At 35.7% G+C, this 122,932-nt stretch overlaps 1 protein-coding gene and 1 long non-coding RNA gene across 18 annotated transcripts; one reads left to right on the top strand and one right to left on the bottom strand.

Annotated features, from left to right (window-relative positions):
• Positions 1 to 1,261: 1,261 nt before the first annotated feature.
• On the bottom strand, positions 1,262 to 97,206 carry raw (NDT-like domain-containing protein raw). 17 transcript variants are annotated; one of them, XM_073966853.1, is made up of 10 exons: positions 96,060 to 97,206; positions 72,106 to 72,843; positions 14,846 to 14,952; positions 10,535 to 10,646; positions 10,081 to 10,465; positions 9,800 to 10,014; positions 9,568 to 9,726; positions 6,296 to 6,741; positions 5,239 to 6,224; positions 1,262 to 3,917 (listed from the first exon to the last, which is right to left on the bottom strand). In XM_073966853.1, exons 2-10 carry the CDS (start codon positions 72,495 to 72,497, stop codon positions 3,762 to 3,764), a joined length of 2,958 nt encoding a protein of 985 aa, XP_073822954.1. In that variant the 5' UTR covers positions 72,498 to 72,843; positions 96,060 to 97,206; the 3' UTR covers positions 1,262 to 3,761. The 17 variants fall into 17 exon arrangements, with proteins under 17 accessions (XP_073822954.1, XP_073822957.1, XP_073822953.1 ...); XM_073966856.1 differs by having other exon boundaries at positions 72,106 to 72,735; XM_073966852.1 differs by having other exon boundaries at positions 72,106 to 72,701.
• Positions 97,207 to 99,631: 2,425 nt separating this feature from the next.
• LOC141393612 (uncharacterized) lies at positions 99,632 to 103,367 on the top strand. Its single transcript, XR_012410145.1, has 2 exons — positions 99,632 to 102,551; positions 102,613 to 103,367. It is a non-coding gene; the product is annotated as an uncharacterized lncRNA (long non-coding RNA).
• Positions 103,368 to 122,932: the final 19,565 nt, after the last annotated feature.

Raw genomic sequence — 122,932 nt, 5'->3', positions numbered from 1 at the left:
TCCAACGAATATTTTGAAATAAAGCAAAGTGAATGGTTTGTCGAATTACTTTAGGTAATATTCCTTCCGGAGAATTTTAAGTTTGTCGGAGTAAAGCGTGTTGAGAGGAAAAAGATTTTCGTATGCCTCACCTCTATCTACTTCAAACTGACAATGGTGATAAGGAAAATTGTCGTGACAACGTAAAGGAATGGCCTTTTCGTTTATACAGAAAAAATCTAGTGCCTAGAGATCTTCTTATTTGTAAACTTTCAACAAGAATCGTTGGCTTGTTGAACAAATCTATAAAAATACAAAATCTGTAGTTGGTCTGGGGTAGCAAGTTATCAGAATATTTTGAGATACGCACGAGAGTGAAGCAAGACTTTTTCCTACATCCAATCATATACGTTCTGTATTTGAACGATGACTTGATTTGATGGATGACTATATAGTACTAAACGCAAATATCCCCAAAACTTTTCAAATGAAGATTAAAATTTGCAATAATATTGCGCTAAATGCGGAATGGAAGAAAAAATGGACCCCCAATGGTGAAATAATTAGAACAGTAAATTAATATACATAAGTACCATATAAGTGTCAACCACAAAATTATTCTTAAATTAGAAGAACTTCTTTTCAAAGCCATCAGTGGAGCTAAAATCGGAATGAAAAATGTTTTAACTGTATGCAATTCCATTTATCTCACTGTGCAACATTTTTGAGATAATCGTGCGCAAACAACTTCTACCGTAGTAAGAAAGTACAAACCCAACCGGCAAAAATTGATATTTATTAGTACACCAAGACCTCGCTTTGCGTCGTTTCACTTTGCGTTGTTTTTGATGTTGCGTCGTTGTCCAATTGGCACCAATTTTCACTGTGCATCGTTCGTTTTTCGATGCTGCGTTGTTTTAAGTTCGGAGCGTCAATTTTTTTTTGGAACTATACTTCAAAATAGAAAAATAATTGAATTGTGGCTTTTCTTACCTAAATGAAGTCAACTCTTACCTCATAATTCAAAAATTTCCGAGCTTAAGGAGTTTTTTTCCGCGAAAATAACGAATTCTAAATTGCAATACATAGTGACAAGATAATAACGCATTTTACTTGGAATATTTTAATGAGAGCTTCAAAGGTCATTTCCCCACTATTTTTTAACACAACGGCAACTCTAAGCCGTCGTTTGAAAGAGCGAGAGAACAAGAACTCCATATTTTTTTGGTGCCACTCACCTTCAAAAAAACGAAAACATTTATGATCGAAAATCAAAGCATACTTTTAGGATTAATTTAATTTTTGTGTTTATTATAATTTGTATTTGTAATAATTAATTCAATTTCAATTCAATTCAAATTTTATTGAGTCTTTTCCTTTTTAACATATGCATGTACAATTTTGAACATTGTTTCAGTGGGTCCTTAAAACTATAGTGTTTGGTTTTAATGTCATATGTGTTATGTTCAGCACCATGCTTTTCCATATAATGTTGATTGTGTTAAAAACTAAATTTAATATATGTTCCCGTGTTTGCTCCCGACACTACAATTTTTGAGAGCATGTCTCGTTTGGATTTATCTTACAACTAAATTTAACCTAAACCTAACCTAACTTAAACTAAGCAGATAAACTGTAATAACGATAGACATGTGCTTTAGGCTATAAAACACATTTCTATCGAGAAAACTTTTTATCTGCTCCGTTACCTAGCCCCTGTGCTTACCAGGAGAGGTGCTGATATAGAAATCTGGACACTCAATAGAATCCAAGGCCATAGCCAAATCAATACCAAGTGGGGAAACATAATTTGTGTTTTCCCAATCGAATTGATTTTGTTCTTCAACAACTCTTTGCATAAGTGAGTTAGAATGCATATAAAGTCTATTTACATAATTCTTAATTAGTTGCATGGCATAGACTGATATTGGGGTAACATGAGCTGCCTCATAAATATACTGATTTGAGAAACGCTTGTTATACGCTTGAAAATTTTTTCCCACACAGAGTCGTAGTATTTTCCTTTCCAGTATTCCGAACTCTTTCATTACCGTTGGTGATATCGAAAACCATATGGGTAAGGCATAGACCAGAACTGGTCTAATAGCAGTTTTGTATAGCAATAACTTTGTTTTTTCAGGTAATACCCTGCTATTAAGGAGTCTTCCAAGTGACCCCTTAATACCATATGCCTTCCCCAAATTGCACCGTGCATTTTGGTTAAATTTAAACAATTTGGTTAACCAAACTCCCAAATATTTGAATCTGTCTTTAAATGGTATTTCCACACCATTCAGAGACAGTCTCAAAGACTTACTTTCAGGAACTACCCATCTCTTGCATTTTCCGGAAGCGTTTCTCAAACACATAGCCTCGCTCTTGGAAGTATTTATCTTTATGCCCCATTCAGTATAAAAAGCATTAACCGTTCTTAAGTGACAGGATACAATAGCTAACGCTTTACTTGGAGATTCCGCGTGTGCATACAAAAGACAGTCGTCAGCGTACAACACACCCAATGAATTTTGATGCGTATGAGGAAAGTCGTGCATGTAAATATTAAACAGGTGTGGCGATAAAATAGACCCCTGGGGAACCCCACAGGATACACTATTCGTATCAGATATCTTATTTCCAAGCTGAATGTAAAACTTCCTATCAGTGAAAAAGCTTCTGAACATTTTTACTATATGCGGTTCAAAGCCTAAACGAGCCATTTTATACACAATGCCATCGTGATAAGTCCTATCGAATGCTTTCTCAACATCCAGCGAGATTGCAACCGTGCATTTTCTTTCTCTCAAATTAGAAATTATATCATTATTAAATTTTGTTAACGCATCCACCGTCGAATGTCCCTTTTTAAAGCCGAATTGAAATTCTGAAATATAGTCGTTTGGTAAACCTGCATCCATTTTATCCCGCAAAATTTTTTCAAATAACTTGCCCAAATTTGAAAGCAATGAAATCGGTCTCAAATTGTTAATATCTGTTGAATTTTTTTTCTTTTTGATGGGAAGAATCTTTCCTATCTTCCAGAATTTAGGAAAATATGAATTGTTTAAACAATTATTAAATATAACAACTAGGTAATGTATTGCCTTTAATGGAAACTTTCGTATTAGGAAATTAGAAATATCGTCCAAACCACATGACTTTTTATTATTTAGCCCTGACACTGTTAGACGAAGGGCTTCCACAGTTGTAAATCTGCTGTCGAGTTCGTTATTAAACGTTGTAATAATTAATATTTTCTCTTATATGTTAATGCATTGAATTTGAATGTGTTTGGATCTTAAATATTATTAGCATTTCCTAAATTTAACTAAAAACAAAAAGAATAGAGACACTGTACTATACACATTATTTACTGTCATCAAGTTAAAGAAAGTGGGGTAGAGAGATAGAGAGAAAGGGTAAGGGGATATTATTTAGGGCGGGTATTTGAGTCAGGACAAAAACTAAAAAATTCCACAAAGACACACTAAGCATAACTTATAACCAAAAAACTAATTTAAGTAAAACTGCAAATTGTTAAACTATATTTCTGTTAGGGGTTATAGTTATTTCTTTCACTTGTTGTTGTCGCTGTTAAACTAAAAAAATATGTACAAAAAAACAATAAAATCTATTTTGTTGTTTGCTTCAGAAAAGAAAGGCATTATGTTTTGCATTATCAAAAGGCATTAAAGAAGCGTTTGTTTATGTTTATATTGGTGTTGTTGTTATGGCTTTTTTGTATGAAATTCATGGTTTCATATTTTTATGTGATTTTTTTAGATTTATTCGTAACGTCTTGAATTGTAGGATTGTATCTTTTCTACGGTGCATTCCAAAGCTGCCTTAATATCATTGAAGACCGGTACACCTTGACGTTTGGCCAAATCAATTAAATAGGAACGTCCACGATTGTAATCTTTAATGGCGGTTGGTGTGAGCTGGAATGAAAGAAATGAAAAGGTGGAGACAGGTAAGAAAATGATAACAAAAGATCGAGCACATATGGACTTCTATTAAAATAACTACTGGTCTTTCTTATATGTATGTATCACTAGCCTTCAGAAGAGCAGATGACCTTCACATGGTGGTCAACTCTAAAAGGAGCTACTTGTCAACTATTGTCTCTATTAGAAGACATTCTTCTTTAAGAAGACCACCAGGTCGGTCTTCGATAAGGATACCTCAGAGTCTCCTAAAAAAGGCCACTGAGTCTTAAATAAGAAGACCTCCGACCTCAAGTCTTCTATAAGAAGACCTCCGAGTCTTCAATAAGAAGAACTCGAGTCTACAATAATTGGAATTCCGAATGTTCTATAAGAAAAACTCCGAGTCTTCTGTAAGAAGACCTCCAAGTATTCTGTAAGATGACCTCCGAGTGTTCTATAAGAAGACCTCCGACTCTTCTATAAGGAGACCTCTATAAGAGGAACTCCGAGTCTACAATAAATGGAACTCATAGTCTTCTATAAGAAAACTTTCTATAAGAAGACCACCGTGTCTACTATTGGAAGACCTTCGAGTCTTCTACAAGAGGACCTCTGAGTCTTCTTAAAGAAGACCTTAGACTCTTCTATAAGAAGACCATCGTGTCTTCTATTAGAAGACCTCCGAGTTTTCTATAAGAAGACCTCTGAGTCTTCTGTAAGTAGATATAGAAGATTTCCGAGTCGTCTATACGAAAACCTCCGAGTTTTCTCTAAGAAGACCTCCGTATCTTCAATGAGAGGACCTCCGAATCTTCTATAAGAAAACCTCCGAATTTTCTATAGGAAGACCTCCAAGACATCTTCTATAGGAAAACCTCCAAGTCTTCTTCTAAAAGAACGCGCCCGAGTTTTCCAGAAGAAGACCACTGAGTCTTCTAAAAGAAGACCTCCGAGTCTTCTATAAGAAAACCTCCGAGTCTTCTATAAGAATACCTCCGACTCTTTTATAAGAATACCTCCGAGACTATTATAAGAAGACCTCCGAGTCTTCTATAGGAAGACCTCCAAGTTTTCTATAGTAAGACCATTGGGTCTTCTATAAGGGGACCTCTGGGATTCTTATAAGAAGACATCTATGACCCTTGGGTCCCTTCTAAGAAGACCTAGACCCAAAGGTCCAAGTAGAACTTCGGGTCTTCTAACAGGGGAAATTCGAGTATTGACCTTCTAGAAGAAAAACTATCAAACTTTAAGGAAGTCCTGTTGGTTTGTTATTCGTATGTAAATTTTTTACTAAGTATCCGTCTAATTCGTAGTTGCTTTTTTCACTCACCTTTTCATTGCCGATAACACAATCGTCGGGTAACATTTGTACAGCCAAAACGACATTATACATAAGACCAATACAGTGAGCTGCTAATGTCATGGGTGCCAGAGAGCGTGTTTCATTGGTGATAACAAAGAGTAGGACACGACTAGAGTCCAACAATGATGGATTAAAGAGATTCGGTCGCACGGGTGACAAAGTCCAACTAAGAGATTCCTCAGCTATGGTTAGCTCTTCAACGGTTTCTTCATTGGTCTTTGTGCCACTGTTGGTACGGCATTTTCTGCGGGTACGCATAAAATTGCTAGCTGCCGATGTGGGTTGCCGGCTGTTGATGCGCCAGTTCGGTCCCGAGGATTTATTGTTGTCATCTTCGGCCGCCACCTTATCGGGTAAATCCAATTGGCTGGGATTTAAACTTTCATGTAAGGCAGGTAAATGAAATGTTATGCCTTTTGATTTGAAATAGGGTATGGCCAATTCCTGGCGCCATTTTGTGCGCAAGTAACAGCTACCACCCAAATAGACATCACGAAATTCTGGTGCCGTTGCTGAGAGACCACCACCAACCAATGGATCACAATAGTTAATGGAGTTGATGGAACTGCTACTTGAAAATACCGAATCATTGGAGTCACTTTCTTCTTCTGTGACCGATGTCTGGGTAGACATGTCTACCAGTTGAGCTGCATATGCGACGGCTGCTGCTGCTGTCTGGGGTTGTATGGTTTGAGTGGTGGTAACCTCAGTGGTTTCAATGGTCTCCACATTCACCAAAACATGTTGTTTGCCACCAGCCTTGGCCAAAAGGGTTTGAGAACGTGAGCGTAGAGGTTCTGTGGGCTGTGGTGAGGAAGTGCCACTATCACGATTACGACCCAGCAAATCGTGAGAGTTGCTTAAACGTTCTTCACTGCCCGGCACACTGGCATTGCTGGAGGTGCGCGAAATGTTTTTGCTGCTGAAATAGGTTATGGCAAAGGTATCCTCACCTAAAATAATTTGTAATAAAAATTATTAAAAATATTTTTCTGTGAGGTTTTTAAATAAAATTCTCTCTTACCTTGCAAATTTGATAAATATACCGGCGGAGGTGGCACATTGGTACCCTTAATGGGTGATATACAACCACTTTCGTGAATCTCCTGCTGCAGTACCGACAAATAGGCCGATATTACACAGAAGAGATTGAAATCAATTTGTTCAGCTGTACTTGTTTTTGTTTGATTTTGAGCACACGAAGTAGATGATGACGATGATGATGGAGAAGAAGAGGATAAGGGTTTTGTACTACTACCACTGGTGGTGGCCACTGTAGGAGCTTCATCTTCGCTATCTGTGTTATTGAGACATTGCAAAGCTTCACGTTGAGCGGCAATGATTTTTTGCAAATTATCCATATTTACTAAACTTTGGGCATAACCCAAATATAAGAGAGCACGTTGACACTGTTCAACAGTGATGTGTTCATACACGGGATTGACACGGTCAAAAGCACCACGTATTACACTGAAATGAGAAGAAAATGGTTATTAGAGGATTAATGTTTGAGAGGATTTCAGAGAGAAAAAGGATAGGTCATAAAGAAAACTTTAGTAGGACCTTTGAGATCCTCAAAGGAGATTACAAGACATTTTTTGTGGAGAACCTCCTTAGAAAGATTCCAATTAATAGAAGTTCCCTAGAAGTGCTTTTATAGAAGTCTATTATGAGTAATTTAATTATGAATTCTTCCACCTATAGAAGACCATTAGAAGCTTATTTATATATTGAACGCAGCCATAGCATGTTCCACCTGTAGAATACCCTTATAAGGTCGATCTATAGAATATTCATAGAATGTCATAATGTATGCTATAGAAGGCCCCAAAAAAGTAAATTATGTATGGAGGAACTGAAGAATCACTTCTACGCTTAGAAGACCATGATGAAGGAAGGTAATGCAATTTATACATTGAAAACTCATAAAAGTTTTCCTCTGAGGTAACATAAAGAAGACATTCTTTGTATAGAAGGTCCGAAGACCTCCGAGACTTTTATAAGAAGACCTCCGAGTCTTCTAAAAGAAAACCACCGAGGCTTCTATAAGAAGAGCTTCAAGGCTTCAATAAGATCATCATAAGCAAGCCAAGTCTTCTATAAGAAGACCACCTTGCCTTCCATAAGAATATCTCAGAGTCTTCTATAAGAAAACGTACGAGTCTTCCTTCTACGCTTAGAAGGCCGTGGTGAAGGAAGGGTATGAAATTTACATATTGAAGACATACATACGAGGTTTTCCAGTAAGGCAACAATGAAAGCTTTCTTTGTATAGAAGGTCATTATAAGGTCTTATGACGGAAGGGTTTCTATACATAAATCGTCCTTTACATGTGAGCCACGTTATAAGGAGTCTTCTATTAAAGGTGACCTTCTTAGGGTCTTACAAAGAAGGAAGAGTTTATAAAATCGTCTATGGATGGAATACTTTACACGGGACTTAGAAGGACCTTCTTTATGTAGAAACCCTTTAAAGTATAGAAGACCGTAGCAGTTTTTCTGTGCATAGAAGACCCGCAAAAGTCGGTTAAAATACAGAAGGCCCTTAGAAGGTATTCTGTGTGTATAAGATCCTTAAAACATATTTTTTTGTATAGAATGTCTTTGGAAGACTAGAAGAACCTTTTAGAAGTCATCTAATTTTAGAAGACCCTTAGAAGGATTTTAAAAGAAGTACTTTGGGAGGTCTTTTTCGTATAAAACCCCTTCAGAAGACGCTTGAAGTTTGTAAAGCTCTTAGAGTATTTTCAGATGATCATCAATAAAAGTTCCGATGACCGTTCATGTGCAGAAGACGTTCAGATTGACTTTTATACAGAGAGTAGTCATCTAAATAGAGACGTTTTTTTTGTTGCCCGAACAAACTTATTCTAGACGTTGATGACCCTGAGGGTGTTAATAGGGTCGATAAAGCCTGGGGTATTTTCAGATGATCATCAATATAAGTTCCGATGACCGTTCATTTATACAGAGCACGATAACTCTCGAACGGATGAACCGATTCGGTACAAATTTTGGCTTTCGTAATATTTTGCCCAAACTTAGTTTAAGTTCTAAGATGAGCTACATCGGTCCACTCCTTCCGGTACCTCCCCTACAAAGGTTCGAAAATGTTCGGATAGTTTGTGCGCACGATAATTCTTGAAGGGAGTGACCGATTTGGTCCATACTTTGTATAGCGTAAACTTTCTACCAGAGTTATATGAGGTTTCAATATGGCCTCAATAGGTCCACTCCTTCGGGTACCTCCCACACAAAATTTCGGAAAAGTTCAGTTTAGGGCCATCTCTAGAATCGCTTTGTTTTAGCAACTAGTATTCACTGAACTCCATACGACGGTACAAGTTTCATCAGGGGCATGTCCATACTTCCTGAGAAAATAACATGAAAGTTGCAAAAAACCCCTATGACACCGTTGTTGGAGGTGGTTGGAGCGCAAGATAACTCTCGAACGGATCTGCCGATTCCGTCCAAAATACGGGCTTAGTAATATTTTGTCCAAACATAGTTTAAGTTTGAAGATAAGCCATATCGGTTCACTCCTTCAGGTACCTCCCCCACAAAAGTTTAAAAATGTTCGGAAAAATTGTTCGTACGGTAACTCTTGAAGGGAGTGGCCGAATTGGTCTATACTGTAGACAACCTAATATATCTACCAGATATAGATCAGGTTCAAATATGGACTATATTTGTCCACTCCATCCGGTACCTCCCACACAAAATTTCGGATAAGTTCACTTTAAGACCTAATATGGAATCACTTTGATTTTTGTTGAAGCAACTTGCATTCGCTGCCTCAATTACGATGGTAAAAGTTTTTTTAGAGGCAAGTCCATACTTCGTGAGCAAACAGTCCGAAGAGTGTAAAAACCCCCTATGGCTGGAGATCCACTTCCATAACGCTCAATGTCGATCCATTCCTTTTAGTATCTCTTTCGCAAAACTGTTGATCTTTAATCCTAATCAAAATGTTTGTCGGTTCAAACACCCAAAATTTTTCAAACCCCCTAACATACGTATTTTGCAAAAAAATTTTTTCAATATACACAAGCTGAGGGTATATCTCTGTCGGCAAAGCCGACTGATACTTGTTTACTTGTTTTTACAATATTTGTGTATATGTTTCTCACAAAGGCTAAAAAAAATTCAATAAAACCCTACGATACCTTGTCGAGATTTATGTTTTGGCTACTTTGGAACCGTGCACCCTCATAGATCCGCTATTGGTTATCAACAAGTCTCTATAGGTCTATAGGTGGCAGAGAAAATTAAATTTATGTTGTTGTTTTTACTTACACTAAAATTGAAGCTATATTCGAAGGAGGATCTCTAAAACCAGCTAAAATTTCCTTAGTACGCTGCAGACCTGAGGGTATATTATTGAGCACTGGTAAACCACGACGTGTGACCAGTTCGCGTAAGATTAATTGATTGCGCGTTAAATCAATATACTCTCTGAAAAGAAAAGGAAACAATATTAATCATTTCTCCAAAAAAAAAGGAGGAGGGACGTCCTCTTCAAACTTACTGTTGAGATATATGTTCATTGAGTATATTTTGGTTAGGCCTGTACGGATGCAGGACCAGCACCAGCTGCTTGCAGTTTTGACCCGCTATATGTGCCGCCTCAATGGCACCAGCAGACGCGCGTGTTTCTGAATCCATAACAAAGAATAACACTCGCGCTTTCTCCTTAGCACGATGCTCAAGTTCTATGAGATCTGGCGTCCAATCGGAAACTTGCTGTAAGTAAAAAAAGAGAGATATCAGCATTTCAGGGTTTTAGAAAGCAATTTTTGTCTAACATACTGGATTATAAAATGAAATGCCTGATTCTTTAAGGGCGGGTATGGCAACATCAGCACGCCAGGTGGTTGGATTACATGAACCACCCAGAAATACTTCAACGGGTGCGGAGGTGGTTTCACCAGCTTTTTGTTGCTGTTTTTCATTTTTATGGCAGTCTTCCACACTGCTAAAAGATTTTGTGCTACGCAGTTCATTTCCTGGAAAACTGCAATTGTTGCTGGTGGCGGTGGTGGTAGTGTTGTCATGCTTTTTTGTTTTGTTACTGTGCTCATTGTCGCTGATACCATCACCAGCAACAGCTGCTGTAGCATTATCATCAAGTAGAGAGCTAAGTAAATGGGATTTGTCACAATAACCCGGCGATGTGGAACCAAATGTAGATGTGCTGTAAAGGAAAGGTATAAGAAGTTATTAAAGTTTGGGTATATTGTTAAAGTTATAAAAAAAAACTTACCGGAATCTCTTTAAATCAGCTGCCAATACACAAAATTCTCCAAATGTCAAACCATTTGATTGGCGACTGCCTTTGCGAGCCAATAATTTAGCTGTTTGTAACATATCACTAACTGTAAACGGGGAAGGGAAGAAAGAAAATTGAAAAATTAGAAAAAAATAATATTTTGTAGAGCTAGGTTTTGTTTATATGCAGGTAATTTAAAGGAGATCAGCAATGTGTGTGCAGGAAGATCAATTCAAATAAAATGAAGAAGGAGGAGTGTTCTCATATAAGAAAATGGATTGATGACCCACTGATCTTCTGTCAGAAGAATGCTTACGTTCTCTTCTATAAAATTTGAATTTTTTTCTAGTTGGGGAGATTGATCTTTTATATAAAGAAAAGGCTGAAACTCAGTAGGAAGATAATCTGATATTCAATTTGAAAAACTTGAGATCTTCTGTGAGGAGATTTAATGGACCCTTATTCACTGAACTTGAAAATGATCGAGTGATCTTATACGAGAAATTGGACTGATCTTCTGAAGACGAAATAATCTCCTTTGAGGCAACCGTCAAATATTCCACGAAGAGTTCGATGGATCTTGCAATAAAAGATCATCTGATTCAATATAAAAATATACAGAAATTTTTTATGAAGATCGGTTAATTTTCCACGAGAAGTTCTACTGATCTTCTGTGAGAATAGTTTTTTTTAGAAGACCGACTGATCATTGAAAAAGTTCAATAGTTTTTCAAGGAGAATATTGACCAGCCTTAAATGAGAAAATCAACTGGTCTACAATAGGAATACCAACGCTCACGTGATCTTCTACGAGAAAATGGACTGATCTTCCTTGTGAAGTTGAAGTGATCTACTTTAAGGCAACCATCAAATCTTCCACGAAGAGATCGATTAATCTTTTACGACAAGATCATCTGATATTCAATATAAAAATATACACAATTTTATATGAAGATCGGCCGATCTTTCGCGGGTAGCTATACTGATCTATATAATAAATGATGAATTTGATCTTCTATTAAATGATGTATGCATATTTTTTTTTTGTTTGAGAAGATCGACTGATCTTTGTCAAGGAGAAGACCGCCCAGACTTCAAAGAGAAAATCTACTATGAAAAGATCGGTTTCTCTCCTACAGGAATACAGTTTTCTCGTGATATTGAAAACATGGTCTGATCTTCTTTGTGAAGACGAAATGATATCCTTTGAGGTAACAGTGCAATCTTCCACGAGGAGTTCGATTGATCTCTTACGCCAGGATCATCTTATGTTCAATATGAAAATATACAAATTTTTATTATGAAGATCAGTTGATCTTCCTTGTATAAAATAAAAAAATATTTTATTAGTAATTGGCTGATCATCCTTGAGAAGATCGACAGTTTTTCAAGGAGAAGATCGATCAATCTTCAATGAAAGGATGAACCGATCTTCAATGAGAAGATCGACTAATCTACAATTGGAATACTTTCTCGTGATCTTCTACGAGATGATGGACTTCTTTGAGAAAATGAAGAGATATTCTTTGAGAAAATCTTCCACAAGAACATCAATTGATGGTTTATGGGCAGATCATCTTATGTTCAATATGAAAATATACGAGAGTATGGACTTCTTTGAGAAAATGAAGAGATATTCTTTGAGAAAATCGTCTGAACTTTCACAAGAATATCAATTGATCGTTTATAGAAAGATCATCTTATGTTCAAAATAAAAATATACAGATTTTTTATATGAAGATCGGTTGATTTTTCATGTGAAGATCTTCTTACTGATCTTCTTTGAGAAGATGAACAAATATTTTTGAAACATCTACTTATCTTCCATCAGAAGGCGAGAGAAAATTGACTGATCTTCTATGACTTCGACTTATTTCCTCTGGGCAGATAAACTGATCTTCAATGAAAAAATTTAGGGATCTTTTAAAATACGATAATACAGAAATATGAAGAAACCTCCTACATAAATATTAGTTATCTTGGATAAAATGACCGAGTGATATTCTTTGAAGATCAACTGATCATCAGCATATCGACTGATCTATTATGAGAAAATCAATTGATCTTATGTACGAAGACAGGCTGATCTGCAGTATAAAAATCTACTAATGTTATATATTAACTTTTTGTACTGGACTTCTATAAGTATTCAAGGTCAAGAGATGTTCTACATGAACATGAATCTATGAAAAAATCGGCCGATCTTTGGTAAGAGAATCGACTGATGTTTGACAAGAAGATCGAACGATATTCTAGGAAGATTGATTAGTTATCCATAATATGATCTCCATAAAGATAATAGACTGATCTCTCATAGAAGATCAATAGATCTGCTCATATGAGAACTGTCGATATTTTCATGGAGAAAGATCTTATATGGAAAGTTAAAGAGATGTTCTATGAATATATTGGCTGATCTTTGATAAGGAGATCAAGTCATATTTGACAAAAAGATCCCGTGATCTTAGACAATGAAAAGAAAGATCTGCTGATCTTTGATATGAAGATCAAGTGCAAAATCGTGTGATTTTTTTTGGGATGCTCGGTTGGTCACCCATAACATGATTTCCCTGAAAAAAAAAAAAAAATGGTCTGATCTCACTGGACTCGTTCTCTCACAGCTGAACAGTCGATATTTTTTCATAAAAAGGTCGACTGAAATTATATGAGAAGATCGAGAAAAGTTAAAGAGATGCTCTATGAAGATATTGGCTGATCTTTGATAAGGAGATCGAGTTATATCTGATAAGATCTGCTCATCCTTGAAATGAAGATCAAGTGCTCTTTGACATAAGAAGATCGTGTGATTTTTTGGGATGCTCGGCTGGTCATCCATAATATGATTTCCCTGAAAAAAATGGACTGATCTCACTGAACTTGTTCTCTCACAGCTGAACAGTCGATATTTTTCCATGAAAAGGTCGACAGAAATTATATGAGAAGATCGAGAAAAGTTAAAGAGATGCTCTATGAAGATATTGGCTGATCTTTGATAAGGAGATCGAGTTATATTTGATAAGATCTTCTGATCTTTGATATGAAGATCAAGTGCTCTTTGCCAAAAGAAGATCGTGTGATTTTTTGGGATGCTCGGTTGGTCATCCATAATATGATTTCCCTGAAAAAATGGACTGATCTCACTGCACTTGTTCTCTCACAGCTGAACAGTCGATATTTTTCCATGAAAAGGTCGACAGAAATTATATGAGAAAATCGATAGATGTTCTATGAAAAGATCGGCTGATCTTTGATAAAAATACCGAGTTCTCTTTGACAAGAAGATTGATAGATCTTCTGGAAAGCTCCGTAATATGAGCCCCCTGAAGAAAGTGGACAAAATTCTCATAGAAGAATAGTCAATCTTTTTTCATGAAAAGATCGACAGATCTTATGTGAGAGGATCGAGAAATGTTCTATGAAAAGATCGGCTGATCTTTGATAAGATCGAGTGATCTTCTGGGAAGCTCGATTAGCCATCTGTAAAATAGTGCCTGGAAAATGTGAAGCGATCTGTCGTGGAAGATCAATCGAGCTGTTCATAGAAAAACAGAAGATCTTTATTAAGACGATCGATCTTCTATGAGAAGACCAAGCGAAGCAAAGATCGGTTGATCTTTGATAAGATAATTGGATAATTTGATAAAATGATCGAGTGATCATTTTACAAGATCACCACTTAAAAAAAGGAATGAAACTCTCTGCTCCATTGAGGGCCAAATTTAGAGATTGGCACACGGGAAAATCTATTCTTAGTTAGGATTTTTGAACAAACGTTTTGTATCGACGCCTAAACTTTTAGACCATTAATGGCCAGCGTATAGAAAGCAGTATCAATTAACATACCTCCGGGCTTAGTCATTCATGCTGGGTTATTTTTATTGACTGAAAATTGATCTTCTTCATGAATATCGACATATATACAAATTTTTCATAAATGGATCTGATCATTTTGTGAAGATTTTTTTATCAAAGAACGTTAGGTTAGGCGAAGGTCATTTTTATTAATTTTTAATTAATTTTTCGTTAGAGACGAGCTTACTGACCAAGGCGAAACATGTCATGTCACACAGTGGTGGTTGTGTGGGTTCGTATCGCCGGCTTTCCTTTTTCAAAAAGCATCTTGGTCAGTAAGCTCGTCTCTAATGAGAAATTAATATTTTTTATATTTAGAGATTCTCTTTAGAGAAAATTGTGGTCTATTTGATCCTCCTGTAGATCTTCAGATCTTTTTAAAACATGTAGGTCTTCCTGCTCTTTCATCTACTTATTCTACACCACAACTTATATTAAGCATCTCAAACTTACTCTGTTTGTCATTTGGATGAAAACTTAGCTCTTGAAATAATTCTTGAGTACGTTCGGCAGGTACAACATTGCATCTTGCTTTGGCACGCCATGCAGCTAGGACCTCACTGTAAAGAAAAGAAGAAGAATAACCATTAGTTGAAACCACAACAACAATGCTTTAATACATTTTTAAAGACAATTTATTAACCTAAAGAATTTCGGTTGTTCATTGTTACATCCCATCACCAGCGTCTCCTCCTCGCTACTACCACTTCCTCCACTGTTTGATGCTGCTTTGAGGCGGCGAAAGGTAAGCGCTTTGCCGCATACCGTGGAGCAATCGAACATTACAAATAAAAACATACAACAAATAAACAATTGCATCATTATGGTGGATAAAATTGATCAAGAGACCAATCGACCGACAGACCAACCGACCGACCGGCCAGAAAACCAACACACACGTTTTAATTATTTTTTCTGTTTTTGTAAATCAAACGCATACAAAATACTTGAAAATTACGCCAACATGCAAGTAGACAGCCGGATTTTTCTTCTTCTTCTTTTTCTAATTTGTTTTTTTTTCTTTAACCAAAACACAATTTTGGCCTTTCTTGGTTTAGTTGTAGTGCTCGCTGCAACAACAACACAAATCAAACAAACAAAACGCCCAAACACTGAACGTCGATCTCTTGGGTCCAATAAATTTCCAACAACAAAAAATATGTGTAACATGAAATCATCAACGATTTTGCAATCATTTGCCAACAAACAGCACCACAGCAAGTTTGAGGAGGCACAACAGCTCTTGGAGGTACCACAGAGGCTGGGAGTTTTCACATCCGTTTATGGCCATATACGGGAACACAAACAACAACAAAGGCAACAATGAAATGAGTGCAATTTCATTTGAACAACATTTGGAAATTTCCAAAAGGAAAAAAATGCACAACAATGTTTGTGAAATCGTAGAACGTCATGCAGCGGGTCGGTGCGGGTGTTACTGCATGCAGCTGGGCTCCCAACAATAATTTTTCTTTTGGGCGAAAATTTATAACCGTATCTGGTATTCACACCTCACCACTCTCGCCAAATTCAAATTTTGAAATGATTTAAATGCTGCTACGCAATTGTTGTGGTGGCGGAGGAATAATTGTCGGTTTTGTTTTTGTTTTGTGATTTTGTTGTGGAATGACCGACCCTATGAGAGAAACATGAGGGATCGCTGTGATCGCTCCATGATTAATTGTTGGAATTAAGAGATCTTGGGGGATTCAATGTGTTGCCAGCTGATAAGAAGAAGAGAGCTGCTTTGACGTGTTTCGTTGATATTGATGACGTTTGGGAGATACTCGGGTGTAGGTTGATAAGCTTCCACTTAATAAGGGTTCGGTAAGGTTTCTAACTTAAAAATAAATTTTCTGCTAATTTTAAGATGTTTTTGAGTAAATCTCAATGTCGAAATGATGTGATAATTTACTTTCTAGACCAGGGAGAAAGATTTGTTGTACAACAGGATTTTAGTAATACGGTAGGATTGCGATAATTCGTATCCCGATAAATCGAACATGGACGACTCTAATGTAAAGAACTGGAGGTTATCTGAAAATTGTCCATTCCTTCTCAGATCACAGGATGATAATTTTCCAAATCTCTATACATGGAGTAATACAAAGTACCCATTGAAACCCCAGGAGCACGGACTGGGACAAATTCTAAGCCATGACGACTTCAAAATTGTGCGGAAACAACAGTTTTAACACAATCGAGGATTTCGAGGGATTCTCTATAGATTCTCTATAACGATGTGGGTCCGAACAGAATGTCTTATGACACCACTTGTCTTACCTCTGCTCTAGGTTCTATTGAAAAATTAAATTCTTGTGTATTTCGACCAGCTGAAAAACAAGGTGGCGGCCTAGGCTGATAAGTGGCAAATTTTTACCAACCCTGTCTGACCTTATGCAAAGGGCCCTGGTAAAATTGGCAAGCCGGGCCCATGATAATGACCTTGGCGTTAACCCAGAGAAGACGGAACTTGTACTATGTATGTATAAGGAAATGCAAAATTCCAGATTTCCAGCCTCCAGTTTCAGCCTCTACTCCTGCAAGAACTGTATTAGGGAAATTTAGGGACTGAGACCACAAGTCTGCCGCGAAAACCCATTGAGGCAGAGATTATGTCTATGAGGAAAGCACCAGAATTGGAAAAAGGACTTGAAAGAAGCCTTACAAGGCCGATGTCGACAGTCAAGCGACTCTTGAGGCTCTCAAGTCCTGTACCATAAATTCTAGAGCAATATTTGATAGCAGGAAATCTCTGCAATATCGTTAAACTCAGATGAACTAGCTCGAGGTGGCTCTAAATGTATCAATGTGCCAATGGATGAATATGTCTGGCCTCCAAAATGTGCTACTATCGCCAAACTTCTTGAGTTCCACCTCGAGAAAGCACATAACAGGTGGCTCTTTGAACCTGGATACAGGACATCCAAAGCAAAGTGGCCCCTCGTCGTGGAATATCCTCCTCTCGCTCAATAAGTTTACGATAAAATTCACTGTGGGTCTTATTACGGCTCACTACAGAGTGAGATTTTTAATTTCAAAATGGGATGACAGTGGCCTTGATGGCCTTGATTACTCGCCATATTCTTGTTGTTCAAGTACCTAAAGTGAGACCAAAATTCCCAGAGGCGGCGCGATGAGCAAATGAACGTGATGAGCTTTGTCGTTCCAACCCCAGTGACCCCAGAGTCAGGGAGCTGACAATGGAAGTTAATAGGTTGATCGGTTAACATAAGCGGAACAAGAGGTTAAATCATCTGAAGAGTCGCAACATTGGAGCCGGAATGGGGGAATTGCGGGCAACAGTTAAGTCAATCTCGAACCCTGGAAAGAAGGAAGATAGGACCTCAGTAACGTTGGGCGACGTTACGTTGACTGACGGGGCGAAGAGAAGGGTACTACGTAGCATCAGATCTCTTCCTGCCGAGAATGAACCACCACATTTTACAATGGACGATGTTGCGAATGTCATCAGGAACGCTAAATCATCCAAAACGTTGACCCCGGATGAAATCACTATGGCAATGATGAAACAACTGGATGAGCCAAGAGTCGAGTATCTCACTAAAGTATTCAACCTGTCTATAGCCACCGTCATTGTTCCCGAAGTTTGGAAAATTGGCAGGGTGGTCCCGCCAATGAAGCCAGGCAAGGATGCCAGCAAAGGTGAATGGTACAGAACGTTTTTCGCCCGTATCAAAGACCCTTGGGGCTTTAATTCTCCCTAGAGTCAGAAATAGCTATCCTATTGCCGATCATCAGCATTGGTTCCGTAAGCAGCACAGCACGACAATACTAGTCGAGGACTTAAATAGAGCAAGCCGTGTGATAGAACAGGCTTTGATAATGTCAAGCACTCCATCCTGTTTGAGAATATTTATTTATTGGCAGACTACCCTCCCGCCAAGTTTGAAACGTTGGATAATCAAATATATGTTTGGCCGCCCGTCGTATGTGGAAATCAGGAATAAGAAGTGCAAGCCTTGTAGAGTGAAACAGGAAGTTCCCCAATGTGGGGATATCTGTGGAACTGTTTAACATCTATCTCTCCTGTATTCAACTTCCTTCAGACGGCATTGAGGTAGTAACGTATGCGGATGATTGTACGATCTTGGCGTCAGGTACCTTCACGGATGTAATTTGTGAGGAATATGCACGCGAGGAATATGCAAATATCCGTCACACGGACTGCAGAGGTGAGCACTGGGTTGAATGTCATGATCGATGGTAGCAGAATTCCGATCATCAACTACCGCAAGATTCTAGGAGTCACTTTGACAGCATGCTCACCTAGTCAGCGCATGCGAGATCTATCTGCGACACGTTGAGATGTAGAAAAAGTCCTCAAGTCCCTAGTCGGCATGGGGTGTTGGCCACATATAACGCGATATGTCGGTCTGTGCTAAGCGTCAGGTACCTTCACGCATGTCATATGTGAAAGGCTGAACTCCTATTTGACTTATTTTACCCTTTTCCACGCGAGGAATATGCAAATATCCGTCACACGGACTGCAGAGGTGAGCACTGGGTTGAATGTCATGATCGATGGTAGCAGAATTCCGATCTACAACTACCGCAAGATTCTAGGAGTCACGTTTGACAGCATTCTCACCTAGTCAGCGCATGCGAGATCTATCTGCGACACGCTGAGATGTAGGAAGAAGTCCTCAAGTCCCTAGTCGGCATGGGGTGTTGGCCACATATAACGCGATAGGTCGGTCTGTGTTAAGCTATACGGCGCCACTGTGGTCCGCAAATATAACTGCAATGCGATGGAAATATATTCAAACCGGTCAGAATGCCGCCCTGAGAACTCTTCAGTGGGCCACCTACATGAGGAGACCAAGATTCTTCCAGTACAGCAACCTAATGACTAGACATCGGATTTTTGCATGTTTTTTATTTCTCATCTGATTGGACTCAAATTTTGGATCTAGGCGTTTTAAGGGTCAACTTTTCGATATTTGGGGTCATATCAAAAACATGCAAAAAATATGCAAAAAATATGCAAAATATATGCAAAAAATATGCAAAAAATATGCCAAAAAATATGCAAAATATGCAAAAAATATGCAAAATATGCAAAAAATATGCAAAATATGCTAAAATATGCAAAATATGCAAAAAATATGCAAAATATGCAGAATATGCAAAAAATATGCAAAATATGCAAACAGTTTTTGGCCGAAAATCGTCATAAAAGTTGTAAAATTGTCAATTAATGTTAGAAAAATCGTCAAAAATCTTCAAAGTGTTCTAAATTAAGACAGTTGGCCGCTTAACGTCGATTTTTTAGCAGATTATTGTGTTATCGAGACCTCTTACGACAGTGTGGTGTAGGGTATAAAAGAATGGTATTGTAATACAATTTTTTTATTATTAAACTATGCAAAACTATAAAATTTGATAAAATATCAAACGTTATATGTAAAATTCAATATTTTCTTTGTTATAATTTGTAGCGTTGGGCTGGTTATTGTTCAAAGGGAACAAATCCATGACGGATTTTTTAAGCCGGCAAACGCATAAAGTTTTTAGTTTGGTCAGATTTTAAGAGTGTCAAAGTTTGAGCACAATTGGAATATGTTAACATGTGCCACAGGGGCCTCGACATTATGAAAATCTCAATTTTTTGGCTATTTAGCGATTTCGGCGACCCACTTCTCTGCAATGGTTAAAGATTTTTGTCCATATTACGCATTAAATTAAAGGCCATTCTGTTCTTAACATTTCTTGCTGAACAACAAAATATAAGTATATATAATAAATCTTATACTAAATGGGTATTACAGAATTCGAGATAATAAAGCCAATGTCCCGAAAAACGTGACTAGGTACGCCTTTGTGCGAAAATAGAGACTATTAAAAAAACATTATCTTCATTTTTATCAATTTTTTGAATGAAAACAAATGTCTTTTACATTTTATTCTAAATTAAATTTATTCGAGAGTCAGACATCATGTGGTTTAGGAGCTATCTGGGTACCGCTGACTACTTGAAGAACGCTCTGCTACGTAGTTCGCAACTTTCAAGTTGTTTACCATCCTTTGCGCCTCCTGGAAATTCGGAGTTAATTTTTTATCTCTTGAACAACAAGAATTATGCCAGACCTTTTTTCTAGGATTTTCAGCATTTGCTCTTTTGGAAGTTTGGATCGAATATTTCTGAAGAAATTTTAATCTTTGCTTTGTTAAGATTTTTGTCGCCTTTTGACTCTTTACGGCGTTTTGCACCGTTGGATCAAACAATGCCAGGTCAGCAAGTTCAGGACTAAGATACCACAGATTATTAAATTATGTTGTTATTTCCTTTTTCGGAAATTTGTGTGTCAATGTTTTTATATTTCAATACATTTTCAATGAGGTCTAGGTCTTGTTTTGGTGCTAAACGTATCGTAGAATCTGAAGAACCAACTGTCCCGAATACAATCAATCGTGCCTTCAAGAAAATCGTAACTATGCATATGTATATGAACGTTACTAGTATCATTATGGCTACAGTAGAAGCTATCGGAGAAGATCCCTACAAATATAAGATCTCTAGATGCTTTATCCGTGAACAGCGGAACGAGGCTATTTGTGTACTCTGGCATGGAAAACTATTACCAGATATTCTCAAAACAGGGAAGAAAAAACGGGTTGCTGTTCTGGTATCACATGGGGGTAAAGAACAACTCCTAGGTGTTCCTGAAACTGAAAATATCTCATGGGAGAAACAAGAACTAGCAGTGTACAAATGCCTAGAAAAATGGGGTCTCACCAGCTCGAGCAGATATTAGGTCGAGAGCTTCTGTACCACTGTACAAACTTGTTAGAAAATTGTTGAGAGGGATTTTTGACTGCAAGTTTGGAAGCACATCCGGACATCAACCAAACATATTCAAGCGACTTCTAAAAGAATAGTCTGCGATTGCCAAATCCAAGTTCGAAGTAGGCGAGAGTGTTTTAAAACTACTGCTCAACCCACTTCCCAAGAACAAGAGGCCGTAGAAGCACCTTGCGTTTAAATCGTTCGAGACTAGACGCCCCAGAATGTTTTTTTCTATTTTATTTATTTATTTGGTATCCCACACGACAACAACTGAGTGTTATAAGTGAGAGTTTGGGTTATTGATTTTACAAAACGTATAATGAACAAGATAATGTTTATATAGATACAATATAGGCTAAAAAGAAATAGAGACAATAGATTGAGTTTAATACAAAAAATAGTGAAAACGATATTCAGAAATATTTTTAGGTCCAAAACAAGACCTAAACCGCATTGAAGATTTACTTAATACGAAAGGCATTCACAAACAAATATCAGATAAAGGAAATAACAAAATGATAAATCATATGTGGTACCTTAGTCCTGAATTTATTGGTCTGGCATTGTTTGATCTGATAGTGCAAAACACCGTAAAGATCCAAAAGACGACAAAAATCTTAACAAAGCAAATATAGAAATTTCTCCAGAAATAATCGATCCAAACTTATAAAAATCAACTGCTGAAATTCCTAGAAAAAGGTTTACCAGGCATAATTACAATGAGACTTAATTGTTGTCCAAGAGATTAAACTTTAACTCTGAATTTCTTGAAAAAGATAATGCAACTTGACCACAGAAAATCAATTACCAGGAGGGGTAAAGGATGGTAAATATCTTGAAAATTGTGAGCGACATAGCAAGGAGTCGAGTTCATCACCAAGTTGTCATCTGTACCCAGATGGCTCCAAAACTACATTATGTCAGTCCCTTAATGCCCGTAATTTCAAGACGTAGCTATCTATGAGTTCACAGATATCTTCCGTGTAAGCAACATTTTATAATTTCAACGCATAGGTAACGTTACCGAGTCAAAAACGGCCGTGTTACTTACACCAAGGATTTTACCTGGTTAATCGTTGCCAATGTGTTAAAAGTTGTTAACTCTGAATTACGGGCATAAGTGAATTAAACTATGTATGAACAAAATGTAAGCGTTTGTCATTGAAGCCATACAATGAATGTACAAATGTCCATCTTTGTAAAACAAAATTACATTTGAAAAAGGACATGTTTGATGGATAGCGATGCCATTCCACGGCCGATATGTCTGATGAGCCTCTACAAAAGGTGGTTGTGGGGGTTCGAATCTTCAGCTTTCCTTTTTCACTTGCAAACCTCATCGGTCATTAAGCTCGACTCCACCGAGAAATGTATGGAAAAAATAGACCTTCGCCCTAATAGGCAACATTTTCAAATAAAGTAAAATATATTCGTTTTCATTAGCAAAAATTTGATAATATAGGAAGAAAAAAGTTTTTTTTTAAATAGACTCCATTTTTGAAGGCCTTTTTCGGGACATTGGGTTTATTATCTCGAATTCAGTAACACTTACGTACTTTGTTGTTCAGCAAGAAATGTTAAGAACAGAATAGCTTTTAGTTAAATGCGTAATACGGGCAAGTAGCTTTAACCGTTCCATATGTATGGCCCGTCGAAGTCGCCAAATAGCAAAAAAATTGATTTTCATAACTTCGAGGCCCCAGTACCACGTTTTAACATATTCGAATTGTGCTCAAACTTTGGCAATCTTAAAATCTAACGATACTAAAAGGTTTAGGCGGCTCCCCGGCTGAAAAATCCGAGATCGATTTGGTCCTTTGAGTTAAAACCAGCCCAATGCTACAAATTAAATTAAGATGCAACAAGAAAGAAAATATTGAATTTTACATAAAACGTTTGATATTTTATCAAATTTTATATTTTTACATAGTTTAATAATAAACAAATGGTATTACGATACCATATTTTTATACCCTACACCACACTGTCGTAAATGGTCTCAATAACATAATAATCTGCTGAAAAAATCGACGTTATACGGTCAACAGTCTTAGTTTAGAACACTGTTATGTATTTTTTGATGGTTTTTCCAACTTTAAATGACAATTTAACGACTTTTATGACGATTTTCGGCCAAATTCTGTTTGCATATTTTGCATATTTTTTGCATATTCTGCATATTTTTTGCATATTTTGCATATTTTTTGCATATTTTGCATATTTTTGCATATTTTGCATATTTTTTGCATATTTTGCATATTTTTGCATATTTTGTGCATATGCAAAATATGCAAATATGCAAAATAAATACGAAATATGACCCTGCCATTGAATTTAGATTTCTTTGAAACGAATTTTGGTCCAATCAGAATCTTCGTATCTTTAATATTAAAAAATATGCAAATATGCAAAATCCGATGTCTACTAATGACATACTTTCGTTCAGTAGAGCCATCCGATACACCGTATGATGAATAGAACTCCCCACCCAGGCACGTCAGGACGGAGGAATCTCCATGATCTAGAAAGAGTGGTCCAACGTTACAAAAAAAAAAATTCCTAGACCAACAAGACTATCAACCAGGTTTAAATAGCTTTCACACAGATGCAGTCGCAGTAGCCATAAACAACCATCGTGTGAATGCGGTCCTAGGATAATATTCTCAATCTATCGCAGCTGAGGAGCTTCTGCTGCCATGACAAACTAGAGTAGTTTCGGCTAAATTACGCAAGGATCGATGACACCCTGCCAAACATCTGCCCAGAATGCGGCACAAGCCCGCACTACACACTGCATCTTTTTAACTGTCCTGCCAAACATACTCAACTATCTCCAGTAGCTTTGCTGTACCAAACCCATTGAAGCTGCCACATTTTTAGAACTGGAGAAGTATGAGATTGACTCTTTGACCTTTCTATCATACATAGATCCCAGCAAAAACCATCGATCAATAACTATATCGGCTATACTTCGCAACTCTTTTTCTTATCCAACGGACTCCGAGTGCAGCAATTATCCGTACTATTAATGGCTGCGCTTCCTTAAACCTAACCCAGCCCAGAGTCTTTTCAACATTTTTTTTTTAAATTCACATTCATAGCTCTGATACTCCAATAAAGCAGCGCCACTTCTATCCTAGCTCCACCCAGTAGTTTGGAATTTATAAACAACCTTAAATATGCCACATGTTTTCCAGTGCAAGTAAATTCCAACGACTTGATCTTAATTTGTTTCCAGACAAACTTGTCAGAGATTTGTTAGCTTTTACAACAAATTTGTCACTTGAATCCAACATTTTTTTCTTAAATCATTAATTATTTAAATTGGATTGAGTGTGTTGTGTGGTTGATTTGATTTGATTAGATTTAGAGCAATAATATTCACTATATTGCCACCATAGCCGCCCGTCCGCTAACTGACGTCTTTCACCTTAGCTAAGGAGAGGCGGCAGTGAAATAAACAAAAACATGACGATAAAAAGCCATGCCATGCCATACGTTGGTGATGATGACAGTTGATGGCAATCATAAACACAACATATAGTTAGCGTTGTAGGTGGGTGGACTAGAGGTGTATACACAAATCCAACAACAACAGCAGCAACAAAGGCACTGAGATTCAACTTGAGAATCTCTTTGGGTTAATGATCCATATAGCCATACAAGTTTTTTTTTCATATTTGTATAATGAAAGGTGTTCATGTATATAAGTCACTCACTCGCTCAGTGACACTGTGTGTAGCATTGTGTGTTCACAAAGCGGATAAATAACTTTTAATCGTATTAACATTCATTTATTATGCAAATTGCTGAACAAATGCCGCTGAATGATGCCAACGCCACCGGCCGCCATCGCATATTTTGCAATAACACCAACAGCATTTTTTTAATCATAAATTTATTGAATAAAAATAGAGAAAATAACAACAATAGCAACAAGAAGAAAATAAGAAATATACAATCATTCAATGACATAATCATGGCAAGGCACTGATATCTAAGCCACCACTTGTGAACATCAATGAATGAATGAACGAAGAAAGAATGAATCGGAGAAAACCCATAAAAAACATGTATCCAATTTGTAAATCCGCCATTGATTGTGGTATCAGACATACATAGTTTGCATGAATTGGAAAGTATAACTCGCTCGCCACTGATAACATTGGGAATTTCACTTTTGCTTAAGGAAGACGAACGGAATTAAGATTTATTAAAACGATACAATATTGTTGTATTTTTAATAAGCCATCAATCTGTCCATCCATTCGCCATCCATCAGTCCATTCATTGAAAACGCAACACATCCGGTCGTTTTTCTTCCTAACATTATCAGACAGGCATTTCGCATTAAAAAAATGTCCCACAGGCTTTTGTTGTGCGGAGAGCCAAGAACCTTTTTTCTCATCCTCCACTTCTGCTGATCTTTCTACTTTTTTCTGTATACAAAAACAAAATAAATCCGTTTATTTAAATCTGTCAAAGTTTAGAAAAATATTTACTCCCGTCTCAAATATAAACAGAAGCAATAAACGATAAGTTCTGTCTGTACAAAGTCTTTAAGCGATATACGCCAAGATGTACCTAAGGGAGGTAGAAGCAAAAGTTATAGAAATCAGTAATGGATGGTAAGACTTCTATGAGAAGACCTTAAAAAATTAAATTAGACCATTTCTTCTATCAGAAGACCTTAAAGTTTTTTTTTTAATATCAAGGCCTCTTGAAAATATTTTTAAAAATATCCACGCCTTTTGAAAATAGTTTTAAAAATATCCACGCTTTTTGAAAATAGTTTTAAAAATATCCACGCCTCTTGAAAATATTTTTAAAAATATCCACGCTTTTTGAAAATATTTTTAAAAATATCCACGCCTCTTGAAAATATTTATAAAAATATCCACGCCTCTTGAAAATATTTTTAAAAATATCCACGCCTTTTGATAATAGTTTTAAAAATATCCACGCCTCTTAGAAATAGTTTTAAAAATATCCACGCCTCTTGAAAATATTTTTAAAAATATCCACGCCACTTGAAAATATTTTTAAAAATATCCACGCCTCTTGAAAATATTTTTAAAAATATCCACGCCTCTTGAAAATATTTTTAAAAATATCCACGCCTCTTGAAAATATTTTTAAAAATATCCACGGCTCTTGGAAATATTTTTAAAAATATTCACGCCTTTTAGAAAATATTTTTAAAAATATCCACGGCTCTTGAAAATGTTTTTAAAAATATCCACGGCTCTTGAAAATATTTTTAAAAATTTCCACGGCTCTTGGAAATATTTTTAAAAATATCCACGGCTCTTGAAAATATTTTTAAAAATATCCACGCCTCTTAAAAATATTTTTAAAAATATCCACGCGTCTTAAAAATATTTTTAAAAATATCCAGGTCTTTTGAAAATATTTTTAAAAATATCCACGCCTCTTGGAAATATTTTTAAAAATATCCACGCCTCTTGAAAATATTTTTAAAAATATCCAAGCCTCTTGAAAATATTTTTAAAAATATCCACGCCGCTTGAAAATATTTTTAGAAATATCCACGCCTCTTGGAAATATTTTTAAAAATATCCATGCCGCTCGAAAAGATTTTTAAAAGTATCCACGCCTCTTGAAAATATTTTTAAAAATATGTTTTTTAAAAATATTTTTAAAAATATCTATGAGAAGACCTTAGAACTTTCTATGAGCAGATCTTAAAGTCTTCTATGAGAATACCTTAAAGTCTTCTATGAGAAGAACTTAAAGTCTTCCATGGGTATACCTTCCATGGAAGAACTTAAAGTCCTCTACATACCCTTTCTGAAAGAAAAAGTGTTTCTGTAGACGCTTGGTGAAAGAAAGGATGCTTCCATAGACCCTTTGTGAATGAAAGGGTGTTTGCATAGATCCTTTGTGAAAAAGGGTGTTTCCAGAGACCCTTCCTGAAAGAAAGGGTGTTTGCATAGATCATTTGTGAAAGAATGGGTGCTTCCGTAGACCCTTTGTGAAAGAAAGGGTGCTTCTATAGTCCCTTTCTGAAAGTAAGGGTGCTTCTATTGTCCCTTTTTAAAAGAAGAGGTGCTTTTGTAGTCCCTCTCTGAAAGAAAGTGTGCTTCTGTAGTCCCTTTCTGAAAGAAAGGGCGCTTCTATTGTCCCTTTCGAAAAGAAGAGGTGCTTCTGTAGTCCCTTTCTGAAAGAAAAGGTGCTTCTGTAGTCCTTTTCTGAAAGAAAGGGTGCTTCTATAGACCCTTTCTAAAAGAAAGGATGCTTCTATAGTCCAAGGCGTGCTTCTATAGAAAGGGAGCTTATATAGAACCTTTCTGAAATAAAGGATGCTTCTTAGACCCTTTCTGAAAGAAAGGAGGCTTCTATAGACCCTTTCTGAAAGAAAGGAGGCTTCTATAGTCCCTTTCTAAAAGAAAGGGAGCTTCTATAGCCCCTTTCTAAAAGAAAGGGTGCTTCTGTAGACCCTTTCTGAAAGAAAGGGTGCTTCTATAGTCCCTTTCTGAAAGAAAGGGTGCTTCTTTTGTCCCTTTCTAAAAGAAAGGGTGCTTCTTTTGTCCCTTTCTAAAAGAAAGGGCGCTTCTATCGTCCCTTTCTGAAAAAAGGGCGCTTCTATCGTCCCTTTCTAAAAGAAAGGGCGCTTCTATAGCCCCTTTCTGAAAGAAAGGGTGCTTCTATAGTCCCTTTCTGAAAGAAATCGTGCTTCTATAGTCCCTTTCTGAAAGAAAGGATGCTTCTATCGTCCCTTGCTGAAAGAAAGGGTGTTTCTATAGACCCTTTCTAAAAGAAAGGGTGCTTCTATAGCCCCTTTCTAAAATAAAGGGTGCTTCTATAGACCCTTTCTGAAACAAAGGGTGCTTCTATAGACCCGTTTCTGAAACAAAGGGTGCTTCTACAGAACCGTTTCTGAAACAAAGGGTGCTTCTATGGACCCGTTTCTGAAACAAAGGGCGCTTCTATGGACCCGTTTCTCAAACAAAGGCTACTTCTACAGATCCTTTCTGAAACAAACGCTGCTTCTATAGACCCTTTCTGAAACAAAGGCTACTTTTTTAGACCCTTTCTGAAACAAAGGCTGCTTCTATAGACCCTTTCTGAAATCTCTCAGTCCTTTTCCCCAAAACTTTTGCAACCACCCCACCTACATATATAGCCCAATATAAACTATTAGGTTGTATACACAACAATTAACACTGTAGGTATGTGATGTTATGTAGGGGGAAGCCAAAGAATTCAAAGGTATGTCTGTGAATGCAGGCATGCATGCATGAATCGCCGCGGCGGTGTTGTCGACGTCTAATTGAATGCGAAAAGACAGCGGCTGCGGGGCGGTGATGGACTTTATATAGCAGCTTGAGAATCTAGTGTAAAAATATTGTTATTGACTACTGCTGCTGCTGTTGGCCTGGCACTATTTGTTGTTATAAAGTTACGTTGCTGTTATAACATTTTGTTGGTTTTTTGCCGATGTTGTTGTTACCGCTGTTTGTGCAAAAAATAAGAAAAAAAAAACAAGAGGGACTCGTTTCAATAAGAATCAACCACAAAATAATCGATGATGAGGTCATAACTAATAATAAAAATGACTTTTAAACACACTCACATACAGACGACATCCCATATGAAAGAGTATGGCGAGAAGGAAGGAGAGTAAGACCCCAACAAGAGATGAAAATATAAACAAAGGCAATGTTGGAGAGTTGAATGTGGCGCCAAACAAACCCCCTTTTTAGGTGGGAGAACAAAAGAGGGTAAACATCGAGAGAACTGTGAGTTGATAGAGTTTATTGGAGCCAAACAAAATCAAGCGCAAAACAAACCATGTTATACTCATTGCGAGACTTATAGGCGGAAACAAGAACAAATTGTATTCATTGAAATAAGAAAAAACAGCTGTTTTCCGGCCTAACAGTATAAAGCGAGAGAGACTGAATATACAAGGGGGCCTATTAAATGAGAAATTAAAAAACAGAGAGTATTAAAAATATGGGGGACTCTCTATGGGAGAACAGTTAAGAGTTTATTTTCTGTGTGGCATTTGTGAAGGCCTGTGATTGCGGTGCGCATATTGTTTTATGACACGCATAAATATTCCAATTGGAAACACGCACTCAAGATTAAAACATAACAAGCTCCGAACAAATGAATGAATGAATGGTGGGTACAAGCAAAAAGTTGTGACCAAATTGGGGAGAACTGTTTTTTTTTCTGTGGTTATTGTTTGATAGGCACCTTGTTGCACACACCGACTCAAACACATACCAACTCAATTGCTTAGTAAACAATTCAGTGATAACAACATTTATATTAATTGCTGGGGAAAGAAGAGTGGGTTGTAGTGAGATAGTTGATAGAAATGTTTTATGAAATGAGGGAGCGTTGAACAACAGCAACAACGGCTGTGTCAATTATTTCACTTATTTTGCACGTTATACGGAAATGTAACAAAACGCACGTTCCTAGTTTGATTAGTTGCAGTGTGCAACAGATGCTATTTTTGTATGGGGTTTTTAGATTTTGGAGAGATAGATAACAGGTACATATTCTAATTGACATATTTGTATATTATTTTGAGGGTTGTAGTAATACTTGACACTTCTATATTAGATGCTAGTTGTTTAAACGGCTTTTTATGTTAAACGAAGGTTGTTTTTGACAAAAATGATGCTACTACCCAAATTAAAATACTTAATTAGTAGTTTAAGGAACAGGAATTAGTTTAAGGAACAGGAATGTTTATTTCAGAGATGGAATTTTTAAACATGTTATGTTATTGTATGGTTAAATATTGCATTTAAACTAAGGTTTTTTGTCCTTCTTAATATAACACTGTGCTGCAAAAGTTGACCAAGAAAAAAAAACTATTCAAGTTCTGATGTAAAAATTTCGTCTTGTTGGGGTCCTAGGAAAACGACAATACCTTTGGTTATTTTGCGTTACTTCGTTTTTGTGACTTTATTATGGTAAATATAGAGATAAAACGGGATTTCTTAGATTTTAAACGACATACCTCCTTTTTTCACGAAAGATTAAAAGGGCGAATAACAAGCCATTAATTTTTAAAACGTTAAGTTATTGTGGTTTATGTGTGAAAAAACGAATTAAAAAAAAAATGGTTTTGCTCGGGCTCCAGGCTCTATTGGTGCGTATGATACATCTGGTTTTTCTACTTAATATGTATCATACGCACATTAGTCCAACGTCAAAAATACGCATTTTGTTCTAAAACAAAAATTAAAACACAAAAAATTCAATAACTCATATATTTTTACCCCATTTTATAGGTTTCCCATTTTCGAAATCTAACTTAATTTCCGTTTTTGTAAAAATTATCTTCTAAGCAGTCTAGAGCCACAACAAACCATTTTTTTGTTTTTAATGCGTTTTTTTTTACCGTAAACCACTTTAACTTAGCCATTTGTATAAGTTTCGTGTAGCACAGTGTAATTATTGCGAACATTTTATTTCGTCCCAATTAACTTATATTTAATGTATTTTTAACGGATAATTTTACGGCCTTAGGATAGTGTAAAGCAAAATATTTTCAGAATAAATGTAGGTATTATCTTTTGAAGGGCATATGAGTACTACACTGTGCAACATTTTTAAGGTGATCTTGTGCAAACAATTCGAACTGAGGATTTTTGAAAGTACAGACCCAAACGACAAGAAACCCTAGTTGGGTTTTGTTGTGTCAGATCCAACTCGGATTTTATGGCCCCATCTAAACATGGTTAAATATTTAGTTTTTAAAGAAATTCGGGGCTATATCTCTGAAACAAATGCGAATCTTCTTCTGACCTCTGAAGCAAATTTGTAGATAAGGACAAGAATAAAATATTTGGAGAAATAATGAACTCGAAAAACTACTTTTATTGCCTCAAATTTCAAAATATATGCAAAAATTCCACAATTTTTATACATTTCGCACCGTATCTCCAAAACCGTTAATTTTTTCTGAATATTTTCTTTTGGAAAAATATTCCCTGGAATTTAATACACAACTCTTCAGAACATGTCATTGTTGTAAAATGCCTCTGTGCCGTTGTTTTCAGCACATTTTTCAACAACGATTTAATAAAAATGTCAATAATGTAGTGAAATTCGAAATGCGGTGATAAACTGTTGGTGTGAACTGTGTTTGAAATTCGTGTTGTAAAAGATATGATGCAAAATACCGCTGAAACAACATGAAGTAAGCATTTTAGAGTTTCAGATTGTTCTAAAGAATTGTTGAGATCTTTATTTAGAAGATTTTTGCAAAAGGTTACCTTGTTCAACTCCCAATAGTTTATCCGATATGACCAGATTTTCAGCAATTATGTAAAATTGTCTATATTTTATAGATTTTGATGACCTAGGTGGAGTTTTTCTTATATGGTCTGTTCAAAAGATAAGTTCTACTAGTTTAGGGCTACAATATTGCCGAAGACAGCAAGGCCAAATTCCTATTCGTTTCTGAGATAAAGGCCTGATTAATGCAAAAAAGTGTAGATTTAGCCCGGTTTAAATGAGGCCATAAAATCCGAACTGGATCTGACAGGACAAAACCCTACTAGGGTTTTTGTAGTCTAAATATGTACTTTCAAAAAATGCATACAAGAAGTTGTTTGCATTTTCAGTGTTGCATAGTGCTATTATAGGCCATTGCAATAGAACTTTCGCATGGTGTTACCTGGAGAGCTAAATGTATTATGTTGAAGAAAGTATAACAAACTTCCTAACTGAAGACGACGACACTTGCAAGATTCTGTACCCTGAATACCTTAAGGAGTTACAAGAAAACCTAAATGTGAGAAACTGTATAAATGCTGACATGAAATTGTTTGACTGTGGGATTATTGGTAGTCGTAGACCTAAACATATCATCTCCGGATTTACAATAGGTCCTAAACACAAACCCTGAGACTTTGGATACCAAAAGTCTCCGTCAACCAACCAATGGGACGACCAGTAGAGTCGTGCTATTAACGAAGAAAATATATTTGCATACAAGGACATAGAGGTATCGGTAGAAAAGGAGGGAGGAAAGGTATTCTCTTGGTGCAAAAAGAAGGGAAATAGAAAAAGAGGAGTATCGAAAAATCAAGATCTATTGGTGTCAAAATAAAGTCCGAATATGTTACCAAAGAAGTAAATGTAAAAATATTCTGTAGACAGAAATCATTCCAAGGGCTTCCTATGCATAGGAACTTCTTTAACTGAACTCTTCTTAGATGTCTGCTATAACAGAACAACTCTTAGATGTCTTCTAAAACAGGAGACTTTTTAGAGGTCTTCTATACGATGGAGGTCTTCTGAAAATCTTCATCTTCTATGGAAGACCTCCTGAAGATTGAAGTCTGTTAAAGGTGTTCTTAAAACTAATGACCTTCTGAAAGTCTTTTATAAACAAGTAAAAAAGTATCAGTCGGCTTTGCCGACAGAGATATACCCTCAGCCTATGCGGATTGAAATATTTTTCCCAAAAAAAACTTATGTATTTAGGGGGGTTTTCAAAATATTGGGCGTATGAACCGACAAAAGTATGGATAGGATTAAAGCTCAAAAATTTGCGGGAACAAAGATAGATAGGGTTTTTTTATCACACTAGCCTACGAAAAACATAATATTGCTGTAAACAGGGTAACTAGGAAAACCTTCGGTAAAAATGTGCAAAGGATCCTCGAACATACCCTTAACCACACAAAAATGTTGAACATTTGTGTGGATAGTACCATTGGACAGATAGTGCCCAAAGTTGGACCAAAACGGATGCTATGTCTAATAATCAAAGAAATATTATAATATCCAAAGTGTATTCGGTTCGAGCTCTCCACCCACTACATATGGTGCCAAAGGGGTTTTTTACAACTTTCGGGCTGTTTTATCAAGAAGTATGAACTTGCCCCTGAAACAACTTTTACTGTCGTAATTGAGGCAGCGAATGCATGTTGCTTCAACAAAAATCAAAATGATTCGAGAGCAGGTCTTAAAGTGAACTTATCCGAAAATTTGTGTGGGAGGTACCAAAGGAGAGGACAAATATAGTCCATATTCGAACCTTATCTATATCTGGTAGATATATTTGGATGTGTAAAGTATGGATCAAACCGGTCACTTCCTTCAAGAGTTATCGTGCGCAAAATTTTTCCGAAAATGTTTGAACTTTTGTGGGGGAGGAACCTGAAGGAGTGGACCGATATGGCTTATCTTCGAACTTAAACTTAGTATGTACAAAATATTACGAAGGCCAAATTTTTGATCGAATCGGCATATCCGTTCGAGAGTTGTCTGGCGCTCCAACCACTACACACGGTGTCAGAGGGGGTTTTTTTTGTACATTTCAGGCTATTTCCTCAAGAAGTATGGACTTGCCCCTGATTAAACTTATACCGTCGTATGGGGGGTAGTAAATACAAGTTGCTACAGCAAAAATCAAAGCGATTCGAGAGCAGGTCCTAAACTGAACTTTTCCAACATTTTGTGTGGGTGGTACCCGAAGCAGTAGACCGATTGAGCCCATATTGGAACCTCATCTAAGTCCGATGTGCAAATTATGGACCAAATCGGTTACTTCCTTTAAGAGTTATCGTGAGCACAAATTTTCAGAACATTTCCGAACTTTTGTGGTGGAGGTACCCGAAGGAGTGGACCGATATAACCCATATTCGAACTTAAACTAAGTTTGGACAAAATATTACGAAAGCCAAATTTTGGACCGAATCGGTTGATCCGTTCGAGAGTTATCGTGCGCACCAGCCAGCCAGACAGACAGACCGACGTACATTGCTAAATCAACTCCAAATTGTCTGAAACACATTTTGTCCACACATACTTGGGGTCTAAAACCATTATTTCGATGAGACACATTTTGCCCGTATGAAAGTGTATATACCCTCGTTAGCATAAATGCTGAGGGTATAAACATCATCTCAAGAACTTCTTCTTTAAAATGAAGATCTTTGTAGACTCTTTAAAGATCTCTGATAGACAGAAGAACTTTTGAGAGTATTCTATATAAAATAAAACCTTTTAAAGGTCTTCTGTAGACTGAACATCTTCCTTCTTCTATTGGCAGAAGACAATTTAAAAATCCTCTATAGGCTAAAGAGAAGGTAGCCTGAAAGCCTTATGGAGTTCTTTTTTTAAAGACTTTTAAAGAACTGCTGTAAGAGCTTACAAAGTCCTTCTATGGACAGTCAACCGTACAAAATCCTTTTATAGACAGACGAACTTATAAGGGTCCTCTTTAGACAGAAGAGCTTCGAAACCTCTTCTAGGTAAAGAAGATCTGCTACGAGGCTTCTATATGTAGAAAACCTTCTGAAGGGAATCTATAGAGAGGACCTTCCAAAGGTCGTCTTGAAAGGACAGAAGACCTTTGAATGGTTAGAATATCCTTCAAAAGGTCTTCTATAAATAAAAATATAATTCCGAACTTTAAGATGGTAGGATATTTTTTTTGTAAATAAGCGGCTGGCTTTCATGCTTAAGACATTTCTGGTAATAGACTAAAATGCAAAGGGCACTCTAGTCCGAATTTGACTCGGTCGTTCTATATTCTTTTATAAGCAATAACTTAAGAAAGTATGTTATACCACTTTTGTACCCAGGCCTTTTGGCCATATGTATTTATTCTTCAAAATAAAATTAAATAAATTTTCTTGGATGCAGTCATTTGCACATATTTTACCCAAGAGTGAAATTTTCTCTGATGACTACCTTTCAGACTATTTTTCAGAGAATCCTGCTCGATTTGTATTTCTTAATAACTTTTTCCTCAAAATAAAGATTATAAATATTTTCTTAAATATCCCTTTTTTGCTAGTAGTACTCACCCTAAGTCATATTCTTGAGGATTGTATTCTTTGACAATGGAGAGAGATCATACTTTGAAGTATGTTTTCTGTTTTAAGACTACTATTCTGATAATCCTGCCAACTTCCTCAAACTTAAATGAATAAATACATATTTTTGGAGTTAGCCGTTTGCCCAGAGGCATATCCTTGGGCATTCCTTTCGATTTTTTAAATCAGTATCTTGTTTAAAGATGAAGACAGTCCATTTTTTAGCTATATTTTGCGTCTGGTAACTACTATTCTCACTACTCCTTAAAGAATACTGATCGAAGTTTTTGTGTTTACTTTAATAAGTCCATTTTAATCCTAATTTTCCCACATTGAATTACCGGAAGTTTATTTTTCGTTTCGTGACGAAATATTGTCAAGGAACAAGGATCCGGAGTTGTTTACGCCTTTGAAAAACTTCAATAGGGCTTTGCTTTTTATTTATATTTGAATATAAATTTCGTGGCAAATAAAAATCCTTCACAATAATCCAATATTACCTGTTGATGTAAAAATCGCTATAGGCTTTCACGTATCCACCATAATAATGCACCATTCTGAAGACATAGGCAAGAAACTTCACTGATCCAATTTATTTTAAAAATTTGTATTTTACAGGATTATATTTTCGAAATGCGTAACACTTTGATATTAATAATAGCCCTATGAGGACAATGCTTGTATTTTTTAAGTTTCACTGATATATACGATTCGAACTGCTCATTTAAGCTGTCCAGCTTTTGTTGTAATAACTTTGACCAACCGTTGATGACTGTGAAGTTGCACTAACATTTTTTTCCAAATTGATTTAAGAACTTATTTATAGATTTGTTTTTTCATTGGTTATTATCGGCTTAATTTCTTTTACGATAATCATTACATTTCAATTACTACTTTAATACACCATCATCATCTATCGAGACACCACCACTAAAGGCAACAACAACAAATTTAATTTGATTTGATTTTCGTTTTGTTGTATGACAATAAATAAACCAATATAACAATGACATCAACTTGTCGTTGATTGTTTCTTTTGTCGGTAAAATGTTGATGTTGTTGTTGTTGCTATTTTTTGTTTTGTTTTAATTCATTTACAAAAATTTAATTGTTTTCATTGTTTTCTTTTCTTTTTTTTTGCAAAATCGCTTATTGACTTTGAATGGCTAGCTGCTAGGCAGCGGGATTATTTTGGTGGTATGATATCACGTTTACGCACAACTATTCACTCGTGAGGTTGTCACAACTTCAAGCTAGCGCCACATACTGCGCTATCACACAAATGGCACAAATATGTTTCAAATTTCGAACCCTTGACTCACACTCACACATTAGCAACGATTGAGAGTACATCCCAGCCAACAATTTTTGCCGATGGCTCTGATATCAGATTTTTTTCCGAGATTTCGTAACCTTTCTTTCCGATTATTTTCCGAGTGCTCTGCACAATCTCGGAAGGGAAATTTTGATTTGTTTTCTTTCCGATTATTTTCCGAGTGCTCTGCACAATCTCGGAAGGGAAATTTTGATTTGTTTTCTTTCCGATTAGTTTCCGAGTACTCTGCACATAATCTGAAAGAATTTTTGATATGTGTATTTTTCTCGCGAGCAAAAATCCCGAACTCTGGTTGAGAGTTAATTGTATACAAACAACGCCAGTGGCAAGGGAAATTTCTTTGCTTTGTTTGCATGCTGTACCTTGTTTTTTAGTTATTTCGCAGCAGTTAAGTGAGTAAGACGTAGCGGAACAAATTATTGTGTGTTTTAAAACAAATTAAAATTGGAAGTTTGCATACACATTTTGTAAAAATATGTTTATAATAACAAATACTGTTAATTCTATTTTAGATACGCCAAATAAAGAACAACATCGTGATGACACATGGAAACTTTATTAGGAAAAGTTGTGTTTTATAATTTTGCAAACACACAATATCTGCGGGCAGCAGCAATGAATACTATTAAATCCAACTTGTTAAGATGATGAAATAAAGAATAAAAAAATTCGCATTAAACATCCGAACATTTTCCGAAATATAAATCACCGGAATTTTTTCCGATTTTCGGATAAAACCTTACGAAAATATTCAGATTTTTTCCATATATCGGATAAAATATCCGATAATCTTCCGATTTTTTTCCGAATATCGGATCAAATATCCGATAATCTTCCGATTTTTTTCCGAATATCGGATCAAACATCCGATAATCTTCCGATTTTTTTCCGAACATCGGATCAAACATCCGATAATCTTCCGATTTTTTTCCGAATATCGGATCAAACATCCGATAATCTTCCGATTTTTTACCGAATATCGGATCAAACATCCGATAATTTTCCGATTTTTTTCCGAATATCGGATCAAACATCCGATAATCTTCCGAATTTTTTCCGATTTTCGAATGTTCCTTCCGAGTTTTTTCCGAAATTGTGCAGATAATCGAAAATTCCCTTAAAATTTCCGTTTTTTTCATTCGAGTTTTTTTGCGAATTCGTTCAGAATTCGGAAAGAAACTCTAATATTCCTTCCGATTTTTTTCCGATAAAACTTTCCGAATTCGTGGGCACCTTCACACAATTTTGTTCCGATTTCTGAACGAATTCGACATCAGAATCGCATACTTGTGCAGAGTTTCGTTCCGAATTCGGAAAAAAATCGGAAAAAATTGTTAGCTGGGATGTGACGCTTCGGAAAAAATGAAAACACCAATACTTCTTCAACAACTCACCTCCAATATGTTTGGTGGGTGCCTTAGTCAAAATGCCAAGGGAGGTTCCAAAAACAGCGAACACGGTCAAATAAATATGGCACAATAGTAAATAAATATAAGTCACAATCGAAATCACACACAAATATTTCTAGTTGATAAAACCAAAAACAATGAACGAACGAAAGACCACAAAGTTTTTTTTTTGTTTCTTCACTTTAATCTAATCAATCAAATTTGCACGATTTATGTTTGTTATTTCCCAAGATAAAACAAATTAACCACAAAATGTGCAGCAACAACAACAACAACGTGAAGAAATATTCAAAACCATAATTTGTTGCTTTGGAATGAAACGACGAAAAAAAGACTTGTTTTCACTTTTGTATGTTTTTGCAAGAGATTTCAACACAACAAACCGAACCGCCGAATCGCCGCTTGTTGTTCAACAACTTCTGTTCAAGTCAACAACTAAATGACAATTGTTTTTTAAAAATCCAAAAAACTTAGTCCAGCTTCTACAAAATAAACAATGAAAGATGCAATTTGCATTACCAGCACCCTAAGCAAGAGTGTGTAAGGGGGGGTGTGGTGAAAAATTGCAATCATGAATTGCCCCCTCGTTCATGATTGAAACATTTTTGCTGGGATGACAGCTGGTTCACGTAAATTAACCACATTCACGAGTTGCCATCGCCGCAGACAACGACGAGAAGGAGGTTGACAAAAAGAAACAAAACGTCAATAAACGGAAATCTTGTACTATATCGATTTCAAATGATTGTTAATAAATTTGTTGGCAGCCAATAGCAGTATGAGAACACTAATGGAGCAGTAAATGCACTTTGTAAGCAGGCATAGTGGGTTGAAGGAGGAAAAAAAGTTGGGGAATAATATATGAATATTTGTTAACCTAACAGAATTAATTATGGGTCCTTATGGCAGAACAAAAGTCGTATTTTATATTCTGAAACTGAAAAGTCAATGTTTTGGTCTGTTGACCTCCAATATTAAGTAAAATATATTTTTTCGTGCTTTTCCTGCCAACATAAAGTCGACTAAAATTGACTACAAAATTCAAATATTAAAATTGAAGTTATTAAAGGTGTGGTGAATTTCATAAAAAAGCCAATGGGGGAATACTACAGACTTAAGCAATCAAAAAACAAATCTCTGAAATTATAAAATTGTGTATGAATTTTCTTTTCCCAAAAATTTGCCATGTGGTGAATTTATAAATAATTAGAAACTAAAAAATAATAAGTAAAAATTTAAAAGTAGTATGCCACCAATGCACAAATTAATAAGATTTCATGACTCTGCCCTTTCCCAATAATAGAGGACAGTAAAAACATCTAAAACTGTTTTTATTGGACATCCACATTCATTATCAGTAAATTTTCAAGGTGTGGTGAATTTCATTAAATATTCACCACGATGTGAAATTGTTGGAAATTGAAAAATAAGAATTAGGGCAGTGTAAAATATTTGTTTGTACTCGCTCGTTCCAAGAAATTGTGGAATGATGAATTTTAAATATTTAATATTTAATCATAAAAAAAGATTTTGTAAAATTTTATTATTTACTTAAAAAAATCTTACAAAAGAATATGGATATGCCTATTAATAAATTCCACAGATCCAATTTTAAATGGCTATATTATGCTTTAAAATAAATTAAAATATCGCATGGTATGTCCCCAATACCCTTCATACAAGATATTCCTAGGACTACTGAGTTTTCCATTTCTAACTGGAGACAGTTCAATACGTCAAAAACGGTTTATAATGTGCAACCACATTCAGTTTGCAATGAATTTTATGTGATATGTTTGATGTAATGTAATTTTCACCAAAACTCAAAGTGTGGTGAATTTCATATAAAACTCACCACGGGGTGAAATTATTTGAAAATGAAAAATTAGCATTCATACATATCTTAAGTGTAACATATTTCATAAAAATTGCTTTTTTGAAGAATTTGCCAAGTGGTGAAATTTAAAATTAATTAATTTCTTAAAGAGTCTGCAATTTTTTAATATTTTTTTATTTTCTAAAATATGACATATTAAAAGATCTAATTTTCAAATGTTGAGGACTTCCGTTGGAAGGCATGACAACAATGAGACTTTCAGATTTCTTCACGCAGAAGGTGACGGTCGCCTTCTTAAAGAAGTTCAATAGAGCTCTCAATAAAATGTCAAAACAATAGGGCTTTTCATAGAAATTTTAGAACACCCATAGGACTTCTCACTGAAGGCCAACAGGTATTTTTATCGAAGACTTCTTCTACACATTTCCCTACATACATATGTATAATGAATCTAATTTCTAATTAAATTCAATTTGCAACAAAAATCAAGGTGTGGTGAATTTCTTAAAGTAAAATTTTATATTAAATTCCTAAATTTGAGTTCGCCTTCGAAACTGATTTTTAAAAGTTGTTATTAATTTTCGAGTAATGTATGTTATTATTGATGCTAAAATAAAATTCACCACGGTACAAATGTCTTTAAATGTGCATCTAAATTAATATCTCTTCATGCATGCATGTTAACAAGGCAATTTAATGAAATTTCCAACAAAAATCACGGTGTGGTGAATTTCAAAAGGAACTCACCACGAGCCGAAAATTTGTGAATTCCAATAATAAACATAATTCCATGCTTCTGGCATAACAAATTTTTGGTGTAGTCTGTCTTAACAATGAATTTTGAATGTGATTGATGCTAAAATAAAAATTTACCACGCTACAAATGTCTTCTAATGTGCATCTAAATTAATATTTCTTCATGCATGCATGTTTCCAACAAAAATCACGGTGTGGTGAATTTCATAGGGAACTCACCACGAGCCGAAAATTTGTGAAATCCAATAATAAACATAAGTCCATGCTTCTGGCATAACAAAATGTTTGTGTAGTCTGTATTTACAATGAACTTTGAATGTGGTGAATTTTAAATTTTAAAAAATTTTAATTCTAATAAGAGAATTTAAAGATTTGCCTTAGTATGCAAACATGTAATTTCAAAACATGTTGTTTTCGAAATTGATTTTTAAATGTTTCTATTGATTTTCGTACAACGTAAAATTCACCACTGAATTTAATTGCCTTTAATGTGTATTAAAATAAATATTTATTCATGCTATTTTCTTCATGTTTAAACCAATTATGAAATTTAATACAATTTCCAACAACAAAAGTTGTGGTGAATTTCATAAGAAACTCACCATGAACCAAAAAATTTGTAAAATTTGGAAAAATCAAAATTGTAACAGCTATCCCAATAAAAAAAAACGCCACTAATGTTCTAAATAGAATAATTTAAATAATTCTATGCTTTTGGCTTTAACAATTTTGTCGTCTGATGCATTCACCATTTGGCTAAGGTGAATTTGAAAGTGTAATCTTGTTTATAAGAAAACGTAAAAAATTGAAACTTTGCAATGACGTCCTTTAATTCCAAAATTTTGAGTTCGAAATTGTTTCTAAAGCTTTTATTGATTCCCTATTAATTAATTTTATTACTAATGTTAAAATAAAAATTCACCACGGTATAAATTGGCTCTAATGTGCATTAAAATAAGGATTTATACATGCATTGAGTCAAATAACGACTTTAACGCAGTTTTCAAGAAAAATCAAGGTGTGGTGAATTTCATAAGAAACTCACCACGAGCTGAACATCTGCGAAATCGAACAATAAACATAGTTCCATGCTTCTGACATAAACAAGCATGTATTTACAAAGAATTTTGAATGTGGTGAATTTGGCATTTTCATTATTTTTTTTAAATTTCAAAATTTAAAGATTTTCCTTCCGTATAAGTCAAATTTTGATTTCTTAGCAAATAAAAACAGTTTGGTTTTTATTTCATACATGTTGTTATTTATGCGAAAATAAAAAACTCACCACGATATAAATTTCCTCTAATTAGCATAAAAATAAATATTTCTGATAAGGAATTTCAAAATTTAAAGATTTTCCTTAGGATCCAATCGTATAAGTCAAATATTTGATTTCTTTAGCAAAAAAAAAACAATTTGGTTTTTATTTCATAAATTTTGTTATTTATGCAAAAATAAAAAACTCACCACGATTAACCTCTAATTAGCATAAAAATAAATATTTCTACATGTGTTGAGTCAAATATGAAATTTAATGCAATATCCAACAAAAATCAAGATGTAATGAATTCATAGTAAATTCACCACGATTCGAAAATTGTGAAATGGAAAAAATACCAGAACATGTTTTTGGTATAAAAATTTTTGGTGTATCTTTTACTTACGAGCAATTAATTTTGTGTGTGGCAAATTTGAAATTTTAATCATTTGAGCTTTAAAAATTTTTAGTTTTTATATCCTGTAATTTTATAATTTTTTTACATATCCTTTAATTCAAAAATTCGATTCCGCTTTCAATATTAACATTTTATAGTGTTTTTATTGCTTTTTTATAAATAAAAATGTAATTTATGCAAAAATAAAAATTCACCACTTTATTAAATTACCTATAATCGGCATTAAAATAAACATTTCAACATGCATTTAGTTAAACAACAAAATTAGTACAATTTTCAACAAAAATCAATGTGTGGTGAATTTCATAAGAAACTCACCACGAGCCTAACATTTGTAAAATCGAATAATTAACATAATTCAATGTTTTTGAAAGAAAAAGGATGATGTATCATGCATTTCCGAAGAATTTCGAGTGTGGTGAATTTGAAATTTCAACTATTTTTGTAAGTTTTATAAGAGAACTTTAATTTTAAGAGCTTTGCAATGGTTCCTAGTAAAAATGTGGAGAATTTCATATGAATTACAAAATCGTGATTTGTTTAGTCTTTCGTCTCCAACCCACTGTGCCCCTTATGAAAATAAATCATATTCACCTAGTCATAGTCACTTGTACTACGACAGATTTCTTTTTGTTGCTATTGGTGTTGTTATTCTTGTTGTTATTATTGCTGGCTTGCTGTTTAGCTTGTTGCTATTGCTGTATTTTTTAATGGCAGTCACGAATTGATGTCATAATTGTTATTTTTAATTCATTTTCACATCAAAAAAACAGCAAAAAACAATATGATTGTTTTTATTCATTGCTGCTGTTGTTGTTATTGCTCCTAGCCATGTCAATATTTTTCGAACTGCGTCAGCGAAAAGTTTCATGGAGCAGCCATCCAGCAGCATTACATATTACCTAAAAAGCGTGGAAAGAAGTTCATATTCATATTTGACGCCTTAGATCATTAGCTGTAAGGAAAAACACATCGCACCGCTTACACAAATAGAGTGACAAATAAATGCTCACAATAAACACAATAAGTTCATAATACTGAAAATGGCTATGACGACCTAATATTACTACGTTTTAAAGTTTCACAAAACATTAACCATTCATCCCTTGCGGTCAACGAACAACAATAGGCGAATAGAACAAAAAAAAAAAAAAAAAAAAAAAAAAACTTAAAACTATGGCGTAAAATTCTAAAATAAAGGGGGCATGAGAATTTTGTGTTTTTTGTTGTTGTTAGTTTTGGTTTTATGATTTTGAACCGGCAAATTTTTATGTGTTGAGTTATTGGGTGTTGGTTGGTTGGGGTTTCATTCTTTGGTAATTTGTTGTTGATTTGTTAACGTTTCAATAAATACCAAAATGATGTCATGAGTTTAAATGTCTAAATACTGGTAGCAGTGCTGCTGCTCTGCTCTCTTGTCAATTGTATGGCGTTCTGTCATGGATGGATAGATGGTTGGTTGACGCAGTTTGTCTATTACTGCCATACATACAGACATTCGACCCAAACTCTGGCAACAAAAGAAGTTTGTTTTGTTTTAGTTTTGCTTTTTGGCACAACTCGTAGGTTTTGTTTGTTTTGCCTATAAATAGCAATGAACTCTAGTTTTGTGTTTCTTTTTTTGCCAGTTGCCATTTGTTGGTGTTTTGGTAGGCGTCTAAAAATAGTTGATTTATGCGAGATTGCGTTTCACTTTGAAACCACCTCACACGTGTTTTTGAAAATTTTGTAATGTTTTGTTACTGTTTTTTTGTAAAATGAAAAAAAAAACTCCCAAAGAAAGTTCAAGCTATTATGTTAATCTGTTGTTGGCTCATTTTGTTTTTTAAAAACAAAAGGAAATATATCAAAAATAAATTTTAAAATATTTGTTTGTTGTTATTGTTATAGAAATGATGGGCTTTTTTAAGCTAGATTATATTAAGCAAACTCATTTGAAGGTGTGAGATCATCTACATTTTAAAATTTATTAAACACAAAAAAAGAAGAGCAAAATAAAAATGAAATCATTTTTTGATTAACATAATTTTGAAATAAACAAACAAAATAATTTTTTAAAAATTTCGTAGCAAATCAAGTGTGGAAAAATGTATGACAACTTTGAATGGCGGGGTTGACTGTGGCTAGTCAACAAAATTTGTGACAAAAAGAATTTTATTCAAGATTCATAGCTCATCACATAAAACTCCAATGCACCAGGACGCTTGCGTATGATTGCTATGTTACTTATACGCTAATGACAATTAATATCAATATCAATCATAACACCTATTACCCGCGACAACTTTAGAAAGTATTTTTTACAAAAAAAAAAAAAAAAAACATCTACCAAAATTGTGTACCTAACAATTTGTCGCATTTATTAAAGCTATTAAAGTGACAATTTAAAAGACTCTATGCGTAGACCTAATAATATTCTTTGTAGACCAATTTGATCATCTGTAGACCAATTTGATCATAAAGATCAATTGGTCTGCAGATGAGACAACCAAGTGATCTTCCATGATTAAGACCGTTAGCCTTCTCATAAAATGCAATTTTGGCTTCTCATCGAAGGTCAATTGATCTTCTCCTAGAAGGTCACTTGATCTTCTCCTAGAAGGTCACTTGATCTTCTCATGGAAGACCATTTGGTCGTCTCACAGATGTCATTTAATCTTCTGAAGGAAGGTCATTTGGTCTTCTCCTAGAATACGAATCGGTCGTTTCATATAAGAAAATAGGATCTTCTCACAGAAGGCCATTCGGTTTTCTCATAGAAATTGGTCTTCACATAGTAGTACATATGGTCTTCTCAGAGAGAAGTCTTCCATAAAATACCATTTCGTCTTCTCATTGAAGGCCATTTGGGTCTATTGGTCTCCTCATAAAATTCTATTAGTTTTTTCTATAGAAGACCATAAATCTCATAGAAGACAATTAGATAATCTCATTGAAGAACCTTTCTGAAAGAAAGTGTGCACTATAGACCCTTTCTGAAAGAAAGTGTGCCACTATAGGCCCTTTCGGAAAGAGAGTGTGCCACTGTAAACCCTTTCGGAAAGAAAGTGTGCACTATAGATCCTTTCTGACAGAAAGTGTGCCACTATAGGTCCTTTCGGAAAGAAAGTGTGTCACTATAGACCCTTTCGGAAAGAGAGGTTGCTTTTATAGACCCTTTCTGAAAGAAAGGGTGCTTATATAGACCCTTTCGGTGAGAAAGGGTGCTTCTATAGACCCTTTCGGTGAGAAAGGGTGCTTCTATAGACCCTTTCGGTGAGAAAGGGTGCTTCTATAGACCCTTTCGGTGAGAAAGGGTGCTTCTATAGACCCTTTCGGTGAGAAAGGGTGCTTCTATAGACCCTTTCGGTGAGAAAGGGTGCTTCTATAGACCCTTTCGGTGAGAAAGGGTGCTTCTATAGACCCTTTCGGTTAGAAAGGGTGCTTCTATAGACCCTTTCGGTGAGAAAGGGTGCTTCTATAGACCCTTTCGGTGAGAAAGGGTGCTTCTATAGACCCTTTCGGTGAGAAAGGGTGCTTCTATAGACCCTTTCGGTGAGAAAGGGTGCTTCTATAGACCCTTTCGGTGAGAAAGGGTGCTTCTATAGACCCTTTCGGTGAGAAAGGGTGCTTCTATAGACCCTTTCGGTGAGAAAGGGTGCTTCTATAGACCCTTTCGGTGAGAAAGGGTGCTTCTATAGACCCTTTCGGTGAGAAAGGGTGCTTCTATAGACCCTTTCGGTGAGAAAGGGTGCTTCTATAGACCCTTTCGGTGAGAAAGGGTGCTTCTATAGACCCTTTCGGTGAGAAAGGGTGCTTCTATAGACCCTTTCGGTGAGAAAGGGTGCTTCTATAGACCCTTTCTGTGAGAAAGGGTGCTTCTATAGACCCTTTCTGTGAGAAAGGGTGCTTCTATAGACCCTTTCGGTGAGAAAGGGTGCTTCTATAGACCCTTTCGGTGAGAAAGGGTGCTTCTATAGACCCTTTCGGTGAGAAAGGGTGCTTCTATAGACCCTTTCGGTGAGAAAGGGTGCTTCTATAGACCCTTTCGGTGAGAAAGGGTGCTTCTATAGACCCTTTCGGTGAGAAAGGGTGCTTCTATAGACCCTTTCGGTGAGAAAGGGTGCTTCTATAGACCCTTTCGGTGAGAAAGGGTGCTTCTATAGACCCTTTCGGTGAGAAAGGGTGCTTCTATAGACCCTTTCGGTGAGAAAGGGTGCTTCTATAGACCCTTTCGGTGAGAAAGGGTGCTTCTATAGACCCTTTCGGTGAGAAAGGGTGCTTCTATAGACCCTTTCGGTGAGAAAGGGTGCTTCTATAGACCCTTTCGGTGAGAAAGGGTGCTTCTATAGACCCTTTCGGTGAGAAAGGGTGCTTCTATAGACCCTTTCTGAAAAATGTGTGCCTCCCACTCTTTGAAAGAAAAGGGGCCTCAATATTCTATGAATGAAAGGGTGATTCTGTAGACCCCTTCCGATATCATGAAGTTATGTCAAACGTTGACCAAATATGATTTTTGGAAGGAAATGTTCAAAAAGTGTATAGAAAATTGTCATTTCGGCGTGGGGCCATGTCCTCCAATAAAATGCTTTGTGTACGCCCCTGGCTAGCACGAATATTCTCCACCTAAAGGCATCCATAGGGATTTCTATCGTCAGGACATCCAAGGCGTCATTCCATTGCACATCTTTATCGATTGACCTCAGGAAAGAAGTTCCACACATCCTATCAATATCGAGACATATTAGATGCATGTGGGCAGACAAAGGTCGATTTTGGAAAATATAATACGAATACGTTTGCATACACTGTGCAATACGAAAATTATTAACCATATTCTGACACCGCAGCGTGACTGAAGTCCCGAAAGAGAGGACACGTGTATCATATGTAGTTGACTGTATCCTTAATTTTTGGGCGGTTGGGTATCTTTGGACCACAGTGGGAGAAAAAATATAAAAATTGAATATTTGTTGCTACTTTTACCATTAAGAATCGTTCATATACATTTTGCATGTTCCAGAAAGTTGTTTATTGATACCTTTGCTACATTATTGTAGTTGGTTGTTTTCTTGAATATTGAACGGTTTAGTATCTGCGGACAAGAACCAGAGAAAACATGATAAAAATCATATTTGCTTTCCTATTTTGACCTTTAAGAATGGTCAAATGGTATGTTCTAGAAAGATGTTTATTGAGATCTGAGGTAAATTTTTGTAGTTGCTTGTTTGCTTCAAATTAGATCGGTTTGATAGCTCTAGACCAAAATCCGATAAAAATTTAAAGGAAATTTTACTTTGGCGAATTTGACCTTGCAGATGAAGTTTGATGGATTATATGTGTTCACAATTTTTTGTTCTTTAAGACAAGAGCTACAACATTGTCTCTGGGATAAATTAAAATTTCCTAACGGTTTGGAAGATATAGTCCTGACTAAATGACCCATTTTACATCAAAGTCTCAAACCTTTGGATACATATAACCGCGAAAGTTGATGAGATAGGGAAAAGCGGCGAGACACGTGTCTTCTCTTTTTTGGTGTTCTTTCACACTGTGGAGTCAGAATATGGTTAATAAAACATGACTCAAAAAATTACACACAGTGATATTTTTATATTCGAAGTAATATGAATTCCTTTTTCTTCCAAGTCAATGTAGCGTCTTTTCAATACAAGGTCATAATAGGTCGGTAATTAAATTTAAAAAATGTCACAAATAATGACTTTCACTCTAGTAAGACTAAAATAGAACAATATTTTTATTTTGAAATTGTTTATAACTATTTATTTATTTAATAATTTTTTATTATTTTTTGGATAATAAGACAAAATAGGTCAATATTTTTATTTTTAAATTGGTTATAACTAAGTTTTATTATTTATTTATTTAATAATTTTTATTTTATTACATTATTGTTTTTTTATTTATTTTAAGTAGTTATCGTTATTATTTACTTATTTTTTAATAATTATTTGTTTTTTTTTATTTTTTAATAATTTATTTATTTTTTATTAATTTTTATTTTGTTATCTTTTAAATATTTTTATCTACTTTCATACATATTTACATAATTAAATTTATTTTTATAATTTTTATTAATTTTATATTTTTAATGCAAAGTAAAATCCTACCAATTGTTTTTTATGTGTCACTATTTTAAAAAGTTCAAAGTCCTACTCTCCCTTATTCTTCTTTGTTAGTATGTAAGTGCAAAATATCTTACAATAGACAAGCAAAAACATTATGTGATTGTTTATTTTCGACTCATTATTATTCCATAGACAAATAAATTAATTTTAGCAAAATCACAATAATAAAAAAACAAATCGTATTAATCATATGATCTCAACAGAATTTCATTTCAACAAAGAGTTCAAAAACATTCAATTAGCATGATGTTCTTTTGTGTTTATTGTTGTTTTTTTTTTCTTCTTCAAAAAACAATTGTTATTATTAAATAATAATAAAAAATAAATAAATACAAATAAACAAAAGCTTTAAAGATTCAAGTTTACAACCACAAATATGCCCTTCAAATGTCAATGTCATGTTCGTTCATACATTAAAGTTTATCTAAATGGGGGATGGATGTTAGTGGCATCATTTTGAGTTCCCTCACACTCGGGTGATTCATGGCGGCGGCTAATTGTAAAAGAAAGTATGCACAAAAAATCGTTCTTTTTTTCAATTCGAGAGGAGATGCTTTGTAAATTTGATCGATGACATTCCTTTGATTTCTCATTATTGTTTTTTGTTTTTTGTTTTTTGTGGGTTTATTTTATAGCAAAATAAAGTTGAATCACTTTCTCAGATACTTGAGAAGATGATCTCTCTAATGATTATAATAGGAATTTCATGGAATTTTCTTTCTTTTGTGTGATTTACACATTTTTTAGCTAGCCACGAAGTCTGATGTGAAATCTGTCAATTTGATTAAAGTCCATTTGTAACAATTAATGTAAATTTCTTAGAAATATGTTATTCATAAATACATATGTGCATGATTGAGTTTTGATTACAAATTCGAATAGTATTGAATTCGAACAAAGATCATTTCATTACTAATATAAAGTTCCGTGTTTACATTGAAGTTCATGGGATGGTGTGAATTTTTTTTTCACTTTTTTGTTTTAGGTAATTGGTTCAGATTTAGTATTTATAAAAACGACATGCAAAATCATGCACGGTATAGTGAGTGTGATTTATTTGAATTTTATTACGTATAAGTGACACATCAATTATACGCACGAAGGACCTGCCTATATGTTCATTTTTAAAATGATTTGGTAATAAATTTTATGATAGGATGTACTTTAGGTGTTACTTGGAAGAAAGGGTGCTTACATAGACAATTTTTGAAAGAAAGGGTGCTTCTATAGTCCCTTTCTGAAGGAAAGGGTGCTTCTATAGACAATTTCTAAAGGAACGGGTTCTTCTATAGACAATTTTGAGGAAAGGGTTCTTCTACAGACAATTTTGAGGAAAGGGTGCTTCTACAGAAAATTTCTCATAGAAAGTGTGCTTACAGAAAGGGTACTTCTACTTATCCTTTCTGAAAGAAAGGGGCTACTATACACCCTTTCTGAAGGAAAGGCTGCTTCTGTAAACAATTTCTAAAATAAAGGGTTCTTTTTTACGGACAACTTCTGAAAAAAAGGTTGCTTCTATACACCTTTTCTGAAAGATAGGGTGTTTCTATAGACCCTTTTTAAAAGAAATGGTGCTTCTATAGTCCCTTTCCGAAAGAAAGGCTGCTTCTATGGACAATTTCTAAAGGAAAGGGTTCTTCTATAGACAATATCTGAAGGAAAGGGTGCATCTACAGAAAATTTCTGATAGAAAGGCAGCTTCTGTAGACAATTTCTAAAAGAAAGGGAGCTTCTATAGGCCCTTTATGAAAGAAAGAGTGTTTTTATAGACCCTTTCTGTAAGAAATGGTGCTTCTATAGACCCTTTATGTAAGAAAGGGTGCTTCTATAGATCCTTTCTGAAAGAAAAGGGTGCTTCCACAGACAATTTCTGTAAGAAAGGGTGTTCCACAGACAATTTCTGAAAGAAAGGGTGCGTCTATAGACAATTTCTGAAAGAAAGGGTGCGTCTTTCGACAATTTCTGTAAGAAAGGGTGCTTCCACAGACAATTTCTGTAAGAAAGGGTGCTTCTATAGACCCTGTCTTAAAGAAAGGGTGCTTCTATAGACCCTTTCGGTAAGAAAGGGTGCTTCTATAGACCCTTTCGGTAAGAAAGGGTGCTTCTATAGACCCTTTCGGTAAGAAAGGGTGCTTCTATAGACCCTTTTGGTAAGAAAGGGTGCTTCTATAGACCCTTTCGGTAAGAAAGGGTGCTTCTATAGACACTTTCGGTAAGAAAGGGTGCTTCTATAGACACTTTCGGTAAGAAAGGGTGCTTCTATAGACCCTATCGGTAAGGAAGGGTGCTTCTATAGACCCTGTCTTAAAGAAAGGGTGCTTCTATAGACCCTTTCGGTAAGAAAGGGTGCTTCTATAGACCCTGTCTTAAAGAAAGGGTGCTTCTATAGACCCTTTCGGTAAGAAAGGGTGCTTCTATAGACCCTTTCGGTAAGAAAGGGTGCTTCTATAGACCCTTTTGGTAAGAAAGGGTGCTTCTATAGACCCTTTCGGTAAGAAAAGGTGCTTCTATAGACCCTTTCGGCGAGAAAGGGTGCTTCTATAGACCCTTTCGGTGAGAAAGGGTGCTTCTATAGACCCTTTCGGTGAGAAAGGGTGCTTCTATAGATCCTTTCTGAAAGAAAAGTGTGCTTCCACAGACAATTTCTGTAAGAAAGGGTGTTCCACAGACAATTTCTGAAAGAAAGGGTGCGTCTATAGACAATTTCTGAAAGAAACGGTAAGTCTTTCGACAATTTCTGTAAGAAAGGGTGCTTCCACAGACAATTTCTGTAAGAAAGGGTGCTTCTATAGACCCTGTTTTAAAGAAAGGGTGCTTCTATAGACCCTTTCGGTAAGAAAGGGTGCTTCTATAGACCCTTTCGGTAAGAAAGGGTGCTTCTATAGACCCTTTCGGTATGAAAGGGTGCTTCTACAGACCCTTTCGGTAAAAAAGGGTGCTTCTACAGACCCTTTCGGTAAGAAAGGGTGCTTCTATAGACCCTTTCGGTAAGAAAGGGTGCTTCTATAGACCCTTTCGGTGAGAAAGGGTGCTTCTATAGACCCTTTCGGTAAGAAAGGGTGCTTCTATAGGCCCTTTCGGTAAGAAAGGGTCCTTCTATAGACCCTTTCGGTAAGAAAGGGTGCTTCTATAGACCCTTTCGGTAAGAAAGGGTCCTTCTATAGACCCTTTCGGTAAGAAAGGGTTTTTATAGACCCTTTCTGTAAGAAATGGTGCTTCTATAGACCCTTTATGTAAGAAAGGGTGCTTCTATAGATCCTTTCTGAAAGAAAAGGGTGCTTCCACAGACAATTTCTGTAAGAAAGGGTGTTCCACAGACAATTTCTGAAAGAAAGGGTGCGTCTATAGACAATTTCTGAAAGAAAGGGTGCGTCTTTCGACAATTTCTGTAAGAAAGGGTGCTTCCACAGACAATTTCTGTAAGAAAGGGTGCTTCTATAGACCCTGTCTTAAAGAAAGGGTGCTTCTATAGACCCTTTCGGTAAGAAAGGGTGCTTCTATAGACCCTTTCGGTAAGAAAGGGTGCTTCTATAGACCCTTTCGGTAAGAAAGGGTGCTTCTATAGACCCTTTTGGTAAGAAAGGGTGCTTCTATAGACCCTTTCGGTAAGAAAGGGTGCTTCTATAGACACTTTCGGTAAGAAAGGGTGCTTCTATAGACACTTTCGGTAAGAAAGGGTGCTTCTATAGACCCTATCGGTAAGGAAGGGTGCTTCTATAGACCCTGTCTTAAAGAAAGGGTGCTTCTATAGACCCTTTCGGTAAGAAAGGGTGCTTCTATAGACCCTGTCTTAAAGAAAGGGTGCTTCTATAGACCCTTTCGGTAAGAAAGGGTGCTTCTATAGACCCTTTCGGTAAGAAAGGGTGCTTCTATAGACCCTTTTGGTAAGAAAGGGTGCTTCTATAGACCCTTTCGGTAAGAAAAGGTGCTTCTATAGACCCTTTCGGCGAGAAAGGGTGCTTCTATAGACCCTTTCGGTGAGAAAGGGTGCTTCTATAGACCCTTTCGGTGAGAAAGGGTGCTTCTATAGATCCTTTCTGAAAGAAAAGTGTGCTTCCACAGACAATTTCTGTAAGAAAGGGTGTTCCACAGACAATTTCTGAAAGAAAGGGTGCGTCTATAGACAATTTCTGAAAGAAACGGTGAGTCTTTCGACAATTTCTGTAAGAAAGGGTGCTTCCACAGACAATTTCTGTAAGAAAGGGTGCTTCTATAGACCCTGTTTTAAAGAAAGGGTGCTTCTATAGACCCTTTCGGTAAGAAAGGGTGCTTCTATAGACCCTTTCGGTAAGAAAGGGTGCTTCTATAGACCCTTTCGGTATGAAAGGGTGCTTCTACAGACCCTTTCGGTAAAAAAGGGTGCTTCTACAGACCCTTTCGGTAAGAAAGGGTGCTTCTATAGACCCTTTCGGTAAGAAAGGGTGCTTCTATAGACCCTTTCGGTGAGAAAGGGTGCTTCTATAGACCCTTTCGGTAAGAAAGGGTGCTTCTATAGGCCCTTTCGGTAAGAAAGGGTCCTTCTATAGACCCTTTCGGTAAGAAAGGGTGCTTCTATAGACCCTTTCGGTAAGAAAGGGTCCTTCTATAGACCCTTTCGGTAAGAAAGGGTCCTTCTATAGACCCTTTCGGTAAGAAAGGGTCCTTCTATAGACCCTTTCGGTAAGAAAGGGTCCTTCTATAGACCCTTTCGGTAAGAAAGGGTGCTTCTATAGATCCTTTCGGTAAGAAAGGGTGCTTCTATAGACTCTTTCGGTAAGAAAGGGTGCTTCTATAGACTCTTTCGGAAAGAAAGGGTGCTTTTATAGACTCTTTCGGAAAGAAAGGGTGCTTCTATAGACCCTTTCGGTAAGAAAGGGTGCTTCTATAGACCCTTTCGGTAGAAAGGGTGCTTCTATAGACTCTTTCGGTAACAAAGGGTGCTTCTATAGACTCTTTCGGTAAGAAAGGGTGCTTCTAAAGAACCTTTCGGTAAGAAAGGGTGCTTTTATAGACCCTTTCGGTAAGAAAGGGTGCTTCTATAGACACTTTCGGTAAGAAATGGCGCTTCTATGAACCCTGTCTGAAAAATTGTGCTTCTATAGACCCTGTCTGAAAGAAAGGGTGCTTCTAAAGACCCTGTCTGAAAGAAAGAGTGCTTCTATAAGACCCTTTCTGAAAGAAACGGTGCTTCTATAAGACCCTTTCTGAAAGAAACGGTGCTTCTATAGACCCTTTCGGTGAGAAAGGGTGCTTGTGTAGACCCTTTCGGTGAAAAGGGTGCTTGTGTAGACGCTTTCGGTAAGAAAGGGTGCTTTTATATACCCTCGCTGAAAGAAAGGGTGCTTCTATTGACCCTGTCTTAAAGAGAGGGTGCTTTTATATACCCTCGCTGAAAGAAAGGGTGCTTTATATACCCTCGCTGAAAGAAAGGGTGCTTCTGTTGACCCTCGCTGAAAGAAAGGGTGCTTTTATATACCCTCGCTGAAAGAAAGGGTGATTTTATATACCCTCGCTGAAAGAAAGGGTGCTTTTATATACCCTCGCTGAAAGAAAGGGTGCTTCTACAGACCCTGTCTGAAAGAAAGGGTGCTTCTATAGACCCTGTCTGAAAGAAACGGTGCTTCTATATACCCTGTCTGAAAGAAAGGCTGCTTCTATAGACCCTGTCTTAAAGAAAGGCTGCTTCTAGAGACCATTTCTGAAAGAAAAACAGTTTTAATAACTGACTAATATGATGTTAACGTTGCTGGGATGTCACTTTCTTTGCAACCTGCCTTCGGAAAATATTCTCAATGGCATCTTGTCTCATTTAGAAATTAATGTATGAACTTTGTTATTCTTTACACAAGTTCAATGATCTCAGAACATAAAAAAAACGAAAATCATTACATCAAATGACTCAAAGTTCAAAATGCTTGTACAAAAAAATTAGTATTCCCGCCACGCATGTCATTAATGCGGTTTCTTTCCTAATGTAAAATATATTACGTATTTTTGTTCGTTTATTTTTGTTATTTTAAATTTAAATTTAAACAATATCAATTATTCATTGAAATTCCATGGCATATACATCATACGCCAATGGAATATGGACGGGAGATCAATAGCCCCATTTTGAGTGCGTTTGTGTTTCGGACACAGAACAGAGGAATTTTTACGGGACACACCTTCACTAAAATCCCCACCTATGGAGAGAATAGCCAAACAAATCTTCCAAATCATCAGAATTCTCAAATGGATTTATGGCAACAACAAAAGTAATGTTAGATTTTTATGATTATTTTATTTATTTGTTAACAACAAATCATAAACAACAATAACAACAAAAATCTTGTTTCGATCAAAAGATTATTACGCATTGATAAGTATTTTTGAATTAAAATAAAAATACGAATAAGAAACAGCTTTTGGCAATTTATTTTTTTTTCTGATTTTCAAAGTCATTAACTTACACCCACCACCACTGAATAAATTTTTGATCTTCGAACAAGTTTTTTTTTTGCCAATTTGGCCATAGATATATGTTTTAAAATAAAATATTCATAGACACAAAAGACCAGAGCAAAAACACAAAATCAGCCAACAACAACATATGGAAGTAGGGAAGAATGGTCGCTTGTGACTCTTCCCCATGTATGTCTAGTTGTGTGTTTGAAAATGTTTAAAACAAAAAGAAAAAGATTTATTAAAAGTTATCTGTTTTGTTTATATGAAAAACGCACATCTTTTGTCTTTGTCTTGTTTTTGTGTGATTCTTCTTATTTTGCGTAAAACAAAATTGTCAAAAAAAAAAAAAAAACAATAACAATAATGACAAGTTAAGAAAAATTAAATGTTTTCTTTTGTTCGCCATTTAATTATTGTCACCACAAAGTAGGAAAAGCAAAATCACAGCATTTCTCGTGGTTTCCTCACTAAAAATATCCAAATCAGGAAAGCAAGCAATTGTGAATTGTGAATAATTATTCTGTCGTTTGGAAAAAAAAGCTAAACATTTGCTTAAAACAGCAACAACAACACCAACAACATTATGGCAAATTAACCATTCATCGAAGAAACCACATTTATGGTCATAAACAAGACACACAATTGTTTGTAAACATTGAGACAACATAACGTCATAATTATTATTAACAATTGTCGATGATGTGATTGCCGCTTTGAACTAAAATTAATTAAATCACTGTTCTGTATTAACTAACCGCAAATATTTTTTATTATAATTTTCTAATATTAATTTACCAATTAGATTTCTTGGGGATTACTTCATTAGATTAAAATATAAAACGCCAACATTACATCAATTTTATTTCAAGGAAAGGAAGCGTAAAGTTTCCACATCAGAAGTGAACTAGTTCAATAGAATAGGTTCACAGCAAAGAACCACGGAAGTAGGTGTGTTCAAGTTGTGCTTAGTTTAGTAATTTTGTAAATGAACGACATTGGATGAGTTTCAAATATGAACAGCCGATGTAAAGGGGTCTATAGAAGTACCCTTTATTTCAGAAAGGGTCTATAGAAGTACCCTTTGTTTCAGAAAGGGTCTATAGAAGTACCCTTTGTTTCAGAAAGGGTCTATAGAAGTACCCTTTGTTTCAGAAAGGGTCTATAGAAGTACCCTTTGTTTCAGAAAGGGTCTATAGAAGCACCCTTTCTTTCAGAAAGGGACTATAGAAGCACCCTTTCTTTCAGAGAAGGGTCCATAGAAGCACCCTTTCTTTCAGAGAAGGTCTACATAAGCACCCTTTCTTTCAGAGAGGGCCTATAGAAGCACCCCATCTTTCAGAAAGGGACTATAGAAGCACCCTTTATTTTAGAAAGGGTCTATAGAAGCACTCTTTTTCGGAAAGGGTCTATAGAAGCACCCTTTCATTGAGAAAGGGTTTATAGCAACCTTTCTTTCAGAAAGAGTCTTTAGAAGAACCCTATCTTTCGGGAAGGGTCCAAAGAAGCACCCTATCTTTCAGAAAGAGTCTATAGAAACAACCTTTTTCTCAGAAAGTGTCCATAGAAGCACCCTATCTTTCAGAAAGGGTCTATAGAAGCACGCTTTCTTTCAGAAAGGGTCTATAGAAGCACGCTTTCTTTCAGAAAGGGTCTATAGAAGCACCCCTTCTTTCAGAAAGGGTCTAAAGAAGTACCCTATCTTTCAGAATGGGTCTATAGAAGCACACTTTTTTTCAGAAAGGGTCTATAGAAGCACCCCTTCTTTCAGAAAGGGTCTATAGAAGCACCCTTTCATTGAGAAAGGGTTTATAGCAACCTTTCTTTCAGAAAGAGTCTTTAGAAGAACCCTTTCTTTCGGGAAGGGTCCAAAGAAGCACCCTATCTTTCAGAAAGAGTCTTTAGAAGCAACCTTTTTCTCAGAAAGTGTCCATAGAAGCACCCTATCTTTCAGAAAGGGTCTATAGAAGCACGCTTTCTTTCAGAAAGGGTCTATAGAAGCACGCTTTCTTTCAAAAAGGGTCTATAGAAGCACCCCTTCTTTCAGAAAGGGTCTAAAGAAGCACCCTATCTTTCAGAAAGGGTCTATAGAAGCACACTTTTTTTCAGAAAGGGTCTATAGAAACACCCCTTCTTTCAGAAAGGGTCTATAGATGCACACTTTTTTTCAGAAAGGGTCTATAGAAGCACCCCTTCATTCAGGAAGGGTCTAAAGAAGCACCCTATCTTTCAGAAAGAGTCTATAGAAGCAACCTTTTTCTCAGAAAGTGTCCACAGAAGCGCCCTATCTTTCAGAAAGGGTCTATAGAAGCACGCTTTCTTTCAGAAAGGGTCTATAGAAGCACCCCTTCTTTCAGAAAGGGACTAAAGAAGCACCCTATCTTTCAAAAAGAGTCTATAGAAGCACCCTATCTCTCAGGAAGGGTCTAAAGAAGCACCATTTCTTACAGGAAGGGTCTGTAGTAGTTTCTATAGAAACTGTTGTTATCGGCAACATTTTCTATGAAAATTGTTGTTATCGGCAACATTTTCTATGGAAATTGTTGTTATCGACAACATTTTCTATGGAAATTGTTGTTATCGACAAAATTTTCTAAAAAAGTTCTTATCGACATTTTCTATAGAAATTGTATCGACAAGAGTTTCTATAGAAATTGTTGTTATCGACAACAGTTTCTATGGAAATTGTTGTTATCGACAGCAGTTTCTATGGAAATTGTTGTTATCGACAACAGTTTCTATAGAAATTGTTGTTATCGACAACAGTTTCTATAGAAATTGTTATCGACAACATTTTCTATAGAAATTGTTGTTATCGACAACTATTTCTATAGAAATTGTTGTTATCGACAACTATTTCTATAGAAATTGTTGTTATCGACAACTATTTCTATAGAAATTGTTGTTATCGACAACTATTTCTATAGAAATTGTTGTTATCGACAACTATTTCTATAGAAATTGTTGTTATCGACAACTATTTCTATAGAAATTGTTGTTATCGACAACTATTTCTATAGAAATTGTTGTTATCGACAACTATTTCTATAGAAATTGTTGTTATCGACAACTATTTCTATAGAAATTGTTGTTATCGACAACTATTTCTATAGAAATTGTTGTTATCGACAACTATTTCTATAGAAATTGTTGTTATCGACAACTATTTCTATAGAAATTGTTGTTACCGACAACTATTTCTATAGAAATTGTTGTTATCGACAAAGTTTCTATAGAAAGTGTTGTTATCGACAACAGTTTCTATGGAAATAGTTGTTATCGACAACATTTTCTATAGAAATTGTTGTTATCGACAACATTTTCTATAGAAATTGTTGTTATCGACAACTATTTCTATAGAAATTGTTGTTATCGACAACTATTTCTATAGAAATTGTTGTTATCGACAACTATTTTTATAGAAATTGTTGTTATCGACAACTATTTCTATAGAAATTGTTGTTATCGACAAAGTTTCTATAGAAAGTGTTGTTATCGACAACAGTTTCTATAGAAATAGTTGTTATCGACAACAGTTTCTATATAAATTGTTGTTATCGATAACAGCTTCTATAGAAATTGTTTTTATCGACAACAGTTTCTATAGAAATTGTTGTTATTGACAACAGTTTCTATAGAAATTGTTGTTATCGACAACAGTTTCTATAGAGATTGTTGTTATCGACAACAGTTTCTGTAGAAATTGTTGTTATCGACAACAGTTTCTATAGAAATTGTTGTTATCGACAACAGTTTCTATAGAAATTGTTGTTATCGACAACAGTTTCTATAGAAATTGTTGTTATCGACAACAGTTTCTATAGAAATTGTTGTTATCGACAACAGTTTCTATAGAAATTGTTGTTATCGACAACAGTTTCTATAGAAATAGTTGTTATCGACAACAGTTTCTATATAAATTGTTGTTATCGATAACAGCTTCTATAGAAATTGTTGTTATCGACAACAGTTTCTATAGAAATTGTTTTTATCGACAACAGTTTCTATAGAAATTGTTGTTATTGACAACAGTTTCTATAGAAATTGTTGTTATCGACAACAGTTTCTATAGAGATTGTTGTTATAGAAATTGTTGTTATCGACAACAGTTTCTATAGAAATTGTTGTTATCGACAACAGTTTCTATAGAAATTGTTGTTATCGACAACAGTTTCTATAGAAATTGTTGTTATCGACAACAGTTTCTATAGAAATTGTTGTTATCGACAACAGTTTCTATAGAAATTGTTGTTATCGACAACAGTTTCTATAGAAATAGTTGTTATCGACAACAGTTTCTATATAAATTGTTGTTATCGATAACAGCTTCTATAGAAATTGTTGTTATCGACAACAGTTTCTATAGAAATTGTTTTTATCGACAACAGTTTCTATAGAAATTGTTGTTATTGACAACAGTTTCTATAGAAATTGTTGTTATCGACAACAGTTTCTATAGAGATTGTTGTTATAGAAATTGTTGTTATCGACAACAGTTTCTATAGAAATTGTTGTTATCGACAACAGTTTCTATAGAAATTGTTGTTATCGACAACAGTTTCTATAGAAATTGTTGTTATCGACAACAGTTTCTATAGAAATTGTTGTTATCGACAACAGTTTCTATAGAAATTGTTGTTATTGACAACAGTTTTTATAGAAATTGTTGTTACCGACAGCGGTTTATATAGAAAATGTTGTTATCGGCAGCGGTTTATATAGAAACTGTTGATATCGACATCGGTTTCTATAGAAATTTTTGTTATCGACAGCGGTTTCTATAGAAAATGTTGTTATCGGCAGCGGTTTCTATACAAATTGCTGTTATCGATAGCGATTTCTATACAAATTGTTGTTATCGACAGTAGTTTCAATACAAATTGTTTTGGTCGACAATAGTTTCTATAGAAATTGTTGTTGTCAACAACATTTTCGATGGAAATTGTTGATATCGACAACAGTTTCGATAGAAATTGTTGTTATTGACAACTTTTTCTATAGAAATTGTTATTATCGACAACAGTTTCGATAGAAATTGTTGTTATCGACAACAGTTTCGATAGAAATTGTTGTTATCGACAGTAGTTTCAATAGAAATTTTTGTTATCGATAGCAGTTTCCACAGAAATAGTTAACGAAAATATTAGTTATCGAGAAAAAATGCTATGGAAAATGTGGTTAATCATTTCAAAGCTTAACGTGTTATCGACATAAATTCGAGATCAGTTCAAACATGTTAAAATTGAAAAACACCGCTTCCTATCCCCCTTTTCTACTTGTATTTCTAATTGAATTATCAATTATCTTCGCGTGCTTCTCCAATGAATTGGCTTAATTTCAATTACAACAAGTTAATGCCAATTAAATAATTGTATTGTTGTTGTAATTTTTACATTAAATGACGAAATTGGCAAATAAAGGATTGAAAATGTATCGGGTTGTCTGATGAGTCATTGACATTTCAAATGACCTGTCTAGACAACGGAAGACGGACGAGAGTTGGTATCCAAGTTATTTCAGAACACCTGATACATTTTAAAAAGTTTGTTATCGCGTCACTGGGGCGGTGGCAAGAAGCTTGGCGGTATGTGCATTGAAAGCTAAGCAAAATCACAACAACATTAAACAGTTTATGGCCCTCCCGTATTTTTTATTGACAAACCAAACCGCTGTCAAATATTTACTGCAATTACGTGTTGTGATGGTGAGTCAACAACAACAGCAGATCAAATTGCCAACAAATCCATTGCTCATCGAAGATCTTTCGAAGACTTTGTTCCGCATCCAGATTAATCCCCATGAGACAAACAAAGAACATACATTTTGTAATCCTACTCATTAATATTGATCAGAATTGGAATGAGCAAGTGATAGGGAAAGTTTTTTGCGGATGTCAGCCAGCTGGTTTAATCAACTTTAAGACAAAAAGGATTTTTGTCTTTGTTGTTTTATTTCTTTTTCTCGTTCATTCAGAACAGAATAATTAATATATTGTACGGTGAGGTCGGTCAGTGATCATCAATGATCGCTGTTAAGAAAGACAGCTGATGAACAAGCAAAGCAAATCACAGATATCAGCAAAACAACCAACAACAAAAACTGGCCTAAATCAAAAATAAGGAAGACGCAAATTATAAGAAACGCCGCCCCTCCTCTCCATTTAGCTGTAGTGTGGAGAGTTACTAGTTGACACATGAATTTACGACTTCTTAAATGGGTTCCGCATGTATGTTCAGTGTGTTGATGTTGTCGTTTGTTCATTCATTCCATGAGTATGTGTCATACTGTATGTAGACTCTGCTAAACAGGAAATTTTTGCTGTCGATTTTGTTTGTCCACCATATGAAATTATGAGCAAGCAAGCAAAGTAAGCGGGGCCAATCAGGGAACAACAAGCGTGTAAGTGCAGTAATGCTGTGTATAGTATTGTGCGGCGGCCCATGTAGTCTGTCCCCCCCATTTTCTGTACGGACAATAATCAATTGAAATGTTCATGACAGATCATTTATTTATGTTCGTTTAATGGTTGTGACAAGTGGGGGTCAATGAATTCATCGTCTCTGATTGAAATGAATAAAGTTTCATTTGGTGTCTTTTATTTCAATTTGAATTTTTACAACATTGTCAACTTGCTTTGTTTGTCTCCCTCTCGCGTCTGCCACTATTCTTCTTGCTCACTTTCAGGTTGTGGGGTTGAGGTTCAGTTAATGGGCGATATGAAATTATATTTACGAGGTGCGTGGTAAGAATTGTGGGAGGATATTTTGCAAATAATTGAGGTACCCCAAATGTAAAGCCCATTTGCTGACCATGAAAGAATAGAGGTGTTAATTTCGTACATTGTCCCAATTCCGATAGCAACAAACATCAAACTTATCGCAATGGACTTGGTCAGTTTCAATTGTATAGCTACTCCATCAAAGATAGGTAAGCCCTAAAATAATAAAAGTACTTATTTATCGATGATAAGCATTTAACGTCATTTGTCACAACTGATAAGAACTATAAATTGAGTCATACTCCGATGATGGATTCTACATCTGTTTCTGAGTGTTATCAATTTGGGGGGCAAAGTGGAGAGTAACTAAAATCAGTTTTTTTTATGAAGAAGGAAGGTCACTGAGATAACTTCTTGTAGATCGCAATGATTTTGTATAGTTCTTCTATAAAATATTGTTATCGACAAGATTTTCCATAGAAAATATTGTTATCGACAAGATTTTCCGTAGAGAATATTGTTATCGACAATATTTCCCATACAAAATTGTGTTATCGACAAGATTTTCTATAGAAAATATTGTTATCGAAAAAAAAAATATATATATATATAAAATATTTTTATCGACAAGATTTTCTATAGAAAATAGGGTAATTGACAATATATTCCATAGAATATATAGTTGCCGACAAAATGTTACTTTGAAAATAGTGTAATCGATAACATTTTTTACTGAAAATAATGTTATCGATAATTTTTTTACAGAAAATATTGTTATCGACAAGATTTTCCATAGAAAATATTGCCATCGATAACTTTTTCCATAAAAAATATTGTTATCAATGAGCTTTTCTATAGAAAATATTGTTATCGACAAGATTTTCTAAAGAAAATGATGCTATCGACAAGATTTAGTGTAAAAAATATTGTTATCGACAAGATTTTCTAAAGAAAATATTGTTATTGACAAGATTTTCTAAAGAAAAATATGCTATCGACAAGATTTAGTGTAAAAAATATTGTTATCGACAAGATTTTCTATAGAAAATATTGTTATCGACCAGATTTTCTATACAAGATATTCATATCAACAAGAATTGCTTTAGAAAATATTGTGGTCGATAAGATTTTCTATAGATAATTTATAGATTCTCTACAGAAAATATTGTTATCGATAGGATTTTCTTTAGAAGTATTGTAATCGATAACATTTTCTATTAAAAATATTGTTATAGACAACATTTTCTATAGAAATATTATTAGCGATAACATTTTCTATAGAAAATGTTGTTATCGGCAACAATTTTTCATACAAGATATTCTTATCGACAAGAATTGCTTTAGAAAATATTGTTGTCGATAAGATTTTCTATAGAAAATTGATAGATTCTCTACAGAAAATATTGTTATCGATAGGACATTCTTTAGAAAATATTGTAATCGACAACATTTTATATTAAAAATATTGTTATCGACAAGATTTTCTAAGTAAAAATATGCTATCGACAAGATTTAGTGTAAAAAATATTGTTATCGACAAGATTTTCTATAGAAAATATTGTTATCGACCAGATTTTCTATACAAGATATTCATATCAACAAGAATTGCTTTAGAAAATATTGTGGTCGATAAGATTTTCTATAGAAAATTTATAGATTCTCTACAGAAAATATTGTTATCGATAGGATTTTCTTTAGAAGTATTGTAATCGATAACATTTTCTATTAAAAATATTGTTATAGACAACATTTTCTATAGAAATATTATTATCGATAACACTTTCTATAGAAAATGTTGTTATCGGTAACAATTTTTCATACAAGAAATTCTTATCGACAAGAATTGCTTTAGAAAATATTGTTGTCGATAAGATTTTCTATCGAAAATTGATAAATTCTCTACAGAAAATATTGTTATCGATAGGATTTTCTTTACAAAATATTGTAATCGACAACATTTTATATTAAAAATATTGTTATAGACAGCATTTTCTATAGAAATATTATTATCGATAACACTATCTATAGAAAATGTTGTTATCGGCAACAATTTCTATAGAAAGTACTGTTATCGACAATTCTTTCTTCAGAAACAATTCTTATCGGCAAAATTTTTATAGAAACGACAGTTATAGAAAGGATTTTATATAGAAAATATTGTTATCGACAAGATTTTCTACAAAAAATATTGTTATAGATAACATTTTTTTTATAGAAAGTATTGTTATCGAAGACATTTTCCTCAGAAAGTATTGCTATCGGGAAGATTTTTAATAGAAACGACAGATTTTCTACAGAAAATATTGTTATAGACAAGATTTTCTATAGAAAATATTGTTATCGTCAAAATTTTCCATAACAAATATTATTATCGACATGATTATAGAAAATATTTTATCGACAATATTTTCTATAGAAAATGTTGTTATCGAAGTGATTTCCTATTCGAATTCTTGTTATCAGAATAATTGTTGTATATTTTTTCTTTTAAAAGAAAACTATTTGCCTCCAAATATCTTCCCCGGAAAATATCTCCTCTTCAAGCTCTGTAATATGCCACGGAAACTTGTCATAAATGGCCTCCATGGGGTAATTAAATGCCTTTTAATTAAAATGCAAAACGCGCTTAACGTTTTTAAAGATCAAGTTCAATGATATTGTCGTCGATTATTTTAATATTTTTTTTTCACTCAAAAAAAAAAAGAAAACTGCAATAACAAGAAGAACGGAATATAAACGCTGACAATAATGTTGACGATGGTGGTGGTGGTGTTAGTGATGGTGGCGTTGATGGCTGAATGGCTGGCATTTAATAATAACCAAAACACGAGGAGGAAAATCGTTTTGAAAAAAAATCAACAAAAACAAAAAATAAAAAATAAAAAAAACCGTTTGCAAAAAATAAAAACATTTAAAATAAACGATGACTGAATAGAAAAAAACGTACACAACAGAGACTGACGTTGTGGTGCAATGTGGAGGATAATGTGCAGACAAACTGACGGTATACGTATGCATGTGTGTGGATATAAAACAACTTCCCTTAGGGAGAACGAGCGAACAAACGATTTGTGAGGGGAGCAATATAAATAAATAGACGAAGAAGAAAATATCTTTTAAAATGTTTAAAATTATAAATAACATAAATATAAAATTAAGAAGAAAAAAAAAACAATAATAAAAATTATGGTAATAAATTTAAGTTATTAAGAATGTTTATAAATAAAAAAGAGGAATAAAATACCAAAAAATGCAAAGCAAATAAACAAAGAAATAAATAAGTAAAGAATCAAAATATGGAATACATACAGTTGAATCTTGATTAGGAGGGGCGGTATTCTATAATAAATATTACAAACGCGATAACAATTTTTATAACAGGTATTGGTGATATTTTGATTAGAAATTTGTGTTTGGAAAAAGTAATTATCGATGATATTTTTATAGGAAATTTTGTTACGATGATACTTTTTATAGAAAGTGTTATTATCGATAAAATTTTCTATGGAAAATTTTATTATCGATAACATAACTATTGATGACGATTTAAATAAATTATGGATTACATTTTTCATACAAAATATTATAAACGGTAATTTTTTCTTTAGAAAATAAAAATAATCATTATCGATGACATTTTCTGTAGAAAATGTTATTATCGATAATTTTTTTAAGGGAAATATTATAGATAATATTTCTATGGGAAATGTTACTATCGATAACATTTTTTATTGGAAAATGCTATTATCGATTCCCTGGAAAATGTTATCATCGATGATCTTTTCTATAGAAAATATTAATACCGATTACATTTTCAGTAGAAAATGTTATTATCGATAATTTTCTAAGAAAAATATAATAGATAACATTTTCCATGGAAAATGTTATTATTGATAATATTTTCTATGGGAAATGTTACTATCGATAACATTTTTTATTTGAAAATGTTATTATCGATAACATTTTCTATGGAAAATGCTTTTATCGATAGCATTTTCCCTGGAAAATTTTATAATCGATGACATTTGCTACGTAAAATGTTATTATCGATGATCTTTTCTATAGAAAATATTAATATCGATTACATTTTCGATAGAAAATATAATTATCGAAGACATTTAGGATAGAAAATGTTATTGTCGATGATAGTTCCGATTGAAAATCTTATTATCGATGACACATTCTGGAAATTTTTTTTATCGATGACATGTTCTATGGAAGAATTTATTATCGATAACGTTTTCTGCGGAAAATGTTATTATAGATAATAATATCGATATTGAATATTTTATTATGGATCAAATTTACTATGGAAAATGTTATTATCGATTACATTTTCTATGAAAAATGTTATTATCGATGACATTTTCCATGGAAATTTTTATTATCGATAACATTATTCCATGGAAAATGTTATTATCGATAACATTTTCCATGGACAATTTTATTATCGATAAAATGTTGTATGGAAAACTATATTATCCATGGCATTTTCTATATAAAATATTATTACCGATGACATTTTCGAAAGAAAATGTTATTATCAAAAATTTTTCCTATAGAAAAAGTTATCAATAATATTTTCTATAGAAAGTGTTATTATCGATGACATTTTCTATACAACATGTTATTATCGATGACAATTTCTATGAAAAATGTTATTATCGATGGCATGTTCTAGATAAAATATTTTTATCGATGGAATTTTTTAAGTAAAAGGTTGTTATCGATGACATTTTCTATAGAAAAGGTTATTATCGATGACATTTTCTATATAACATGTTATTATCGATGACATTTTCTATAGAACATGTTATTATCGATGACATTTTCTATAGAAAATTATATTATCGATGACATTTTCTATAGAAAATGTTATTATCGATGATAATTTCTATAGAAAATGTTATTATCGATGACATTTTCTATAGCAAATGTTATTATCGATGACATTTTCTATAGAAAATGTTATTATCGATGACATTATCTATAGAAAATGTTATTATCGATGACATTTTCTATAGAAAATGTTATTATCGATGACATTTTCTATAGAAAATGTTATTATCGATGACATTTTCTATAGAAAGTGTTATTATCGATGACATTTTCTATAGAAAATGTTATTATCGATGACATTTTCCATGGAAAATTTTATTATCGATGACATTTTCTATAGGAAATGTTATTATCGATGACATATTCTATGGAAATGTGATTAAAGATGACATTTTCTATGGAAAATGTGATTATCGATAACATTTTCTATAGAAAATGTTATTATCGATGACATTTTCTATGGAAAATGTTGTTATCGATGACATTTTCTATAGAAAATGTTATTGTCGATGGCATGTTCTATAGAAAATGTTATTATCGATGACATATTCTATAGAAAATGTTATTATCGATGACATTTTCTATAGAAAATGTTATTATCGATGACATTTTCTATAGAAAATGTTATTATCGATGACATTTTCTATAGAAAATGTTATTATCGATGACATTTTCTATAGAAAATGTTATTATCGATGACATTTTCTATAGAAAATGTTATTATCGATGACATTTTCTATAGAAAATGTTATTATCGATGACATTTTCTATAGAAAATGTTATTATCGATGACATTTTCTATAGAAAATGTTATTATCGATGACATTTTCTATAGAAAATGTTATTATCGATGACATTTTCTATAGAAAATGTTATTATCGATGACATTTGCCAAAGAAAATGTTATTATCGAAGACATTTTCCAAAGAAAATGTTATTATCGAAGACATTTTCCAAAGAAAATGTTATTGTCAATGTTATTATCGATGACATTTTCTATAGAAAATGTTATTATCGATGACATTTTCTATAGAAAATGTTATTAGCGATGACAATTTCTATAGAAAATGTTATTATCGATGACATTTTCTATAGAAAATGTTATTATCAATGACATTTCCTATAGAAAATGTTATTATCGGTGACATTTTCTATAGAAAATGTTATTATCATGACATATTCTATAGACAATTTTATTATCGATGACATTTTCTGCAGAAAATGTTATTATCGATCACATTTTTTATGGAAAATTCTATTATCGATCACATTTTCTATGGAAAATGTTATTATCGATGACATTTTATATGGGAAATGTTATTACGATGACATTTTCTATGGAAAATGTGATTATCGATAACATTTTCTATAGAAGATATTATTATCGATGACATTTTCTATGGAAAATGTTGTTATGGATGACATTTTTTATGGAAAATCTTATTATCGATGACATTCTCAATGTCAAATGTTATTATCGATGTAATTTGATATGGAATTATGGTTATTATCGATAACATTGTCGACAGAAAATATTATTATCGATGATATAAAAAAAATTTACTATCGATAACCTTTTCCCAAAAAAAAAAAATTGATCATCGATGACATTTTCTATAAAAAAGTTTATTATCGCTGAGAACTTCTATATTATCGATGACATTTCTCTAATCAGTCTTTGTTCAACCGCTCTTACTAACGGACGTGCAAAGTTTCGAGTTCGCAACACCTCATTTTTTTTTAACCATAGTTAATGATCATTAACTACGGCGTTCAATTGTTTTTCTTTTTTTGAAAAAAAAACATAACACCTTTATCAGACACTAAAAGTGCGGTACCAACAATAAACATGAATACTAGTGAGAGTGACGACAGTGAAGAAGACAACTGGCAAAAGGTCGAACCAGCAAACAACAACAAACGAACCATTAAACATTCCAATTCGAGTCAAAGCAAGAAGCAATGTACGTCGACTAACGATGTACCGTCAACATCTACCAACAAATTTGCCATACTAAGTGAAGAAAGTAACGATGTTAATGAAGTTATCGACAATAACGCACAAACTAATGAAGATGATGCATCAAAACCACCTCCAATTTTTGTGCCGAATGTGGACAACATAAATAACATGGTCAAACAAATATGTAAAGTTATTCCAGCTGAGCAATTTTGTTATAAATCGTTAATGAACGATCAAATCAAAATAATGGTTAAATCGATTGATTCGTTCAGGAAACTCGTAAAGTTCCTGGAAGAAAAAAACAAGGTCTTTCACACTTATCAAATAAAACGAGAACGTTCTTTTAGAGTCGTAATCAAAAATATACATCATAGTTATCCAACAGAAGACCTGAAAGCAATGCTTATCTCATTAGGTCATGATGTTAGAAACATCGTCAATGTCAGAAGGCGACAAGACAAAAAGCCATTGCCTATGTTTTTTGTAGACCTTGATCCTAAGCCGAATAACAAAGATATTTATAATCTAAAATATATTGAAAAAGCTTCAGTCCAGGTTGAACCCCCAAAAAAATCAACTGATTTAATTCAGTGTCACCGGTGCCAATTATTTGGCCATACTAAGTCATACTGCAAACGGCCATACCGTTGCGTTAAATGTGGTTTGGATCACCCAACAGCAGAATGCACAAAAAGCATTGAATCACAACCGAAGTGCACGAATTGTTTAGGTGTACATACGGCCAATTATAAAGGTTGTAAAATATACCAACAATTATGGCAGAAAAAGTTTCAAAATAATTCTTCTGCGTGTGGTCGTGTTGCTTCCAATGAACCCAGTAACACATATTTTACCGGAGTATACCAAAATAATAATGTGAACGCGCAGAATCAAAACGTACTTTATTCTGACGTATTAAAACCAAGCAATGATTCTTCTAATTTTATGTCAAAGATAGAACAAATGTTCACCAAACAAATGGAGCTTACAAATACTCTAATAAGCATGATGACCATGCTTCTTAAAAAATTATGCGATTAAACATAAGAATTGCCATATGGAACGCAAACGGCGTTTCAAATCATACGCAGGAACTCACATTATTCCTGAATAACAATTTCATAGATATATGTCTCTTGTCTGAGACACACTTTACAAATCGTAGCTATTTCCGTATTAGAGGTTATGACCTAATCACCGCCAACCATCCAGATAACCGAGCTCACGGAGGATCAGCGGTGTTAATAAAATCAAACGTTAAATATGAATCGGTGGATAATTTTCAATTAAATTATATACAGGCAGCTGGAATTAAAATTAAATGTGATAATGAAGATATTTTGATTTACGCTCTTTATTCTCCGCCTAGACATTCGATTCATTGTCAAGAATATTACGATTTCTTTAATAAACTTGGTCCGAGGTTTTTAGTCGGAGGAGACTACAATGCCAAGCACCCATGGTGGGCATCCCGCCTAACAAATCCAAAGGGAAGAGAGCTTTTTAAATGCATTCAAAAATATAATTATTCAGTTATATCAACAGGAACTCCGACATATTGGCCTACTGATAATGCAAAAATTCCGGACTTATTAGATTTCGCCGTTTACAAAGGCATATGTAGTAGAAGCTTGGACATCTCTGACAGCAATGACCTCAGCTCGGATCACTCACCAGTAATAATAACTTTTTGTTCCGTACTTGAAAAAATAAAGAAATCCGTTAATTTATTCACATCAAGAACTGACCTCAATTCATTTAAAAACTGGATTGAGCAAAAAATAGATTTATCTGTTTCTATGGACACCAGTGACAGTCTTGACTCTGCAGTAGAAGGTCTCACAAATTTAATTCATGAAGCTGCCTTTTTATCTACCCCTGTAAAACCAGAATCCACAAGAAAGGGTAATCTCTGTAACGTTTCCTTCGAAATAAAGCAGCTCATTAAACAAAAAAGAAGATTGCGTAAAGTCTGGAAAATCACAAGGAATCCAGCCGATAAAACAAACTTTAACCGCGCCTCAAAGGAGCTATCGAGGCTTTTAAAGGATTTTAGAAACAAAGAAGTGGGTGATTTTTTGAAACAACTTGATATAAAAGTTCCTTCGAATAACGAATTTTATCTATGGCGTGCAACAAAGTTTTTGAAAAAATCACCGATCTTAAAAAATACTCCTCTTAAGGATGATAATGGTAATTGGTGTCAAAATGATGTTGAGAAGGCAAGTCTTTTCTCAAAATATCTCGAAAATACATTTTATCCGTTTAACCTGAACTCAAATGCTGACTCAAGTGAAGTTAAGCAATTCCTTGAAACCCCCCTACAAATGGATATTCCTATAAGGCACATTACACCAAGAGAAGTTCTCAATGAAATAAGCGGACTTAAAATCAGTAAATCGCCGGGATTTGATAAAATCTGTGCCAATGTCGTTAAATCTTTACCAAGAAAAGCAATAATTTTTCTTTGTAAAATTTTCAACACAATTTTAAGGATTCACCACTTTCCCATACACTGGAAGTGTGCTGAGATAATAATGATACCAAAACCAAATAAATCAACAGAATTGGTGTCGTCATTCCGCCCAATTAGTTTATTGCCTATCTTTTCAAAAATTTTTGAAAAGCTATTTTTACGAAGGTTATCACCCATCTTAGAAGAAAGACAAATTATTCCTGATTATCAGTTTGGGTTTCGTCATAAGCATGGGACGCCAGAACAATGTCACCGTATTGTGAACGTAATCAGAGATGCTCTCGAGAAGAAGAAATTTTGTCCAGGTATTTTCCTAGACATTAAACAAGCGTTCGATAAAGTTTGGCATGATGGTCTGCTGTATAAGTTAAAAATAAATATTCCTGCCCCATTTTACTTAGTACTAAAATCATATCTCTGTGATCGACATTTTTACGTTAAAATTAACAATGAGGTATCGGATATATGTAATATTCATGCTGGTGTCCCTCAGGGGAGTGTTTTAGCTCCTGTTCTTTATACCATATATACTTCAGATATGCCTATTAATGCAGATACCACTGTTGCAACGTACGCTGATGACACTGCTTTACTAGCTACTGATGACTGTCCAAACAAAGCTGCAGAAATTTTACAGCAGGCAATAAGCGATATCGAAATCTGGTTAAACAGGTGGAACATAAAAGTAAATCCCGATAAATGCGTCAACGTAACATTTACATTAAGAAGAGGAAACTGTCCTGATTTTCATATCTACAATGAGGTCATTCCCAAACAGGATTGCGTGAAATATCTAGGAATTCATATCGATAAAAGGTTAACGTGGAAACAACACATAAAAACTAAAGTTCAACATTTGAAGATAAAAACGAAGAAAATGTACTGGCTACTTGGACGCACATCAGAACTCAGCTTAGAAAATAAACTTCTGCTATATAAAGTCATAATAAAACCGATATGGACATACGGTGTCCAGCTATGGGGAACTGCCAGTAACTCTAATTTAGAAATCCTTCAACGGTTCCAGTCAAAAACGCTGCGAATGATTACGAATGCTCCATGGTACATGAAAAACACACATATTCATCAGGACCTAAGAATAAACACAATCAAAGAAGAAATAAACCAAATTTCTAGCAGTTACCTAAACAGATTAAGTAACCATGTAAATACGTTGGCCATAGTTTTATTAGATGAATCTGACAAAATAACAAGACTGAAACGAAGCGATATTCTCGATCTCCCTTACAGAAGATAAAATAAATTATATATAAATATATAACTTGTATATATAAAAATTGTTGAATTTTAAGAATTCATATTATGTTATGTACATGCGAAGTCCAATTTTTTATACCATTTACTTATTGTTTTTAAAAACAGATTGTAAATAAAGAAATAATAAAAAAAAAAAAAAAAAAAAAAATTTCTCTAATCACGATTCAACTGTATAAAAAACTTAAAATAAAAAATAACTTAAAAATACAACAAAAACAAAAGAAAAGAAAAAAAACATACCCCAAAAATAATTGTGTATGATCCGCCGGTGTCTGTTGATGATTATGTACATTAAGTGTCTGGGGACGCATATTGGACGCCATGGAGGCTACCATTAAAGCTGATGTTGAACTGCTGCGAAATGTGGTGCGTATACTATATGAAAGTGGATCAAATAGGGATGCATTTTTTCCATTGTTGGGACTCAGGCATGGTGGTGAGGGAATTTTTGTACAGATGGGCGGTGAACCATTGCCGCCAACAAATGTTGAGCTACCGCGGCTAAAGGCCTTATTGAATTTTCGGGCACCATTTAATAGCTTGTGTTTGGCCGAAGGTGAACTGTTGCCATTACCACTGCTCATAGTGGCAGCTGTGGTGGTAGTGGTTGCTGTTTTTGCTCTTAGGCCCATGATGCTGACGTTGTGAGAGGGTTTTGTGAACAAGTTTGGAACTTTAGTTTAATCCAGCAACTTTTTGTTTGTATTAGACTGTGGCACTTCGCGTTAGTATTTCTTTAATAGTTTTTTTGTTTATTTGAATTTGACGGTATTCATTGCGACGTCCAGTTTTGGCGTGTATTTCACACTCGCTTTTGCGTTTCACTAGTTTGTTTTCTTTAGGGGGGAAGCAAGAGGTTTAATTTTTTATCTTTATTTAAATTGTTTAAGAAAAAATTATTTATTTAACATCAACTTTTTGCGAATTTTGTTTTTATTTTTGCTACTGGTGCTACTTGGTAGTTATTTATTGATAGTACTGGGTATGCAGAAGAAGACACACATACATAAATAAAGCCACAACATTTATCACACTTTAAAAGTTCCACACATCCATAGCTACAGTGTTTATGTTTATAATATAATTTAACAATAACAACAAAGCTACAATTAACTATTAAGTTGTTCAAAAGGCGCGCAGTTCAATATAACACAATAATAACAACAACAATGGAGTATTTAATAATCTAATAAATACAAATTTCAATTCAATTGCTTTCTTTCAATACCATCACATGGAGGAGGCAGTAAGCACTTGTTGTTGGGTCCATCACAAAAGGAAATAACCTTTAATTACACCACTCTTGACAAACAAAAAACTTTCTATTAGATATCTTTTTCTGCTGCCTCCAAAATAAAAACAACACAAAAATTTCGATTTTCTTAATGTCTCTATGGCGGTGGTAGTAGTGAAGCGCGGCAATACCAACCAGCAAACGTTCACGTTATGTATCGGTTGATTGCTTGGTTTTATTTCTTGGATTTAATTTTAGAAATGATTTTAGCAAAGTTGCTATAACAGCGAGAGCTGACTGACTGACTGGCAGACGGCGGCGGCAGGCAGTGAAGTAAGGAAAGAGAAGCACTCTGTGAATGCGACGCGTTCGTAACGTAGCCGTCAACAACACAACAAAAAATGTTTGCTGTTGCTTTGTATATTTTGTTTGTAGTCGCTTGTCTTTTCTTTCTTTTTTCTAGTTAAGATCACAACAATATTTATACCGTCAAAATGTAAACGAAACGAAAACGTAAAAAATCTTAAGAATACCGCGTTTCGTGGCCGTTGTCGCCGAAGGCAAACATACGAATGCCAGTCATCGTATCGTTTGTAACATCATTCGTTTTGCCATGAATGAAGAACAAACAGGGCATCGTGTTCGCTTGCTGTCGTCGGCGGTTTGTGAACTCACAAACACAGATACGTACATTTGTTAAACTTGCCTTGAAGAGCGTAAAATTAGAAAAGTATCTCATAAATGCGGCATTTTAACTAATGAGAACGGTGGGAGAACGTGGGAACCCAAAACACAAATGTAGCAAATTCAAATATTGATCTTGAAAATACTTCTCTTATTTTTGTGAGAAATAAGAGAATATTTAAAATTAAAAAAAAAATTATTTAAAATTTTAATGGCCATGGCGACCGTCTTAGAACGCTACATTATGCAAATGAAGACCTCATATTAAACATCTATAGACAGGCGACCTGCAAGGGAGTCCATGAAGGCCTTAGTAGAACGCTACAAAATGCAAAGAAAGTCCTAATTTTAAAGTTCTATAGACAGGAGACCTGCAAGGGAGTCAACAATTTCTTATAAGAGATGCTATGGGTAGTCAAAGACCTTCTATAGATAGACTCCCATCTAAGACCACCTTTAAATAGGTAACTTTTCTTAGGATATACACTTATATGCAAGACATTCTAAAATTGATTCTGTACACAAAGTTTTTTTTTAAGTAAGAATATTTATAAAGGTCTTCTATCGAAAGATGTCCTCCTATCGGTCTTTCACAGACAAATCATCACATAAGGGACTATTATAGAAAAGAGAATAAGCAAACAATTGTTTTTGAGATCAGGGTTACCAGTGTAATGCATTAAAAATCACGATATAATTAATTCCACTTTTTCGTTCAAAGGACATGTGAATTTTTGGTGAAGCCGTTCAAAATATATATTTTTTTATTTTTAAGCAATAATAATTAGTATTCTTTAGGTTGTACCATACGATCGGGTCATTTTTGCATTAAATGACACCTTTTTTATTACTGCGTTGGCAACCCTAATCACTAAAAACACCCTCGGTTGCTAATTCGCAGCGACGAATGGTTAGCCGACTGCTAAATATGTAGCGTGGTTGTCGATTATGCCTAAAGGGGAGTACACACTATCAGTCAAAACTGACAGTCAACTTACTTTAAGGACAATTTTCTGGCAAATAAACACTTTTGTTTAGCTAAAAACTGTTGAAATGCAATATTAAAAGTATTATTTAGAGATCTGGAAAGTAATTATTCAGCTAGACTTTGATTTAAACGAAATAGACCCCGATGACTGTCAGTTTTGTTGGTCAGTGTATACTATGCTTAACGAAAAAAGATTAGGCGTACAAAACGAAATAAGCAAAAATGTATAAAAATAAATATGCGTTCGGTTGCTTATTTAGCCGTGTGTGTGAATATTGTGCAGCAGTTGAAGTGTACAGCTAATGCTAATGTTTTTAGATGCCGGCTTTTAAACCCTGAAAAATAAAGAACATTTAGTGGTGCAAAAATAAAATTCGCACGCGTGGTACAGTGTGTTCGGTTACAAATCACAAGTTCGCAGGTTCAAATCCAGCAGAGAGTAAAATAAAATAAAAACATGTAGTGTGTTGTAATTGAAAACAAATTCTACCTCAACTGTTCTAAAAACAGAACATATGTTTTTAGCCTACTTTTTCAACTTCTAGTGACCATAAAATAACTAGTTACTTTAGTGGATACAGGAATAATGGGTTAGTGTAAGAAGAAATAATGGGTTTTATAAGAAGTTACAACAATCAAAAAGTACCCATTATTTGGTAATTATTTATTTGCTGGGATAGAGAACCTCGAACGATTTTTATAGGCAATCTGTAGATATAATCTGTAGATATAATCTGTAGATATAAGATCTGTTGAAGTTTCCTTATAAGCAGAAGATCTTCTTACGATGTTCTATATACAGAAAAGGAGAGCAGCTGCAAATACCATTCTATAGACGGAATGCTTCTAAAACGTCTTCAATACGTCGAATAACTTCTTAAGGTCTTCTATAGACAAAAGACCTTTAGACGGTCTTCTATGGACGGAGGACATTTAGAAGGTCCTCTATTGAAAGAAGTACGTGTTAAAAGCTTCTATAGGCACTCTACTTTTGATAGAACATAAAACATTTCTTTATTTGAAAATTTTGCCTATTAGGGCGAAGATATTTTTAATATTAATTTTAATTAATTTCTCGTTGGAGTAAACTGAAAAAGGAAAGCCGAAGATTCGAACCCACACAACCACCATTACGTGACCGGTTTCGCTGTTAGTAGGAGCTCATCAGCTCATCGACTGTGGAGTGAGTGGCTTCTCTGTCATCGAACTTTTCATTTCTCAAATGCAAGTTGTTTTTACAGCAATGAGATTTTTCTCATTCAACCTGTATGGCTTCCACGACAAACGCTTTTTTATAGCGCAGTCTTCGGAAGCCTTTCTTTTGGTGAAGGCCTTTTAGATGTTCTGTATATCCCACTAAAGTTATATTTGAACACCTTCTAAATATATTTTACAGAAATATGTCCTTCTTTGATCTTCTAAGGACAAAACATCATTTGAAATTTTTTTTTAGAGAGAAAGACCGTCTAAGATTCCTTAACCCTTTCGGTGATTCTATGCCATATGACATAGCCAGTTTTTGAACCCCGTTTTAAGGCAAAATACTTATGGGTACCATCTTTTTAATAATTTGTTGTTTTTCCTTGAAGTGTTATCTAAAAATAAATCGACAAAAAATTTTGATTGGACCCTATACATTGTTATGTCTCAAAGATTTAAAATTTGCATGAAAATACCATCATGTAATTTTATATATATTTTATTAACAAAAATTATTTTTTTTTCTTAACTTTTAGTAATAAATTTATCTACTAAATAAATCATTGCCTTTATAATTAAAACGAAGAAAGATCCTAAATATAGTTCAATAGAGCTGCCAGATTTTTTATCTATCCTACTATGCCATATGTAATAGATTTTTCCCAACGGAAATGTTTCACTTTGTTTGACTTACAGATATTCTATTGTAAAACCCCTAGATCTTCTATAAGAAGACCTCCAGATCTTGTATAAGTAGACCTCCAGGTCTTCTATTAGAAGACCTCCAGATCTACCATAAGAAAACCTCCAGATCATGTATAACAATTCCTGCAGAATTTCTAAAATAAGTCCTCCAGATCTTCTATGGCCCCACCCACGTCTTGTACAAGATGACCACCAGCCCTTCTATAGGAGGACATTCAGGTGTTCTATAAGAAGTCCTTCAGATCTGCTATAAGAAGTCCTTCTTCCATAAGAAGGCCTCAAATCTTCTATAAGAAGACCTAGGTCTTCCATAAGAAGCTTTCAATGTTCTAAAACAAGACCTCCAGATATTCTATAAGAAGACCACCAAATCTTCTAAAAGTAGACCTCCAGATCTTCTATAAAAAGCCTTCATCTCTTCTATAAGTAGACTTCCTGGTCTTCAATGAGAAGACCTTATGCTTTTCTATTTGAAGATCATATGTTTTTCTATTAGAAGGTCTCCTGGGCTTCTATGAGATTAGCTCCTGCTCCTCTATAACAAGACCTCTTCCTCTTCTATAAGGACTCCTGATCTTTTATAAGATAAAATTGAATTAAAAACTTGAATATTTTAGTTTTGTTTTTTCCTTTAAATACATTCTATGCCATATGGAATAGTGTACAAAAACCACTTTTCCAAACAAAATTTTAAAAAATTAGTTTGGATTATTGATATAGTGGGCTTCAGATCAAAAACGAAGCACCGAAAGGGTTAATAGATAGAACATATTGTAAACATCCTCTTTAAAAGTAGGTAGTGCACAAATACCTTTCCATAGATGGAAAATCTTAAAAAAAAATTAAACAAGATTTTTATTGACATTTTGACATTTGCAACATATCTAACAATAATCGTTATCCTATCTTTCTTAGACAGAGGCCATTCTTGATGTCGGCTGACTTCCGAAACGTCAGTTGCTTTGTATTCGTGCATGAAACTAGGGGTTCTTAGATCGAGTTCCCTACTGCTGCAATTTCATAAAATTACTCTAGTATGGAACTCGATGTAAGAACCCCTCGGAAGTCAGGCGTCTTCTATTGACAGAAGACTTTGTAAAATGATTTTATAGGCACAGAAGAAGAAAGCCTCTTTGGTATCATGTATAATATTCTAATCGTGCTTTTCCAAAAAAGTGTTTTTCTGACTGATAACACGGTCCGACAGCCAACATTACACTTGAACCGGACTATATACATACGTTTGAAAATATAGGCAAAATGGAGTAAAATGACATTTTTAATTTTTCGTTTTCTCATCGTCTTGACCTTTTAGAGGTCAAACAAATTTCAAAGGTCAACATTTTTCAAAAAAAAATATTTTAAATACTTGTACTCGTCGTACGATGCTGGTATTGGTGTCATATTAAAGTGGAGAGTATAGGCTTTATATAATAATTATAAATTATTGCATTCCAGGATAAAAAGGACATCAAAAATATCCTTGAAAATTAAGTCAAAAGTGAGAATTTTGGCAGGCGCAGATCTCCTAAATCGCGAAGAATTTTAATTTGCTCATGCAGATTGAAGTCTTATTGAGTACTTTGCTATACACTTATCAAGCACACACGTACAGAAGGAGTTCATCGTCTGGGCAAGCCAATTTGATAGTGTATGCGCCGCTTACAAGGGCTCAATTCTTGTGTGCTTGAACGGATAATGCAAGATCATCTTGTTATATACCGTGAGATAGAGATATCCTTGGGTATTTCTACCAACAACTAGCATTTAATATTGCTCGTTCGATACAGCACAAATAGACAATCGCTCAAAAAAAGGCTCTTATAGATTGTGAATAAAATGCGATCGCGGTGCTTCAAACGACATTTATAAGATCGTCACAGACGACGAATATTGAGCCCGAAACAAAACAGCAAATGAACGGGTGGGTCTTCGAAGGCAAGCCAAATCCAACGATAGTTGTTCATGTAGGAAGCCTTTTGAAGCAAATGGTCGCCTGTTTCTTCGGCATAACTGCCCATGTGGCGACTATACGGCCTGAGAAATTCGTAAAACGAACAAGAGAAGACGAATCATTCTGCATCGTGACAAACCAGCACCTGATTGACCGGGCAAAACGTGGAATTGATGGGTCGTCCGCCGTTCAGCCCTGACTGGGGATCCAATGACTTCATTTGATTCCAGCATATCAAGAAAAAAGGCGTGGTCAACAATTTTCGTCGCCACAAGATGCTGTAAAAGCGTTCAAAAACCATGTTTTGGAGGTGTTTCCATTGGAGTGGAAAAAGTGATTCAACAATTGGTTTGAGCACATGAAAAAGTGTATAAATCATGCTGGAGACTACTACTTAAATCTATAAAACTATTTTTGATGGTAAATATTCGCATTCTCAATTACTTCAATCTGCTTTCCTCGGTACCTCTTCTCATAATACTGCAAATATAATTTAAAAAAAAAAACCTGGACAACAACAACAATAATGAGTCAACAAAGATAATAATTTTACTTCGTTTACAACGTCTAATAGGGAAACAAGAATCAGTGTAAACAGTAAAAACGGATCAAATAGCCATTATCTGAGATTTGTTTTTATTTTCGCAGAAATGCAGAGATACGCAATATTTTAATTAAAAACATATTTTGTAATCTGAAATCAGATGTCACTGTCGCAATTATAAAATATAACACATTGAGTCATGTGTAAAAACAGTCAATTGTGGATATAACGAATAGGGATTATTGCAAACTACTCTTATAAAATATAGATTTTGGGTAAACAGTTAGTTGACTCCTTTTTTCATTTTTTAATTTGTATGTAGGTATGTGAGGGTGATGCTCGATTTGATTTCAATGTATTCCAAGACCTCGAGCAATTACACTTGTAATCTTAACACTTTTCCAAAAGAGTGAATGACAAGATAATATTATTTCTTTATATTGAGAAGATTCTCACAGCGCACATCTATCCTATCTCCTCTGTTGCCAAGATAAGAAGAGGAAAAAAGGCAGCATTTTTCCTCTACCTGGCTAAAAAGGTCGGTCACAAGATAATGCGGCGTTAAATGGCCATGCTGGACAAATGTAGCGTACAACAAGTGCTCAATGATGCCATTGTTGTTGTTAGATTTTTAAAAGTAAAATAGTTTGAATGGAGAGCACAAACAAAATTTAAGAGTCGTACGAAAAAGGAGAGTTTGAGGTCATTTGAGTGAGCATCATCTTCGGCAGCTCATCGATGTTTTCAATTTTGTTTAGTAGGTGTGTCAGTGAGAGGAGCACATAAAATACAGCAACTCTTTGTGAAGTGAATGAGAATTCATTCGCAATACTACTACTCATCGAATACGACGAAAGCAAACAAATACGGCCTTCGCAAAAAAATCGAAATAAAAATCAACAATAACAACAAAATGCCACAAAAACTTACACACTCTGTTGTGGTTTTATTTCCGTTTTGGCTGTTTTGGTTTATTCAATTTATTTTATTTATTTATTAATTAGGCTGTTTTATCTCGCATGTACATACATGCATAAGTATAAAAATATGTACATATATACAGACATACCAGCAGACAAGTACCATTTACTTGGCCATACTTGAATGCCAAACAATTGTTAATTAACAAAATAATAGCAAAAAAAGGAATGCCGTTAATACAGAACACACGTGAATATTTTTGTTTTATTTTTGCAATGATTTTTTGTGAGCTATTTTTTATGAGTTCTCTTGAAATTGAAAACCTGTTAGGCTACCAGACCAGTAAACAATAGTTGTTGGGGAACACATAAAATTATTAGACCTTAACGTACAAATTACTGTGATATGTATTTTTTTTATTTTAGCGGTATAGAGAGGGGTATGTCTGCTTGGCAAGGACATGGCTGGCTATTATTAATCTAAACACAGTTCATGTTTGAACTTGTATTTTAAGAAGTAGTATGAAGATATTTTGTTTCATTAAATGTTATTAGGTATGGTCAGTAAAAACTGTAGATTATTTATACATTACACGTGCTGTGGATTATTTAAAAAACAATCTTGAGAAATCGGAGGTTCTCCACTATATTTACTTTTTTAAATGATAATGATTGCGCAGATAATTAAATAGATTGCTAAATAAATTTGAAATATTTTATTGTTATGGTCCTGATATGCCTATGAAGCCAAAGACATAACAAAATGCTGATATTGCGACATTTTCTAAATGAACGTGAGTTAAGTTAGTTTTAAAACATATTTTAATTGAATTGAATGTTCGTTTTGTGAGTCATATACCAGTCCAGACAACGGCGGATTAAAAACAACGACAAAGATGGTCGTACAGAAAATATAGAATTTTAAAAAGGATGTTCACATCTTGCCTTTTGATATGAAACAGATTCGTGACATCCGAAGATTTGAAAATGAGTAATATTATTGGCATTTGAAAATATTTGGATCGGTTAGTTATGAGAACTCTCCGGAATGCAAAGGAAAATTGCTTCGCAATTTGCCTATGACCAACAGTCTTCCTACGACATCTTCTAGGAGATAATTTTACCATATTCACGTGCGTAATCAGATTCCAATCGTATCTCAATGATGTGGAATTTCCATCTTATTGACAATTCCGAAAGGCTTGCAGAAGAAGATACGATGGTTCAGTGGACTAAGAGTTATTACGGAATTTTAAAACCACAATATTAAGGTAAAAAACGATGTTACCGTCGCACACTGGTCGAAACAACTGATCTAGCGGAGCGAAAGTAAAAAAAATCGAACAATAAAATTGCGAACTATTTTCCATTGTATCGATTACAGATGCTTTGCAGACAAAGATTTTGTTTTTTCATTTTTGTTGTTGTAAATATTCACTCAGTTATTCACTATCAAAAACAAGAGTTTTTGTTGCAGGAGATTTTAAAAAATTGTAGCAAAACAAGTAAAAAAGTGTCAGTCGGCTTTGCCGACAGATATATACCCTCAGCCAATGTGAAGTGAAACTTTCACCTACGGACAGATCGAATGTATTTAAGGTCTCTTCAGAATTTTGTGCCCCTTTTTGGACATTTGAACTTGCCGACAAAAATGCGGATTAGGAATAAACTGCACTAAGAAACAAATGTTCAACTTTTGTGTGGGAGGTACCCTTAGGGAGGACCGATATTGGCTATTTTAGAAGTTAAACTAAATTTTGACAACATATTAAGAGATCCAAAGTTTGGACCAAACTGGTTGCCCCATTCAAGTGATATCGTCCTACCATTTTAGTGACATTTTTTAAATATTGGGGAGAATTACCGGAAGTTGTGGACCGGTATTGGTCCATGAAACTAAGTTTGGATATAATATGACGAAGACCAAATGTTGGACCAAATCGGTTAAACAGTTCGAGAGTTATCGTGCTCTCCGGCCGCCACATACGGTGACATAGGGGTTTTTACCAACTTTCCGGCTGTTTTCCCAAAAAATATGGACTTGCCCCTGAAAAAACGTTTACCGTCGTAATGGAGGTAGCGAATGCAAATCACTTCAACAAAAATCAAAGTGATTCGAGAGCAGGTCTTAAAGTGAACTTATACGAAATTTTGTGTGAGAGGTACCAGAAGGAGTAGACAAATATAGTCCATATTCGAACCTGATCTATATCTGGTAGATATATTAGGATGTGCAAAGTATGGATTACATCGGTCACACCCTTCAAGAGTTACCGTACGAACAATTTTTCCGAACATTTTTGAACTTTAGTGGGGGAGGTAACTGATGGAGTGGACCGATATGGCTTATCTTCGAACTTAAACTATGTTTGGACAAAATATTACTAAGGTTAAATTTTGGACCGAATCGGCAGATCCGTTCGAGAGTTATCTTGCGCTCCAACCACCTCACACGGTGTGATAGGGGGTTTTTGCACCTTTCAGGCTATTTTCATAGGAAGTGTGGACATGCCCCTGATGAAACTTGTACCGTCGTAGTGAATACAAGTTGCTAAAACAAAAATCAAAGCGATTCGCGAGCAGGTCCTGAACTGAACTTATCCCAAATTTTGTGTGGTAGGTACCCGAAGGAGTGGACCTATTGAGTCCATATTGGTTACTCCCTTCAAGAGTTATCGTACGTAAAAATTTTCCGAACATTTTCGAACTTTTGTGGGGGAGGTACCGGAAGGAGTGGAACAATACAACCCATCTTCGAACTTAAACTAAGTTTGGACAAAATATTACGAAAGCCAAATTTTGGATCGAATCGGTTGATCCGTTCGAGAGTTATCGTGCGCTCCAGCCAGACAGACGGACGGACATTGCTCAATCGACTCCAAATTGTCTGAAACACATTTCGTCCAAACATACTTGGGGTCTAAAACCATTATTTCGATGAGGCACATTTTGCCCGTATGAAAGTGTATATGCCCTCGTTAGCATAAATGCTGAGGGTATAAACAAGTACTGATTATTAGACAGCGGAATCCTATGCAAATGCATATATGCTTAGGATGGTCGTAGAGAAAATCTGATTAGACAGAAACCCGTTTTATCACAAAATAAAACGAATTAGGCCCAGAAATTTTTGCATATTGTGCATATTTTGACATATTTGCATAAAATGAGCATATGCAAAAATATATACAAGGATTTGTGGTCTAAAAATCCCACCGAAATGGCTGAAATGTGGTATTAAGTCTTCGTTAGGAGTATGAAACTTTACACCTGAAATTTGTCCGCCTTCATATAGCCCCCATAGAACGGTACATGCCCATTTCCTAAATGTTGAAGGTTTTGGCCACAACATCACACTTAAATGGCTGACATCTTGTACAAATTCTTCGTCGGGAGTATAAAACTTTCCACCTGAAATTTGTCAGTATAGGTCCACGTCTTCATATAGCCCCCATAGAACGGTACCTCCCGATTTCCGGTGTTTTGAAAGTTGTAGCCTCAATATTCCACCGAAATGACTGAAATTTGGTATTTAGTCTTCGTTGGGGGTATAAAACTTTCCATCTGAAATTTCTCGGTATAGGTCCACGTCTTCATATAGCCCCCATAGAACGGTACCTCCAGATTTGAAGTTTGTGGCCTCAAAATCCCTCCGAAATGGCTGAAATTTGGTATTAAGTCTTCCATGGGGTTATAAAACTTTCCACCTGAAATTTGTCAGCCAAAATAGCTGAAATTTGGTATTATGTGTGTCACTGTGCACCTGTTTGACATCCGGAGATTTCAAAGATACATATGTAATATGATAGGTATTTGAAAAATTCTCAATGAGATCTCTTCGGAATTTAATGGATTGCTTTGCAACATAATTCGTGTTATCACAGGACTTATATATTAAGCATGTGACCAGTAGGCTTGCTTCAAGCAAAACAGATAGATGTGGGATCTGAAATCCGAAAACGTAAATGGCAAGGATTGGAGGAATACAACAACAATCCGTTCAGCCAATAAGGAAGAAGGGAAAGAAAGCGTGGAGACGTTCCATAGAAGTCGAAATTAGATCTATCAGATTGGCCTGGGAATAACTTAGATATGTAGCAACAAACCAAGTGAGATGAAAAGCGGTTATTGTTAGTTGTCTATGCAACAGTGGGGGTCCTATCTTCCCTTCTTCCAGGGTTCGAGAGTGACTTAACCGTTGCCCACAATTCACTTATTCTGGCTCCAATGTTGCAACTCTTCAGACGATTTAACCACTTGTTCCGCTTATGCTCGCCGTCCAACCTGTTAACTTCCAGTGTCAACTCCTGGGGTCACTGGGGTTGGCCCAACGAAGCTCATCACGCTCATTTGCTAATCCCGTCGCATCTGCCGGCAAGTTTGGTCTCACTTCGGGTATTCGACCAGCAGGTATATGATAATGTCTCAGAACGTCCTTTCCGATACCCGAATATCAGAAGGATTGGGTAGATCTTTGAAGCGGTGATTAGTGAACTCTCTGAAACTCGGCCAATCAGCTTTCCCGTGATTGATGAAAGTATGGCGTTCAGAAGTGATGCAATCGGGCGGTCTGCAGATGAAGATAATTATGGGGAGATGGTCTGATCCAAGAGAAATAACGGTTTGCGTGACCCGATGTTTATGTCTAGCGAAATGTGACACTCTCCTCTAATTCTGGTAGGGGCGTCCTCATTGACCGAACAAAACGTAGAGAGGGGACCGAATGCCACAGCTCATGATGTGCATTAAAGTCCCTCAAGACCAGACGGTTATGACCTTCCAAAAGCGGGCTAATTTCAGGGCCGTAACCTATCGGCGGGACGTTCAGCAACTCTACCTCGGCAGTTCCACACCTGACTGCTACCCCCATACATTCCATGTACGGGTCATTAGAGTCAGGCTCAATCGAGATAGGTCTGTGTTGAACAGACTGGTGAAATAGGAAAGCTAATCCCCCACCGCCACTTCTGCTGCAATCCTTCCTCAGTACGTTGTAAACTTTACAACGCTGTAAGCTGCAGTTGTTGTTGAATTTGGTTTCCGGCACCGCCGCGATCTTGATATTCTTCCGACTCATGAAGTCCACTATTTCCTCGATCTTACCTCGGAGGACATTGCAATTAAGTTTGCAAAAAGAAAGCATTTTCTGGGATTGGAGCAACAACGGCTGGTGTTGTTAAATGCTGCATGTGCGGTAGCTGCTGGGGGGACTGCGGGGGAGTTTCGTAGCCAGACGACGACTAGCTGGGGGCTGTGTTCCCGCAGCAACATAGTCCCCTCATGGACAAGTCCAGAGCAACTCCTTAGATGTACCCACTCCTGACATCTATTGCATCTCACCGAAGGTTGGATATGGGTGAATATGCGGATGTGACAAACAGGACACAAATATATTGGTTCTGGATTTTCATCCGGACCAAAAGAATCCGGAGCAGGTATTCGGGTATATGCTGCTTCCAACATAGAATAACGATACAAATACAAACATATGTACCCCGATGTGGCATCCGCTGGCCGGATTGTGTGTGGTTCGGGGTCAATCAGGTACGAGAAAACTCGCTGCCCTGGGTCTTCCTATAGAAGACTAGTAGGTCTTGCAATACAAGACCAGTAGCTGTGCCTACTGAAGAACAATACGACTTCCTGTAGAAGAACATAGGAGGCCAATGGGACTTCTTATGGAATCACAATAGGTATTCCTATATAATAGGTCTTCTTTTGAATAATGATCAGTCCTTCTTTTACATTTACCTGTTATGGGGGCAAATATGAAATGAAGAATTTTCCATTCGTCATCCCAATAAAACTAAATTATAACCTTGAAAGTCTGCCACAAAACTAACCTTGACATTGTTAGGTCCCTTTCGAATAATAAAAGTGGGGAACTCAAGACAGTCTCAACAGTCCAAACTACACCCACAATAAGTAATTGGTAACCATGGCTACCAACTCCTTCCATTGTTGTTATCATTCCTCTTCTCTCTCCACAGGTGATTACCTCGAATTTACCAATAAAATAGACAGAACTAAAATAAACATAAACTTTGACATTTCTACAAATGCTAAATATGGGGGGATGGGCAGACACACAATAATGACGATTGATTGCCTATCAATTATCAGCAACACCACCATCCTCCTCATCGTCGCCACTAAACTAAACTGTAGCTATGTTTGACATTTACACTGTTTAATGTGTTACAAATAAACACACGAGCAAAGTGTGGGCCTATGCTGATGATTTTGAGCATTAAAGGCTTTGCTCCAACAACATTGAATGATGAGTAATGCGCCCCAGCGAGTGACTGGCAGGCTGTGACTGAGTGATGCCCCCAAAAAACAACATCAACAAACTACAGAGACATTACCTACGGCCCGCTTAAGGGTCAATGGCCCAAACATAATCTGTTTTACACGATCGATTGTTGGCCTTTTGTTGCTGCTCCACTTTATGTTGCTGCTGCTGCCGAGTTGTTAGTTCTGCTGACACTACGAAATGAGTACGTCTCTACATTTAGACATTTATACATATATTTAAACATCATTAGTTGTTATACTATGTGTATGTATAATTAAGTATGTATGTATGTCGTTATTTACAATAGCCCGTGTGTTTTTTTTTTGTTTATTTTTTTGCTTTTGGGGCTTTTCTCGCTGACAGACCATATGTCAGAGCTTGTCTATTTTGTTTTTTCGTAAGTTTTATTGTGTTTCCTATTCTATACTCGTTTTATAGATGTCGCTCTTGCTGTTGTTGTTATTGTTAGTTTTGTTATTGTTTCCAAAATCGGAATCAAAGTGGTAGGTACTTGTTTTTTTGGCGTTTTTTTAATTTTATTTCAGCATTTGATAGATAGCTATGTGTGTTCGATGTGTGTTCATTTGATTGTCGGAGGTTCGAACGTTCGAACAATTTTACTCAAACGCAGGTCTTTTGACATTTTGATATTTTGCTGTGTTTTTTTTTTATTTTTTTGCTGTGGTTGTTGTTGTTGATTTCTATATGAAAAGCCGTTTTTAACGCTTACGTCATTTACGAAAATAACACCAGAATAGCAAACACGACCATTGCGAACATTCCCACATTGTTGTAGTAGGCAGGCACATTCATTCAGACACACGACGACGAAGAACCCAACGAATGCGAAACAACACAGAAATTGTCGAATGAAAAAAAAAACAAGGGAATAACACAAAAAAAGAAATTGGTCGCCGTACTGGTTGGTGTGGTTCTTCGTTCATTTCTAGTTTGAGAACTTAGGGCTTGGCGTTGCCACCCATAGAAGGGCTTATACAGAAAGACCCAAAAGTTTTTTTTTTTTTTAATTCAGCGCTAAAGAATAAAATTATTTCCCGCTACTGACATTTGGAAACCATAACAAGGTAGGCACAAAAGTTATGGAGGACCAACTCTGGTTCAGTAAAAACTCTCCGATTTTTTTAATTTTTTCCAGAGGTAGATATTGTTGCGCTGATCGAATGTATAATTTTCTTGGGGGACGGATCCGGTTACCCGGTTATTAGACACGAAAGTCCGGGTACAAAACCCGGGTTAGACCCGGCTCTACTGAACCGATTGCTACAAAATTGGTTTTATGGAAATACCTTTCCAAAAAGTGGTCATATGATGGGATTATTTTGAGGTGGTCAGGTGATATAACCCAAAAACTGATTTTTGGACCCGGATTTTTCCATAAAATCCTCAAAATGTCGAAAATCGGCCCATTATGGGTACCCTGTTAATGTATGCCAGATTATAGCTCGCACTTTAACCTTTCCAAAATGGTGCTATATGTTGTAATACCTTCTCTGGATCCAGAGATGTGGCCCTTAGAATCTTGAAAACTCGGTTCTGTAGGGCTCATTTCTTTACATTATAGGTGTCTATGGAAAAATTTAAAGTCCTAAATTAAACAAAAATGTCTTTTAAATTATATCTTTCCTCTAAATAGCCGGCCTTTGGCCGGGGATTTAAGACTTTCTCCTATGGACGGACGCAAATCTCGGGAACGGGAACAACATTTTCTTTTAAATTATAAATTTTTCTTTAAATTGCCGGCTTTCGGACGGGAATTTAAGACATTCTCCTATGGACAGGTGCAAATCTAGGGAACGGGAACACATTTTTCTTTTAAATTATATATTTTTCTTTAAATTGCAGGCCTTCGGCCGGGGATTTAAGACTTTCTCCCATGGACATCTGCAAATCTCGAGAACGGGAACAAAATGTTCTTTTAAATTATTATTTTTTTTTATAAATAGGCACTTATAGAAACCGGGTGGTCGAGATTCTGAGAGCCATACCTCTGGATCCAGGGAAGGTATTACAACATATAGCACCATTTTGGAAAGGTTAAAGTGTGAGCTACAATCTGGCTTAAATTAAATGGGAACCCATAATGGGCCAATTTTCGACTTTTTATTTATTTATTCAATTCATTTTTAATACTAAAGCCTCCAAGGCCAATAAATAGTATTAACAAACATTTTGAGGGTTTTATGGAAAAATCCGTGTCCAAAAATCAGTTTTTGGGTTATATCACCTGACCCACCTGAAACTAACCTCAACATATGATCACTTGTTAGATAGGTATTTCCATAAGCTTTCGGTTCAGTAGAGCCGGGTCCAACCCGGGTTTTGTACCCGGACTTTCGGGGCCAATAACCGGATAACCGGGCCCGTCCCCCAAGAAAATTAAGCATTTCCGTGATCAGCGCAACAATATCTACCTCTGGAAAAAATTTCAGAAAAATCGGAGAGTTTTTAATAAACTAGAGTTAAGCCGGTAAAATCGCATAGGGGTCAGCTCAGAATCAATTTCACAGGTATATCGGCATCAGGATCAATCACTCATATGCCATTCATCGGGAAATCGAATGATTTATTATGCGTATCTTCAGAGAGGAATGTTTGGTTTGCTTTGTGCCTTCATTTCGCACCATTGAACCATGTGCAGCACAATTTGATCAGGAAGCGGTAACGTTTTCCGAAACATAGATGTTTTTCGAAAATTTTCGTATCTTAATCCAAGAATTCAAATTTCGGCACACTGACTTTTTCATCAATTTATATTAATTTCTTAATGTTAGGGTGTAATGAAATGTACTCAGGCCATTATCAAGGTTCAATAACTAACTGCAGGACTTAACAAATAAATATTTAATAACAAGTAAAAAAGGATCAGTCGGCTTTTCCGACAGAGATATACCCTCAGCCAATGTGAAGCGAAAATTTTACCTCCGGACAGATCGAATGTATTTAAGGTCTCTCATAATTTGGTGGCCCTTTTTGGACCATTGAACTTGCCGACAAAAATGTGGATTAGGAAATAACTGCACTAAGACACAAATGTTGAACTTTTGTAGGGCAGGTACCCTTAGGGAGGACCGATATGGGCCATTTTAGAAGTTAAACTTCTAAATATTAGGAGATCCAAAGTTTGGACCAAATTGGTTGCCCCATTCAAGTGATATCGTCCTAGCATTTTAGTGACATTTTTTAAATATTGGGGAGAAGTACCGAAAGTTGTGGACCTGTATTGCCCATGAAACTAAGTTTGGATATAATATGACGAAGACCAAATGTTGGACCAAATCGGTTGAACAGTTCGAGAGTTATCGTGTTCTCCGACCGCCATATATGGTGACACAGGGGTTTTTTTACACCTTTCGGGCTGTTTTCCCAAGAAATATGGACCTGCACCTGAAAAAACTTTTACCGTCATAATGGAGGTAGCGAATGCAAATCGCTTCAACAAAGATCAAAGTGATTCGCGAGCAGGTCTTAAAGTGAACTTATCCGAAATTTTGTGTGAGAGGTACCAGAAGGAGTAGAAAAATATAGTCCATATTCGAACCTGATCTATATCTGGTAGATATATTAGGATATGCAAAGTATGGATTACATTGGTCATTCCCTTCAAGAGTTATCGTGCGCAAAATTTCCGAACATTTTTGAAGTTTTGGGGGGAGGTACCTGAAGGAGTGGACCAATATAGTCCATCTTCGAATTTAAACTATGTTTTGATAAAATATTACGAAGGCCAAATTTTGGACCGAATCGACAGATCCGTTCCAGAGTTATCTTGCGCTCCAACCACTACACAAGGTGTCATAGGGGCTTTTTGCACCTTTCCCGCCATTTTCTCAGGAAGTATGGACTTGCCCCTGATGAAACTTGTACCGTCGTATGGGGGGAAGTGAATACAAGTTGCTGCAACAAAAATCAAAGCGATTCGAGAGCAGGTCCTAAACTGAACTTATCCGAAATTTTGTGTGGGAGGTACCAGAAGGAGTGGGCCGATTAAGTCCATATTGCTTAGCCTTCGTAATATTTTGTCCAAACTTCGTCCACTTTTTCGGGTACCTCCCTCAAAAATGCACGAAAATGTTCGGAAAATTTGTGCTCACGTTAACTCTTGAAAGGAGTAACCGATTTGGTCCATACTTTGCACATCGTGAAATTTCAACCTATTACGATGGTACAAGTTTTGTCAATGGCAAGTCCATACTTTTTGAGAAAATTATCCAAAAACCGTAAAAGAATCCTATGGCCAGCATGTGTATGTGTAGTGACTGGTGCGCCCAACAACTCCCGAACCGAATACTGCGTTGGTCTATACTTTGGATATCGTAATATTTCTGCGATTATTAGATGAAATTCGAAGATGATACTTAAAGGTCCACTTCTTCCGGTAACTATCCTACAAAAGTTCAAAAATATTCGCTAAAATGGTAAGCGCAATATCTCAAAACTTTGGATCTCGTAATATTTTGTCCAAACTTAGTTTATGTTCAAAAGTGGACCCTGTCCATTCCTTTGGGTACCACCCACACAAATGATCAACATTTGCCGTTAAGGGACTTTGCGAGAATCTTTTGGAAATGTTTACCCTATTTACAGCGATATGATATTTTTCGTGGGCAAGTCCATGTTTCCTGTTATAATGGTCCTATCGAAATGAATGGAAATGAATGGAATGACAACCATAATAAGAAAGACTTCCAAAATCTAGTATGTCGGTCCATTCCTTTAGGTACCTCCCCCACAAAAGTTTTGAGATGATATCTTAATCCATATCATTGTCGGCAAGTTAACACGCCCAAAAATGCTGAAGACCCCCTAAATACAAACGTTTTTTTTTTTTGGGAAAAAGGTGTTTCAATTCACACAGGCTGGGGCATAGCCGACTGATACATTTTACTAGTTTTTTTTTTTTTTTTTAGTTATGTTATTCGTGAGGCAAGTATCAGCTAGACCCACTTAGAGCACTTTTAGTTTGATCAGGATATGGCAAATAACAAAATTCCACTGCAATTCCATTTGAAAAAAATTAAAAAAAATTTTCGCGAGCACATCTACGATTTTTGGTATAGAGTTAAAGGAAAAAAATCTGGTTTCAAATCTGCTCGCGTCCACGAAATTGGCCGATGCGCGTAAAAGTTATAGCGGTATTTATCCTCTTATAAAGAAAAAATATTTTAAAATGTCTTATTTTTTGTATTGAGAAAATGTAAGCATATATCAGTAACAGCATTTGATATCCATCCGTAGATGCACCATGTTTTTTAATTTTTGCGGAAAATCAAAAAAATTAAAAAAATCTGGCAATAAATTTAAATTATACTAACTCAGAGTCCGTATAAATCTCTAAAAACTAAATTAAAAATACGTACAGAAACTAGACAACGCGTAAAAAAATGTGAAAACAAAATTATAAACATTGGCTTTATAAATTGCATATTATAACAACAACAAAAGAGAAACAACTCATTGTTGGAAAATATTGTTACAAATATATTTTTTGGTTTGTTTCGAAAAATTAGAAAAAAAATATTTGAGAGTTATCCTACTATTTCGCTAAAATCTAATACACAAATTAAAGTATTCTGCTAAAACTTTATCAAAATATATGGTTTACCATCGTGAAAGCTTATCTGCTTACTGTGATAACTTATTAGGATAGGAAATTAAGAGTAATATTGAAATTACTATCATTTAAAAGATATGAAAATTAAAAAGCCTGTAATTCACGAATTAGTTAAAGTCGGTTGATGCGCATCCGATTTTGGATAAAGCGAATCAATCTCTTTCAATATTTATGCATATTTCGATGTTTCACTCAGCGGCCATTGTGTGCCGCCAGTTGCATCATGCACTGCAAAAAACCTTAAAGTTGGTAAAAGTCGCGCAATGTGCATACGATTTTGATGCGCATCCGGTTTCATCAGCGCCCATCAAAAATACGTCAATATACACCTATTTCAAATAGATTCTTCAAAAACCGCGGATGTGCTTCACATTAAATTTTTGGCGAAATACCCATATTACTCGCGTATCTCTGTTTTTTATGACACGTGTTTTCGCAAATATTATAATCGCGAGTAAAGGATTCCATTTATATAAAAAATTTTAAAGAAAATCGCGGTTTAGTACGCGGATTTGTCAAAAAATATTTTTGCTGATTTTCCTATTTTCAGGGTATCTATATCCGCGGTTTTAGTGGATGGATTCGATCGTGGATGGACTCATTAGATCCATCGCGTAAAAAAACTAAATTCACGCGGGGTACAAAGGAAATTGAATGGCACTTGTAAATTTGAAACGCAAAAAATAGGTTTTTTAAAAAAATTCACGCATCAAATATTGGCCTTTAAACTCCAATTACTAGGATGCTGTAAGGAGCACACTCATGAGATATGCATTAAACGACGTAAAATCACGAGTTTTATAATCCTATTATGAGTTTTGAATATGATCTTGTTGCGCGTCCGAATTATTAAAAAAATTTAAAAAACCCCGAAATTCCGGCTTCAAAATGTCAGCATCAATTTTAGGTGGATGCAGTGGATATATCGAAAAATGATACACTAGTATCATATTGCACATGAAGTATTCTTTGAGTCTTTCTTTGGGCATATGTCTATAAAATGTAAGGTTAAGCCAGAAATCGGAAGGGAGCATAAAAAACTTGTTGGCTTCAACCCATTTTTACCTATTTTTCTACATTGATGCCAACACAGCTTCCACGTGAATTAATTTTAATGGTTGACATTATGGGATCCCTCCTAAAACACTTCATTTTAAAGAATTGTAGTCATACTTTATAGGATATGTTAACAGTTCGCGAATTCTAAAAGGGTGAAACTCGGATTCATCGATTGCAAAAAATTTTTGTTATTTACCATATACATTTTTATTTTGAATTAGAGTCAAATCGGTTTCAACATACCAATTCTTTGTTGGCATCTGGCAACGCAATTTGAGTGGTAAAGGTATTTTTTCAACACTGTGTTTGTGGTGGTAACATGCGAATAAAGTATAGTACACATTGACACGCAAAACTGACAGTCATCGAGGTCTATTTCGTGAATATCAAAGCCTAATTGAAAAATTTCTTTTATAATCTCTAAATAGTATCGTAAATATTGTATTTCAAACGTTTTTAGCTAAATAAAAGTTGTTATTTGCCGGAAAATTGTCCTTAAAGTACGTTGACTGTCAGTTTTGACTGTTAGTGTGTACTCCCCTTAAGTGATTTGTATATTTTGTATATTTTTCTGAAGCAAATGAAAGCATGAACAGTGAAACCTCATCATTGCGGCACTAGAATTAGGTCCCGACTTCCACAATTATGAGACTTTAGGATGCCAAAAATTGTCAAGGAAATTAAATGCTCTGCATCACTGTAGTTATCGTACTGTTATTGCTTGGCGGCCCAAACGTTAATTCAAGCGAATTGTATTCCGTCCAGAACTTCGGTGGCAGCAATTCTGAGTCTTAATTTGATTTTTAACGAATTAGTTGGCCGTGGTTAGAACCTTTGCTTTCTACTTGTATTTTTGGACAGTAGATGTTGTATCCTGACCATTCTTATGATATAATCCGCGTGGTATATGTTCTGGTAAGGCTTACGAACGGAAGGTTTTTGAAAACACAGTCTTTTACGCTCAGAAATTCTTCAAAACTTCAACAGAATATTTATGAAGTTGTTCTCGCGGCTCCTATTATAAACGGTAATGACCAAAAAACCTGCCCGCACCAACTGAATTTACTAATGAGCAACCCGCCGTTTCTCTTGGGTCAGACGATCTCCCCATAGTTAATTGTTGCAACATTGGAGCCGGAATAAATGAATTGTGGGCCACGGTTAAATCACTCTCGAACCCCGGAAGGAGGGAAGATAGGACCTCAGCCACGTTTGGCGTACTACGTCAACTATAGACCCTTTACGCAAGAAAGGGTGCTTCTATAGACCCTATCGGAAAGAAAAAGGGTGCTTCTATAGTTCTTTTCCGAAAGAAAGGCTGCTTATGTAGACCCTTTCCGAAAGAAAGGCTGCTTCTATGAACCTTTCTAAAGAAAGAGTGCTTCTATAGAGCCTTTCTGAATGAAAGGTTGCTTCTATAGACCCTTTCCGAAAGAGAGGGTGCTTCTATAAACCCTTTTTGAAAGAAAGTGTGCTTCTATAGAGCCTTTCTGAATGAAAGGTTGCTTCTATAGACCCTTTCCGAAAGAGAGAATGCTTCTATAGACCCTTTCTGAAAGAAAGCGTGCTTCTATAGACCCTTTCTGACAGAATGACGGCTTTTCACTCGACTTAAGCTCGCCGGAGGTGGTGGTTCATTCGACAGCTTGAACAGTAGGACAGACATAAACAAAATATAACACACATCTGTCGACAAAGCCGACTGATACCTTGTGTGAAAATCCATGCTTCCCGGGTTAAAGACCATCAACGTTCCGTAAGTGCCACTCGATTTTATCTCATTTTTTGAAAGACAATAAAGGCGATATGGAAACCATTGTAAAATTCTCGAAGATCAACACCGACTAGGCCAAAAAATCTTTCTTAAAAAAGTAGGATCTTTGTAGGTGGCCGCCCTTCTGCCCGTATTTAAGACTAGAGGACGGAAGTCAATACCGGGAAGTATGGGATGTGACAAAAATATCTGCTAGGGGCCTTACAGGACTTACTGTCTGTTTATATTATAACATTTTGTCGAATTATCCTTCATTATAAAGAATTATTTCACGTATACGCAATGGAATTGACATTTGAAACCTAGTGGGTTTATAAAATCCGGTTATGGAACTCCTTTCCTTTACCGACCAAACATAGAGGCTCATATCTTGGGAAGTATACTTTTCCGCAACAAAAGCAATACATTTGGATTCGGTGTAAAAAGTACTATCTGTGGTAATTTTTTAAAAATTTTCTGCGGTGTTTTGCCAACATTTTGGACTAGGGCCGTTGTGGAACTTTGGAGGCCTATATCTCGGGAAGTATACATTTCCGCAACAAAATCAATCATGGTTGGATCGGGATAAAAAGCTCTATATGTGGTAATTTTTTCATAATTTTCTGAGTTGGGTCGGTAAAGGAAAGATAAGCCCTGATATCGGAGTTTTTTCCGACTTTTTCTGAGGTCTGATTAGTAAATTTACCAATTTTTCCACAAAACATTCCGATTTCGCGGCACACGTCCATATATTCTTTATCAAATTCGGTAATTCTGTATGTGATTTTTTTTTTGGTATGAAATCGCGACCGAAGGATTGCTATCCAACGAAAACTTGATCCAATAGGTTCAACACATTGGTATTTAGGAAGTCTACAACATCCAAAATGGATTAGATTGCGTGTCATGACCGAGGTCTTTCTGGTCATAACACCCACAAATTCAATTGTAAGGCTTAGACCTTTAGGTGATCTGCCATCAATACATTTTTCATACTTCAAACCCCTCGAACTAGTAAAAGCTCATCCATACCCCAAAATTCCTAAAATTCCTTATAACAAAGTTCTACTGTTGTTTATTTATTTTTGTATTCATGGGGAGATTGTGCATGTGCGATTGTTGTTAGATTTGTGTGTGTTCTGTGGCTGGGGCCATGAGCCATGAGCAATTGAACCTACCAGCTGCCTGGAGTTTCTTTCGTGTTATTGTTGAAAAAAATTTACCTGAAAAATATCTTCACTGTCTTCATGCTGGGGTTTGTGGTGGTATCCGATGACGTTGTTCGACGATATTTGGAATGGTGCGGCGATGGTGACAACGGCGCCACTGTTGCTGTTGAAGACGACAACGATGACAATGAGGTTGCTGATGACGACGATGCTGATGTCTTCCCGAACATATGTTTGCCTTTTTATAAAAACACTTTGTTGTTTTTCGTTTTCCTGTTCTACTACGATTACGATTGGTTTTGATTATACATCCTTGAGAAAAGAAGTCATGGAGTAGAGAATTTCAGAATTTCCCTTGTTTTCATTCTACTTTTCAAGACATGTTATTGATAAATACAATAACAACAACATTTCGAAGATATGGGTTTTCTTGGGTACGTCGTCTTCGGTGTTTGTTAACCTTTGTGAATCATCATTGTTTCTAGTTGGAAGGTACGCAAAATACGCGATACAACAATTTTTTCTGTTAAGGTTCTTCGTGACTTTTATTGTTGTTTATCTTTAAGTTTGTACATTTGTTGTTGTTTTTCCAAGGGGGGGACAATGGCACTTTATTAACGTTATTGAGTAATTGTATTTGTTCACAGATATCAACCGTTTTTGTTGTTGTTTCTTTTAGCACATGCGAGCCGAGCTACGGGGTAAAGATTTTTCACTTCTTATTAGAATTAGTTTTACACAAAAGCACTAATGACATTTTCTAATTTTTCCACACGAAAAGCAGACAGCATGAAACGCGACGCGAAGTAGTGAATGTATTGAGTGTATCTATAAGAACGTTGCGATATAAACAAACGGGCTGATAAATTTGTATATTTATATATCACGCGAATCACAAAAACAGCAAAACAAAGACAAATAACAACAAAATATAACTAATATTTGTTAATCTCCTCTACCCATTTATTCAGCGTTGTTTTCTTTTATTTCCAATTCAGAGTGTAAAATGTTGGAGAGTTGAGTTAGTCCATTGCCGAGAATGAGGAAAGGTGTTTTTATTATGACATTATGTTGGTTTTCGACCGAATGAAAACATGAAATAAACAATAACAAAAGACTTGGCGTTTTAACAAATAATTTCCTCTGTGACGACGCAATCCATGTATCCATGTTAATTCCCTATGAAAGGCAAAACTCAACTGTCAACTGTTGGCTCCCCAATATTTTCTCTCGTTTATTGTTGATTCCCTTTATCACTTCATTTCGTAGCATCGGTTCGACGTTTTATCGATTTTATCGATGACAAATATTTATCGTAATGGGATGATGTTACCACACAACACTATTACCGGCCAGAGAAGGGTGCTTAGTTCAGACATCCTCCCAAGACGGTGGATAAAAAAATTAGTAGTGTCACAAGTAAATAACAGGGGTCGCTAGTGCATCTTAGGTGTCAATTTGAACAACGAGAGGCAGTTGTTAAAAGAATATTACATTCTTCTTTTATATGTAGCCATGGTATTAGGGTTGAAATGTTTACCACAGGTAGTCCTTGTTATACTGACAACAAGGACATATAGTTTTCCGGGGAAGCCCAAACTAACAGCCTTATGGGTCTCAGATTTCTCTCAAATTTCAAGTGTGTATCTTATCAGGTGTTCGACATTCGTAACATCTTTAGATAGATACTAAACTCAAACATCATCGGATATATAGGCATAGCCAAGAAAGAAGCCAAACATTTTTGATAAAATGTTTGATTCAATATTCATGTGTGGGTGGTCTTTTTTTGTTGTGATAGTTCGCCTGGACTCGAGGATTCTTTCCTCAAGTGTATAATTAGAAAATGGAAAAAGAAAATATACATTAATTTTACATATGACTGCTATTGGATATGGGCAGCCAGAGAAATTGCTAAACGTCAATTGGTTTTGGCCACAAATCTAGATGGTTAGATGGACAATTGAACAAATGCCAAGTATCGAAGCCAGAAAGGGCACCTGAGAACATATTGCATCTATAGCCCCTTAAGTTTACGGAGACCGCCTGTTGATGCACGGTTTTCATGGAGTTCGCTACTGACAACGGTCAAGGTCCGATGAATGCATTCACTAGCTGGTGGAAGGTGGAGCTTCCATCATAGTGTGATGGTTACATGAACTGTCTAGTCAGCAACACATTATGTTGTCTGACTGACAGTATCCTGCTCTCCTCATAAATGTGATCCACACTGGACATTTGTACACAATTCGTTGTAACTCGGAGTGCTACGTAGAGCAACATAGTTAAGGACGGAACGGAGGGCGATTGCTACCAATGTTTCATTGTCACCAAGCGCTGTGTGGACTTTATTCCTGGCTTTCACTTTCTTATTTATACACGTGTCATGTGTCAAGAAAGGAGGTCGAAGAATACCCTTAGTAGTTTTGGATTATTGATTATATCGAGTTCTAGGTTTATTTCTCGCATACAGAAAGTGAAAAGTGACACGCATAACTTTGTAAGGGATAAAAAAAAAGATTGCGCTCCCGAAAGCAATTATCTACGGTGGCTAGATTGTCGGAAATCTGAGCACTTACATCGTGAATATTAACACCTGATGCAATGATGGAACTTTCACAAGCGTACGACACAATCGCTGGTGAATTTGCTTCACTCCCATCTTGATATTTGGAGTTTTTGCTTCGGAATTCGACCAATGCTTGCCTATCATTTAGGTAATTGACAAGCCAACGCGTGACATCATTTGGAAGGGTGGAATTCATGATTCAATTCACCTTGGACATATCAAGAGCTGCCAGAATGGTCCGTTCTTGGTCGTTATCTCCTACAAAGCTGTTCTTGTGTAGCAAGGTGGAAGCGCTCTTTCAGGGGTGGTAGCATTTTAAAACGTTAGCTACAGGTGAAAGAAGAGAAATCGGGCAGTTGAATTATAGAGGATTTTTCGGGTCTCAGAATCGGAATAACTCGCGCCACATTCCAGATATCCGGAATCAATAACTGTGTAATTCATAACTCACATATGCCATCTGGGCCAAGGACTTTGGATGGTATAGATTTGGAGATACCTGTCTCAACTACACTTGATGTTGTTGTTGTAGCATAGAAACATACGTAGAAGCAAGCGGATAAGGGTGACAAGATCAAATAAATAGGAATTCATCCTTTTACAAAAGATATTAGGAAAGTTTCGCCGACGCCAAGATCGTACAATCATCCACATACGCAACGATCTCAATGTCTGTCGGAGGGTAATACAGGAAAGGTAAAAGTTAAACAGTTCACTCTACAGTGCTTCCACTTCAACCCATATAATTGATTATCCAATATTTCCAACGTTGCCGGAGCGTAGTCTGCTTGATGTCCTCAAACGGGGTGCAGTGTATCAAAGGCTTTTGATAAGTCGAACGCCACCAACACTGCCCTATCGTCCGACATGTTTTTTTTTTTGGAGATAGTGGGCAAAGCTGTTGTAGTTCTGTGCAGCTTACGGAACCTTTGCTGATGATCGGCAACTAGATAGCTATTTCTGACTCTCGTCAGGAGTAAAGCGTCAAGAGAATTTGTTGCGGCCGACAAAAGCGGAATCAGTCTCGACGATTCATATTTTTTTGGAATCCTTGCCTGGCTATAGTAGTGGGACCAACCTGTTTATTTTTAAGACATCGAACACGACATACATAGGTAGCTAGCCACAGGTTGAGAACATTAATAAGATACTCAATTCTCAGGTCATCCAACTGTTTCAGCATTACCATGGAAATTTCGCTGGATGTTTTAGTGTTCCTAATGACATTTGAATCCATTGCAAATTGTGGAGGTTTCTCATCCGCAGGAAGACCATACAAAAAAAGGAAATGGTCAAAAAATATGGTCAACCTTATCCATATTGGCTTATTTTGTATTTGTTTAACATTGTTGACATCCCAGCAGTTAATTCATTGGCAGAAATGTTGCAATTTGTTTTAAATTATTTACTGTTTACACCAACATTATAAATCGCTTCAAATTTGTTGTTCAAAAAATAGGAGTGCGGAAGAAAGAGGACAATAAAAATATTTTTAGTTGAGTTTAAGATTAAAGATGCCTATATTTTAGTTGACAGTAGTGAGTCCAATACATTTCATGAGATTTGATGGCTGTTTGAAAACTAAAGTCCTTTATAATTATTATAATTCGAGAAAAAACACATGGTTTTTGTTTATTTTAGTTCGCATTAGCTTCATTCAGTATTGGCCTTATTGAAATACCTATAATGGGCAATAACTACTATACTATAAAACAAAGTACAATTACATTAAATTTGGTTTTCTTTATTTATATATGTATTTACATTAAAATTACAACGGACATTTATTTCTTAAATCTTAAAAGTTATTTACATTGGAAATTCTAAGTCGCTATTATATAGTATTTCCGCTTGTTCGTAATTATTTGTGTGCTCAATAGCTGCATCAAATCTCCTCTTGGCATAGTAAACAGTCTGTGGACTTGGTGTAAAATAAACAGGTCCTATATATATGATATTTACCCGTGCTCTTATATCGTAGAAAAATTTTTCTACTGTCCCATGTGTTGTTAATTTGCTTATATTGATATTTTCATAGTTGATTAGAATATACTCCTAACACCAGTTTCATTTCTGTCTAGAACTTCTTTAAGGTTTCCTATTATTTGCAATTTCTCCACCAAAGTTGTTGTTTCTCGTTCCATTGATAAAATTTTGAGTAGTGATGCCATGGCTGACACGAATGTTATTGTATGATTCAGGACTTCTAAGCTTCTGGGAACATCTCCGCCAGTTCCATTAGATCCCACACAACTTGATCACTGAAAATTTCTTCATAAGTTTCAATTTTGAATTTGTCGTAGAAATAGAGCCTTCCCATTTTTTTTTATTTTTGCTGTAGACATCGACGAAGATAAAATCAAGCACCATTCCTTGGTACTTTATATCTTTAGCGATGTAGGCTCTCACAATATTTACCAAAAGGTGATATATGTATATCAAAGGCCCAACGTTTGCGTACATAATATATATCTCTTTCGCCGTAAGTTGGCACTATATCTTGATGCGTGGGATCTGAATCACAGACAGTCAATACTATTTTAGCCCCGATGCTTTCAGCTGAATTATATATTTGTGATATCATCTCCCTGACAGATTCTGTAGGGTATGTTGACTCAGCCGCTGTTCCAATGAAAAGGGTCCAATCGCTACATACGCCGGTTAGTAGGAAGCAATACTGCGATCGTACTACAGCGTCTTCGATGTTTAGTGCGCCAAAAGACAGGACGCATTTTCGGAATTTCTCCTCCATGTTTCCAAAAAATTGCCTCAGTTTGATAATTGCTGGAGTCGAGAATCCCATTGGGGAATTTTTATTCCTAGGATCACCTGATCGTTTATATAGGCCCGCTTGCAAAGCAATACTTTGATAATTATAACACGTTTCTGTTCTTCGTTGTATGGGGAACCGGCGGCTCCAGTAGCAATCTGCTTATATGTTTCTTGAGCAGTCTGGTTAAAAATTGTTCGATTTTCCATTTTATTGATTTTTTAAATTCACGTTATCAGATGCGATATCACGTTATCACGGTTTCTTACTGAATGAAACAAATCTGTGAAAGAGCGTTCTTATAAGGTTAATTTTTCATTCTTAGGTAGGAAAAATGAATGGAGAAATGATTTTTCCTACCCATTTTTTGTATTCGCAGGTAACAGGCAATGCACTTCTAAAAATGTATCCTTCAATACTTAGGATTTTCCATAATTTTGCAGGTAATTCTATCTGTTTTCCGCGAATGGACAAGTCAAACAAGGCCATAAAAAGTTTTCTTCGTAACGAATTTTCAGTTTCAATCAGAATATCTTTATTAATAAAAAATATGCAAAATCCAATTATCACCTTTTATATTTTTAGAATGTAATCAGGGAACCATATTTACAACCACAACAGTTCCAGTTCAACAGGGAAAATCTTCAGACGGCGTTCAAACAAATTTTGATTCCAAAGAATTTGCCCGTAAAGGCACACAGACGGCGATATCTTTTGAATATTTGCCGCTATTAAAAAAAGAAGCACAAATTTCAATTTTGTAATTTGACGAAGAGCCTCTTTTAAATGAACAACCAGTTGAAGTTCGCGATGAGGCGGCTTTTCTAAAACCAGAGGAACCTCGAAATGAACAACCAGTTGAGGTTCACGATGAGGCGGCTTTTGAACCAGTTGAAGTTCACGATGAGGCGGCTTTTCTAAATGAAGAACACCTAGAGGAACCTCGAAATGGGCCAGTTGAATTTCACGATGAGGCGGCTTTTCTAAATGAAAATACTGAAACTTTTCGAGGCAAATATCCTTGCCTTGTATGCAAGAAAGGATTTTCAAGAAATCATAACGCAAAATGAAACATCCATAAAGAGCAAGAGCCACCAAAGAATGCGGAAATGCAGCAAACGTTTTTCCAGCGAATCGGAAATAAAAAACACAAAAAGTCATTTTACGCCATATAAACGATGCGGTGCGGCTAAAGTTACTATATGATGTAAAACAATTGTAACTTCTTTGCTTGCGAGTATTTAACTTTTCCTTTTTTCCTATTTCAGAAATTAAACTTGGGAGAATATTTAAAAATGGAACGCTATACAATTGCGCAAAGAACTAAGATTGTTTTTCTATTCATTGAAAATCACCGTTCGATAATTAATACTCAACGTGCATACAGAAGATTTTATGGTGTTAGAACTGCTCCAACGGGTCCAACCATTCGTTCGTTAATGAATAATTTTGCTGAATATGGGACTGTCGGAGATTCAAGACGTACGGGCAGACCTCGAACTGGCAGATCGGCCGAAAATATTGATGCTGCGCGACAGAGCGTCGAAGAAAATCCGGAGACATCAACGAGAAGACGATCTTCCCAGTTGCAGCTTTCTGACCGCACTCTTCGGCGAATTTTAAAACACGATTTGCACCTCTTCCCTTACTAAATCCAACTAGTCCAAAAACTAAATCCTGAGGACTTCGTATTGTGCTTGGAATATGCTAGAGCAGTTTTAAATCTCGTTGATCAAAATGAAAATTTTTTGTCAAATTTAATGATGACCGACGAAGCGCATTTTCACTTGAACGGTTTCGTAAATAAACAAAATAACAGATTTTGGGGATCCCAAAAATCTTCATCAGAAATCTTTACACGCAATTCGTGTTACCGTTTGATGTGGCATTACCGCCCAAGTTATGGAAAATGCCATAAAAAGAGCACATTTTTGCGTTAGAGAAAACGGTTCTCATTTAACTGATATTATTTTTCATAATTAATGTAAAAAAATAACATAAAATAAGCTTTCTTTTTATCATAAATTTTTTTGTTGTTTTTCATTCCATTCAATAGTTATTTAAAAAACAAATCATATAGTTACTTTAGCCGCAACCTGTGTAACTATTTTTCATTTCTATTACAATTCTATTAAAGTTTATGTTGTTTTCCAGTCTTATGCAATATACATACGACGACGACAACAACAAAAATCATTAATTTGAAATCATTAAGGATATCATTTTGATTGCCTTGCTTTCCTGCTTCATTTCTGACATAATAAAAATAAAAGAATAAAGAAGGCCGAGCAAATTTAGAACTGGGCTGCCCTTTACTTTTTATTCTTTTATCAGAAGTAAGCAAGGTAAGCAAGCAAGGCAGCTTATGTACGCAGGCCTTAATTGGTTGAAACTAGGCCAATTAGGCTACCCATGATTGCTCAAAGAGCGGCGTTCAGTGTTGATGAAGTCGGGTGGTCTACTGATGAAGACAATGATAGGGACAATTAGGGGGAGATGTTCCGACCCAAGAGGAATCGACGGGTTGCCAGGAGAGGTCATTTGTCAGACCAGGTGAAACAATGGTTACGTCAGTTGAACTCTCCACTGATTTTGGTAGGGGCGTCCTCCTTGACGGTGCAAAACGAAGAGCTATCAATATGTTCAGCTAGCGATATACCCCTTTGGTTCTTGCCTAGGATCAAAAGCCATAACTCAAGCTCAACATGAAAGTCCCCTAGGCCCAGTCGGTTATGACCTTCCCTACCTAAGTGGGCTAATATTGGACCTATAACCTGGAGTAAAGCTATCTGACGGCGGGTGTATAGGTTAGGCAGCCCTGCAGGAACTCGGCATTAGAGCATGACTTAAGTGAAATAGGTCTGAATTGAGCAGAGAGCTGCAATCGGAAAGCTAGTCGCTCACCTACACTTCTGGTGCGGTCCTTCCTCAGTACATTGTAACTATCATAATGCTATAATCTGTGGTGTTGTTAAGGTTTGGCTACTGTTTCTCGCACCGCCTTGACCATGATATTATTCCGAGCCATATAGTTCACTATTTCCTCGATCTTGCAAAAATTATTAGGATTGGAACAGCAACGATCGGTTTTAAGTGCTGCGTGTGACGACAACTCACTGGAGGCTGTGCTCACGCAGCAACATAATCCTGACGTAGTCCCCCACATTAAACTGTCCAGAGCAACACTTGTGATGTACCAAAATAATACAAAGCTGTTCCGAACACAGAAATACGATACAATTACAGCTGGCAGATTGCAGGTGTTGTCTCGTCCGGGTCAATGCGGGGTAGAATAACCATGGCACTGTAAGATAGTGTGCCTTTTCTGTAGTCTTAGTCTTCGTCCAGTGCAAAGAAATCTCCAAGATCTATGTAAGTTTTCTGTGTGTAACACGTTCCAAGTCTTAATCAATCTTCTTGAGCTTAAACGCTCACTGCTCTTAGCATGCTTGCTGATCATAACCAGTTCCAAGGTAATAGCTTTGTTCAAGATCATTGCAACGTTCAAGCTCTAACAGCATTCTATCCCGACAGCAATTAACCGAATTCTACCGCACCGACAGTAGCCAACCCATATATATTCACCGTGCCAATTCTAGCATCCAATTACCTAGGTGCCGACTACATTAACCCCAGAACCTTTGCGCCAAATCAAGATTACCATTAGCCAATATCACCCAAGGCTACCGATTAACCCGATGATCACCGAGCCGCCGAATCAAGCGACTTTATTTCTTTGGAGGCGAAATCAACAATCCAATTATCGCAGAACCAACTACCTTATAGCCGAATCAAAACAACCCAATTACGGCATAATCGATGCTGAGAGCTGACTGTCGAACTCCTCCTAGCTGACTTCACTTTACTCCCACTGCAACTAGTCGTCAAATGGAGCATAGGATGTTGCGACAGCCGCAGAGCCGAATTCAAAGCCCCTATTACCATCGAAGCCTCTTCAACTATTCGATTATTGCAGAAATGACTCGAACCCCTCTGGGCCGACTGTACTTTATTCCCACTTTAACGATCGGTCTATAATAGCACCACGAGCATAATATCACCTACCGATGAAAACACACAAACTGTGCAACCGATATCCACTATACGCCTCAAGATCTGTGGAGTCGAATCAACATCAAAGCACTCGTGTTTTCACTAAAGATTTGTTTGTGATTGAGAGTGCCTCGGGCCTGGTCTGGAATTTAAATGTTGCTACCACATACGAAAAATACTGTTATGAATGTAATTGATAGGTTTAATACCCTAGACCAGCGATGCTCGCCCTCATACTTAAAAGGGTAAACAAACCACAAGTATTCTCTCTTTATTTTTAATATGCCATTGTTTAGCAATGGAAAGAGTGTATTACCACTACTAATACAGCAACTTTTCTGAGCACCAATGCCCTAGACCCGGTATCGGCACTAACACAAACGCATTGTTTGCGGTCTCACTCATACGACTCTCTTTCGCTCTCTCCACAAACAGCGTGTGCGTTAATGCATTGCTAAAATTAAAAATCATTGAAACAAGCGACAGCAGAGCCGTCTTCTTTGACTTCTGAACGAAGACTGAATGGTGGTTTTTCTGCTGTTATTCTCATCAAGGGCAAGTGTGCCCCTTTTTGCCGGATGCTGCCCTAGACATACGGTAACGTTAATTTGCATTATTATCTGCAATTAATTTTACTCTGACAGATAAAAAATTCTGCATTTGTGAAACAGCTGATTGCTGGTTAACATGTATTTTGTTGTTTGCACTGTAATTTTTTGATTGCACCGCATTATCACTTGCACTGCAGTATCCACTCCTTGTGTCTCATATCATATTCATGGCTCTCTTTTACAGTATTGCCGTATTGCAATACCTAAATCGGTGGTGCTCAAAATATAATGTGCATTAGTCTCTCTTAGCGAGTCTTTCCTTTGCTAAACCACTACAGATGAGAATAAAGAGAACATATGTTGTTGTTGCAGTCACGTTAACGTATATGAGTGATCTTGACTGACCTAAATGCAGTATAAATTCAGTTAGATTTTGTGCGTAAAGAATGTGGATAATGCACGAATTAATTTGAATTAAGGCAGTTAATGCAAATTGACGCTAACGTCTGTTTAATGTTTGTTACACCATTGGGTTCGAGAGGTTACGAGATCTTCTAGAAGAATCGGGGCATTGAGGGACAGTGAGTAAGTTGTGATTCAGGCGGCAACAGTCGGTTAAAGAATAAGTAACGGAAAGCTTTGTGCTTTCAAAAATGAAGCTGTGTGCTTAGTAAATAAAGTCGGTTGTGAAGTGTACTTATTACTTATTTAGCTGGCCCATTACAAAACATTTGTGCTATAGACCGAACTCCAAAAGATCTCCAATTCTCTCATTTGTTGCTTCGCTTTCTGGAATACCGCGCCTTTTCATCTCATCATCCACTTGTTTGCGCCGTCTATTCCTTGGCCTGCCAATTCTGCGTGCACCGCCAAGCGGTCCGTGTTTATACACCTTTTTAGCGGGGTCATCGTCGCTCATTCTTATGATATGGCCTAGCCAACGCAATCGCTGCATCTCGATACGTTTAACAATATTGATGTCGTTGTACAGCAGATACAGCTCGTGGTTCATGCGACGTCGATATTCACCGTCAACGCAGATTGGTCCGTAGATCTTTTGAAGAATTTTTCTCTCAAACACACCAAGCACTGCCATATCTGCTTGCGCAAGTACCCAGGCTTCGGAACCATACATCAGCACGGGTAGTATCAGTGTTTTGTAAAGCATTATTTTTGTTTAACGAGATGTGGATTTGTTTTTAAACTGCTTACTTAAAACAAAGTAGCATCTGTTGGCCAATACAATTCTTCTTTTTATTTCACAACTGATGTCGTTTGTTGTGTTTACGGAGGTACCGAGGTAGACGAAGTCTTTTACTACCTCAATATTATAGGAACCAACTTCCACAGTCGGTCCGGGCTCAATGGACGCATTGCGCGTCGACACCATCAACTTGGTCTTCTCACCGTTTACCGCCAGACCCACTTTAGCAGATTCTCCTTCGACCTTAATAAAGGTATCAGTTACTTCTTTTACTGATCGGCCTATGATGTCTATATCATCAGCATAAGCAAGTAACATGTGACTATTGGTGTAGATTGTGCCACTTCTTTTGACGTTTGCCTCTCGTATAACCTTTTCTAGCAGGATGTTAAAGAGATCACACGAAAGGCTGTCTCCTTCTCTGAAACCTCTTTTGGTACCAAACTCTTCGGAGAGGTTCTTTCCTATTTTAACTGAGGACCTCGTGTCAGTTAAAGTCATTTTGCAAAGCCGGATGAGCTTTGCGGGAATACCAAATTCAGACATGGCTTAGAATACCTTTGAACACAGCGGGCTGTCGAAGGCTCCTTTATAATCGACAAAAAGGTGGTAGGTGTCGATCTGCATCTCTTGGGTCTTCTTCAGGATTGGCCGCAGGGTAAATATCTGGTCAATGGTGGACTTGCCAGGTCTAAAGCCGCATTGGTATGGTCCAATCATCTCGTTGACCATAGGCTTTAATCGTTCGCACAATATCCCTGACACGATATTGTAGGCAATAGGGAGTAGACTTATGCCCCTATAGTTAGAGCATACAGTCTTATCTCCCTTCTTGAGATGGTGCTAACTAGCTGATGAATACAGCTTATCAGCGTGTCGCCTCCGGTTCTGAACAGCTCGGCTGGTAAGCCATCGTCTCCTGCTACCTTATTATTCTTCAGCAGTTTTATTGCTGTCTTTACCTCATCTTGGCTGGGCGGTATACATTCAATATGTATACAAAAATGTTCTTTCCATATCCTGAGTACACTATCTGTATCAGTTACCAAATTACCTTGCTGGTCTCTACAGGAGGATGTGCCTGTACCAAAGCCATCAGTTTGATGCTTGACTCTTTGGTAGAATTTTCGGACTTCATTCTGGCTCCTGTACATCTCGATTTTTTCACACTCCCGCTTTTCCATCTCTCTCTTTTTCCTGCGGAAAAGACGTTTCTTCTCTCTCCTTTTCTCCCTGTATCTCTCTCGTGCGCTACGCGTTGCTACGGATTGTAAAGTAGCCCTATATGCCGCATTTTTCTCCTCGGTGGCAGCACGACACTCCTGATCATACCATGCATTCCTTAGTGGAGGCCTCTTGTATCCAAGTATAGATTTTGCGGCTGTTTGCATGGAGTGGGCAATGCTTTGCCATTGCGCTGATATGTTATCGGGATGAGTAGCGCTTTGATTAAGCAATTGGGCTAGTTGAGTGGAATATGCTGTGGCTATCTGTTGTGATTGCAGCTTACCGATGTCTAACTTTCGTGTTGTGTCTGTTCGTACTTTGTTTGCCACGTTTAAGCGGGTGCATACCTTTGCTGCAACAAGGTAGTGGTCCGAATCAATGTTTGCGCCTCGGAACGATCGTACATCCAACACGCTCGATGAATGTCTTCCATCTATCACAACATGATCAATTTAATTTCTTGTTTTCTGATCTGGAGACAGCCAGGTGCCCTTATGAATATCGAGATGATTAAATCTGGTACTGCTAACTACCATGGTTTTTGCAGCTGCGAAGTCTATCAGCCTCGTACCATTGTCAGATGTTTCACTGTGGAGGCTGAATTTCCCGACTCTTGGGCCAAAGATATTCTCCTTTCCAATTATTAAAATCGCCTAGAATGATTTTAATGTCATGGGCAGGGCAACTGTCATATGTTTCTTTTAAGCGCTCGTAAAATATATCTTTGGTCTGTTCGTCCTTTTCTTCAGTGGGAGCATGAGCGCAAATAAAGCTGATGTTGAAGAATTTAGCTTTTATTCGAATTGCAGCAAGTCTTTCATTCACTGAAGCTGGATACCAGATGTTTTAGTCTCCGACTACCTACAAATCCGCAACCAAACTCATGCTTTACGTCATGGCAGCTATAATACAGTGCGTCAACTTTAGGTGTTGTTGTGACGCCTTTCCCAATCCATCGTATTTCCTGTATGGCAGTAATATCGGCCTTGTACTTTTCAAGTACGTCTGCCAATGCGAAGACTGCACCTTCTCTATAAAGAGTGCGAACATTCCAGGTGCAGATTCTTAGATCACGGTCCTTAAAACGTTTGCGGGGTTCGTCAACTATAGAGGTTTTTCCTTTCTTTCGTTTTTTCATAGTATGCTGTTTTTTCTAGGGGAGGGTTACTAACCCGACGCCCAAACCCAAGTTTTTAACATTCTTATGGGAGAACGCGCGGCACATGTTAGCTCACTACCTTTAACGGCTGTTAGAGGCAGTTCCCCAGGTGACACCACGAGGAGGTCAGTGTCCACTTGAGATGAAAGAGGGACCAAGATAAATCCTGGGCTTTGCCATGTTAAAACCGGTCAGGGCCGTTGCTTGGTATCTTCCATCCCCTACGTCACCCAAGTGTGAAGTGTAATAAAGTAAATAAAGCATTGTTGAACCGTAATCTAAACGAAATCTATTTTTATTTGGTACAAATCGTATCGAGAAATAAAACAACGTCTACATAGAGATTAGCTAAACCTAATTCCGTAAAAATATCAAACAGCAATTTTATATAATGAGCAGGTTCCGCAGGAGGTTCTTAGGTATAAACTCAGACGAAAGCAATGCATTTTTCATTTCCCAATAGCCTAGAGCCTCAAAGGTGGCATTATCATAAAGCCGGCATGATTAGGACTACACCTTGAAAACCATCGGCTTAAAAGGTCAAATTATGACCTCAACAGGTTTCGCCGGTTGTGGATTGTTAAAGGTCTCCCAAATAACGTTTATGCTAGTATCCGCTCCAAAACTCAAAATGCTTAATTCAATATGAAAAATACATTCCTCGTTATTTCCTAATTGAGGTATGCCAAAGGACTTCCTTCTCTCTTATTGTCAATTAGTGCAAATGGATGCAAATATGAATTTCGAAATAGCAAAAAAACGAACACAAAGCTTTTAAGGTGTTGGCAAAATGTCACTGGCTGAGTGAAATCTCCATTACTTCTCTTCGCTTAGCTTAGTACAGCTGGGAACAGCAAATCTTTGACTTCACAGTTGGAATGGCGTTTTGCGAAGAAATAAGAAATTAACAATAAACACAACAATTAATCCATTTGCAAAATTATTTTTCACACACAAAACAAAAGCATTCACATTCGAGTATCCAGAACGAAAGTGCCATAATAGAGCGAGCGAGCGTGATGTGTGCGGTAATGGGGTGGGGGCGATGGTGGCGTTAATGATGATTCAAAGGACTTTTAATTTAGGCAAAAAGATTTTGCACTCTATTTTCACACTGCTAATGTTTGTTTTTTTTCGTTTTCTTGTCAAGCCATGGCTGACAGGTGCTATAAGGTTTTGGTATGGCAGGTTTGTGGCTTTGTTCCTAGGCTTCGCCCACCTCCACGTAATCTACCTAAGCGAGTCAAGTCGTTTTTGAATGTGCTCATGTATGAAATAGCGGTAAGGGGTTTTGAAGGATTGCGTACGCGGGTTTTTTTGTGTGATGTTGTCGTTGTTGTTGTTAAATGCTTTTTATTGTCACTTGCACATTGTGGTGCAATTTCTTAATTACTAATGATGGCGAAGATGACGTTGATGGTGATGTGGATCATGCTAAGGATGATGCCTTCCACTTGGCCATGGATTAAGTTGCTACTGAGACGCATGGTTTAGCCCAGCTTGGCTTGGCTGGGTTTCCTTAATTGCAATTAACTGCCAAATTAATGGCAGTTGAGAGAATAAGCCTCAACATACCACAACACACATACCTAGTTGTTCCATTTAGCCTCCGTGTGGCATAAGTATGAGAAATTTTATGTAATGGATAAGATGTGTGGGCTTCTTAATGGACTTGGTGACGGTACTTAGCAGGATTTAAAACAAAACACAACAATAAGAAAACTGCCTCTCACAAACAATGGAGGTAAGGTGCCAAGATGCAGCAGCAGGCTACTACATGCCTTCCTCCATTCTCCACCCATGGTGACTTGTCATAAAAGTTCAGTTGTTTCTGGTTATTTTTCTTCTAGTAGGCAACAACTTAATGTCAATTGGAATTTACATTCAAGTGGTACTGCACCAATTAACACGCTGTGCCATAGAACCACCTAAGCTTTTTTATAACTAGCAAAAGAGTCAACATGCAGGTGGTATTCGAGCAGCCACCAGCCAACTTTAATGAAGTCTAATGACAAAATCCTTTACAATCTTGGTCATAGCCTCTCAAAAGCCCAGTTGTTATTTTGCTTTAGCAATTATACTGTCGCTTGATCCAAGGGTGTTCGGTGCGGTTGGTCTGTCTATTTTAGTTGCAAATCATTATGACGTCCATAATAATTTTTTTCTCGACTAAGATTTCCATCTCATAATCTTCAATGCATTCGTTTCCATTCGTTTTCCGTCTTTTGTTGTTGAGCGTTAGACAAGTTTGCATTTTTAATTACAAATTATGGAAATGTAATACGGAATGTGCACTTTAGTTATTTTAATATTTTAATGAGAGGTCGGCATTCGCTGCACATGTTTTACGCAGAATTATATAATTGGAAACACAATGCAAGCACATCTTACAATTCTAATACGGATAATGATTAAAATTAAACAGATCGGTGAATTACATGATTTAGATAAAGTGGTTAATACCCCGGTTACACTTAACCGGATTAACCCAGTGGGTTTCAAATGTCAATTCCATAGCGCAAACGTCAAATAAATCCTCTTGAAGTGGGTTAACCCGATTCTAGTGTAACCGTACTATAAGTTATCTGCAGTTTTTAAATGCACAAATTTTCTTAATATAACTATAGATAGGAGCAATATTACTCGTTGATCAGTGGTTCATTGTGTTGACCCTGAAAAGAGAGAAAAGAAAAGGTAGAAACGTAAGGAGAGTAGACACAGCTGTCAAGGAAAGATGGAGAAGAACGTAATCGAACGTAAGGATGATCTAAAATGACCCGCACATATCTAAGGCCCTTGCAATATCTTAACAAGGGTAACAGATTCTATTGAAGAGAATTAAGAAAGATATGTATACAAAATCAACAACATGTGCATTTTGTTCATCAGTCTAGGTTAGGTAGTTTCAATCCTTTTTCTTGCCTTCGTAGAGCCTGCAGTACTCAATGTTGTTGTCCTCCCACTTGGTTGCCATAGATCGTATATAGCAGTGACTTAGTAATGACCCTTACAGCAATTTTTGATCTTGGACTAGCTAAGTAAGAGTTGGGGATGCAGTTCAACGTCCTGAGCAGAGATGGTCTGTATGACGATGTTTTAGGTTTTCGACGGTAAGAAAGTTGTAAACGTCGAAAACGTCATATACCCGTAGAAAACGTATAAAAAGTAGTAAACGTCATAAACCTCAAATAATGTATGTTACCATCATATTTTTCACTTAATATTAGTTCTGCAAGCCTGTCTTTGTTACTGACGAGCGTCCGTACCTTTTTGAAAAAAGCATATTTTTATTAATATTTTAATTCTAAAAATAACTGAAATAATTAATAATTGAACATTAAATTGGATTTCGCACTTAGCACGCCATCTACAATATATTCCGAACACTACCACTACTTTACGTATTGCTTGGTTTACATTTACGAAATCCACTAGATTTCAGCTGTGAATTCCAATGGATTTCAATTAAGATTTAATTTGACGTATACACAAAGGAATTGACAGTTGAAATCCACTGACTATAAAAAAAACATATGTATAAAGTCTATATAATATAAAAAATATATATAAAATTTACATTTTAGAGTGAAATCTTTTTATGCCTGTTTTTTAATAAAAATAGGATCTCAAAAAATAATAATAAAATGATTTTTATTATTATGAAAAAGCATATTTTTAGTTTTTTATTCTGTCAAAAACCTTGTTTTTTATTTTTGCCTTATTAAGGCGAAGGTCATTTATAGTGATATTTAATTAATTCTCTTTCGAGTTGAGCTTATTAGACCTATTATATACATTGAAAAATTAGGAGTCTACCGAAGTCCCACACATTCAACCATTACGCTACGTTTCACGGGTAGTTAAGCCGATCTTCGGGCGTATTAAATGTTGTTTTGTGGCAGACGAAGGCAAAGCTTGGAAACTAGTATATATGTATATCGCACTTCATTAGATAAATGCATATGCGAAATTATGTCAGTTAATTGAAACTCCAAACTTTTCCTATAGTCCTGCTTGGTAATCCAATTTTTCAATGTTCACAAAAAATGCGTGGGACTTCGGTAGACTCCTAATTTTTCAATGATATAATAGGTCTAATAAGCTCAACTCGAAAGAGAATTTATTAAAAACCTTGTTTGTTTGGCTAGGTTTACGACATTTCCGACGTATGTAATATACGTCAGAAATGTATGTCAGATACGTAATGATTGCAGACAGGCCATCTCTGGTCCTGAGATACCGGTCAGATTATCCTCGATACCGCCATCGTGCCAAATCTATATGGTTTTCACAAAGCAGAATTTGTTGAGTTTGTCGAGGAATAAGCCAAGCGATGGCTTGTCACAGTCCCCCACCTGTCGTTCAGAATGCTCATTTCCTCCACAAATTTTAAGCGTGATCTACAAAATTGAAGGACTCTAGTGCATTTTTGGAGCAGCCTGGCTATCCACATATATCATGACAACTCCACCTGCAAAAGCTCCCATTCCCACTAACAGCTCTAAAGCTTTCAACTCAGCTTCTTCATCTTCTGCCTGAAAAACCTTCCAGTTGTCGCTGAGTTTAGGTAACTTCTCTAGTGTTTTCAGTAGAAAATACAAAAGTCTAATCAGTCTATAGTCTTTCGGTAAGGAGTGACACGATTTCCTAGCCTTGGGAAGGTACAGTGAGTCAACTAAGTATTTTGCCTCTTTAAATAATTAAAAAGTGTTTAATAAATTCGTTAAAAACCATCAAGTTAGAGGACAAACAGTGGAATATTTGTATGCAGTATATTTGTAGGTAGTTTAAGACCCAATATCTGCAAGAACCGCTCCAAAAGGCTTGCTGGTATTCTAGATATTGACAAAAGTATATAAGAACACAAATAATTTTACGTCAAAAAAGTATTTTGCATTTTAAATATTTTTTTGAGAAAATGATTTTTTTTGGTACACGCTTGAGCCTTTTATGGTAACCATTGGTGGTTATCACATTCTATGAGCGTTTCGCATCGATTGCGCTACCCTTGAAATCGAAGTAACTAGCCATATCCTAACTAAATTTGTTATGATCATTCATGATACACACATGTATGTATGTATTTCAGTTTCTAGGGTTAATTCAGTCAATTTTGTCAGAGCAGAAGTAGCTGCCACCATTATATTTAGTATTTAGGACCATGCGAAAAGCATGGATATTAGGACTCGTATGTTAGATATATTCACTGGAGAATAGCCGAAGACTATCCCGCATTTTCACATACAATACCAGGAACCTATGACTTATCCTGATGATTATGAAAAAACATCAATAAAATATATTTTGTGACCGCAGATAACGAAAATGTGAATAAAAACGGTAAAATATGGTCCTAAATCATATATAAAAAGTGAAAGCTTCTGGAGATGTTAAATATTATAGTTACAAATTTCTTTTGTTCAGAGACTCAAACTGAAATTTGATTCGGAACATTTCTTCTTTTGACACAATCTCCAAAAAGTGAAATATTTTAGGAGATTTTGACTCAGTACGGAATAAATTTTAATTAAAAGTCTAAAAGTTTAACAAATAATTTCTACCTAAAATATCTAATTTTGTAACGTAATTTTCTTAACAAAGTATTTTACTTAGATATCTGGCTTGTTCAGGGACTTACAGTTAAATTTTGTGTAGAACATTTCTTCTCTTAACACCTTTCGTCCAAAACTAAATTTCATGTTACTTTCATGCATGAACTCGAAAAAAGAACAAAACGAATTTATTCAAAAAATATTTGGGTGTTTTGTTGGCAAAATTATGTATATATTTTCTTGATATATATTGTAAATACATATTTCATTTATTCGGCGACTTATATTGACATTTGATGGAGAATATTTTTGTCTTTGACGTCTTCTATATAGAATGAAGTTTTGTGGGACAAAACTTAATAAACTCATATCGACACCTCCAAATAATAGTATGCTAAGTCTAAAAAGTGAGTTTTGCAGGAGAAGCTCTCAAAGTTTGGACATTTTTTTGAACTTTAGTACTATGCTAAGTCAATATTTGTTTATAACTTCTGTTCGGATTGACCGATCATTACCAAAATTAGACAGAATTTAAGTTAAAGGATGTTCGACACCTCCAACTAATAGTTTGCTAATTCTGAAAAGCGAGTTTTGCAGGACAAGCTCTAAAAGTTTGGAAATTTCTTTGACCTTCAGTACTATGCAAAGTAAATATTTGCTTATAACTTCTGTTCGGATTGTCCGATCATTACCAAAATTTGACAGAATTTAAGTTAAAGGACGTTAAATATAAAAATGTAAAGAACTTGAATACATGCTAAGTCGACTTAGCATACTATTGTTTGGAGGCGTCGATATAAAGTACAACATTAACCCTAAAACGTGATTTTACTTTTGACAGATTCCTGGCGTTTAGGTACGATTTAGAGTTTTGGTGTATTCGGGGACCTATAGTAAAATTTTATGCAAATAATTTTGTAGAATATTTTGATCTGATACGATATCATTTTAAAGGAGTTTTTAAACGTTTTGAAAAAAGGGACCAAAAAGACCCGTTTAGTGACTCGCATGAGGGTTAATTTTTTCATAAAAAGATACCCCGCATTGTTGTCAGTATTATTGGCAAAGACACTTTGTACCTAAAATGCATGGATTCCACGGAATCTGATGTCTGATATTTCAAAACCTGTAGAAATGGGCGAAAATTGTCACGCCTATTTAGATTACTTCCCGACGTAAACTTTCAAAACGCCGATACACGTGTCTTCTTTTTTCGGTTCTCTTTCATAATATGGCCGAATTATCTTGTAATTATTTTTATGTTGTACAGTGTAATTTATTTAAGATCTTTTAATGACAAAAAATGCGGACATTTTATTTACGATATTTTAATGACAAGGATAACCTATTTACGATCTTTTGGAGTGGAGGATATCCATTTAGGATCTTTTGATGACGTGGATCACTTATATACTATCTTATAACGACGTGGATAATATCTTTCCGACCGTTTGATGACTTGCATAATTTGTTTAGGATTTTTAAATGACGTGGCTAATTTATTTACAATATTTTGATGACGTGGATAATTAATTTACTATATTTAGATGGCGTGGATAATTTATTTACGATTTCTCGATGGTACGGATAACGTATTTACAATATTTTGATGACATGGATAATTTATTTACGATCTTTTGATGACATGGATAATATTTTTACGGTCTTTTGATAACGTGGATAATTTATTTACGATATTTTGTTGAAGTGAATAATTTATTGACTATTTTTTGATGGCGTGGATAATTTATTTAAGATGTTTTGATGACGAGGATAATTTATTTAAGATGTTTTGATGACGAGGATAATCTATTTACGATGGACGCGGATAATTTATTTACGATCTTACGACGTCGTGGATAACCTATTAAATTTATTTTCGATATATTGATGATGCAGATAAATTATTGACATTGACATGGATAACTTATTTACGATCTTTTGATGACGTGGATAATTTATTGGCGACGCTATGACGTCGTGAATATATTATTTAATATTTTTTAATATCGTGGATAATTTATTGACGATTATTGCCGATTGATTAATATTGACATTGACAGGGATAACTTATTAACGATTTTTGCTGGCGTGGATAATTTATTGACGATCTTTAGATGACGTGGATAATTTATTTACGATCTTTTGATGACATGGACAATTTATTTACGATATTTTGATTATGTGAATAATTTATTTACGATATTATGATAACGTGGATAATTTATTTGCGATCTTTTGGTGACGCGGATAATTTATTTACGATATTTTGATGATTTGCATAATTTGTTTACTATGTTTGGATGGCGTGAATAATTTATTTACGATTTTTCGATGGTATGGATAACGTATTCACAATATTTTGATGACGTGGATAATTTGTTTACGATCTTTTGATAACGTGGATAATTTATTTACGATATTTTGTTGACCTTTTGATGTCATGCATAATTTATTTATGATAGTTTAATGACATAGATAGTCTATTTACGATATTACGATGACGTGGATAATTTACTTAGAATCTTTTGATGACATGGATAATTTATGATGGATGACGTGTATAATCTATTTACGATATTTTGATAATGTGAATAATTTATTTGCGTCCATCTACATCATCAGAAGATGTAGATAATTTATTATTTAGGATAATAAATTTACGATGGACGTGGATAATTTATTTACGATCTTACGACGTCGCACAGTGTTGCCGCGTGGACAAAAATCAAAAAATGTGATGTTAACTTTTACATATGTTTATGTTTTTTTCTTACAGTAAACACATCCGATACAAGGTATCTAAAACAATTTTGTCGATATGTGCATCCATAATGAAGTTATAGCTCTTTAAATATGAAAAATATTTCCCAGGTAATCTAAGTCGATAATAATATGAAAATAAAGCGACATTTAAAATAACATTTTCTGAAAAATTTGTTGATAATACTAAAAGTTTTGGATGGGGATTTGATGTGTGGGCTATAAATATAACGTTTTAGTACAAAAAGTTGACATTAACTGCACATGGGCAATGTACCGTTATCAAGAAATCAAAATTTAAATTTGATAAAAAAAATCAAAATTCTTAATATTTAGTAGAGCAGATCTTTTGATTGCCACCTATTGCCACCTTGGCTCCTGTTTTCCGTTAATTGGACATATCTTCCAAATCAAAATGTGTAAAAACATTCTGCCCATCCTTGCAACCTTCTGAGATATATCGGTTCAGATTTTATATAGCCCCCATATATATCTTTTCCCAATTTTGCTACAACTCGTTCAATTTTGATCGAATAGCCTTCAAATTTGGTATGTGTTATTTTCTTATTCCTGAGCAGCTCTACCGATTTTAGCAAAAATCGGTTCAGATTTGGATATAGCCCCTATATATATCTTTCCCCGATTTTGCTATAATTCGCTCAATTTTTGATGAATAGCCTTCAAATTTAACATGTAATAGTTTCATAGGCCCCTGAGTAGCTCTACCCATTTTCACAAAAATCGGTTCAGATTTGGATATAGCCCCCATATATATCTTTCCCCGATTTTGCTATAACTCGGTCTATTTTGATCGAATAGCCTTCAAATTTAATATGTAATATTTTCTTAAGCCCCTGAGTAGCTCTACCGATTTTCAAAGAAATCGGTTCAGATTTGGATATAGCCCCCATATATATCTTTCCCCGATTTTGCTATAACTCCGTCAATTTTAATCGAATAGCCTTCAAATTTGATATATGATATTTTCTTAGGTCCCTGAATAGGTTCACCGATTTTCGTAAAACTTAGATGACGTTTCAATATGGACTCAATCGGTCCACTCCTTCGGGTACCTCCCACACAAAATTTCGGAAAAGTTGAGTTTAGGACCTGGTCTCGAATCGCTTTGATTTTTGTTTACGCAAGTTGTATTCGCTGTCCTCTATACGACGCTGTAAGTTTCATTGGGAGCAAGTCCATACTTCCTGAGGAAATAACGTGAAAGTTACAAAAAGCCCTATGACACCGTGTGTAATGGTTGGAGCGCAAGATAACCCTCGAACGGATCTGCCGTTTCGGTTCAAAATTTGGCTTTCGTAATATTTTGTCCAAACTTAGTTCAAGTTCAAAGATGGATTATATCGGTCCACTCCTTCCGGTACCTCCCCCACAAAAGTTCGAAAATGTTCGGAAAATTTGTGCGTACGATAACTCTTGAAGGAAGTTACCGATTTGGTCATTACTTTGCACATTATGAAATTTCTATCAGACTTAGATGAGGTTCCAATATGGACTCAATCGGTAAACTCCTTCGAGTACCTCCCACACAAAATTTCGGAAAAGTTCAGTTTAAGACCTGCTCACGAATCGCCTTGGTTTTTGTTGTAACTTCTTGTATTCACTGTCTCCTATACGAAGGTACAAGTTTCCTCAGGGGCAAGTCCATACTTCCTGAGAAAATAGCCTGAAAGTTGAAAAACAAACCCTATGACACCATGTTTATGGGAGGAAGCGCAAGATAATTCTCGACCGGATATGCCGATTCCGGCCAAAATTTGGCCTTCGTAATATTGTTTCCAAACTTAGTTTAAGTTCGTAGATAAGCCATATCGGTCCACTCCTTCAGGTACCTACCCCACAAAAGTTCAAAAATATTCGGAAAAATTGTGCGCACGATAACTCTTGATGGGAGTGACCGATTTGGTCCATACTTTACACATTCTCATAATATCTACCAGATATAGATCAGGTTCGAATATGGACTATATTTGTCCACTCCATCCCGTACCTCCCACACAAAATTTTGGATAAGTTCACTTTAAGACCTGCTATTGAATCACTTTGATTTTTGTTGAAGCAACTTACATTCGCTGCCTCAATTACGATGGTAAAAGTTATTTCAGGGGCAAGTCCATACTTCTTGAGAAAACAGCCCGAAGCGTGTAAAAACCCCCTATGACACCCCCATGGTCTATGTCGGTCCATTCCTTTAAGTACCTTTTCCGCAAAAATTTTGAACTTTAATCCTAATAAACATTTTTGTCGGTTCATACGACCAAAATTTTGAAACCCCCTAACTACATAAGTTTTTTGTGAAAAAAGTGTTTCAATTTGCCCATGCTGAGGGTATATCTCTGTCGGTAAAGCCGACTGATACTTTTTTACTTGTTTTAAAGTGCAGTTTAAGGACTGTTCGAGCATCCTATGGACATTTTTACCCGGTGTACTCCTTATCGTCCTGTTTACAGCAATATTATGTTTTTCGTGGGCAAGCCAATTCTTCCTAATATAATGGTCCAAAAGCTCTAAATTATATGGTGAAATGGCTGGTGGGCGCGAATGACTCTCAAAATAAAATCTCCTTCCAAAATGGACGCCCAAAAAGAGCCTCAACATTTTGAAAATACCCTCAATACATAAGTTATGGGGAAAACAATTTCGTTTGTGTAGCCGGTATTCGATCTGTCCATAGTTGAAAGTTTCAATTCACACAATGAACCAATTTTCTTATTACAACCTTATATACGAAGGGAAACAAAAATGCTACTACTCCTATGCCATCCCATAATGACCATACCCGTAGGACATGACTCTACCCATAGTAAGTGGTCAGTAATTGAATAAAGAAGTCCTACGAAAAAGGTAACCCAACAATTATTAAATGAAAAATCTTTTTTGGCCAAAGCCAAATTATAATGTGGTCTATAAGGAAATGCATGTCGAACGAAAGCTAGCAAAAACGCATGCAAATCCTTTTTGGCTGCATGGGTTATTAAAATCTCATCATGACCTGCGTGTTTTTGACCGGCAAACAAACAACAAGCTACCAAATTATGCAAACATCAACATTCGCTTAATTTGATTTTGTTTACAGGGATTTTTGCTCCTGCCAAAATCTGGATATCTAACGGTAAAGATGTTGTAATAACAGTATTCACGCCAAGGGTGGTGGATTTGAAGCATATTGTTCGGGTACGCTCACGCTCTGTACTATGCTGTGGCTTGTTTATGCTTTATTTAGCCCCCATAGGCGTTAACTTGTAGCATTAAGTTGCAAATTGAATTATTTAAGCATTAACTTTTATTTATTTTAAGGGTGCATTGCCCCTTAAGCGTTTTGAGGATGTTTTACGTTCTTCGCCAACGGCTGGCTGGATGGATGATGGATGAAATGAAATGAAACTTGCTTGTATTTTGTTACTTAAACAAATAACAACAACAGCAACATTTATTTGGTAACTAAGAGGAAATACTCGTACGTTTGTTCTAGAGGTAAGTGTGAGTTATCCAAGGGTACTGTAAACATGTTTAATGTCCAATTAAATTTCAAGCTTGGTTGAATTTTCTCAAAAACCTAAAGAACACTTAACAAGGAAATTCTCACACCCACATTTAACTAACTTTTATGTCCAAAAGGAGGGAGTAATTTTTGCACAAGTTCTCCTGATGTTGCAACATTGTAATGCGTCCGTTGCATCCGTTTGACACTTATCTTTGTTTAGACAAACGTTGAAATCTGTTAGACAAACATTTTGGCCAGTGACAACTCCAAGAGCAAGAGTCAACAAACACATCAAATGCAATCACTGCAAATATCCAAAAATGTAACCAAGAAATTCCCTGGTTTCCCATACTCAAAGATCTGTGACACTCTTTTTTTAGAACAATTTACTTTTTTCGCCTTAGCCTTTGACACGTTTCCGGCCACGTGACCAGTTCCATAAAAATTCAATGTCCCCGTTACGTTTTTTTGCTGTAAAAACGTCACAAGGGTTCCAACGCGTTTTAAAATTGTAAATCTAATCAAATTGATTTCCTTGATTTAGTTGTTATGGCCTTGGCCCACCCCCATACCCAAACATTAAAAGGGGACTCACCCAAAAAAATCAAACGAAGAAGAAATAAAACGCCCACTGTCATGTTGTTTGTCACCTTTCTACATTAGATTGTGGCGTCATTGCTCACGTGCGGATATGCCATTTAAGGCGGAGGGTGCGTGTGTGACAAGTGTTGTGACAACATTTATCGATGAGACCCCTTCTGGCAAATGCAAATGAAGCAGTCGAAAGTGAAATAAAATCACCAAGGAACAAGTGGATGGACAATGTTTCAGTTAATCAAAAGGAGAACTAAATCAACAACAAGGGAACATACTTTTTTAAGGTCATGGTAATAAATAAGGAAACGTGAGAAACTAAGGACTGCAAATAGATTTTTACGAGGAGGGGTAAATTTCCCTACAGGTATACTGTTACCATAAGCCGAATATCTTAACCTATTTTTGGAAATGAACGTTAAAGTCATATAATACAATTGTTCCACAAACATCCCATAAGGGACAAGGAAGACTTCTCTCGTATTAATGAGTGCACCCCGATTCATATTAGCTCAATGATATGGGACCTACAGTTTATCGCCGAGTCCGAACGGCGTGTATAAGACACCACTTTTGTAGAGAAGTTTTACATGGCTGAAATACTCAGGAAATAAAGCCAACCTTATTGAGGGGTATTTTGCCATCGTTGAAAAGAGTTTTGTTGTTACCTGGTCGGGGAATCGAACCCACGACCCTATGTGTGCAAGGCGGGTGTGCATACCATTGCACCACAAGTAAAAAAGTCGTTAAGTTCCGCCAGGCCGAACTTTTTATACCCTCCACCATGAAATGTTCTGAGCTAATATGGATTAATTAGTTTACTTTCTGTTACGAAAGTATCTGTGCCCACAATTTTAGGTGGAGAAGTTACTTGACTCCTGGGAACACTAAATGAAAAATATACATAGCCAATTTGGCATCAAAACGTAGATAAAAGCGTTAAAATACTCGAGATCGGATGACACTGTTATATTCCATCTATA

Source organism: Musca autumnalis, unplaced genomic scaffold (genome assembly GCF_047663935.1).
Source record: "Musca autumnalis isolate F117 unplaced genomic scaffold, ASM4766393v1 scaffold_2, whole genome shotgun sequence".
Lineage (NCBI taxonomy): Eukaryota > Metazoa > Arthropoda > Insecta > Diptera > Muscidae > Musca > Musca autumnalis.
The sequence above is the reverse complement of the archived record's forward strand: the minus strand, read 5'-3'. Positions and strand labels throughout refer to the sequence as shown.

Coding starts and splice junctions, on each gene's coding strand:
- raw (XM_073966853.1), bottom strand. CDS start 72,497: ATGGGCCTAAGAGCAAAAACAGCAACCACTACCACCACAGCTGCCACT. Junction 14,953..72,105: donor CATACACAATTATTTTTGGG/GTATGTTTTTTT, acceptor TTTTCTTTACAG/TGAGGTCCTAGCTGCATGGC. Junction 10,647..14,845: donor TCATCCAAATGACAAACAGA/GTAAGTTTGAGA, acceptor CCCCGTTTACAG/TTAGTGATATGTTACAAACA.